This window comes from Elgaria multicarinata, chromosome 11 (assembly GCF_023053635.1).
Source record: "Elgaria multicarinata webbii isolate HBS135686 ecotype San Diego chromosome 11, rElgMul1.1.pri, whole genome shotgun sequence".
In the NCBI taxonomy this organism is placed as follows: domain Eukaryota; kingdom Metazoa; phylum Chordata; class Lepidosauria; order Squamata; family Anguidae; genus Elgaria; species Elgaria multicarinata.
This window is the reverse complement of record NC_086181.1, coordinates 13,611,106-13,755,284: the sequence shown is the minus strand read 5'-3', so window position 1 is coordinate 13,755,284 and position 144,179 is coordinate 13,611,106. Positions and strand designations below refer to the sequence as shown.

Sequence of the window (144,179 nt, the reverse complement as noted above, 5' to 3'; positions counted from 1 at the left end):
CTTTGTTAAAACGACAATAGGGATCTGGAAGTAGCATTAAAGGAGAGGAGAGAGAAAAGCAGGACATTGTCCAGATGTGGAAGCCGTTCTCTGCACCGTCTTCCTTTCCACCACATGGCTCAGGCAGGCTTCCCTCCCTCAGAAGCTACGTCTTTTCCACCTGGGGACCACAGGCCATGGCGGATCTCCCTGTAAAAGAAGAGTGTTAATAGGAGTTGGAAGGTCATGCAGAATTGCCACACAGGAGACGGCAGAAGTGGATCCACCATGAGAGGCAAGCTGTGGCAACCACGTCAGGGACAGAATGGGCAGCAGATAGGGGGCAGCACCCCAGAGGAGGAAATGCATCACTCAAAAGGAGGGCAAAAGAGGACACACTTGCATGAAATTTGCATATACTAATGCATATGTAGTGATGCAAATTTAGAAATAATTACTGTTCTTGGACTGCACAGCCCTTCCAACAGTGTATGCTTTCAAATAGAGGACTGTCCTCTGTAACGTAGGGCACATGGCCACCCTAGCAAGATAGAGCTGAGCCATGGGCACCATGTACTGGGAGGTTTCTCCTGGCCTTTGTTGAAACAGCCATGAGCTGCACAGGACACAGCTTGAAGATTTCTATCTCCAGGCTTTCTGAAATAAGTAAGGGTACTGGCAGGCAAGCCTGTCTGCATTCTGTGTTCATTCGCCTTCCCTCTTTATTGTTTACTACAACTTATTAGATTGTAAGCCTATGCGGCAGGGTCTTGCTATTTACTGTGTTATCTGTACAGCACCATGTACATTGATGGTGCTATATAAATAAATAATAATAATAATAATAATAATAATACATTGCTAAGCGCCACAGTTCCAGGAGAAGGTCTGCAGATGGGCTGGAAAAGATTTGAGAGGAAAGATACACATGGAATAAGGAAGACGCATATAGCTTAGATCAGCCATGCTGGCTGGGAACGATGGGATTCGCAGTCCAACGTATCTGGAGGGCACCATGTTGGGGTAGGCTGGCTTAAGAGTCCCAATTCAGGAAACATCTATCTATACTACAAATCTGAACTGTTTAGTGGTTTCCCTTTCCCGGATGAACCCGGAGAAGGAGGAGAAGTTTTTTTTCTTTTCTTACCCACCTCTCCACTTGGATGGAGGCAGGGAGAACTGGAGAGAGAGAGAGAGAGAGAGAGAGAGAGAGAGAGAGAGAGATTCTACATACTGTCACCAAACTACAATTCCTAGGATTCTTTGGGGGAAGCCATGAGAATTAGCAGCATGAAAATGATATATGTTTGTAGCTGGCATCTGCACTGAAGCTAGGTTTTAAAAGTGTGGATGCATGCCACCACCCTCCTGCCCAAGGTATTGAAAGAAAGCCCGAAAGAGTCGCCAGTCACGTGGGGCTATTCCCATCCCTCCGTCGGCATGCCCAGTGGCCACGGATGGTCCCTACTAATGACATGAACAGCTGCCACGCTCCTGTGCCCTCCGTGTGTTCAGAGTGTATCTGAAGATGATGGACACATGTACCAACGTGTGCACGTATAGCTAGCCTATGCAACGGGGAGACCACAAGTGGCCCAACGTCCCTCTTAAGCAGAAGTTCTATGTGCGCACATTGGTAGCGTGTAGAGACCTTTCTAGTTCATTCCAAACAAGCAGAGGGTGGGTTGGGGTGAGAACCGGGTGCATTATTTCTTTCAAGCCGCTGAGGTAGTTCAGGGCTGGCGTTAAGGGTAGGCAGGCATGATCATGCACCCTCTGCAAACCCGAGTAAGGCCCCATTGGCGACACCCCCCTGGAGTTGCTCCTCCTTTTCACCATGGCAACCTGCTTGTTCACCTGCCTCTCACTCTGGCCCAGACCACAGTGGTAGTGAGAAGGAGGAGCAGCAAATGCCCCTGCCTCCTTGCTCACTAGTTCTCTGCTTGTCAAGCAAGCAAGCGGTAGCAGTGATGAAAATGACAATGAGGAGCAATAGCAGCTGGCAATAGTGGTGATGAGAAAGTAGACTCTCTAAGGGAGGGGGCCCATTGAGGGTGTCTTACCCAAGGGTCCTTAAAACCTAAAGCCACCAGTGTGATCATGTGCTCATCAGTACACACAACTCTGTCCATTCATTCAATGCATGTGCAGCTTGTCCATATGATCTGTACCATGGATTAAGTAGGTCTCTCTAGTACCTAGATTGAATCCAGATTTATGCAGGATCAACTGCACTGGTTCAAGGGAAGGCCATCCCTTGTTAAGGCTTGTTTCCTATTGTCTGATGCTGAGAAGTATGTATCCTTCAGAATTTCCAAATTCCTTGTCAATGCTCTACAAATACGTGCCACGTTGTCTAAAAACTGTATGGAAAACTATTCAACTCTTAATGGTTTGTTGGTGGAGTTTAAAATTGTATATGTAAAGGAAGTCAGGGTCCACCTAACAACCCTGCAAGGTAGGCTCCTGGACCAAACGTCCTAAACTCTCAAGTAACCCTCCCTGCCTGGTCCACAACCAGGATGAGCCAGATGTTCAAGGGAATGAAACACAGACACACATTTAGGGACCAAAGCAACTTTATTGCAATCACTAAAACTACCACGCAAGGCCTTGGTCGTAAAACAACCCCTTTTGAAATGGGAAAGGGGAGAATAAAGGGAGAGGGGAAGGGGAATATGGAAAAGGGGGGGTGAGGAAAGAAGGTGAGGGAAAGCTCTAATACTTAGCCATTACCCCAAGAAGCATTCATACGACCCCACGCCCAGCCGAAGTCTGGCTGGCCTTCTCCAGAATACCCACACACGTTAAAACATAAAAAACCTTTCTAACTCCGGGCAACCTCCACGGTCGCCACGGACCTGACCTTCCCACTTGGCATACGCGCACACCTCCCAGGAAGATGGAGGATCTTCTTCATAGAGCTTTTAATCTCTTTTTGGGACCCTCTGTCCCATGACTTAGGTAGACCAACCATTGCCCTTCCCGGGCTATAGCCCACCCCCCTCCCATAGGGGCCAGGCCACCTCTTTTCCTCACAGCTGAATCCCATTAGTTTGTCCACCGCCCTGATAACCTCCAGATGTCGGCGGGAGCTGGACTGGCTCGAGGCTGGGATCACCTTGGCTGGCAGCCACCAAGCCTGGCACAACCAGTTTGAACAATAGACCTAAGGGCAGATCTTACAACCCTAGAGTGACCATTTGAAAAGGAGGACAGGGCTCCTGTATCTTTAACAGTTGTATTGAAACGGGAATTTCAGCAGGTGTAATTTGTATATATGGGGAATCTGCTGAAATTTCCCCTTCATCACAACAGTTAAAGCTGCAGGAGCTGTACTGCAACTATACTGTGACCAGATTTAAAAGAGGGCAGGGCTCCTGCACCTTTAACTGTTGTGATGAAGAGGGGATTTCACCAGGTTCGCCATATAAACAAATGACACCTGCTGAAATTCCCCTTTCAATACAACTGTTAAAGATACAGGAGCTCTGTCCTCCTTTTCATATGGTCACCCTATACAACCCTATAGCAACAGCAAAGTTAAAGGTACAAGTTTGCACCCCTGTCCTTCACAGTATAGTATTTTATTCTGTGTTTGTGTATAATGGCAATTTGCTAAGACACAATAAAGAACTGTGTGGCATTGATGGAAGTGGACTTCCCCGCCTACTCTTTTCCACAGCAGTCCCTCCAGGTCGACTTGATGAAAAGGAGAGCTTGAAACCCCTGATTTTTTCAGCATTCTCAATTGTGCGGAGAGCCCTCACGGATACAGGAGGTTCTCCTGTTCAGAAACTTGCCCGTGACAAGTAGTAGGCAACTGAAACATTTGAGGAGCGGGATGGGGCTTGTATGCGCCCTCGCCTCACATATTTAAAAGTCCATGGTGAGTGTTTCCAGGATCTGGTCCTTCGTCTATATTTTAGTGACTGGAATCCTTCATTCCAAACAACTGTTTCCTTCCATTAATATTTATCCCTTCCTTGATTGCTGAATGAAAATACAGCTGAGCAAACCGTGAAAGTTTTAATGGAAGGCCCTTGCTGCCAAAAAGCAATTGCTCTTGTATGCTAGGGTTATGGAGATTCAAAATTTAAGGAGTCCTTTTTTAAAGGCCACTCAACGGGGCTCACTATCGATTACCGATCAATGGACAATATATGACTGGGAATTGGCAAGATGCATCTCCTAGTTATTGTACTATAATATTGCTATGCGTCATGCCAAGGGAACAGCTGAAGCAAAAACAACAGTGAACGGGTAAATTTTGAGGTACAGAAACTCTTAATGACAACCCCATTGTCCATAGCCACACCGCCAAAGAGAATTCATAGTCACGACCTGGGAAAATACATTTTTATATATGTGTGTGCTTCGCTTTTATTTATACTCAAAAGGAGCTAACACACTGGTTAAAAACTCCACAATAAAAATAAAAAACACATTCAAAACCAACAAGAAAACCAACACTGATGGCCTTTGGATAAGGCCATCAAAGAAGGGGCTAGGCTGGTCTCCTTTGGAAAGCACTATAGAGTCTGAGAGCAGCCACTGAGAAGGCCTTTTCCTGAGTTCCCACCAAACATGCTTCAGAAGTAGATGGGACAGAAAGAAGGGCCTCTCCCAAAGGTCTTAAAACTCGGTCAAGCTTCATAATGCTTAGTCTTTCATGTAAACCGGTCACAACTTGCCCATGGCCTTGTAGGTTATAACCACCAGTGCTTTGAATTGTGCCCAGAAGGTGGGCCAACAGTTGCACCCACGAGACAATAGGGAACCACAACACATGTGGAACATGCTTGTGGCATCCAATCCCCACCAGGAGGCTGGCCACCAATTCTGCTCTGGATGTTTCTGCATCGTCTTCAAAGGAGGCAGCCCCATAGAAAACTAATTTTGGCATTCCTCGGATTACATATTGTGTGTAGGAAAACACATGGTCTCGAATCTCACGTATATCTTGTATCATAAAGTGGGGGTTGGAGAGGCATTTTCAGGAGAGAATGGATCCCCCACTCCCAGCCATCTTAACTTATTTCTCCCTAGCCAGGCACCTAGACTAGAAGTAAACCCTTAGGAGATAGTTAGAAGGCAGGGCCTGTCCAAGACTTTTTTTCTGAGGTGGTTAAGAGAGCGCCCCCTCTGTTCCATCTGCAAAAGCTCACTGGATTGGTAGTTGAACCTTTCTTGAACGCTGGTGATGGGGCAGTGTACTCCACCAAGTAGGCTGCCTTGGGAGGTGCAAGGCAGACCCGTAGCCAGCCAAAAAGTTTGGGGGTGCCAAAAGAAGTAGGGGCAGTTCATCTGGCTTGCAGGCCTTTTAAAGACAAAATTGTAAACTGTTTTTTTAATTATTTGTATGTAAAAAAAAAAAAAAAGTGGGGCAGAGTAAATTTAGGAGGGTCCAGGCCCCTGTAGCCCACTCATGGCTACAGGCCTGGTATAGGGCAGGCTGCCAAGAATACACAGCTCTGCCCTCCAACTGAGAGGACTGACCTGCACTGCAAGTGCTCCCCAATCTTCACCACCTGCTGCTTGAGGCAACTGCCTCACTTAGGGCTTGTCTATATGGCTTGTTTAGCCTGACGTAGCTGCGCATATTCACAATTTAGGACACACGAGTCAGCCGTCAGTTCGCAGTAACATCGCGTTTTAAACGCGAAAATGCGCATATTCGCATCGGCGATTTACCACGACTTTTTGATCATGTCCGAGTTCGCTCCGCGTTGTGGTTGTGTGTCGTTGGGGGAGTTAACCTGCATTTTGACAGGTGGGAGGAGCTTTGAGGATAGGAGAACGTGATTGGCCGATTTCCTGTGTTGCCACCTATCAATTGGCTTGTTTTCATGCCATTTTTACGTTGAACTATCTGATCCTATGGAGCTACGCATAAACAAACAGGCAGAAACACACTGCCATCCTCTGCTGCAGCCTTGTTTCTTTCCCCCTGCTCCGGATTAGCTGTTATATCAATCTGCGGAGCTCCGCATAAAAACTAAATCACTTCACTTGCCTCTGTAGGATCGTATATCCCATAATGCGACAATGCGCACGTGTGCATTTATAACTGCACTACAAAAAAAAATACAGGAGATAAATCGCTGTTGCTGCTGCAGTGTGACACTCTTTACCTACATTCAAATCAACGAAAAATCAGGTTTATATTTAATGTGGAGCGATCCCGCTGTCGTATAGACGAGGGCTTAGTCTAACGTTTGGGGAGAATCCAGGAGAATGCGAAGGGATATATACCCTCCTGTCCCCTTATTGTCTCTTAAAAATGCCCTCACTGTTTCAAAGTTGGTAGATTTAGGGTGACTATATGAAAAGGAGGACAGGGCTCCTGTATCTTTAACAATTGCATAGAAAAGGGAATTTCAGCAGGTGTCATTTGTATATATGGAGAACCTGGTGAAACTCCCTCTTCATCACAACAGTTAAAGCTGCAGGAGCTATACTAGAGTGACCAGATTTAAAAGAGGGCAGGGCACCTCCAGCTTTAACTGGTGTGATGAAGAGGGAATTTCACCAGGTTCTCCATATATACAAATGACACCTGCTGAAATTCCCTTTTCATAGAATGACCATTTGAAAAGGAGGACAGGGCTCCTGTATCTTTAACAGTTGCATAGACAAGGGAATTTCAGCAGGTGTCATTTGTATATATGGAGAACCTGGTGAAACTCCCTCTTCATCACAACTAGGGGTGTGATCCGCTCCGATTAGGAGCGTAGAAGCAGTAGCGGATTGGCCTGCTCCGCCTTACCCAGAGGCGGAGTAGGAGCGGACCGCGGACCCCTAGAAGCAAGGCGAAGAGAAGCGACCATTTTTCGGAGCTCCTAGTTCAGGCGGAGCGCTCCGGTCGCCATCTTGAAAACATTTCGCCATAGGATTGCATTGCGGCAAATAGTCACGCATAACTAGGTTGTTTTTGAAGCTATCGTTCTGGAAATTCTTGTGCTCAGAGAGTCGTGGATGGGGGTCATTTTGAGACCACTCTCACCTCTCTGCGTCGTGTGGGTCGCGTGCTATATTTTTTGAAAATCGGGTCAACCGCGCGGCTCAAACGGCGTTTTCGGCTTTTCGCCCATAGGATTGCATTGAGGGAAAGAATCGGGGATAACTGGGGGGGTTTAAGCTATCGTTCTGAAAATTCTTGTGCACAGAGAGTCGTGGATGGGGGTCATTTTGAGACTACTCTCAACTTTCTGCGTCGTACGGGTCGCGCGCTAGAAGTTTTTTAAAAATCGGCGGGAAAAATACCTTTTTCAAAGGGCTGAGGGGCAGAGTCAGCTCCCGGTCATGATGATCCCAAAGTTAGAGGAGGGCATAGGCAAAACAGGTAACTTGGGATTCTGGGAAACTTCTCTTTCTTCATCTGAACGGGCTTTTCCCAGTGTTTTTTAACACAGTAGCCCCACCAAATGCACAAACACAACCTGAAATCATATACTAAGCCAAGAATAAGAGATAGAAACACAGCACTGCTCCCCACCCTAACTTTGGGGAACAACTGAAAAGATGTGGTGCAAGGGGATGAGCTCCCCTAGGGCATCTCATTGTGGACGTGCCCCCACTCTCTCCTGCACTGGAAGGCCATTAGAGCCTTCCAAAGAGAGTAAAACGGTGGAGCAATGCCTATCATGAGTTGAAGTGAATGTTCACTTTTTAGTGGTGGAGCGATGCCTGTTATGAGTTGAAGTGAGCGTTTACTTCTTAATCTCAGAGCTGTTGGTGGCTGTCTTGAGTTGAACTGGCAGCTGCTTCCCCCTCCCCCGGGCACGTCCCCCTATTGCTGGTAAAAGACAGATATAGCCTTTTTTTAAAAAATCTTCTTGCTGTTTATTGAGCAACACTGCTGCTTTTAATTCCACCCCTCCTTTGTTTATTTATTGATTTATTCTATTTTATATGCATTACTGGCTTATCCTTGGCTCACTTCCTTATGCCCCCAGAAATGCCAGCTGCATGCCTGCCTGCCTTCCCTCCCTCCTCCCCTGCCCACCTCGTAGGGATGTTGTGTGTGTGTGGCTTTGACTCAGGGGAGAAGTCCTTCCTGCGCTCACTTGGAGTTTTGGAAGTTCCAAATTTTGCAGGTTTAAGCCCCGCCAAAAAACAGGGGATGATGGGACTGCCTTGAGTCTCGGTGTGCGGCGTATGTATCCCTGGATAAGCTGTCATGGTGGTGAGTTTGAGGGGGTTTTTTAACGTGCAAAATTGACGGAGCTATGGAAAGGGGTGTTGGATTTTCATAAATTCCCCAAAAATCAGGGGATGATGGGACTGCCTTGAGTCTCGGCATGCGTATGTATCCCTGGATAAGCTTTCATGGTGGCGAGTTTGAGGTTTCTAAAGTGCAAATTGACGGAGCTATGGAAAGGGGTGTGAATGGGGTGCCCGATTTTCAAAAATTCCCCAAAAATCAGGGGATGATGGGATTGCTTTGAAACTTGGCGTGCGTGTCTATACCCCCATGAGGTGTCATGGTGCCAAACGTGAGGTTTCTAACTTGAACAGAAAAAAAGTTGTATAATTTTTTAGCTTTCAATGCAAGCCTATGGGGGGGGAAACGGAGCTCCGGATCCAGATCCGGATCTCCGAGCGGAGCGGAGCGGAAGTGGGCGGAGCGGGGGCGGGGCGGAGCGGCCCGATCCGGAAAATGGCGGATCTGCAAGTGAAGCGGAGCGGGGGGTCCGTGCACACCCCTAATCACAACAGTTAAAGCTGCAGGAGCTATACTAGAGTGACCAGATTTAAAAGAGGGCAGGGCACCTGCAGCTTTAAATGTTGTAATGAAGAGGAAATTTCACCAGGTTCTCCATATATACAAATGACACCTGCTGAAATTTCCTTTTCAATACAACTGTTAAAGATACAGGAGCCCTGTCCTCCTTTTCATATGGTCACCCTAGTGGATTACATCCCACCAAACTAAACAGACCCTGTTTTATAAACAAACCTCCAAACTTGATTTTAAACAAAGGCCCTTCTACAGAGCTCTCTCAGGCTATGGCCTTTCTCTCCTCAGGCCAGAAGCAGTGGAGGATGCCCTCAATTACAGGCCAAATTCAGCAGTTCTTTTTTGTATGATTACACCCACCTCATGCACTTTTCTACAGCAGCAGAAAGTTTCTAAGCCTCATGATAGTGCTAGGGCAAAGAGGGAGAGAGATGTATATCTCAAGCACCAGAAGCCAGGAGGTGTAATAAAAATCTTCCTTTAGAAGTAGCCATTTCAATGTGCTTTCAGTTGCAATCCTAGCCGTGTTTACTCAGAAGTAAACTGTTTACTGTGATCCATGAGACTTACACTTACTCTTTATAACAAGCGTGTTTTAGGCTTGCCTTAAAAGTATTTCTGCACAGCATCAGCGATGGCCACTATCAATTTTCTAAAGCACACCGTATATTATCGCAGTTGTAAACTGGGGCTTTTTCCATGTCTGCGGAGTCTGGAAATTAGTCATTACTGCAGTTAACAACCAGTGGGCTTCGCTCATTAATTGCTCTGCCCCAACTGTTAAATAGCAAAATGGTTGTTAACTCCAGAACCACCAAAAAAAAACCCACCCAAAACCAGAACGCAAGTCAATCAGGATTGGGGGTGGGGTGTCCTGATAGGGATTGCTGACTATAAACTTCTTGCTGATTAAGTGCTAAAGGTCCCATCCAGTGATGTGAGGCAGGAGATTAGTCACGAGTGCAGGAGGACAGGGCTTCACAAGTAGGGCCAGATTGTTGCGCTTGATAAAACCGGGGCTGGGCAAGGCCGGGCCGTGAGGCAGAGAGAGGTGACTGCTGTTTGCTGACAGATGCCATGGCATGTGGGGGGCTGCGGCAGCAGACCCCCTGGCCATTCCTCCTGAGCTAGGGTGACCATATGAAAAGGAGGACAGGGCTCCTGTATCTTTAACAGTAATGTAGAAAAGGGAATTTCAGCAGGTGTCAGTTGAAGAGGGCGAAATTCCCTCTTCATCACAACAATTAAAGCTACACTAGCTATAGTAGAGTGGCCAGATACAAAAGAGGGCAGGGCTTCTGCAGCTTTAACTGTTGTGATGAAGAGGGAATTTCACCCTCTCCAATTGACACCTGCTGAAATTCCCTTTTCTACATTACTGTTAAAGATACAGGAGCCCTGTCCTCCTTTTCATATGGTCACCCTATCCTGAGCCATCTCAAGAGGGCAGAGCTGTGTGTGCCATGTGGCTACTGCTGCACCCCCTAAGCTAGTCAGTTGCCCTCAGGTGAAGGACACTGTCCCATCGCAAGTGTTAAAGTAACATTCAACTGCCCGTCCAGTCGGCTTTTGTATATGGAGATTGGAGGATGGGCGCCATCTTGCCTGTCACCTTGGGGCACAAAATATGTTGGATCAATGCTGTCTTCAGTTAGGCTTAAGGATAGGGTGGCCGCACGTGAATTGTCCCAAAAGAGAACATGCATCACTGAAAAAAGCCAGTGTGGTGTAGTGGCTAAGGTGTTGGACTGGGAGTCGGGAGATCCAGGTTCTAGTCCCCACTCAGCCATGGAAACCCACTGGGTGACTCTGGGCCAGTCACAGACTCTCAGCCCAACCTACCTCACAGGGTTGTTGTTGTGAGGATAACATGGAGAGGAGGAGGATTATGTACGCCACCTTGAATTCCTTGGAGGAAAAAAGGCGGGATATAAATGTAATAAATAAATAAATAAAAATTAATTAAAAACTCCATATTCTGATGTATATGTATAGATACACATTTAGAAATAATTACTGTAATTTTCATAGAAATATAGTACATCTCACCATAGTGTGGAAGACTGTGTCCAGGTGACCTGTGTGCCTTGCTCAGTTTTCTCTCCAGGTGCTTACTATGGATGGGCAACTTTCAGGCCTGGCTCTTCCTTCTGCTCGTTCTTTATCTTTATACCGCACCTGGACTGGACAGCCCTTCAAACAGAGAAAGCCTTCAAAATAGAGGACAGTTCTCTGTAAAAGAAGTCCCATGGCCCCCTACTGAAGAAGTGGCATATCAGGAGACGACAGGGTGGCCTTGTGCCCTCTTTTACAGTCCTCTAATTGTGAGGCTGCCAGAGCACTGTCCTCTATTTTGAAAGCATCCTGTCCATGGCCAGATCTACACCAAGCAGAATATAACAGTTTGAAAGCAGTTTGGAAACTGTATATGAATGTGTCGTGGGTCTATTATTATTATTATTATTATTATTATTATTATTATTATTATTATTATTATTATCATTTATATACCGCCCCATAGCTCAAGCTCTCTGGGAGGTTTACAAAAGTTAAAAACAGTGAACATTAAAAGAGTTGTCAATACCGTTATAAAGCAGTTGTGTCTCAGATGCTCACAGGGCCTGAGAGCCAATGTGGTGTAGTGGTTAGTATGTCAGACTAGAATCAGGAAGCCCTGGATTCAAATCCTAATTCAGCTGCAAAGTTCACTGGGTGCCTTTGGGGAACTCTTCCCATCACTCAGCATAACATACATCACAGGGCTGCCATAAGGATGGCTGGCTGGAGATGGAGACTGTACATTCCTCTGAGTTAATATAATAAACAAATTTGTGACCCACCAAGCCAATGGCAGACTATTCACCAGGAGCCTGATGAACCTGCCTAATATTTCACAAAAAATAGCCAAAGGCAAGGGTGGAACCAAGTAATCTTCAAACATAAATATTAGCAAAAGTTTTATTAAAGTGCCGAGGTGCCTACGCGTTTCGAACGCAGTTGCGTTCTTCCTCAGGGCTTTATCTAAAAAACAAAGAAGTCCTTTGTATCATAATATTTACAATTAGACGCATTTTACAAGTATCTGTACCTTAAAAAATTATAATATCTAATTAGAAAAACTTTAAAACCATATGTATAACCAGACATACAAATTGCATTCAAAAAGGTGTAATACATCATCATTCAGCTAATTAGAGTACATATGCAAAATATACCAACCAGGAATAAAACATCTACGTTACAATAACAAACAACAGTATTTACTTACAGCATTCATGAAGTTGTCTACAGAAAGCTGCTAGACTAGCATGATACAGGAAGAAGTGAGATATATAGAGTATATCTATACTCTACATGGCTTGGGACCACAATACCTGATGGAACGCCTCTCCCGACATGAACCTACCCGTACACTGCGCTCAACATCTAAGGTCCTCCTCCGAGTGCCTACTCCAAGGGAAGCTCGGAGGATGGCAACAAGGGAGAGGGCCTTTTCAGTGGTGGCCCCCCCGACTGTGGAATGATCTCCCCGATGAGGCTCGCCTGGCGCCAACATTGTTATCTTTTCGGCGCCAGGTCAAGACTTTTCTCTTCTCCCAGGCATTTTTAACAGCTTTTTAACAGCTTTTTAACAGCTTTTTAACAGCATTTAACAACGTTAAGTTTGTTTTTAATGGACCCCACAATTGTTGTTTTTAAATGGATACTGTTGTTTTTATACTGTTTTTATGTGTGTGTGTGTGTGTGTGTGTGTTTTTTTAAATTGTATACTTTTAATGTTTACTATTTTAAAATGTTGTAAACCGCCCAGAGAGCTTCGGCTGTGGGGCGGTATATAAATGTAATTAAATAAATAAATAAAATAAATATCATGCTAGTCTAGCAGCTTTCTGTAGACAACTTCACGAATGCTGTAAGTAAATACTGTTGTTTGTTATTGTAACAAAGATGTTTTATTCCTGGTTGGTATATTTTGCATATGTACTCTAATTAGCTGAATGATGATGTATTACACCTTTTTGAATGCAATTTGTATGTCTGGTTATACATATGGTTTTAAAGTTTTTCTAATTAGATATTATAATTTTTTAAGGTACGGATACTTGTAAAATGCCTCGAATTGTAAATATTATGATACAAAGGACTTCTTTGTTTTTTAGATAAAGCCCTGAGGAAGAACGCAACTGCGTTCGAAACGCGTAGGCACCTCGGCACTTTAATAAAACTTTTGCTAATATTTATGTTTGAAGATTACTTGGTCCCGCCCTTGCCTTTGGCTATTTTTTACTCCCCCACGGGGTTTTCCTTGCTTTTGCACTAATATTTCACAAAACCAGAACAACTATATATCGTTTGGCAGTCCTCGGCGTGTAGCTGGTGAGCTGCATTTAGCTTGGTAGGTCACCAGTTGTGCCGGATGCCTCCTTCTGGATTTTTATCCCTTGCTATGTCACCCCCAGGCCCTGATGGCTCAGGATGGGTCCCAACCCACATTTTACAAAATTAAATCAAGCATCGATACAGATGTCGGCTGTTGGGCCTCTCTCGCTCACTACAATTACTATCAACTTCTCAGCCGCAACTGTGCTCTCCCCATCCATTCTTAAATTAACAGCTTCATGTAATTGCATGGCAAGTGACAACTTGAATCACAACAGGCCTCGTGAATAGGAATGATTCAAGCCCCACACATCACCACCAGCGCTGCCAGGAAGCTATTTTTAAATGGCGCTGAACAAAAGATGCTGCCAAAGTCCTTCTGGGGTGCGGGGCGGGGGGGGGGGGAAGCGGAGGGCAGGCTGGGTCTGAATGCCGTCTCTGTTTGCTCTTGGGGAGGCGTTGGCTCTTAAGGTCTTCAACGCCTCACTAGCGTTGTCTTCCTCTTAGGAACGTAAGGAGGACAGCCACGCTGGCTCAGAGAAACAGGTCACCATGCTCCGCATTGTCTACCATGCAGAGGTTGGCCCAGCTGTGAGGCGAGGTGAAGCGGCCATCTCAGGCGGAGCACTTGGCTTGCCATTAAAGGTAGTAGAGCAGGAGATGGAGAGATTCTACCATTAAGTAAGCCCTTCTGCCCACTTCTGTTGCCCCATTCAGAGGCATGCTTGGATTGTGTTTCTGCATACACACACCCTTAAGTCTTAGTTCTCACAAATAACCAATAAGGATTCTGGATGGTGCCACTTCAAATTGTAAGGGTTCACATGAATGAATTCTCCTGCTCCATATTAAACAATTCTCTGCACATAAAAAGTAGCTTGCCAAGGAGAAGCGTTCTAGCCCAGCCTTCTCACTGACTGCTAACCTTCTAGGTGCAGGGATTATTGTTGTTGTTATTATTCATATACCACCTTTCCATAAGGCTACCAGGACTTCCACCTTCTCTTAACATTATCCAGCCATTGTATCTGCACATATGAGAGGGTGAGCACTTCAAAGCCAGTCACCAAGGGATAAGATCAGAAGACACAAGTGTCCCTTGAGAAGTCCCCAAAAGGCACTACTGACCTTGACTGTGCCCGAATTCCAGAGAATGATGGAGATAATGTTACTCCAGAAAATCATGTGTACATGCTTTCAGGGCTTCCCCCCGTGTTAGTCTGAGCCTCAGGAGACTGATGCTGTGGGGTCTTCGTGGGTGAGTGGTGGTGAGGTGTTGGCGGACAGAGCTACAGTTGCTGCGCAGCCGGCCCTGTGCCCCTAAGCTAGCCTGCTGCCCTCAGCTAGAGTGGAGGATGCTGTCCTGTCACCCAGGTCAAAATCAGCTTCAACTGCCAGTCTGGTTAGCTCATTCTGTCTGCAGAACGAGCTATGGCCATGTGCCAACTGGTCCTTCACCTTAGCCAGCAAAACATCTTGGGCCAGTCCAGCATGTGAGCCAAACCACGCCTAGAATCATAGAATAGTAGAGTTGGAAGGGGCCTATAAGACCCACAAGACCAAACCCCTGCTCAATGCAGGAATCCACCTTTATTTATTTATTTATTTATTATTGCATTTATATCCCGCTTTTTTTCCTCCAATGAACCCAAGGTGGCATACATCATCCTCCTCCTCCTCCTCCTCCTCTCCATTTTATCCTCACAACAACAACCCTGTGAGGTAGGTTGGGCTGAGAGTCTGTGACTGGCCCAGAGTCACCAAGTGGGTTTCCATGGCCGAGGGGGGACTAGAACCCGGATCTCCCGACTCCCAGTCCAACACCTGAGCCACTACACCACACTGGCTCTCACCTTAAAGCATACCTGACAAATGACTGCCCAGCTGCCTCTTGAATGCCTCTAGGGTGGGAGAGTCCACCACCTCCCTGGGTCTCATTTGTGTGCTTGTCAAGAAATGTCCCTTCCTTCTATTGAGAGGCTCACTTTTGCTTGCTTTTCTTCATGAGGATATTCAAGAGATGTACTGCCAACATTTGGCATTAGTAAGCCAAGCACCTCTCCAACTGAATGTTCAGTAGAGCGGGGCGGGGGCAAATGTCCCCTTTCACAGAGGACAGGCCTCTATTTCAAGGACTTTCAGAAGACAGTTCTCTATTTTGGAGATGTCCAATCATAATTTCTAAATGTGCATCTATGCATATAAATTAGCGTATGCAACTCTTATGCAAATGAGTGCCCTCTTTTTGGTGCTATGTTTCTTCTTCTTTTGGCAATTCATAGGTGGCCACCCTAAAGGAGACATACCTCGTCATCAGCTGCATGAACTGGAGTCTCAATCATCTCACAGGTGAGTGCTTCTTGAATATCTCCTCCCCCATGTACTCTTCCCTCTTGCCCTCTCACCATCTTCCTGGCCTCCTCCCCTGACTCCTGTTGATCTCCCATCCCCAAAGGGGTGGGGCAAAGACCTGAGATTGTCCTCAATGCTGAACATTTTCCAAATGTTCAGCCATTTTGAGACATCTTGGTCACCAGCCATCACCCCCATCCTGTCCAGCCAAAGCTAAACACGGTGCTTACTGTGACTGCAAGGATTCCCTGGGCAAGATGGGAAGAGATCAATGGCCGTCTTTATAGCTAACAAGATCTCCGGGGTCACTCAGTGACAAGCACTTCAAATTCTCCAGAGTTTGCAAATTTCATGCCATAAATTTTCCCTGGAGTGGACTTTAGATGCCATTGTCTTGGGGTGATGGATTGGGGAGGGCCGAGGAAGAAGGGTCTCTCTTGTTCATCTTGGCCTGCTTGCTCCACTCAGAGCTAGGAGTCTGGGCTGCCCTACACTCCCAGCAGAGAAATACAATGGGGCGCTTCTTGGCTCAGAGGCCGTGGCTTTGCCCAGTTGAGTCTCTGCCCCCCCTCGTGGAATGGATCTTCTAAAATATACCAGATTCCCACACAGAGCCCCGATTCAGACTTTTATCTTTGTTTCTGCAATTCGTCATCTATTGGAAATCCCATTGTTAGCAGTCAGGGTCGGGTGAAAAGATGTATCCTCTGGGATTCCTGAAAAGCCTTGCTGGAAGTTTAAGAAGGGGGCAGAAGGAATGCGGCACCAGCACATCACAAGCAATGGCACCATTGCTGGCAAAATATGGGTGCTGCATAGACACAGTGACCTAGTTCACACATAATGTTAACCCATGGTTTATTTAACTCATAGGTTGTTGAATTCTTGGTTGTGATGTACAAACCCAGCCACGCTAACAAACCATGGTTTGTTAACCCAGAAAGAGAACCCATGGTTTGTTGTTGGGTTGTAAAATCAGGGTTGTTTGTGTGGGCAGCACTTAATTTGGTCCGGTTGGCGAAAGGAAGAGAACAAATTAGACCCAGGCACAGCTGGGAGAATAAATTGGCCACAACTTTATTGACTCACTTAGATAGGATTGGTATCATTGATAGCATGTCATTGGCCCGCCTGCCTGCTGACTGATTCCCCTTCCTGACCTGCATGCCAGGAGCACTGGTGGTGGTTGGAAGGGCCGGGGTCACTCCACGGCACAGACTGCTAATGTGAGACCCTTTCCACCAATCCAGATGTGGCCAGCTCGTAGCCCCCCTTGTGGTCTGGTCTTGGCCCATCCCCATGATCCCTTATGGGAATCCTCACCATGGGGGAGCAGAGAGCCCAATCCCACTCCGCCTCACCAATGGATACAGCCCAATGCCTATCCTGCCTATATAATTTGCGACAAATGTTATAAAATGAAACCCATAAAGAATTTACTGATAGTCCAGATCAACTTATGTGCAATGGAATTAATCTTGCAACGGAGAAGGCAAAAACTCTGCATAGTCTTTGCCAACTGGTATGCAAGTAAAATTCCTTCCCAGACCCATTAACTGGCAACTACTGCAAGACATCTTACTATCCAGAGTAGGTAGGCAGGGAAACCAGGCACTGCAAACCTGCAGCCACATGGGAGGTCTACCTTTAGGAGTCTCAGGTTGAACTGGAGTGAGAACAAAGGAGAGATCTCATTCTGTTGGTTCTGCCTCTTTGGCCCCACCTCATCAATGCACTGATTGGTTCAGCAGTCCCTTCCTGGGAAGATGCTGCTGCTAAGGTTGTGCAACCACTCTTTACCAGCCTTTCTCCTTTCGCTGACTCCACAAATCATGGCTCCCTGTTAAGAGGATAGGGTGACCATATGAAAAGGAGGACAGGGCTCCTGTATCTTTAACAGTTGCATGGAAAAGGGAATTTCAGCAGGTGTCATTTGTATATATGGGGAACCTGGCGAAATTCCCTCTTCATCACAACATTTAAAGCTGCAGGAGCTATACTACAGTGACCAGATTTAAAAGAGGGCAGGGCACCTGTAGCTTTAACTGTTGTGATGAAGAGGAGATTTCACCAGGTTCCCCATATATACAATTGACACCTGCTGAAATTCCCTTTTCAATACAACTGTTAAAGATACAGGAGCCCTGTCCTCCTTTTCATATGGTCACCCTATAAGAGGGGAACACGGCTTGTTGTTACATGTGAACCCAGAACCATGAGTTGTTCATGGGTTGTTTCTCCAGGCTACAGATGTGGCGAGCATCAGTGGTAAAAAGAACCCAACCACTCTATATGCCAGTACTACAGCATTTGGGATACAGGGAGGGAGCAGGCAAAGAAGGAGGGAAACAAATACCCCAGGGATTGAGAAAACAATCTGCAGTTTGTCAATTGTCTGGCAGATAAACTTTGGATAGGGCAACAAACCATGGGTTAACCATGGGCTAAATAGATTGGTGTTATGTGCAAACTACGTCACTGTCTGCCATCAATAATGAGAAGATGACACTGCTGTCTGCAAGAGTGCACATTTTCTTGTTTCTTTTTATTTCGACCTCTTGCTGCTCCTTCCTTTTCGACTTAGCTAAGATCTTATCTTTGCTCTTTCGTCTCTTTGTCTACAGAATGCTCTTCATCTAAAAGTAACACCTAACATTAGGATGAATGGGGTAATAGCTTTATTAGGGCTAATAAGGAAATAGCTGTATTAGGACCAACTAAAATGTCACATGGTGATGCGGAAGCTTGCTTGCTACTTTATGACATTTTAGCTGGGCCTAATAAAGACATTCTCCTACCATTACTTTTGGAGTTTTTCCCTAATGGACCAGCACAGCTACCTGCAATTTTTGTAATCTTCTTGTCTAGGGCCTTTAATCTTCCCTGTCCTAGCTTTTTCTTGCACAGTATCTCTTCTGTTTAATTAATTTAGAATACCTCTGTTTTTGGTTCTGTCTCTGGTTCTCCTCTGTTGCTTCTTCTTACACTCCCTCCTGCTGCTTATTATAAGGGCAGAACTGCATGTCAAACCAAGGCCCAAAAACAGATGTCTCATGCATCCAGCTCTATGCAGCCCTCAAAAGTAGGGTGACCATATGGAAAGGAGGACAGGGCTCCTGTATCTTTAACAGTTGTCTAGAAAAGAGAATTTCAGCAGGTGCCATTTGTATGCATGCAGCACCTGGTGAAATTCCCTCTTCATCACAACAGTTAAAGCTGCAGGAACCCTGCCTAGCATGACCAGATACAAAGGAGGACAGGGCTCCTGCAGCTTTAATTGTTGTGATGCTGCATGTGTACAAATGACACCAGCTGAAATCTCTTTTGCTATACAACTGTTAAAGATATAAGAGCCCTGTCCTCCTTTCCATATAGTCACCCTACTCAAAAGGTACCTGTATTTTTCCAAACACTAATGAAAGAGCAACTAGATTTCGACCAGGGGGAGGGGGAATGTCAGCAGGGAGGAGATTAAGCAATTTCTTCTTCCATCTCCAGTTGCAACCTTCCATGGCTGCTTTTGGTGTGGGGCATGGGTCAGTTCATATGTGCTTATGTTCTCCTGCATGAAAGACCTTGTTTGGGCCTAAAACCACTTTAACTATAATTTTCCCTTGTTGGGAATTGTAGTTTTATAAGGGCGCAAGCTTCCTAGAAAGACATCTTGCTCGACACCACTACTGGCCACCCAGTGAGGCCCAATAGGCCATTACTCCAGCCTTGAGTAGGGGGTTGTGCTAGACCAGTCTTCCCCAATATGGTGCCCTCCAGCTGTTTTGAACTTCATCTCCAGGAATGGCCAGGAATGCTGGGAGTTGTCATCCAAAACATCTGGAAGCCCCTCGGGTTGGGGAAGGCTGTAGGGGCAGATCTGCACCAAGCAGGATATGACCCTTTGAAAACGGTTTCAAAACTGTATATGTAACGTACTGTGTGCCCCAACAGTTGTCACTACTGTTATAAACTGTTTTAAAGCAGCAGTGTAGATCCTGCCAAGAGTTACTTCCAACCCCAAACATCTATGCTTCCATGTGTATAAATCCTAAGCATGTGCTTCAGATTCTTCTGCAAGGTGCAGGAGTGTCAACGGAAGACCAGTCAATGTAGAAAGTGTTGCCTCTGGATAGAAAGTACACTAGCTTAGGGTGACCATATGAAAAGGAGGACTGGGCTCCTGTTGTACAGAAAAGAGAATTTCAGCAGGTGTCATTTATATGCATGCAGCACCTGGTGAAATCCCTCTTCATCGCAATAGCTAAGGCTTCAGGTGCCCTCCTCTCTTTTGTATCTGGTCAAGAGGGCAGGACTCCTGCAGCTTTAACTTTTATAATGAAGACAAAATTTCACCAGGTGCTACATACATTGAAATGTCACTTGCTGAAATTCCCTTTTCTATACAACTTTAAAGATACAGGAGCCCTGTCCTCCTTTTCATATGGTCACCCTACACTGGCTGCTGGTGCAGGTGACCAAAGCTATTAATGGCTACTAGTAGAGCTGTGCATGGACCCCCCGATCTGCTCTGGATCCCTATCTGCAACTTCCGGATCAGGTCCACTCCTCCCCACATTGATCTGCCTATGCTCTAGTCAGATCCACTGCGGGTATCCGGATCTGGATCAGAGCTCCATATTCCCCTCTCCATAGACTTGCATTGAAAATCAAATGCCTATAACTTTTTTATTTTTAACGTTAGAAACCTCAAAATCGGCACCATGAGAGCTTATATATGTATCCACATTCATGCCCGGTTTGAAGTAAATCCAACCATCCGGAGCCAAGTAAGGTCCCCTTCCCCCACACCACTTACCTGCCTCCGTCGTGGTCCGGCGGTGGCTTCAACTGAGGCCTGGGCCTCAGTTGAAGCCGCCGCCAGTTCGCAATGGAGGCAGGTAAGCCTCCCTCCCCCCTGCCCCCTTACCTGGCTCTGCCGCCATCGCCACACAGACTGTGGCAGTGGTGCCAGGTAAAGCCCCCTTCACCACTTACCTGCCTCTATCGCGGTCCAGTAGCGGCTTCAACTGAGGCCCAGGCCTCAGTTGAAGCTGCCACTGGACCATGATGGAGGCAGGTAAGCCGCCCTCCCCTCCTGCCCCCTTACCTGGCTCTGCCGCCATCGCCACACAGACTGTGGCAGTGGTGCCAGGTAAAGCCCCCTTCCCGCCACACTTACCTTTTTTTTTTTTTTTTTGGAGCTCCGGATTGAGGCAAAAGATCCGCTTGGTCTTGATCCACATGGTCTCGATCCGCAGCTCCCCTGACCTGATCCGTCTCCGCCTTTGTCAGAGGCGAATCAGGCCACTCCGTTATCGGTTCTAAGAACCGAAGCGAAGCGGAGCACAGCCCTAACTACTAGTCCTGATGGCCCTATGCTATTTCCAGTATCAGAGGCAGAATGCCTATGTACACCAGTTGTGGGGAACATGGGTGGGAGGGTGTTGCTGCGCTCATGTCCTGCTTGTGGATTTCCTGCAGGCAGCTGGTTGGCCCCTGTGTGAACAGAATCCTGGGCTAGATGGACCCTTGGTCTGATCCAGCAGGGCTCTTCTTCTGTTCTTATATAAGTTTTCTTTTTAAGCTCTACAGTTTTGTGCCATGTGTTCACATACTCATCCATCCTGTCTTCTTAATGTACTCCCTCAAGTAACAGCGTTCGTGTTCTGCTAGATATAGCCATTTTAGGGAAGAGGATACAAGTGGGAGCTGATTACCTCCACAAGGCCATTTAAAAAAAAGGGAGGGGGGGAGAATTGAAGAAAAATGTTGTCTAGTTGACAGCTCATTGCAAAAATGATTTTTTAAAAAAACTTCTTTTTCTTTAGTAGCCAACTTTGCTGAACAAGCAAATGTCTCAGCGGCTTGAGTTGAAAATGAAATCCAACTGATGTGATCCTTTGAGAGCCCTTTGTAAGCAGTCCTTCGGCCTCATTAAACAGAATCAAAACTCCCCGTGACAGTCCGCGTGGAGGAGGAAGCAGCCAATTCAGCCTCGGAGGACGCGTGTGTCCGTGGAAACGGATCGCGAGTTCTCTCTCTGGGTCGGCAACGCTGCTGTTCTGAAGTCCTGATGCAGCACCGGATCTGGCGCTTTGTCTCCTCGGCGGCTGCTACCATCTATAGAACTACTCGGTGTAAGACGCAATATTTCTGGAAGGGGTTTTGAACTCAGGCCTAAGTTCAAATTTGGGTCAGCCACAGCCTTACTGTGCAGCCTTTTGGCTTCAACTCCTTCACTCAGTGTAAAACTGGAATCCTAATAGTTTTGTCTTAAGGGCAAAAACGTCAAGGGCTATAAAGCGTTTTGAACAGCACAACAGCAATGGAACTGACAAGCAAGTGAAATCTGGGGGTGTGAACACAAGCTCACTACTAAGGCAGACTAACAAAATACTCACCATAGGGTAGAGATGCATGGATTTCGTAAAGTCTGTTCCCTCGGTATTTCATGGATTGTCAAATGCCTTTCATTTCATCACCTGCTCATTGACGGAATCGGATTTTTTCCAGTTTCCCAAATTTGCAAAAATTCACATGTGCAAAAACGTGCAACCTACCCCCCGTGGTTTTTTTTTAAATTTTACATATTTTCCTATACCTAAGTTTGCATAAAATGATGAAAGTAACAAGAAAAAGAGGTCAAGTAAGTGGAATCCATGCAATTTTAGAAAATCCGGATCTGTTGTGTAGTCATAGAATTCCAAACTCCTTTGATTCCATTGTGATTTCTCCGACAGGAGTTGTGCTCATTGTCCTCTGAGTGTCCACCTTCATACTTGAACCTTTGCTTACTCAACTGTTAAGCATGGCAGCCGTTCCCACCCACCCCTTTCCTTAGGTTGAAGTGTGTTGGCTGCTAGTCATGCAAATAGGTCTAAGATGAGAGTGGAGATAAACATGCCAGTTGCTCATTTTAGCTACCTGGGGATAACATGGATAATTCGAGGCTTTCAACAATAAATGTATATTTCGAAACCGTGAACCTGTTTGCTATTATAGTATTTCAATTATGTGTAGGGCACATTTGGGACCTAATATACTTAATAGCTTTTATAACTTTGAAAATTAGTTATAAAAGCTATTAAGTATATTATCCAGCCAAAGACAGGGGAAAGAAATGGTGGCTCAACTACTCAGTGAAGATGGCAAAATGATAACAGATGACAAAGAAAAGGCAGAAGTGCTCAATTCCCACTTTGGCTCTGTAGTCTTCCAAAAGATGGTCTATTGGGCTGCATTAATAGAAGTATAGCTTCCAAATCACTGGTTAGGCCTCGTCTTGAGTGCTACGTCCAGTTCTGGGCACCACACTTCAAGAAGGATGCAGATAAGCTGGAGCGTGTTCAGAGGAGGACCCCTTTGTTTCAGCGGTCTGGAAACAAAGCTCCATGAGAAGAGACTGAAAAAACTGTGCATGTTTAGCCTTGTGAAGACGGAGGGGAGTCATGATAGCATTCTTCAATACTGGAAAGGTTATCACACAGAGGAGGGCCAGGGTCTCTTCTCGATCATCCCAGTGTGCAGGACACAGAATAATGGGCTAAGCCAAATTCTTGCTGGACATCAGGAAAAACTTCCCGACTGTTAGAGCAGTACGACAATGGAACCAATTACCCAGGGAAGTGGTAGGTTCTCCCACACTAGAGGCCTTCAAGAGGCAGCTGGACAACCATCTGTCAGGGATGCTTTAAGGTAGGTTTCTATAATGAGCAGGGGGTTGGACTCAATGGTCTTATAGGCCCCTTCCAACTCTACTGTTCTATGTATCTATGTACAACACAGTGATGGCTCCCTCCCTGGAATGTACCAAGATCCTCAAACCAGGGATTCTGATAGCAGGGCTATTACTTCCTGTTCTACTGTGGCAGCTTGCAAATGGGAACTGCCTGCCTGGTTTCAATGGTACAGTTACTGCAAATGTATACTTGAAACCCAGCAGAGTAGAGAAGCAGTGGGTAAGAGCGACCCGGGTCGGAGATCTCGGCTTCCGCCTCCGCCGAGCTCTCCGACCCGGGTCGCTCTTACCCCGGCAGCAGGAGGCCGGTGGGGAGGCGGCGGCAGCAAGGACGCGCCCGGATTCCCCAGCCGCCGCCGCCTCTGTCTCTTCTGGCTGTAGTGCACACTATCGTTTTGGGGTCGTACTTGGGGCGCATGCATGCGCCTTCAGTACGGCATGTGGAAGGGCCCCAAGTCCCAAAGCCCCTACAGCCGCTCCACCCTGGATCCCTTATGGCAGACTGCTAAGTCTGGGAAGCCCACATTGTACATTTTTCATAGTGCCCCAGTGCAACTTGACATCAGGTGCGCTAGGCCATTCTGGGAAATTTAAGTTAGTGGTTGGTTACCAGCAATTAGCTGCTGCTGCCAGGTACATCCACTGTCCTTCCTATGTCGGTGGCCCATCAGACAGCATGCAAGAGCATAGGAAGCTGCCTTCTACTGAGTCAGACCCTTGGTCCATCTAGCCCAGTTTTGTCAGCACTGACTGGCAGCAATGGCTCTCCCGGGTTTTAGGAAAGAGATTTTTCCAACCCCTCCTGGGGATCCGGCGATTGAACCTGGGACCTTCTACACGCAAAGCAGGTGCTCTACCACTGAGCCATGGCCCCTCAACCCTGAAGCTAGCCCTGGTTGCAACAATGAAACACATGGCATATTGCGTATGGGTGACAAGGCAATTCCAACACATGTTAATCAGGCGATGGTTTTTACTTTGGTTTAATTGACTCAATAACAAACATGGAATTTGGTTTGGTTGAGACAGTGCAGTCTCGTGGATCTGGAAAAAGAGTTGCCTCATGGGATAAAGGATGAACTCCACACAGGGCTGGCCCAAGACATCTTGTTGCCTCAGGCAAAGGACGAGATGGCCATCCCACTTGACTGGCAGCTGAATTTTACCTCAACGCTGGCAATGGGACGATGGCCTTCATCACTTCTGCAGGCTAGTTTAAGGGATGCAGGAAGGTAGTTAAAGAGGTGTGGGGCAGGCCATTTGGTGCACACAGCTCTGTCCTACAGCTGAGGGGAATGGCTGGGAGGGGGGCGATTAGAAAGAATAGCTATGGGGCTGTCTCTGCTGCCCTCTCCCCATCATCTGCTGCCTAAAGCAATGGTAGGCCCGACCCCGACTCCACAATATGAATGTATCAATGTGTGCACATGAACAGTTGCTGCAGCTTCTACTTGAGCAAAGTCCACACAGACAATGGTTCCTTCATTAAGGCAGCCTTCCCCAACCTCCAAAAATGCTTTAGACTTCAACTCCCATCAGCCCTATCCGACAAAGCCAATGGCCAGGAAGGCTGGGAGTTGTATGCTAGGACTTCAGTCTGGCTAGACAATCTCCCTTTGACTCCGCACCCCCTGTCCCTTAGTCTAAGCTGGCCAGAACAGTCTGTGACGACTCAACAGCAGAGCCCTCTGCATATTCTCAGAAGAAGCACTCTTTTCTTTTCAACTCCACCAGGGCAGGCATAGAAAATAGATCCCAGCACCAAGCTGTGTTGTGCTTATGGTAAAGTCTAGAAGGGAATCGTCCTAACATTCCCCTACGTTGGTGTTTTTCCTGGTTTGGGGCTAAAACCCCACAAAAGTGGAAGGGGGGAATCCTATGCAGGTGGATTATCCTTTGATGCATCAGCCCCCACAATTCTGCCCTTGGGCCCTGGCAACTTGACTCCTTTTTCTTCAAAGAAGGTGGGGGAAATGGAAATCTGCAAGCACAGCAAGCAGCGATGCTCACCCCGTGGCATGGCACACTTGCCGGCTCCTTGCAGAAAGCCTTGCAATAAACCTCCAGATTTCGCCCCGAGACCTGTGGCAATTAGCAACTCATCAATTGTTGAAGAGCAGCTAATTAGCAACTTCCAAGGGGGAAATCTGCTCTCGGTAACATCAAGCTGCTCAGGCAGCCCAGATCTGAGTGCACCGGGGGTGCCGCTGTCTGTAATTGAGACTCTCGGCCCTGATCCAAGCGGCCTGCCCTGTCCCCTGGAGGAACGCAAAGCGGGCTGGGAAGTGCCATAATGTGCAGTTGTCGTCAGCACTGCTTCTTGTGTAGCCCGCAACAGATCAGGAAAAGAAAAGTAAACCCTCCTCCTTGCACCCAAAGAGTCCCAACACTCAACAATGTGTTGCCTTTAAAAAGTGGCTTTTATAAAAGCACTAGTGGACAGATCCAGCTTCTCACCAGTTGGAATAGCCCTTAGTTCGGTGCAGCGAAACAGCCAAGCAAAGTTGCACAGCTGTCAGAATTGGACACATTGTGCCCGCCCTGTCTGAGCGAAGCCATGCGCACTGGTTCCCCTAGGCAGGACTCCTGCCATGGTGCACCCCTATAGGCACTTGAGGAAGGGGTCTGTCCACTCCATTATCCACATGAGGATTAGGGCAGGCGTGAAACTCTATCCCTCAGCCTGCTATTGGCTTCATAGTACTGTATGGACTGCAAAGCTATGTGCTGGTTAGGGAAGTCTCCCCCTTGTGCCTGAAGATGTTACTGCAAGTTTGAACCACATGGATGCATAAAATAAAATAAATGCATTTAAGAAACAAACCCCCAAGGTGCACCCACCTAGGCTTCCCTTAGCATGCATGCCTAGTGTCAGATGTCTAGGTTTCATGGTCTTACTGCTATGATGCTGAAGGATGGAGGGATAGATATCCTCTTTTATTATTAGTCTGTGTGCTTTATAGTCAGCCCCAGAAGTGCCCTGGATCTTTATTATTATTATTATTTATTTATTTATTTATATAGCACCATCAATGTACATGGTGCTGTACAGAGTAAAACAGTAAATAGCAAGACTCTGCCGCATAGGCTTACATTCTAATAAAATCATAATGAAACAATAAGGAGGGGAAGAGAATGCAAACAGGCACAGGGTAGGGTAAGCAGGCACAGGGTAGGGTAAAACTAACAGTATAAAGTCTGCACAACATCAAGTTTTGACTTGGTTGTTCTTAATCACAGCCTGCATGGATATTGAGTCCTCAGACAGCAGAACGTTTTAGATAGATGTCACAGGCCATACATGCTAAGTCCATACACAGCCCAAAATCTGTTTGTTTAGCAGGTTTTCCTGTAACCAAACCAGAACTGCATCACTCTGCCTAGTGCTAGGGCCAGCTAGGGCTACTATATACAGCAGACCTGGTGTAGACTTAAGTCTTTGTGAGATCTACATTGTTCTTTCCTAGAACCCTGAGGTCTACCAACTGGAGCTGGGTGCAAAATTGTGTTTCAGGAGAGTGGTTGTAGACTGAGAGTTGTCCTTACCAATGTCATCCTGACAGTGGAACAAGTCTTTGCTGTCCTCTCTGCATCCCCTCCAAATCTGCTCTGGAGGGTCTCTCAACTCCCTGGAACAGATTTGGAGTTTAGGTAGGGAGAGGAATCATAGAATAGTAGAGTTGGAAGGGGCCTATAAGGCCATTGAGTCCAACCCCCTGCTCAATGCAGGAATCCACCCTAAAGCATACCTGACAGATGGTTGTCCTGCTGCCTCTTGAATGTCTCTAGTGTGGGAGGGCCCATAACCTCCCTAGGTAACTGGTTCCATTGTCGTACTGCTCTAACAGTCAGGACATTTTTCCTGATGGCTTCCTGTAACTTGAGCCCGTTATTCCATGTCCTGCACTCTGGGAGGATCGAGAAGAGATCCTGGCCCTCCTCTGTGTGACAAGTGCTATCATGTCTCCCCTCAATCTTCTCTTCTCCAGGCAAAACATGCCCAGTTCTTTCAGTCTCTCTTCATAGGGCTTTGTTTCCAGACCCCTGATCATCCTGGTTGCCCTCCTCTGAACAGCTTGTCTGCATCCTTCTTGAATTGTGGAGCCCAGAACTGGACCCAATACTCTAGATGAGGCCTAATCAGGGCCAAATAGAGAGGAACCAGTACCTCACGCAATTTGGAAGCTATACTTCTATTAATGGAGCCCAAAATAGCATTTGCCTTTTTTGCAGCCATGTCACACTGTTGGCTCATATTCAGCTTGTGATCTACAACAACTCCAAGATCCTTCTCTCTTGTAGTATTGCTGAGCCAAGTATCCCCCATCTTGTAACTGTGCATTTGGTTTCTATTTCCTAGGTGTAGAACTTGGCATTTATCCCTATTAAATTTCATTCTGTTGTTTTTAGCCCAGCACTCCAGCCTATCAAGATCACTTTGAAGTTTGTTTCTATCTTCCTTCAAAGTGATCTTGATCACTTTGGAAAATCCCTTGCTGCCAGGGGGATCCATTCCACTGTTGGAATTATGAGATTGATTCCAACTCGTAGAATTAAGGGACAGCGCATATTCAGCCCAGGAATTGATTTTCAGTTGCAGAACTGAGCTCACTGTCCTTTCCTTCCAAAATCCATTCCTTGTTTTCCTCCTAAGCGTCATTTCAGCAACAGTTATCAGGAACACATTTTCCCCAACAGTTTTTGATGCGGGCTGAGGCGGTGTCTTTGTGTATCACTGCTCTAGTCTTCATCCTTGGAGAAAGATAAGGAGAAACGTTTCTACTTTATCTATTTTAGCACAGTTATAGACAATGATTTAAGAAGTTATATTTCAACTAGTGGAAATGGTTGGATTGGGGGCAATATGTCTCCAATGAACAGGATTAAAATCAAGTTTAAAATGTTTCGTTTTTATCACATTTCACAATTTTATCTACCTTAAAGCTGTGCCCCAAACATTATTGTGCAGCTCCCATTTATTTCAATAGGGCTTGTGCAAGAGACCTTCCCGGTGTGTCGTATTCCATACTATTGGAGTGTGAAGGAGGGCACTGTTTTCTACCCCCGGTCCACCAGAGGTCTCGAACTGTGGGCTCAGGACACTGGTACTCAGAAAAGCAAAGGAAATGCTGCTGACACAGAATTCAGCCAAAGCATTCTGCCTTCAACAGTGCCCCCGATGCTACCTAATTTGTAGAAATGTGTGTTGTCTCTTGGGGGAGATATGCAAGGTCTCCAGGCTAGCACACAAACACAGTGTCCAGACCTCACAATCGTGAAGAAGAAGAACAAGAAAATGTGCCAGTCAGGCGTCAGTCTTGGCTGAACTCACCCTTGAGATATTTCTCAGACAATGGGGCCATTTTTTGGTTCCCCAGGCCCCCTTCCCCAGCCAGTACAGAAATCAGAACCGTCTCACCCTCTCGAACGTGTCACCAGCTGGTGACCGGGTGGTGACTGGGAGAGCGCATGGTAATCCCCACAGTGGTCAATGCAGCCATGTGCAGCAGGAAGTTTCAGCTGAGCAATCAGACTGAAGATGTCAACAGCTTGGTGGACTCTTAATAAGCTGGCTTTGAAGCAACGCGTCTTTGGGCCTCATCCATGAATTTTTCAAAAGAGCAATTTCCTTTTCCTCAGTCGGCAAAGTACCCTGTCTCCTGCTCTGTCCAGGCTAGCGGATGGGTGCTAATTGCATCTATCGTGTTTATTTTGACATCAACCATACCAAATAGTAATAGTGTGTGCTGCAGGGGAAATTCACGAACAAGCAGGGCTGGCGCCAGGAGGTCGGCATGGTTGGACACTTGCCAAGGCCCACAGTCTGGCGGGAGGGGCCCCACTGCCAAGTACCCAGGGCCCTGCTGCTCTTCCTCCTCACTGCTGCTCCCAGTTTGCCCACCCAGTCTATGGCCCAGAGGGGGTAAGCAGGAAAGAGATGGCACCAGCTTACTCACAGACTCTCTCCCTGGCCAGCAAAACAGCCCATGGCAATGGTACTGAGGAGGCGAAGGGCGCACTGCAGAAGGTGGGGCCCACATTGTGGGTGTCCTAACCAAGGCTCCAATAATGTGGAAACTGCACTGGGAGCAAGTCTGCATTTATTTATTTTTGTACTGTTCACACACAGGTCCGGAAGGAATCAAAAGCATCCAGTTCAGCTCTAGCCCTGGAGTCCCAATTTACAGAAAAGGAACAAATATAAATTTCTTAACAAGTGCCTAAACACCCTGTTCACATAAACTTAAAAATACCATCCAACCTGGGTTTTAAGAGAGAAGGGCCTTGGCTGAGGCTCTTCTCTTGGTCCTGCCGGCTTCAGTGGCACAAGACAGGGCCTTCTTGGTGGCCGCTCCCAGGCTCTGGCTCCCCCTGCTGAAGGAGGTTTGCTCCCTGTTTGTTGTCCTTCTGCCAACAGGCAAAGACTTTTTTATTATTATTATTCCAGCATGCCTTTGGCATATAAACTGATCTATTGCTGAAGGGTTTTTTAATTCGCCGGTTGCAGATAATTTCTTTTATCCTTGTGTTTTTAATTGTGTTTATAAATTATTTGGTGTTATGTTTGTATTAATTAAGATTTTGCTTTTAATCTGTATTGTGTTGTTAGCCGCCTTGAGTGCCATTTTTTTTTTCCTGGCAGGACAGCAGAATATAATTAAAATTAAAAGGAAAATGGTCTGTCTGTGGCAGTAACTCACAGCAGTGAAGCATCAGAAAATCCACCATAGCATGCTTGCCACCATGTCATGCTCTCCCAGCAAAGTACTTCTCTGTTGCTCCTGGTGGCCTTGGGCTCAGTTGTTTGGTCATGCGCTCAGGTCTCTTGGGATGTTCTAAGTTTCTAACCAACATCCGTCCTATTTCCGCTCCTCGGGCTTATCTTCGGTCCCCCATGTGTCGTTTATTCGGATGAGCTCAATTCCACCAAGGCTTTGGCAGCCAATATCTCATCCCTGGGGGGGAAGGGGTGCGGCTGGCCCACTGCAATCTTCAAGCACCACCGGCACAATTCAATCAAGAGCCCCCTGTGAATCACAGTTTCTCTTTTTATGTGAACAAGCTCTGTCATCCCCAGCTTTCTCTCCCTTTCTTCCACCCTGGGTCGGTCCCCTCAAGGATTCTCCATCCCCTCAACCGCTTCCCCCTTCTTCCGGTAAACGGATTATTAGAAACTTTTGCAGAACCTCCATTCATGACGTCAAGGCCGCCTTCCCTTCCTCTGCCCCAGGAGACGAGACACTAGAACAAACCCACACACCTGTAAACACCTTCCCCCTCTCTTCCTTTCCCCTCTTAAGTTTCTGCTTCCCAGAGCTGTCAAGACATAAAAGATCTTTTGTGAATGCAGGAAAAGGATTTGCCAGAAACACAAACTCCCATTTCCAACCACGCTACCACACATCTGTTTCATGCAGCTGGTCCCCAGTGCATAGACTTGGGTGTATATGCATTTAAAACACACACACACATACATACAGGAACAGGTTTGTAGCCAGAAGTAAGATCAGCCGTGAACTTGTCCTCAGTGCTCAGGGAGTTTCATACAGAGTGGAACAAGGAGTCCATTTCTTGGATGTGCGATGGGGAAATACCCCCAGCGGTTCGGGATCCTCTGCATCTGGGTAAGCTCTCTCTGGATATGGTGCGCATGTTCATTCCAGCTGCTTTTCTGGCCACCCACTGCCTCTTTGGCTGTTTGTAAATAACTGCAGCTGTTTGTTTCTCCCCATCAAACCCTTCCCTAGGGAGGAAAAGCAGGTCATATGTCTCAAGGGATTCTTACGGGATCTGCAAGTTGGGGCCCAGCTTATCAGAACCAGACTCAAGTTGGCAGAGAATCTTGGGCCGGTGATAACTCTAGGATTTTGGCCTGTGCCACGCCCTGACCTCTGTCTGTAGTACAGAGATGCGCACCTTTGCTTGATCTCTTTGTACTTCTCCTTTCGCCCTACCGGGCTCCGCAGTAGCCAACGTCATTCAAAGGGCACTGGGGGGTGTCTATGCACCCTATTCATTATGGCTGCGCAGTGGCACTGCGTTGTTTATATGACGCAGCTGCCAACTTGCAGCCGCCACGGGCTTTTCCCTGGAACTGCGCTTTTAAAAAAATCGCTGACTCACCACGACTTTTTCCTTTACTCCAAGGTCACCACCTTCTTTGCTCTGTCTGTGGGCGGTGACCTGGCTTTGCACTGAGGCTGGGGGCATTCCAGGAGCGGATCAAGGCCCAGGGTAGGTCGGGGGACATGCGAGAAGGCCAGGCAGAGGGCAGGAGATGGGCTTGATGAAGTGAATGGGCGCTGGTGCTGCCCGGAAAGCCCGCGTGCCCTCCTTCTGTGGAGATTTGCCACTTCCACCCAAAGCTGCGTTGCTGCAGGGTTTTGAGGGAATGACATCGTGACATCGTCAAGACATACACACACAGGCAAAAAAGAGAGTAAAAATTGCAGGCAAACTTGCAGGATCGTATCCTCGTCGCCAAATCGTTTTGCATTTTCTTCTCAGTAAGGAGGACCCAGAAATAAGGTTTGGATGTAAACAGAACTTCACATTATTTCTAAACCCTCATTTTCGATCTCTTCCTTTTTCCTCACTTCCTCCTTTCTCCCTTCCCTTCCCTTTTCCCTTCCACTTCCTGGGGCCCTCTACGGACAAACCTCTTCACAACTCAAAACAAGGAAGTGCATACAGCTATATTAGAATACAACAGTAGAGTCACAGGAAGGGAGCGTGGCCATCTGGGGAACCAAGATTGGGTCCCTTGGGGTCCCTTGGATTGGGACCTCAGATAGGCTAGATTTGCCCTGTGGGCTGACTTTCAGCGCACCGGTCATAAGACCTAGCATGGATGAAATTCGAACTTCATGCCCAATTTGGTGGCAAAACTGTCATGCTGAGGTGCTTAGCAGCTACTGGTTCCCCTTTAAGATTCTGAAGATAGTGAATAGTTAAATTATGGAACTCACTACCACAAGATGTAGTGATGGCCACCAATTTGGATGGCTTTAAAGGAGGGTTGATAAATTCCTAAAGGCTATCAATGGCTACTAGCCCTGATGACTATCTGCTATCTCCAGTATCTGAGGCAGTAAGCCTATATGCACCAGTTGCTGGGGAACATGGGTGGGAGGATGCTGTTGCACCGTGTCCTGCTTGGTGGGGCCTGGTCGACAGCTGGTTGGCCACTGTGTGAACAGAGTGCTGGACTAGATGAATCCTCGGTCTGATCCAGCATGGCATTTCTTATGTTCTTAAGATGACCAGGAATGGCATTCCTCAGTAAGAGGTTCTTGGAAATGTGAAATGATACATTAGTGACATGCAGAACTGTTGTTTGATTTCAAAATAATTTTTGGATAACTGTTTGAGATTGAACTTGACCGGCACAATCATGTGAAATGATGACTCAGCCTGCTTGACACATCCTCGCCTTCAGATTCTCTTCCATGCACACACATGGCCCATTCATCCCAGCTTCTTGGTTTTCAAAGTGTGCGTCATGTAAGGAAAACAAAAGTAAATTGGGCAACCTTCCCCCCCCCGACACGCACACACACACACATGTATGCTCACAATCTTGTGAGTGGCAACGAAAACTACTCACAAGGAGCATCGTACCCTGGAGGCAGGGTGCTTTCTTTCAGCTCCCAATGGAGATTCGCATTTGCCTTTTCCCATTAATTGCCATTCAGTTACTCATTACAGCTTTGCATTCCCTTCCCTTCACCCCAACGCTCCAGTCACATTTGTCCTTCCAAACCCTCAACTCCTGCCCTCTACTACTCAGCACCAACTAAGGAACTTTTGTTATGCTTCTCAAGGCAAGAAAATGCCTCTCTGACTAATGGCCTCCAAGGGCGGCTTTCAGTTGGGCATCCTTCGCCCTCCTCAACCTTCATAATGTGAAGAAACCAGAGGATAGAAAAAGAACACCATACTTTGCTCCCCACCAAAAAAGGGAACAGACAAGTCAATGTCTGCTAAGGTCAGCTCTAATGCACCATTGTTGCACAGATATTTTCTATTGTTGTAATAAATGATGATGATGATGATGTAGTACTATACACATAGCACAGTAATAAAGAAGGGCAGGATGTTGAGTTGGATCCAGACTCAGCCATACTTAGAATGCACCCATTGAAATCAACAAGAATAAAGTTAGACATAACTAACTTGTCAAATTGATTTCAATAGGTCTACTCTTAGCATGACTAAGTTTGGATCCAACCCCCTTTTGCAGACTTATGGTCTACATATACCACCAGCAGTTAGCATTATTAATATACAGTGATGGTCCCATCTGGCTTATATGGCTTTTCTGCACAAGGCACTTGTCATTTCCTACTTCTTTAGACAACGTCTAAAGAGCACTTTTGGCAAGTTATTTGGCAAGTTAAAGCGAAAGAAACCACTTTTTCCACTTGTGCATTTGCCACTGAGAGGTTATGTAGCAGGAAAGGAAAAGCTCTTCACGTAGGTGCTTGGATCTCAATTCCATGATGAAACCAAAAGTAGATACAGCAAATTAACAGCCTCATGTAGAAAAGTTCATATTTGCGCCCTGCTCCTCAAGATTTGTTTTCATCTCAAAAATGTGTTTCCTCAGAAGGCAAATGTCAACAGGACCGCTACACCCCCAGGACCAAACTATATAGGTGACACTCTAATAATCTGTGATATTAGCTGGACAACTGCTTCTCCGCTCCAGGAGGGAGTGATTGACACTGAAGAAGCAGGGCAAGAAGGAGCGTGTGTCATTTTCTCCACAAATCCACCCTCCCCTGGTCACAACCACTTTTCTCCCCATTGGATTCCATACCTATGATTAAGTTATGTTTTATGAGGTTAAGAGGAATCTGGAGACCTGTCAGGGTTCAAAATAGCTGGTGCACAAGAATTTCAGGGGCAAAACAACTGGAGGTACAGGGTTAAGCACACAGTTCTTACTGTATATTGTCCCCTACCAATGATAATTTTGGAAATAGAAGCATCCATCTGCCTTTATTACATGCAAAGCCACACTGAAATAAGCCCAGTACTGCTCTTGCACAGCTCCCATTCATATCGATGGGGCTTGTGCAAGGGGATATCACACTGGATTGTGCCATATGTATTATGCACCTGTCCTACCGTTAGGCAAAGTGAGGTGGGTGCCTCCAGTAACTGATCTGAAGATGCCATGAAACAGTAGCAAATAATTTGCTCTTCAATTTATTGTTGTTGTATTTTTGCTGGAGAGATGCTTGTGGCTTTCCCCTCCACCCCAGGCACCAAAATAGCACAGCCATCCTTGGTTTCATTGTATGTATGTATGTAGGGAAGTATGGATTTTGTAAAAAAATTACTTGCACAAATTCACACTTGCAGAAATGCACAAATCTCATCCGCCCAAATGCACAAATCCCACCCCCATGCACATTTTCATGCTTTAGCCTATGGGAGAAATGCCCATTTTTGGCAGTGTATTTTATTTTAATTTTATGTATTTTTCTATTACTAAATTTGTGTAAAATTCCAGAAAGTTTTTGAAAAACAACAACAGTCTGCAAGTCCACGAAATCCGTGCTGCTTGGGGAAAGTCTGTATGCTGTAAGATCCACAGGTCAGATTCATAGAAATGTGATTCCCTTGTGGATTTCTCCGACACCCCTATGTATATATAGGTGTTTTATTTACAATATGGAATATAGCAATAAGGATGACACCTGTTTTCTGAGGTACCATTTTCCAAATGCAAAAAAATAAAACAAACAAGGCTTCTGGAAGTAGATTGCAAATGTCAACAAGATATAGGAATGCGAGTGGTACTGTATATAAGCGAGGGGGAAGGGTGTTCAAATTAAATTTAGCGGCTGCCGGCATAACTTCAGCCCTCTGAGTCTATGCCTGTGAAGGCCAGGAAAGGGCATATGGAGGGTGAGGATTCATTACAAGAATAGCTTGCGCTGGAGGGATGCAACCTTGGGTGCTTGATGCAAGCAGAGACCCTCCGCAGTTGCTGACTGATGTTTTGGGTTAAACGTAAGACAGCAAGACAAAGAGACGGCAATAAAAATGATTTATTTAGTTGCTCGTAAATCAGCCCTGCGCCATTGAGCGAGGAGAGCCCTCCATTAGCGGCCGATTCTCCCGGTCAGCACCCCACCTCCCTTGCCTCTCGTCCCTCTTATGTTTATCTGATATGTGATGGATGTCAGGATCCAAACGGCTTTCTCACAAATCACCAGCACCGTGTCTTAATGAAGACCCTATGCTTTGGGGTAATGCTGAAGGCACGACCAGGGGTGGTGGGGAAACCTGGAGGCACCTAAGACAAGCTTGCTACGGTGAAGGGATCAAGGAAGGGGCTTGGCCAAGCTTTAGCTGATACATATTGAGCTGGATGGATGTGCAAGCTGTCTTTTCATCCTTCCTGGACACAATCAAAGGGGCCAGAAGGTTTGCCTCAGATCTTCTTCAGCAAAGTTGATGTTTTTTTCCTCCACACCAAAGTCTGAGGAGAAAGAAGAGGGCAAGAGCGCCACCTACCGGCCGCTCAAGAGCAGCGCTAGCAAGAAAATGGAGCCAAGATGGGAAGGAAAGCCTCCCCTTCCCTGCGTCTCTTGGGTGGGCAACTTGTTCATCACTGAGGGCCCCCGCTGGAAAACATTTGACAAACAGAAGGGCTGCGACTAATCTGCATATTTCGCACATGTAGTTATGAACATCCTTTCCCACAAACACGGTGCTTGCCAAACCCACCAGGGATGGCAAGCACATGGCTGCTCTAAGTTCAGCTCCTTGGATTAACCCCCAATACGAAGAGCTACGAGTCGGCTCCATAAGACATTTAGAAGGGCTTAGAAAAGCAAGGCATTTGGGAAGGCGGCACATAATTGCCCCAATCCAAGGAACTGCGGGAGCAGCAGAAGACTTTGGTGACTTGACGTGATGTGGAAGTTCTTTGCCTGGATCTCCTGACGCCAACTTTTTTCTGCTTACCGTATTTCTTCGATTCTAAGACACTCTTTTCCCCCCATAAAACAGGGTGCATCTTAGAATCGCGGGTGCGATTGTTATTCTTAGAATCAAAGCTTTTTTTCTGTTGGTGGTACTGAAATTAGTGTGCGTCTTACAATTGATGGCGTCTTACAATCAAAGAAATACAGTATTATTCTTTAACTAGCGTATGGACTTGGTTTTGCATAGGTTAGAATAGCCCTTAGTTTGATATAGCGAAGCCTTCAAGTAAAGTTGGCATCAGATTTGCACACATTGTGCCTGTCCCACCTGAGTGAAGCCATGCCTGCTGGCACCCCTAGGCAGGATCCCTGCCACGGTGCACCCCTATACCTACCTGAGGGAGGGGTCTGTCCACTCCATTTCCCTGAAGGGGGGCTGCCCCACAGCAGGGAGCAAAGAGCAGGTGTATAGGGTGACCATAAAAAAGGAGGACAGAGTTCTTGTATCTTTAACAGTTGTATTGAAAAGGGAATTTCAGCAGGTGTCATTTGTATATATGGGGAACCTGGTGAAATTTCCTCGTCATCACAGCAGTTAAAGCTGCAGGTGCCCTGCCCTCTTTTAAATCTGGTCACTCTAGTATAGCTCCTGCAGCTTTAACTGCTGTGATGAAGAGGAAATTTCACCAGGTGCTGCATGCAATACAAATGATACCTGCTGAAATTCCCTTTTCTATGCAACTGTTAAAGATACAGGAGCCCTGTCCTCCTTGTCATATAGTCACCCAACTCTGCCCCTCGGCCTATAATCTCCCCTGACTTCAAACTGTAGTGTGGGCTGCAAAGGTATAGGGTGAATAGGGAAGTTTGCTCCTAGTGGCTAAAAATGTTATTGCAGGTTTCAATCACATTGAATTTAAATTAAATTAATGCATTTCAAAAGCAAAATAATCCCGAGGTGTTTACCCCTAAGATCCCTTTATTAAACATGTTAAGAGGGGTCACTTCAAACTTTCCCTGGGCTGTACTGTTTCCCCATCAAAATCCTATCCTCCCCCAGCTTAACTACTATTAGCCCGGGGCCCCATGGTGGAAAAAATATAGGCATGATTCACAGGCTGATAACAGCTCTCTGTTTGTGCAGAGTTGTCATAGAATCATAGAATAGCAGAGTTGGAAGGGGCCTACAAGGCCATCGAGTCCAACCCCCTAAATGCAGGAATCCACCCTAAAGCATCCCTGACAGATGGTTGTCCAGCTGCCTCTTGAAGGCCTCTAGTGTGGGAGAGCCCACAAGCTCCCTAGGTAACTGAATGCAATCATAGGCATGTTTACTCAAGAGTATTTTGTTCAATGGGGCTTGCTCCCAAGTGAGTGTGTATAGTAAGAGTGGGCAACTTGTGGCCCTCAAAGTGTTTTGGCCTACAACTCCCATAATCCCTCATCCTTAGCTATGTTGGCTAGGGCTGATGGGAGTTGTTAGCCAAAACAGCTGGAGGACCACAAGTTGCCAAACTCTAGTGTATAAGATTGCAGCATTAGATTAAAAAAAAGCATGGAGTAAGAGGGTTAAGAAGCACCACTGCTCAAAAATGGCACCCTGCAGCAGCTTCAAATTCTTTCTATCTATCTATCTATCTATCTATCTATCTATCTATCTAAAGTGCCAGGAGATTTGATAGCAAATTTCCCATGTCGCACGTGGTTTGGCCCTGTAGATGGGGCTAAACAACCCAGCAGTTAACCCTAAAACAAACCATGGGTTAACCACTGGGTTGTTTAACCCCTATACAACCCAGGGCTCTGGGTTCACACGTCGCACTCGCAACCTTCAAACGAGGCGATCGTAGGTTGTTTACAGAAAGCAGACATGAGGAACAAAATAGAGCGAGCACACTCACTCACTTCCGCTCATGCCTGGCAAATCGTGGTTTAATTAGCCATTGCGTGTGAACCAGGTCAGCATCAATAATCAGAGCAAAAGCCTGAACAGGAAGTGGGTAAGAGTCAAGCCTGTTCACTTATTATTATTATTATTATTATTATTATTATTATTATTATTATTATCGTCATGCCTGCAAGTCTTAATTGATTTATTTGACAAGATGTATCAACTAAAGGTTTAGCTGATTTCTTGAATAAGGGAAATTTTGTTTGATGAGGCAACACACTTGTTTATACATAGGTGACATTTTTGCTTTAATGTGTTACTGTAATAGTGAATGAAGAAGTGGATGGATGATAAATGATAGATTTGCCCTCTAACAGCATGTAATAGCTTTTGTTTATTAAACTTTAAACATGGGTGGAAGATAAGATTATAAATGGCTACTAGCCACAATGGCTATTATTACTTCTAGTATCAGAGGCACTATTTAACACGAGGGTGCTAAATTGCACTCATGTCCTACTTGTGGGCTTCCCAGAGGGCGTCTGGTTGGCCACTGTGGGAACAGAATACTGGACTTGGTGGGCCTTGGGTCTGATCCAGTAGGTCTCCTCTTATGTTCATTACTTAAAGGCAAAATGAAGCCAAGGCACCTGTCCTTTTAGAAATCAAACACTGCAGTGAACAGAAAACCTATCACTATAGATATTGCCCCTGAACCAATCAATCTTATTCAATGGCTAGACAGGTGAGTGTATTATGCCCTCGGAAGGTGCATCATCAGCAGATTCCTTGGTCTATCTGTCTCTGCTCGATATACTTCTATTCCTAGAAATGTTGCTTGCTCAGCACCGTATTGGATGAAAGAAAGGCAATTTTGTGCCGCTTCCTCACATGCTTAATGGAAACTATTAAAAAAAAGTAATGACCGATTGCTCTGATTCTGCTTAGTTAGTGCTTAATGGGGTTTGATGCTATAGACGGCTGGGAAAAGAGCCAAAAAGGGTGAACAAAAGGGGGAGAGAAATGTGGTCTGAGGCTCAGGGGCTTGTTTTGTGGGGTGCTTTCACAGGCAAACAGAGAGTAGTCCCGTAACATTCTGCCCATGCTCAGGGGCACCCTTCATTACCCAGTGCTGTTGAGTCCTCGCATTGAAAACGTGAACAGGTTCCGGGATTCGGACCCATCCGGACCTCTGACTTCCTGGACCTTAAAAGTTGCCTTTAAGGACCTATTCTAGTGCACAGTTTTAAACTAAAGTTCATAACCTGCTGAGCACAAAAGACAATCAACTCAATAAATTCTTGGGTCTGAAGAATAAATGGTAACTTGGGGGTTGGGTAGTGAATACCTCCTGCGAGGGCCACACCAGACACATGCGTATTTGCCAAGCATGCACTTGCCTGTTTGGCTATAAAGCAGGGTGGGTGTGTGTGCAGGGGGTGTCTATTTATCACTAAATGGAGCATGGGGGAGATGGGAGCAGAGCCTACCTACCAACCATACTCCTCCATGTTCTATTGCTTGCAAACATTCAACCCCCTGTCCCTCAGCCAGCCACCTCATTCCCAGTTATGGTGGGGAGCGAAGTATTAAAGCAGCAGAGCACATACTAAGATTTTCCTACCCCTATATAGCAATTAGGCTTTTTAAAAGCCTCCCATTGAAGCTAACAGGGTGTTGTTTTTCCCCAAGCCTAATTGCAGCATAGAGGGAGCAATTTGGTGGAAGTCACAGCTGGGAAGAAGAGGGTTAATTTACCACCACCCCATCATGACAGCAATTAGGCTTTTTAAAAAGTCTCCTTTTAGGGCCAATGGGAGATTTCCCCCCAGTCTAATTGCAGTAGATGGGCAGGTGTGTGTGTGTGCATGAGAGAGAGAATGTGTGTGAATGGAGTCACCCATGGAAATTTATTAAACCCAGAGATCCACCAACTGGAGCCTGGTGTGCAAAGTTAAAGAACTACAATTAATGAATTCTGAGCCCAAGAATTTGTCTTGAGTACCAGAAATGAATACAACTCCTGGTCCTGCCACACATAACCCCACTCTTGGTTACCCCAAGCTTACACCATTTCAGGAGTATTGTTAAATAATTGGAAATCAGAACTCACTGATTTACTGCAGATCACCCAGAAATGTACCAGAAATCCAAGTCTACCTTCTGCTGACCCCTGCCTTACATGGCTTTAAAACAAATTTGTTGAAGGTAGGTGTATCATTGGGTATTGCTCATAGCAGTTAAATTGAGCATCCAGGTTTAGAAGCAGAATAACTGTGAATACCAGTTGCTGGAGATCAGGGCAAGAAAAAACACCAGAGAGGATATTGCTTTCATTCCCTGCTTATGTGGGCTTCTCAGACACAATACGGTGGGAAATAGGCTACTGAACTAGATGGACATTGGATCTATTTGGCTAGCAATTTTCCATAAATAAGAACACAAGAAGAGCCCTGCTGGATCAGACCGAGGGTCCATCTAATTCAGCACTCTGTTCACACAATGACCAAACAGCTGTCAGCCAGGAACCAATAAAGCAGGACATGGTGCAACAGCACCCTCCCACCCATGTTCCGCAGCAACTAGTGCCTATAGGCTTACGGCCTCTCATACTGGAGGTAGCACATAGCCATCAGGACTAGTAGCCATTGATAGCCTCCTTCTCCAGGAATTTATCCAACCCTTTAAAGCTATCCAAATTGGTGGCCATCACTACATCTTGTGCTAGTGAGTTCCATAGTTTAACTCTGCGCTGCGTGAGGAAGTACTTCCTTTCATTTGTCCTGGATCTCCCACAAATCAACTTCATGAGCTGACACCGGATTCTAGTATTAAGGGAGGAGAAAAACTGTCTCCCTCGCTAATGTCCAAAGCCTCCCGTCATTCCTGCAACAACCCTGCAACTCAAGTCAAAGTATTGTTGTGCAGACTTCTACTGTTACTTTCTACTGTTAGTTTTTCCCTACCCTGTGCCTGCTTACCCTACCCTGTACCTGTTTGCATTCTCTTCCCCTCCTTATTGTTTTACTATGATTTTATTAGATTGTAAGCCTATGCGGCAGGGTCTTGCTATTTACTGTCTTACTCTGTACAGCACCATGTACATTGATGGTGCTATATAAATAAATAAATAATAATAATAATAATATTACTGTCCCACCAAGGGGCAGGTGACTCTGAAAGGAAGGGCTTTCTTAATGGAGGCTACTAATTACGAAGGACGTCGGAGGGCTCAATGGTTATTCTTGAAGCCCTGCCCCTTAATTCCAGATGAGCACGGTGCTCCCAACAGTGGGGTGGAAAACACTCTGCATACACGCAGAGATTCTCTCATTTCTTATATTGCTTTACATACTCCAAGACTGGCCTATGGCGATTAAATGCGACTCCCAGGCCAAACCCTTTTTCTTTTGTCTCTTAACACACCAAATGCCCTTTATCAACCCCCTGACTTCTCGCGCGGATTCTTATAGGGCGAACAACAATTCCCAAAAAGCCCTGCGGCGACGAGCCAATAGGCAAAACGGGGGAGCCCCAGCGTCGTGGTGCTCTTCGGGATTGGTAGTTCTAGCTATCTCCGTCTACGGCGCGAGGCCTGTGTTGCCGTTCGCCGTCTTTTTCCCGCTGCGATCGCAAGAACTACGAATCCCGTCAGGCGTTGCGGCACGTAAGGCGCGCGCGCGCGAGAGAGAGAGAGAGCGAGCCCATGCCTGGGTGGTTCGGGCGCACAGGTTGTGCGTAAGCGCAGAGGGACCAGGTGGCTTGGCTGGGTATTCATGTGGAGGTCAGCGCTGCACTGCGAGGTGAGTTAAGCAAGGAGTCAGGCGGCCCTTGGGCGCAGCCCTTCCATTTCTTTTCTCCCTTCCTTAAAGCTGCAGAGAAATAGAAAAGGTGGAGAAAATAGAGGAAGGGTCGAGGGAGACGGGGAAATATAGTGGCTGGAAGGAGGTCTTGGTTGCCTCCACCCAATTCGGGCAAGAGGAAAGGTTACAAGCTTGTGCAGCACCTAGCACGGTGCTGGCCCTCAATAAATGTTACATAGCAATAGGGAAATGGCACGGGGGTGGAATTAGAGAAGGGTCCTGGGCGATGGGCCAGTTATGGAAGCAAAGGGGCGGGGAGGGGGGAAAGGTGGTGGTAATTGTCATGTACTCTTCCAGGTTTTGAGTGGAGAGAAGAGAAGTATTGTGCATTCTGTTTCAGGATTGGTATAGCTAGGCACTCATCACCAGTAGTAGCTAGTGATAGTAAGAAGTAGAGAAAGGCTTTGCAGGGGTAGAGGAATGGACAGGGGAAAGGGAGCAGTCCCTGAGAAGGAAACTAGGTGGAGGCAGGGGAAGAGATAGAATGAGGCGGGGAGGGGAGAGAGAGAGAGAGCATAGAAAAGTTCTGCCAAAGCTCTGTTCCAGGAGCCGTGTATCTCCACATATTCCAGCAGGCAAGCTTACATGATGGACAAGCTTCTGTGAAATACAGCTTGCTCAGTACTACTGGGGAGTGTTGGGTGTATATGATATCCAGTAAATAGAAAGTGAAGTGTCCTAAAACAGGGGTCCGTAACCCCCAGGCCACAGACTGCCATCTCTCCTGCCCAGTCGAAGCGAAGCCAGGATGCTGGGGTGGGGTGGGGTAGGGCGGCTTCGGAACGGTGCGCCCGGCCGGAAGCCGCTCTGGGAGAGCAACTTCCGGGTGTGCCATTCCAAAGCCGCCCGCCCCAGTGTCCTGGCTTCGGTTCGGCTGGGCGCCCACCCAGCCGAAGCGAAGCCAGGATGCTGGCGTGGGGGGGGGGCTTTCCAAAACCATCCCCTCAACCCCCCTCCAGTCCATGGAAAAATTGTCTTCCACGAAACCGGTCCCTGGTGCCAAAAGGCTTGGGGACTGCTGCCCTAAAATATAGAGCCCTCTGCAGCATGCAGGGCATCCACTGTGGGGAGATAATATAGGGGTGGGGTGTCCCTGAAGGCAAAGGGGTTGAAAACCGCTATCTTATATGAAGAAAAGCATTGAGGTTAATGCTGTTGTGACTGCCAGGAGTCGCCCAGGCGGGTGAGTGTGCTTGGTCATTTGCCACTTGACTCCTCACCTTAGTACTGTTGCTTCTTATTGCTAGCCAGGAAAAAGAGGGAAAGTGAGAGAGAACCTGAGTGCACGAGCAACTGCTGTACTGCTGTTGTGTTTTCTCACTTCTACAGGCACAAACACAGTTCTCTAGTGGCTATTAAGCCTAGCTCTTCCTCCCTCCCTGTCCTTTGGCCAGGTGCCAGAAGCCCAATGCAACACAGTGGGTAGGAATACTGGATTTAGGTAGGAATTTGTATTTCAGTGCTGCTGCATGAAAATCTCCATGTACATAGAACGGGTGGACAACTTGTGGCCTTCCAGATGTTATGGCCTACAACTCCCATCAGCACAACCAATGGTGAGAGATGGTGGGAGTTGTAGACCAAAACATCTGGAGGGCCACAAGTTGCCCATGTTTAACATAGAAAAATAGCATGCCCAGGAGAAGATGAACCTTTCTTCTTGACATGCAAGTGTTATCCGTGTAATGAGCTATTTTTGCAGGAGAGCATTTAAACATCTCCCCACCCCGGTGATCTGAAATAGTACAACCCAGGTTTGTGGGTCTGTGACCGTATAATAAATGATGATGATGTTCAGCCCAGGAAAAGTTCTATCACTTCTGGATGTATCAGCTGGGCCACAGACATCTGTGAGGATGATTTGGGTAGCTTGCCTTAAAGCAGGTTGTTTTGTCTATTTTTAGTCTTGGACTTAGGAAATTATGAGCATACTGAGCAAAATGTTACCTGACAGAGTCCAGCAACCAAACCAGAGTCTTTGCATTTTCAGCATTTTTTTAAAAAATTAAACTTTAAAACGTTGCATTTCTATCCCACACGACTGTAGAAAGCTTACTGTATCCATATAGTTTTAGATGTAAGAAATAGTATGAGTGATGGTTGCAGTAGCTTCTATATGTAGCATTAAGTATCAGCCTGCATCTCACATCTTGCCCAAATGGACCAATAACTTTTTCCTCCCACTCCAGTTGTGGTTGACATTTCTGTATATTAATTTTTCATTCTTCCTTGTAAAAACCAAAAAGAAAAATGTAATGCCAAATTCTGCAAAACGGAAATCTTCCTTCAAGTGAAGGATGCATTTGTGACAACTAGTATAGTTTATTTATAAAAACTTGATCACATTTCTGCAGAAAAGAAGCAGATTTAAAAACGCACCTGTTAAGCACACATTAAAATGACAAGATGAATAATAGTCTCTGCTGGAGCAGTCTTCCTTCACCTTGTGCCCTACAGATGTGGTGGACTGCAGCTCCCATGAACCCTGGCCAGTTATTTCACTATTTCCAGTGTCTTATGCTGCCGTACTTTTCCTGGCTTTTTGTGCAGGTGTGATTTTCTTGGAAACGCAGGAGCAGGATTTCAGCAGACCCTGATGGCAACCAAGATCTTTGAGACCATTGGCAAACTTGGCCTGGGGCTGGCAGTTGCTGGTGGAGTTGTCAACTCGGCTCTTTATAATGGTGAGTCCTTTTCTTCCCTAGCATTGATTGGCTGAATCAAACAGTATGACAGTTTGACCCTGTTCAGACAACACACTAAGCCAAAGTGGTTAAGCATTTTGACCTAACCCTCATGGCTTAGACTGTCGTGTGAACCATTCTTAACCATAGTGGCTACATAACCATGGTTTAAACATGCTGACTAACTGTTTGCTGCAAAAGGGTTAGTGGCCTAACCATGGCTTAGCGTGTCATCTGAACAGGCCCACTGTAACTGATTTAGTGCTTCCTGGGATTTTTTAAAAAGAGGACGAAGGATTACATAGCAGGAACAAACAACCCGTATATTCTCTTGGACAGATGTGAATACACTGGTTCCATTTCTCATGGAATAATTGAAATAGCTATTAAGAAAGGAACCAAAAGAATCCCTCATGTTCAGGTTGTGTAGTAAAGATTATATATAAAATAGATGGGTCCTTGTTCTTAACAGGACCTACAGTCAGAGATTAAAAGCAAAACACCAGTGAGAAGTTCTGAATATGAATTACTGCAGGGGTCCAAAACCCTAAAACCATCCCAGGTACAGGTAGAACAAAACTTAAAAGTTTCATAACAATCAATCAAATGGCACAGAGGTGGTGAATGTCCGAACATTTCAATTGGCTGCCATTTTGTTTCAAGATGGTAGTTCACTGTGCTCTGAAGCATCCCAGATAGAGGTACCACAACTCCTGAAAGTTTCATAATAATCAGACATACGGTTTTCAAGTCCATTGAGAACAGACAAACAAACACTTCCTTTTATATATCATAGAATCGCAGAGTTGGAAGGGGCCTACAAGGCCATCAAGTCCAACCCCCCTGCTCAATGCAGGAAGAAGAAGGTGTATGTGTCTCACTGTGTATATGAATCGGAGTTGACGTAGCTTCTGGGAGTAATGATGGTGGCATAACAGTTCAATGTTTCTTGCTTTCCTTGTGTTCTGAGTGTGATGCTACTAATGGTATATGTATCTGATTGTTTTCCCCCCACTCCAGTGGACGCAGGCCATAGGGCTGTAATCTTTGACCGATTCCGAGGCGTCCAGGACATTGTAGTGGGAGAAGGGACCCATTTTCTCATCCCTTGGGTGCAGAAGCCAATCATCTTTGACTGCCGCTCTCGCCCGCGCAACGTTCCTGTGATTACTGGGAGCAAAGGTGAGCGAGGGGGAGGGGTCCAGGTGTTTGTTTGTTGGTTTTATCCTTCATACTTAGAAGAGTCAAAAGTCAAAGCTGGGTAATGAGAAACTGCAACCCAAAGGCAAGCCATCCCCTTGCAGTTCTGTTATGGGAATAACAGTTAAAAATGTAACAGCATTCTAGCTCTCTTCTACACGCACGCTAGTTTTTTGCAGTGGCTCTCGGAGGTGCTCTGGTCTTTACAATATGATACTTTGCAAGGCGACAGAAAACCCAAGTGTCAAACAAGGCCTTTTCTTCTGCTTTCATTTATGCAAGGTCTCTTCCGTCAGTTGATGCTCCCCACCTTCCCCCCCCCACACACACACAACAGTCTTTTTGTTGTTGTTAAAATGTATTCATGGCTCTTTGGGGTGCTAAAAGGTTCTCTGCTGCTTTGTCACCTCCCCCTTTGAGGAGATGTTGCCGCTGCTGCGCCCACCCATCATCACCTCCTTCTCCTGAGCAGAACAGCAACTGGAACTGTGGCAAGATACTGGAGGGGACATGGCTTGGGGAGAGTCCCGTGGGCTCAAAGCCCTTGTGGCGAAGGTGTCCTCAAAGTGTGAGGCAGGCAGGCAGGCAGCCCTGCAGAGGTGCGAGCGAATGGCAAGGGAGAAGAACAGCTTCCTGGCCCAGAGTGGGAATCAAAGACCACGGTACAATCCTGTCCACGTTTAGACAGAAAAAGACCTGGCTGGGGCATGTTGGGAGTTGTAGGCCTTTTTTCTGTCTAAACATACATGGGATTGCACCTTTAGGGAATAGAGAGTAGGCGGCCTCCTGTGTGGTAGAGCTCCCAAGAAGGGAAAGTGGTATAGTCAAAGGCGGCGGGTGGCGGCGGGTTGTTTGCTTTTAAGGACGAGATGTTTTTTCCTTTATTGCATGAGGCTGGGGTTTTCAAAGTGTCCCAGGGAACATTGAGGGTCCTCCGGAAATTAGCAAGGGTTCTTTGACAAGAAGGTCAGTAATGGCAGACAAGATTATTGACACACCATGACAATAATGCCGCAGGGAAAATGGTGGTTGCACTTGTACAGGCGTGAGGCCTAACAGGCCTGGCAATTGCCCCTTAGAATGTCCCAGAATTCTCTGCAATGCACTGGTGTTCCATTTTTCACTGGGCAACACTTCTGTCAAGGCAAAATAAGAGAAGCCCACTGGCATATGGGATTATTACCCAAGTTTAGCTTGGTTTTTTCCCCTCCTGGCTCTCTGGGGCAATGGAACAAAACCCAAACTTCACCAGATAGAGTTGCCTCCTGAGGAAACAGTGTACAGCCTGTGTTCCCTTTCTCCAGCCTCAGTGAGGATAGGAAGGATAGTCCTGGGCACTGCTCATTCATAGACCACACCCTCCCACCCCACACAGATGGATATGATAGCAAAATCACCCTCTGTTTTGGTTTGGTGGCACTTAGGTAGACTCAGAAGAGTTTACTGTTTATTTATTTAAATTAGTTATATCCTGCTCCTCCATCAAAAAGGTTCTGAGGCAGTTTACATATAATCAGTAGAACAAGACACTCCCTCACTGTAGGATTACGGTCTAAAAAGACACCACAAACAAGGAAGAGGTGATGGGGAGGGAAGAAGAGAAAAATAGTCTTCCAGCAGGGCTGACGGAATGGCCCTGCTCTCTCTCTGTTACAGCCTGCTGGAGTGGCTGCTGGTGGCGACAGTTGAGGGAGGAGGACGTTCTGACTTGCTTAGCTGTGTACCTGCTCTAACCCTCTTCCTCTCTGCCTGTTAGATCTACAGAATGTGAACATCACTCTGCGAATCTTGTTCAGGCCGGTGACTTTACAGCTTCCCCGGATTTTCACCACTATCGGCGAGGACTATGACGAGCGAGTGTTGCCTTCCATCACTACTGAGATTCTCAAATCTGTGGTGGTAAGGGCTAGTGGTTTGGTGCCCTGAGGGGTGGGTGGGCAAATAGATAAGCCAGCCATCTTGTGAGCCTTGGGTGCTTCTAACCTTTCTGCAGGCATCTCTCTTGGCCTGGGTACTTAATTTAGGGGGCCACTGGAAAGGGAGAAAGCTATTTGTCCTTGTCCGTTCTGTATCCTTTGTACCTGTCATGCCCTGTGTCTTATCAGAAGCCCTTCTGTCTCCCTCCTTTTATTCTGGAGCTTCTGCAATGACGACGGGGAACATCCAAACTGCCAGATGTTGTTGGACTGCACCTCCCATCATCCCTCATTATTGGATATGCTGGCTAGGGCTGATGGGACTTGCGGTCTAACAATGTTTGGAGGGCCGCAGTTCCCCACCCCATCCTATGACGTGGCGTCATGGCGTTTGTGGCCTTTTCTTGCTCTGTTGATAGGAGTAACCAATGAACCTGTTTTTTTGAGATGCTGACCTAAGAGTCATTGAACAAAACTTAAGTGAGCTCTTCCCTGACTATCTTCCCCTCGGTTCCCTTTGGATCTTAACATTTCTCTTGGAGGAAGGGAAAGCAGCAGCAGTCCATGACAAAAGGAGATCTTGGACAGGACATGAAGACTTAACTTATCCGTCCAGTGGATTTCAAGTAATGCAGCTCTTCGTCAGGGGGAACTGATTTGGTTCCTTCAAAGGAGGGGTGGAATACTTCAGGCCCAAGGGCCAAATCCAGCCCTCTTTGTGTCCCCAGTGAGCCCTGCCCATTCCCCTAGCTCCACCCCCTTTTGTGTAACCAGCTTTTGTGCAGTTTTTCCCCGCATTCTAAAAGGTTGAGATGCCTTTGCAAAGCCTTACTTACTGACAGCAAGCTGAAATTTGCTGGTATTTTTTTTTAAAAAAAAATTGAGCCCTCCCCTTTTGCCTTCAGCCCCGCCCACCACTGGAATGTAGCCCCAAAGTGCTTCTCTGAAATGAAATGTAGAGGTTCTACAGCCCTGTTTCAAATGACCAAATTAGATGCAGCACCTTTCTAAATGTGGATGGGTTGTTTTTAAAGTAACTAGCAGTTGTGGGAGGGCCTGATTCAAACCTGGCGGCAGGGAAGGCTTTCCGGTCTTCAGGACTGTGTACACACCCCAATGAGCAACCTTAATTCTGCTCCTAGAAGTGGGACTACAAATATAAAGGACCCCAAATGGGTAAAGAAGGGTGTTACAACCCCCAACATTTATTAGAAAATTAAAATAATCTGAGTTGTTTTATAGCTGTGCATTAGTGAATTCTGGAATGTATCCTGTCATTCTCTTCCATCTGTTTCTGTTCCTTTGAGGCATTCTTGACATTTTAAAATCCAGAACTCACTGGATTGCAATCCATTTTGAGCCTTTGCCCCTGTAGCAGTCTGGCCCTGGATCGCCCCCTCTCCCCATTAGGGAGGGGAAAAAACCATCCCTGCAGTTGCTAATGGCATGAACAATGTCTAGTGGGGCCATAAATTAAGGTGGCCTTTAATGGTGCCTCGGAGTAATGAGGGCCCCGTTCAGACAACATGCTAAACCATGCTGCTTAACCACAAAATGCTTAATGGAATGCATGCATTCCGTTATTTATTTATTTATTTATTTAGAATATTTATATACTGCTCCCCATTGAAAAATTTCAGAGCGGTGTACAAGGTAAAATTAAAATAAAATCAGAATAAAACAGTTAAAACAAAATTTAAAAAGAAGCAAAAACAGAAATCCAAGGCTGCATGTTAAAGAACGGCTTCTTGGAATAAAGATGTTTTCAGGAGGTGCCGAAAGGAGTACAAGGTTGGCGCCTGTCTGACCTCCAGAGGCAGGGAATTCCACAGGAGGGGCACCGCCACGCTGAAGGCTCTTCCCCTGGTGGATTCCAATCGGAGGATGGATCTAGGTGGAACCACCAGGAGCAGGCCCTCAGATGACCTCAGTGACCGGGCAGGTTGGTAAGGGAGAAGGCGCTCTCTCAGGTAACCATTAACCATTTTGTGGTTAAGCAGCATGGTTTAGCATGTTGTCCGAATGGGGCCTCTATTTGCTTAGTGTTTGAATGGACCAGAGCTGTTGCCCTGAAAAAGAGCTGCCTGACTTGAGCCAATGAGTGAACACTTCATGCACCCACTTGAGATCTCTTCTCTTTGTCCCCAACCCGTTCTTTGCCTGCCCTGCTGCTCTCAGGGTACGGTGCCCACTTCTGGTTCTTCCTCCCATCCCCTGCTCGGCTCTCGTTGTGGCCCTCGGCCATGATCCAGCAGTTTAAGTTTAATTCACTTTGGGCTGAATCCAGGGTTAGTCCTACCTAGAATAGACCTAGTGATATGAATGGGCTGTAAGTTAGCTATGACTAACTAGTCCCATTCATTTCAATGGGTCTACTCTAAGTCGACTAATATTGGATTCATCCCTTTCTATGCTGTTTTTCCACCACAAAATGTGGCCAAAGCGATTCGCGATAAATACTAATTTGTTGAAATACAACATTGGTGTAGACTTCAGTTCGTTGCAGAACATCAGTGAATTCAACTAAGTGAATTCCACATGCACAATTCAAGAAACGCAGAACAAATCCAGCATTACAATGAAATAACAAAGACAAAGCAAAAGCAAAATGAACGGACCAAAAAAAAATAACTGCAGTGAAGATAATCCGTACTCCTGATGCTGGTCTTGCTGTACTCCAGGAGGCCACAGCAGCCTGGCTTGAATGCAGTTCAGACATCTCACCAGGCTAGATGTTTTACAGCTGGCTCCCTGATCTCTCCTCCAGAGGAGGCTGGCGGCAGTAAAAGGGCAGAGCAAGGAAGGCAAGCCCTCTTCCCCAGCCTTGTAAGTGTCCCAGCAGTTAGTATTGCTGATCAGCTGTGTTCTTGACCCACTGGGGTGAGACAGGACCAAGGGCCACTTGGGCCAAGAAGCAATAGCAAGGACAAGCACATCTGCTTTTCCCCCTCCTGTACAGCCAGGATCCTGTGCCCTAGATCAGTCTTCCCCGACCTGATGCTGTGTTGGGTTTTAGCCCAACACATCTGGAGGACATTAGGTTGGGAAAGGCTGCGTTTGACTGTACCATACAAAAGCTACCCATGTGCACACGACTGTGGGCATTGTGCAAACTGGGGGAGCATTTCTCATTGCTGTCAGCTCTGATTTGACGAAACATCTACCCTTCTGCTTCAGGCCCCAGAAGCAGTGGGGTGCCTTCCATCCCGTTCTTCTCACTGGTACATGAGGGACCACTTCCTCATCTGTCAACTTTTCAATCCTTGTTCAATGAGAATTCCACTGGGAAAGAACAAGGCAACTTCAGGTTTCAGCTTACCTCTGTGGTCATTTTCCTCTTTGTCTCAGTAGCTTCCTTCCCCTCCCCTCCGTGCCCTCGCCGTTCCAACGTTTGGCTGAAGTGCTACGAAACATTAATTTCCACCATGGGAAAAATACAAACATTTTGATTTGTTAAAAATACGTTTTTTATTTTGGTGGGGGGATGAGGAAATAGGCAAAGAAGTTCTGAAAGCTGAATAGCACTGGCTTCTCGTCCATATACTCTTTTACATGGAAACTAATGTTGTATTTTAATGGGAAATTGTAGGTGTTTTCAAGTTTGCATGTTTTAGTTCGATTGTAAGTCACTTTGAGATGGGTTTTGTTTGTTTTTTCAAAAAGGTGTCTAAGAAATTTAGGTAATAATAAAGATAAAATTAATCAGTCCTGGGGGTTTTCTGCAAGAGTGCAAGTAAAAAAAATAACAATGCAGGTTCAGACGCAAAGCCCTGTAGAACACTGAAAGGCACAGTGTTGCCTTGGTCCAAGAAAACAGGCTGTTTGGCACAGCACTTCCTTTTTTTTTTTATAATAATTTTTATTCATTTTCAACACTATATAAACATAGATAAACATTTCCAAAATATAACTGAAACAAACACAATAAGAAAAAAAATACATCAAATATCTGCTGCATACATATTGAATAATTGTTGAGTACAAATATCAAAAACTATTACATATGCCTTATCACACTACAACATCTTCATTCTTAACATAAAAGTGCACCCCCCACCTCGGGATCATTCTTGAGTCCAAAATCTAATCATTTCTTCTGCTGGTGGTTTCCCACTTCCCTTAGTAAACACAAACACTAGGAACTGTTTCCAGATTCCTTCGAACTCATTTATTTTAGTTACGCCTTTTCTCCACTTAATATTGCATGTCAGTTTATCATTAATGGCTATGTCCCATACTACTTTATACCATTCCTCAATAGAATATTCCCCTTGGATCTTCCAGTTCCTAGCTATCATCAATCGTGCTGCAACCAACAAACTCGATATCAGCTCTATAGTTTCTTTTCCACATTTTATATCTTCAAATAGTGACAGCAATGCTATTTTTGGTGTTTGTTCTATTTTCATTCCCACTATTTCTTCAATTTCTAAAAACACCATCTTCCATAATCTTTGTACATATTTGCATTGCCACCACATATGTAAATACGTTCCTTTTTCCCCACATCCTCTCCAACAATTTGCTGAATGTTGATCACTTATCTTATTCAATCTAACCGGGTTAGGTACCACCTCCATAAAATTTTAAAATAATTCTCCTTTATTCTTACTGATAAACTTCTCAACACTCTTTGTTTCCATAGTCCCTCCCAGCTCTGTCGCCCTATTTGTATCTTCAAATCTGATTCCCAAATCATTTTCTCTGTATTCTCTCTAAACTCCTTCTCTAACAATATTTTATATATTTCACTCATTAATCCTTTTGAAACTATACTACCTCCTTTTCCTTTCTCCTCACTTACTACTAATTCTTCAAACCTCGTCATCTTTCTGCACATTCTATTATCTTTAATCCACTTTTTATTCCATTGTTCTAATTGACCATATTCTAGCCAAGATAGCTTCTTCTCCTTTAACAAATTTTCCATATCTTCTCTTGTTTTAATATCTCTTACCCAATCCTTTAATTTTATTTTATTTTTCTCTTTTAATATTTTACATAATCTGCCCTTTAGATCCTGTGGGAAATTCTTTAACATTATTATCGGTGCTAAGGGAGAGTTGCTCGGAAGCAGCTTCCCTTTAAATTTACTCCAAATTTCCCATTGAGTCCTCAGGAGTGGATTATCTATACTTCCAACCCACTTTCTTCCTCCATCTTTAAAAAAAAACATTCTCCAGATTCATCTCTACCTTACTTATGATTTTTTCTTCCATCCAATATAAATCTCCTACTCCCATAATTGCTTCTACAACATGTCTTAATCTATTTGCTACGTAGTATAATTTTATGTTTGGGAGACCCATTCCCCCCTTTTTTTGGCTTAGGTACCAATTATTTTTATTCACTCTTGCTCTCTTTTCTCCATTACAATATTTATTAATAATATTTTGCCAACTTTTTATCTCGGTTTCTGATATTTTTATAGGTAGCATCCTAAATACAAAATTAATTTTAGCTAATATCTTCATTTTTATCAAAGCTATTCTCCCAAACCAAGATAAATTTAATCTTTTATATTTTTCCAATTTCTCTAGTACCTCCTTCTTTAACCTCGTTAAATTTTCCCTTTCTAAATTCTCTAGATTTTTTGTAATTTTAATTCCCAAATATTTAATCTCGTTCTTAACTTTCAATTCCATTCCCTTAAATTCCCAATCCTTTTCTTCCTTCTTAGTATAGTTAAACAACATCATCTCTGATTTAGACCAATTTATTTTTAACCCTGTAATTTCCTCAAATTCCCTCAACTGATATTTAATTCTTTCTAATTTTCTTAATGGATTCTTAATGGTCAATAAAGTATCATCCGCAAACATGTTTAGCTTTATTTCCCTTACCTCTCCAATTCCTTCTAATTCTTTATCCTCCCTTAGTGCCTTCGCCAAAACTTCCATAACCATTACAAAAAGGACCGGCGAGAGCGGACATCCTTGTCTTGTTCCTCTGGCTAGTCGTATCTTTTCAGTAAGTCCGTCATTTACCACCACTACCGCCGTATTTTGGGAATATAGCTGTTCTATTACATTTTTAAATTTATTTCCAAATCCCAATTTATCTATAATACTCTTTAGTGCCTGCCAGCTCACACAATCAAAAGCTTTAAAAATATCTAATGCCATAATTCCTGCCTTAATATTTGCTTTTTTTATTACATTTATTACATTTAAAACTCTACCCACTAAATTATGCATATGTCTTCCTACCACAAACCCACATTGATCTGCTCCTATATATTCTGCCAAAAATTTATTTAGTCGTTTGGCCATAATAGATGTAAAAATTTTAGCATCCTGATTTATTAAAGAAATAGGTCTATAAGAATCGGGATTAGTCAAATCTTTATCTGGTTTTGGGATCAGAATTATCACTGAATGTTCCCATGATTCAGGTATCTTCTCTCCTGATAATATCCTATTATAAAGTTCCATTAATTTTGGAACTAAACAATCTTTGAAGACCTTATAATATTCTGGCACAGCACTTCCAACGAACTTAAGAATAGCCCTGAAGATCAGACTGTAGATCCATGTAGTCTAGTGACTAGATCAGGGGTGCAGAACACATTATCAGTGGGGGGGGGTCTGGATTGCCCCAGCCCCCAACAGGCCACCCGCAGGCCAGATGATGTCCAATTGGGAGGGGGAGTGGCATAGAGGGGAATGTCCTCTAAGATTGGAGATCACAGCAGGGATTCATCTGAGGGGTGGCTGGAGGAACCCAAGGAGGTTCTGTAGGCTGGGTTGGGAAGCCCAGCAGGGCAGATTAGGCTTGCGGGCTGGGTTCTGCACCCCTGGACTAGTTGGGCCTTCAGTCTAATCTCCCCACCCCACCCCACCGCCCTTCGCGGTTCTTCATATGTTCTAGCCCAAGGATCCCATCCCTTGCAACAGCCTGTCAGGTGGCTCCGGGAACTCCCTAATTGGGGCATGAAAGTGATAGCCCTCCCCCACTGTTTACTCTCCAGCAAGAGCCGTAATAGTGCCTTTGAACCTGCCCGTTCCATCTAGCTATTGTGGCTAAGAACTATTGATAGACCTCCACTCCATAAATCACATCTTCCTAGTTAACAACTTCTGTGAAGCGCATCTCTTCCATCCAAAGGATCTGGTATTGGATCAGGTGTGGGACAGGGAGGTGATCTGGCAGAGCTCAACGTTATCTGTGCAGATGGGGCTGAACTCTTCTTCCACACTCCCTTCCTGAAGCGGGGAGGGGAGAACGCTTCTGTGAAAAAGTGGGTTTCATGGCCAAGATCAGAGGTTGCTGACTGGGTGACCCTTTGTCCTGCTTTGACAGCAGCTCTTGTAGGACATGTTGTAGGAGCACTTGAGCTTGCAGCTCTCCTTCAAGCCTTTTGCACACCTTGTTGTTTCAGGCTCGTTTTGATGCTGGCGAGTTGATCACGCAGAGAGAGCTGGTTTCCAGGCAAGTGAGCGAAGACCTCACAGAAAGAGCAGCAACATTCGGACTCATCCTAGATGATGTTTCCTTGGTGAGAGACCTTCTATGTCCAGAAGCTTTGCTGATAGAAAAAGGGATCGGGTCTAAACCAGGGGAGGAGGAAACCTGTGCCGCCCCCCCCCCCCCAGATGATGTTGGACTGCAACTCCCACCATCCCCAGGGGAGGAGGAAACCTGTGCCCCCCCCAATGATGTTGGACTGCAACTCCCACCATCCGCAGGGGAGAAGGAAACCTGTGCCGCCCCCCCCCGATGATGTTGGACTGCAACTCCCACCATCCCCAGGGGAGGAGGAAACCTGTGCCCCCCCCAATGATGTTGGACTGCAACTCCCACCATCCCCAGGGGAGGAGGAAACCTGTGCCCCCCAATGATGTTGGGTTGCAACTCCCACCATCCCCAGGGGAGGTGGAAACCTGTACCCCCCCAATGATGTTGGACTGCAACTCCCACCATCCCCAGGGGAGGAGGAAACCTGTGCCCCCCCCCAATGATGTTGGACTGCAACTCCCACCATCCGCAGGGGAGGAGGAAACCTGTGCCGCCCCCCCCCCCCGATGATGTTGGACTGCAACTCCCACCATCCCCAGGGGAGGAGGAAACCTGTGCCCCCCCAATGATGTTGGACTGCAACTCCCACCATCCCCAGGGGAGGAGGAAACCTGTGCCCCCCAATGATGTTGGGTTGCAACTCCCACCATCCCCAGGGGAGGTGGAAACCTGTACCCCCCCAATGATGTTGGACTGCAACTCCCACCATCCCCAGGGGAGGAGGAAACCTGTGCCCCCCCAATGATGTTGGACTGCAACTCCCACCATCCCCAGGGGAGGAGGAAACCTGTGCCCCCCCAATGATGTTGGACTGCAACTCCCACCATCCCCAGGGGAGGAGGAAACCTGTGCCCCCCCCCCCCCCGATGATGTTGGACTGCAACTCCCACCATCCCACACCATTACCCATGCTGGCTGGGGCCCAGTGAGAGTTGGAGTCCCACAACTTCTTAAATTCCACATCCAACACCCCAAGATCTGCAGCAAGAGAATGCAGATGTAGCAAGAAGGTCTATATCAGGGGTACTTCATTGCTTCTGGAACGGATCCATGTCTCAGTTCTTAAGCTGATAAGGCCGTGGGGAGTTTTCAAAGAGCTGATCGCACTGCAAAACTAACACTAGGATTTTAATTGTGAATGCAGTTGGGCATGGCGGTCAGCCTGCATCCTCTACACTAGCCTTCCCCATCCTTGCACCCTCTAGATGTGTTGGACTGCAATTCCCATGGGAATTCCAGTCCAGCACATCTAGCAGGCACCAGTTTGGAGAAGGCTGATCTATACTGAGATTGTGATTATTTGTGTTTTTTTAAAGAGATGCTTCAACTACTATTGGCAGGGCTGAGCAGGTCCAGGGGCTCCCCCTGCTGGTTATAGTGAAATGCTTGGGTGGACATTAAGGTTCCATCGAAGGCTGCACACACTTCTCAAATTCAGAAGTGATAAACCTCTACAGTCATCAGCATCAAATGGTTTTAGGAAGCTGGACAATTGATTGCTGGGATATATATATTTTCCTTTCTGCTTCCATCATGGAGAGGAAGTGCAACATTTCACTGGTTGTTCTTAAGTCCAGAGTGTGACATTAAGGGTACGATCTTATGCACTGATTTCTGTCCATGCATAGGATTGTTCCCTTAGTCGCTAACTTGTCCCATTGATTTCAACTAACTTGGTCTAAACCCAATAGAAGTATAAAGTTCTTACCTTTTTTACTGGATGGATGATATCTTTCTGAAAATATCCAGCAAAGTTTTGGGTGATGCATGGTGGTACTAGATAGTGTAATAAAATAGGTTATTTTATTGTTATTATTTGTATGTTTTTCAAGACTTTGGTGGTGTGTTTCCTGGTTGTGCTGAAAATAGAATGGGTTTGCTGGATGGATACCAGTCTTTATTACAGATAAACCAGTTTAACTGTCTTGACTTTCTCCCTGCAGGGAACCATGCAAAGCTAGGAATCTCAAATAATGTTTGGCATACTCGTAAAACTACAGCTCTCTGTGTTTCTTGGCTACACCCAATTAAAATAGAGTCTCAGTAGGCAGTAATGAGAACCAGATTAAAGGGTGGAAAGATGTGGGGCAATTATTTTATACTATGACTTCAAAAATGATAAAGTTAAATAAAGCCAAGCCCATCAAATATCAAAATCACTTCCGATGCCATAATTATTTCTAATTCTGAATAGCCTTTAGTCCTGGACAGATCTGAGGAAGATAGACAATGGAATTTGGGTTTTGATGTGTCCATTGTGCATCTTGTCCCTCATAAGACTTACAGCAGCGTTCAGATGATTGTACCTTAGCTTAGTCGAGCAAGGCATGAATGAGTGCTCTGGCTGGGTGTGCAACCACTTTTTTTTACTCCCTTTGCACAACCGAGTAACAGACAGGATGTCTTCAGTTAGCTATAGGTTTCTGTTACAGCCAAACCAGGAAACTATGATGAATGGCTTCTGAAGAGCCAGGATGTGAAACCACGGTTTGAAGTTAGCATATTATCCTAGCTTGTTACTTTCTCATTTCAGATGTAACAGGGAACTATAACTAACTGAAGACTTCCTGGTTTATTTGCTGGCTCAGGCAAACAGGAGCTAAGGAGCATGCAAGGGCACAGGGCTAATTCATACCTCTATTAAGCCAGGATATGGTCATCTGGACATGGCTGCCTTCTGTCATTAAAAATTTCCAAATCCTCTTCTTGGTAGATGGCACTAACTAAATTTAAAAAAAGCCAAAACTCCAGCAGCTACAGCCAAGCATGTTTTCATGTCATTGATGCTTAAATGAAACCTGCACATAAGGTGGGGCCACCACTGCCTTTGGAATGGATTGTGTTTCTCCAGCTTTATTGACAGCGTGTTGTCATAGTTCATAGGGGTTGTTTTTTTCCTTTCCCTCTTAGACACATTTGACATTTGGGAAAGAGTTCACAGAAGCTGTAGAAATGAAGCAGGTAGCCCAGCAAGAAGCAGAGAGAGCCAGATTCATCGTGGAAAAGGTGAGCATGCTGAGCTTGCTAGATGGCCGTGGCATCACCTCGTCTCTTGCCGCAGTAACCGTGGAGAGTTTTTCACCTTCTGATAATGGAGTTGGAGAGAGTCTCATAGGAGAGGAGGTGCAAATAAGGAGAGGTTTGGGTCGTTGAGGAATGGCTTTGGTAAGGCTGTGGGGCTTGTGGGGGGGAATTGAATGGGGAAAAAGGAGGTGCTTGAGTCATAGGTGTGGGAACCACATGGCTGCGACTTGTGATTGTTCAAACTGTTTGCCGCACGAAGCAGCAACCACACCACTGTCCCACAGGCCAAACTCTGCTGCCTTCCCATTATTTGACTGCCAAGTTTTTACCAAGAACCCAGAGCCTGATACCAACTATCCGTTGCACTTTTCCACACTGGATTCATTCAACATGCTAACTCACCCAATGTGGGTTGTTGTTGAACCACGGGTTATCGTCTGAATGCAGCGCATTTTCCGCAGGGTTGTTCGTTAACCGTGCAGTGCGGCTTGTTAACCACCCTGAGCAACCCACCAACAAGCCATGGGTTCTCAAGTCGGCTTGTTTGAGAAAAATAATCCACCTTACACAGTTAACAAGCCACCCAGTGGAAACTACACTGTGTTCAAACAACATGATAAACCACGCTGTGGAAAACGTTCTGCATTCAGACAACACAGTAACCCATCGTGGATTACCGTGTTGTGTGAACCTAGCCATTGTGTGTGTTTTTCTACTTCCAGATGTTGGAACAGCAGCACCCCTTCCCTCCTCTATGACCCTCCTCAGAAGCTGCCTTTTTATTAAAGCCCCTCTTGACCTGACCTAGCCTCACTTTATCTGCATTTCCCTACCCATTTGTCAGTCCACATTCCCTACCCACATCACACTCACTCAGAATGACTGTAATCCCCCTGGGCAGGGGTGGCGTCGCTTGCATGCTCTGCTTGGCACAGGCCGTGCAACCGGTGCGACAAATATTTTTGTTTCCAAAAACTGCCCTCCAATTTGAAAGCTTTCCCATGAGGACTTGAAAGCGGCTCTTTCGCAGGTAAAGCTGCAAGATTCTGAAAGATGTGCTGTTCCCTGCAATTCGCAATGTGTCCACAGCCACACTCTCTGTATGCTTGGTTGTAGAAACTCCTCGGCTGTTGATAGGGATAAGTGGAACCTGCAACAAAATGTTGCAACATATTCTTTCCTCCTGTTGGGTATTCCCCTGTTCAGGGTTCCTGCCAGCTACGCCTCCTCCATTCCATCCTCCTCCTCCACTTCCTATAAGTATTACTTCTGTAAGGCTTAGTGTACCCTATGCATGCAAATGCCCCCCTCCCAACTTCTCATTTGCCCCATTTTGGCTACATTCCTCTTGGCACTCCCCACCAGAGTTCATTGTTAGAAGGGGTAGACGATCCTACCCTTCTTTCCTAAGTTCATTGTCTGTTCCCTCCTGTATTTCCATAGGCAGAGCAGCAGAAGAAAGCAGCTATCATTTCAGCTGAGGGCGACTCAAAAGCAGCTGAGCTGATCGCTGTTTCGTTGTCTTCCGTGGGCGACGGCCTGATCGAATTGCGCAAACTCGAGGCAGCCGAAGACATCGCTTACCAGCTCTCGCGGTCCCGCAACATCACCTACCTGCCATCGGGACAGTCGGTGTTGCTCCAGCTACCCCAATGAGTGTCCCGGCTGCCCACGTCCCAGCCCCCTTTTCTACTTTAAAATAACCAATTAGCCAAAAGTAATCACTGAGTTTTCCCAGTTTTGGGGTTGAAAATACAGGAAATGAAAATTTAAAATGGATTGAAAATCCCTTAATCTAATAAAGGCAATCAATCTTCCACTCACCCTCTAGAATATTCCTTTTTAGCAGATCAGTACTTGGAACAAGAGTTGTGAAGGAATTGGAAGCTAAGTGGCATGTGGGAAGGTTGTCCTTACTAATTTAACGTAGCACATCGTCTGGACAAAACATCTATTTTGAGCAAGACTTTGCCCTAAGAGTTCATTTTAGGAAAACTCTGGTCCATAACATAAGCGCTAAGATGTCTTTGGTGCGCTGCTGTTTATGGCAAAGAAGAGGGCAGTTTTTTCTCAGCCCCTTCTTTCCTACCAAATTCAACATCGCACAGGGGCGTATCAGCGTAAGAAGCTGTCTCTACCAGCCTCCGCCTAATGCCCACGTTGAACTGCCACAGGGCCAGATTATAACGGCCAAAATAGTTTCAGCACTCTGAGAGTAGAATGTTCTCGCATGGAAATACAACTCTTCTGCCCGTCACATAAATCTCCTTTCTTGGGATCAGCTACCCATCTCCTCCTCAATGGCTTGTCCATGCTGATGTTACCTGTCCTTGCACAGGAAAGGACTGGTCTTGCAAACAGCAGGCTTCTGTTTCACATTCTCGTCCCAGCTTTAAAAGGGATACGGCAGGTTTGTTGCACTGATCGCCTGATGCCGGCAGCATTCGCTAGTGTGTTATCAAGGGTCTTTTAATTACTTTAAAAGATGTTCACTTAGCAATGAGGCTGCGAAAGATTAATATGTATTAACCAATAAATGAACGAATAAAATGTCCCTTCTTAACTGTGTGGTTTTGTATTTACTATAGTAAGGTAGCTTCAGCTAACATCAAGGCCCTGTTTGTGTTTTTGCCAGGTTGGGGAAGACTGCCCTAGCTTTCTTTCATTCTTTAGCGTACATTAAGGAAGCTACCACGGCTTTAAAACACACACACGTCTTCTACACAACATGTTAAATACCAGGCAGAAAAGGAAAAATCCTTCCCAGACATTTTATTTATTTATTTGTAAGCCACTGCTGTAGTCACATGCAATGTTTCCTGTTTGTTTTGTGGAGGGGCTGTGGCTCAGTGGGACAGGACATGCTTTGCATCACCAGGTAAGGCAGGGGAAAAAACCTGCCTGAAATCTTGGAGAGCCACTGCCAGTCAGTGTCAGCAATACTGGGATAGATGGACCAACATTCTGAACTTCCTGTGTTCTTATGCTATTTGAGTCTCCATTCCCGCGAAGACTGAGTGGACAACCGTTGGGCTTTGGTAGCATTTCCCCTTTTTTGGTAGTCACTATTCTCTCAAAAGCTCCTTTCCTGTTAATCTTGCTGGCTGCCTTCCATCTCACCCTTGCCTGTTCTAAGAGGCAACTGATTTTTCCCCCAATGGCTATTTCAATGCTACTAAAATACGTAGGCAAGCGGTTGGGTTGTCTTGACCCAGGTGTGTTGTGGCTGGGAAGCCTTTCCCTTTTGTTAACACTTTAAGAGCTACAGATGTTTGGGAGGACTGCCTGGTAGTTGGTATCTAAGTCAGGTAGCTGAGGCTAGCTATAAAGCCACCTAATCAAACAGCTGGTGGGGTGAGGGTAGGGTCATCCTGCACAGATACATTTGTGTTTCCCGCTTACCTAGGCCCACTCATTGCTACCGCCGCCTTACCTGGTTTAAGCTTTTTCACAAGTACACGTGGATGATTTTTTTAAAATTAAAAATGATTTTTAATAGGTCCCGAAATATACATTGCTTCTCATTCAGAGAGCACCACCCATAATTCAGTGATGGAGTGCACGTTTTGTGTGCATAGCGTCACATGCAGGGATTTTTGAGGAAATTGTTTTGGTTGGTTTTTGATCTAAGATTTGCCCAGTTCAAACTTTTTGGATCAAACATGGACTTGGATGTAATCTGGGTCAAAGTCCATACGTGTTTGAGGTTGCAACATGATTCGTGGACACCCCCCACCCACCCCAAAATTGTGTTCGACAGCAGGCACACATTTTTTTAAAAAAGTGCATCAAACTACTTTGGGGAAATGTGCACATATATGTGTTAATCAATGGGAGAAGGATGCGTGGATTTTAATGCACACAAGTGAAGTACGCCTTTGGAAAAATGTACACAAAAATACACCTGGATTTTCAGGCGAAAAGAAAAAATTAAGATCGCAATCCGATACGAACTCAAGTCAGAACGAGCTCGAGATGGAATTCAAGATGTGGTGGCCACCGGTTTGGATGGCTTTAAAATGGACTTAAACAAATTCCTAGAAGAGAAGGCGATCAGTGGCTACTAGTCCTGATGGCTCTGTGCTACCTCCAGTATCCAAGGCAATATGCCTGTGACACCAATCGCTGAGGAGCATGGGCAGGAGGGTGCTGTTACACTCGTATCCTGCTTATGGGTTTTCTGTGGGCAGTCAGTTGGCTACTGTGTGAACAGAATGCTGGACCGGATGGACCTTTGGTCTGATCCAGCATGGCTCTTCTGATGTTCTCAGAGAACTTCCAGCAGCTCGAGTTTTGCTGATTGGCACATTTCTCATCACAGGTTCAATCTCCAGCATCTCCAATTAAAAGGAATATGTGTCTGCTGAAGGGAAACACCCTGCAGATCCACGGCCCGTCAGATTAGACAATACTGGGTCAGATGGATACATAGTGTGACCTGTTTTAAGGCAGCTCCTATGTTCCCTAGAGGAAGGGAGAACAGATCATGGTCTGGTTGGAGGAAGGCAGACATCCTCCCTGTGCAGCCAAAACACAGACCAAATTGCACTTACAGACGCATTAGAGCAGGGATGGCTGTCGCTTGGCAAACAAGCACATGCAGCAGTTTAGGATGAGACCTGTGGCTTGGCGCTGCTGCCAAGTGAAACCGCAAGGAGTATATGGAAAGTAGAATATTTGTTGGGATCATGGCCAGGAGGCCTGGGGAGAAAAATGCCATGAGAAATACTCAAGGGCCAGGGAGCAGCTCTGTGGAAGGCGGATGAGGTTCCTGCAACCTCCAAGGGCCAAGGAGACAACCGGGAAATTACGAGCTGATAAAGATCTCCAGCTGAAAAGCAGGCGTGTCGCTTTGCGTGTTGGCAAACGGCTGGAGCACAAGGACAGGTGTGGGTTTGTTATGCCTTTTCCTTTTCTCTCTCTGCCCAGTCAACATGCCCTTTCATGTCAAAGCTGAGATCAAAGCGCTCACAGTGTGTGTGGCGGGGGCAGCAAGCAACTGAAACAGCCTTGAGAGAAAAGGAACGACATTATTGCCTATAGGACATTTTGAACATAGGTTGACGTTTTGGCTTATAGGGCCAGCTCTGGGATGGAGAGGGCCCTGGGCAACATGATTTCTGGTGGGGCTTCTCTTCTGCAGGTGGGTCCTGACACTCTTCCTTGGCAGAGGTGGCGTTGCTCCAAGCAGCACTGGCAGCTGGCTCCAGCCACTCTTTGAATTTCCCATAATGCCCCAGTGCACTGTCCAGGCTGTTGAAGGAAATTTCTGGCCGATAAACCCTGCTTGGAGTGCAGGGCATCCGCGGTGGGCTGTGCCAGGTTGCTGGGACAGGTGCCCAAAGACGCCAGGAGCCAATGCCAGCCCCACTGGCAGGGAAGTACCTAAGGAAGTTAGGAAGCACTCTACACACTTCTCAATGTATTGCAGTTAGTGGCATCTAACACACACACACACACACACACTGAGGCCAGGACTGCAGTTCCTGGCAGTAGTCCTACATAAGAAAATTGGAGAAGAGCTGGTTCTATGCCTCCAGATTGGCATGGAGCATCTCAAGATATCGTATTTTAAAAGTATGTGGAGGGCTATCAGGAGGGAAAAGCAATATTTTTTTTTGCACAATCTATTCATGGTTTGTTTATTTATTTATTTATTTATTTATTACATTTCTATACCGCCCAATAGCCGGAGCTCTCTGGGCGGTTCACAAAAATTAAAACCATTCAAAGTATAAAACAACAGTATAAAACCATAATATAAAATACAATATAAAAACTCAACCAGATAAAAACAGCAGCAATGCAAAATGCAAAATGGTTGGATAGGCAGCCCTAATAAACTACTACTAGGGATTTGGATATTGTTTTGAAAGAGACAGTGGTTGAAACATAGCCCCAGGTCACACATAACAGCTACCCAGAGTTTAAATAAACCCTTGGTAGTTGTGAAAGAGTGGGAACAAGAGAGTGTGTTGGTTTCTGGCCACCTGCTCCTGCTGATTTGATGTATATCTTTTCCTGATGTGATCAGAAGTGTTCCAGGCACACACCAGGCACACTATTCAACAGCCTGCTCTACTGAGCCATGTGTTTTCTGTAAGGTCAAGCTGGTAGTGCCTCCACTATTTAATGTCTGTAAAAATCAAGATTTACGCCCAAAGAACACAGAGAGAGCTCAGGGGTCCCATTGAAGACAACAATTGGTATCTCCTAACCTTCCACATCAATGTTTGTTTGTTTGTTTGTTTTAAAGTAAAGGACACAAGCTTACTTGGAACATATACCCTTAAATCTGAAGGCATTACTTCCTATACAATATGCTATATTACATTAGAGTTAAAATGTAAATATAAATTGCTTTTCTACATCATTGTACTCAAAGCATTGTGCAACTATCAATAGCACAAAACAAAACAATAATAAAGTATGGGTAAAAACACTGAATATGCCTTATACTGTGTCAGATCCTTGTTCCATCTAGTTCCATGTAGTTCACATTGACTAAGGGGCTGTCTAAACGTCGTCTTTGCCACACGGTAGCTGCGAATCTGCACTGTGTCGCAGGGCAAACAGACGAAGAGGCACAACAGAAAAGTCAGGGACTTACACTGACTTTTTTCACCAGAGTGAAGTCGCTACGGCTCTTCCACAGTCTGAGTCCGCTCTGGTGTCATTCCTAGGCAGAAGGCGACCTCTCATTGGTCGCCAGAAGCCAGGCGAGGGGCAGAGGGTGGGCTGGGCAAGTCAAGTGGCTGCTAGAAAGCCTATGCTACCTCCTGCCTTTGTCAAGATTACTCGCCGCTACCCCGCAGCAACGATACTGCATGGTTTGACAGCAGAGCAGTGCCAATGCAGTGCTGTGAAGGCAGGCTCTGGGGGAGACTCTTCAGGGTTTCAAGTAGGGATCTTTCCAAGCCCAACCTGGAGATGTGAAGGACTGAACCTTGAACTTTCTGCATGCAAAGCATGAGATGAAATAATATGAAGGATTCATAAAGCACCTCCGTTATGAGGGTGGTGCTCTGGTGATCATTCATGCTAGCATGTGTTGATGAGTTGCTAGAGGAAAATTTTGCACCACCAAGTGGGCTTCTCAGAACCACGGCCTGAATCAAGAACATGTTTCACCTCACCACAGAAATCTTAAGTGGATTGATCTGGGAAATGAGTCCAAATCCTGACACAGGTCAGGCCATTCAGAAGATGGCTTCACTATGCCAAATTGCATAGGTGGAGGGAATCAAACGCATAGTAGGTTCAGTCTGAGTGTGTGCATGTGTTAAATTTGTATGAATTAGTCTGTTGGAGATGTACGGTAAATAGGGTGTACTCACTGGGTAGAGGAAGATACACTCCACACCTAGAGATCATTAAACTGAGCTATTTCAAGATAGCTTAGAGGATGTCTTGGTTTTGTTTGGTTGTGTCTGAAGCACACATAGCCATTTTGTTTTATTTTATTACATATTTATACTGCCCAACAGCCAAGGCTCTCTGGGCAGTTTACAATTAAAACTCTCTCCGTGGTGACCAGAGAACCCCTGGGAAATGGACCTGCAGGTCCTATTGTACTCTCATAATATTCATATGAGCAAATAGCCCAGGAACAGAGGTGTAGTAATACTCACGCACACACCGAGGGTTGAGGGTTGAAGTGACCAAAGTGAAGTTTATTGAGCATACACAAAGTTTAAGTAGCCAAATCCTTGCTCCTTTCCCCCCCTCCCTCCTGGGTGAGTCAACGTCCAGGAGGGAGATTAACTTTTCTCATTACCGGAGTCAGCTAGCTAGTTCTCTTACCCTGTTTGTCCCCTGGATTAAGCTGGAAGTCAAAGCATGACTCATTGTTCCCAAACAAACCAACAAAGGGAAGATAAGGAGTCTGTCGCCTCTGCCTTCCACCTCCCGACAGTGTGCTGTCCGCAAATGCTTCAGGTATCCGCGACACAGGGGCACTTAATCTTGCTCTTTGCTCCCCTTAAACTCCCTCAGGGCCAATTCTGAGATGGGGTTTATGGAGATTGCTCATATATTGTTGCTCCATCAGTTTACTGTCCTTTACATCTGGTTTTCAGTCACCTGCAGGATCAGGATTTTTAGCCACATTGTTGTAGGCTTGTTTCGAGGCGGTATCCTGGAAATACTAATTTGATTAGGACATCTCTTTTACATAGGGGGTCTTGTTATTCTGACAAAACATACCCTCTTCCAGGTCTCAGGAGATTTATTTCTGCTGCCACAAGCTCCTTTTGTAATACACTCCCAGGTAAGAAGGATATCTCCATGGACAAGTTAGTTCACCCCCACCCCAAAAGTGCAAGAGCCTTTTCCATATAGCTGCTTTCTCCAATCAATAACATTACCTTATAGGTCCCTTATCTAAAATATTAATTAATACCTCCAATCATTATGGTTTTATATAATAGATATGTAAATGATGTCATTAGGGCACAATCTTATGCATATTTAGACAGGAAAAAAGTCCTACAATTCCCAGCATCCCCCAGTTGTAGGACCTTTTTCTGTCTAAACATGTATAGGATTGAAGGATTGCACCCCTAATGCACCAATTTATCCAGAGTTAAGTCATACTTAGCCTAATCTCATTGAAATCACTGGGACTTTAGTCAGTCATGATTTAAGTCCCACTGATTTCAATGATCTACTCTAAGAATGACTAAATCTGGATTCAATCTGTAGCATCTATGTATTGATATAGTAATCTGATTATATATGCTTTGGATTTCTCTAATAAAAATAATCGTAGAAAGGAAAAAAGTGACATGCAGACAAAAATAAATCCTACAACTCCCAGCATGCCCCAGTCAGCTTTGCAGGCTGGTGGATGCTGGGAGTTGTAGGACATTTTTCCCGTCTAAACAAGGATTGTGCCCTAATGACATCATTTAGATATTTATTATACAAAACAATAATGATGATTGGAGATATTGATACACTTAATAAGTAAATAAAATGTTGGCTGAGGCACTCAGAATTGTAGGACTTTTCTCTGCCTAAACATGCATAGTACTGCATCCTTATTCTATGAAGAACTGGAATCAGTCTTTAAAAAGGGGGAACTCAGTGAACGTAAGTAAACATAAATAAATACCGAATATTATGTTTGTCATTTGCATAGATTTCAATGAAGCCAGTGTAGGCTGGTGGCTCTGATTTCGGTGGAGCTCTAAATCCATTCTGGGTTTCAGTCAGAACCAACCAGAACTCTAAAGGGGCTAAGCAAGGGGCTGAACCCTATCTCCAAATGGGTTCAGCACGTGGGATAGCTCCTTTACGGTTCTGGCGGGTTCTTACTGAAACCCAGAAGGGATTCACAACCCCACCAGAAGCGGAGCTACCAGCCTCGACTGAATGAAGCTGTGCCGAAATTAATACGGTTCTGCTGGAATGTAGCTGCTCTTCGCTACGCATGCGCAAATACTGCCTCCGCATTTTTTTATTTTTTTGTTTGTTTTCTTCCCCCGCCCCCCTTCCCCTCTCACCTGAGGCGAAAGGAGCTGCGCGCGAGCGTGGAGACGTTAATTTCTACCACGCACGCGCTAGATTGCCAGCCAACCACCCTGTTTTTTCCCCCTTCTCACGCGAGCGCGTTCATTTGCCTGGGGGTGGGGGAGGGCACAGAGAAGACGGTTGGCTGCGCTTTTTAACTGGCGCTCACGTCGGGTCTCGCGCCTATGCGCGCGCAGGGAGGAGGCGGCGGAGGAGGGAAGAGAGAAAGAGAGTTCCCTGGAAAAGGAAGCCAGGGAAAGCCGCGCGCTCTCGCGGTAGGACCGCTACGCAGGCGCAATCGGTGTCTTCCTTACGACGAGCCAGCGAGCGACGCTTAAGGAAAAGCGAAGGGGGGGGGAGGGGGTGTAATCGCGAGGTTGACTGTCTGACTGACTTGGTTGGCTGCGGTGACGGCCACGTAGCGCTGCGGCGGCGGCGGCGGCGACGCGGCCGGGAGGAGGGCAGGAGATAGGGCGAACCGCGGTGGCGGCAGCTGCTGAGGGGCTAAGGCCTGGTGCCGAAGATCAGGCGGCGGGGAAGGGGGCTCAAGCGAGGGGAGGGTAGGAAGGAAGGAGGGCCCAGGTCGCCCTCCACCTTCCCCCCTCCCCTGCCCCGCCTAGGCATGGACCGCGGCGGCGGCAGAGCAACGGCGGCGCCGGGGATGGAGCAGCAGCAGCGGTGGCAGCAGCTCAGGAGTCTCCCGGCCTGGGTGAGTCCATGCAAAGACAGAGGCCCAGCTGGCAAAGGGCAGGCAGAACTCCTTTGGTTATTTATTTATTTAAGCGCATCTCCCACTTTGCCATAAAGTACCATGGCACAACCCTGGTGCATAAGGAAGGCTAGACAAGCGCGCTTCTGAGCGTGTGCAGAGTGCCCTTTCTTCCTTCCAGGCTGGGTGATTGGTACGGTTCTCTGTATGCTTGGGATAAAGTTAGCATGTTTTTTAGGTGGGAAGGCATAGCTTTTAGGCAGGCGTGATGATGCTGGTCATGAAATTATTGTTGGGGCTGGGGTGGAGGGGTGGGGAGAGACAACATCTCTTACCACCGCGGTAGGCCGGATGGAGGGAAGAAAGGGAACTCGTAGTCCCAGAAAAGGCGGTTGGGAGTGTTTATGAGAGTTGAGATACAAAACGTTTAGAGAGAGAAGCGGGATGTAGAAAGACACACTTGGATTGGCACCCGCTTGATGTGTTTTTTTTTAAAGCGTTGGAGTGGATGGAGGAAAAATTACACCATTTAAGGTATCTTTGATGATGGAATATTGTAGGAATTGGGGGTGGGAGCAGCATTATATACTCATTGCACCCTTATGTTAACACTTCTTTCTTGCTTTCAAATCCCATCAGGTAGAATAGGTGTTCAGGATGTTGATACCTGAGAAATGCTACAAAAACTAGAAGTATTGCCTTTCTCCATGTAGGATAGAAATAACATTTCCAACACACACAGTACCCCTTTCATTTCCAGGCCAGGCCACAGATTGTGTATACATATCAACTGCCCAGTAAGTGTGTATAGGATTGCAGCCCAAGCCATTGCTATGGTTAAAATAGGGCTGTAAAAAAGAATCCCAGACCTCTGTGATCATCACCCAGCCCCAGTTCTTGTAATATGGTACAGATGCCTGAAAATGGTAAAAATACTTATTTTCAACCTGTGTATGGTTGGAAGCTAGGAAATTATATTTGACACCAGGTGGTCTTCATAAAAAATGAACTTGTTGTTTTGGATGGTATATCTACGTGCAATTTGAGTTGAATTCCTAGAAAGTTAAAATGATTGTCCTGTTTTTTTCCCCAATGGCACAATTTCATCGGAAAATGTTTTTATTTCAAACACTGTTAGTTTGAAAATATTTATTCTTAAAATGCTGCTGTGGTTACGATAAGTTGGAAAATTGTTAGGATGCAACACAGAATTGTCCTGGAGATCAATATGGTTGCTTTGTCTGACTCATGCCATAAGGGGACAAATGAGTGAACTTTATCTTGGAGATTTGTGATGGAGAGTAAGGTGTTGGTTCCTGAACTAGGACAGAAAAGAGAACTGGGATGACTTCATCAAGGTAAAAAAAGATGCATAGGAGTGACTGGCTGCATATGATAATAATCAGTACTGTGTTTAAGGTGAGCAACCATTCTTCTTGACATTGTGCCTAATATGAAAAATGACAAGTATAGCTATATTCAAGTGAGTTGATCACTGGGGTGTCCATAATTACTGAACAGAGAGGGTGAGGTGGAGTCATTCTCTGATCCCCCAAAAGCTTGTGCAATTAGGAAAATAATCCTTGATATTTACACAATGGATGGAGTTTGCAATAGTTACAATACCTTCAGAATGAGAATGGAGAAGGGATTGCTCAAAGCGTTACCTGCAGGGAGAATTGCATTAATTGAAATCTGGCAGTGGAGCAGAGAAGAGATGTATGTAGACAAGCTGTGGGGTGTATGCATTGGGGTCTGTAGCATCAGGTTAGTTGTGGTGGCTGGTAAGATGTAAACAGGATGATAATTGGTGTAGGGGGGGTACAGGGATGTAGGCATGCATGCATGCATACAGGGGTGCATGACATACCAGAGATCAGCTCACTGGATTTAGCCACACACCTTTTTCCACACACACTTTTCTCTCATTCTCCTTGATGTTTATGCCTGGTGCATAAGTATCACCTGGGAGACAGAACTGCTAGCCCCGTTCAAACTGTTCATCTATACTTCTAGGAAGGGTTCACAACACTTGCACTATACAACAACTATATGGAACAAAACAGTACAAGTTACAAAACATTGTGGAGAGAAGTACTGTGTGCAGTAATAGTCAAAATACACCATTTACCTCACTAGGAAATGAGATCATTGCCTCACTGTCTCTAGATTTAGTAATATGTGGGTGAAAGAAGAATGTATTTGGGTCAGTGGGTTTGTGGGTAGTACTACTCTTGCCAAGGGAAACTGCTGTTCTGTGGAAGACTGACAGTAGATGTACGGATGATGGTACCATACTGGTGGTACATATGCTGAGCTCAGCAGAAATGGAAGAAAAATGAAAGACTTCAAGCAGGTGAGAGTTTGGGATAGTGTTTGGCTTGTGTCATGGGTTTACATCAAACAAGGACAGGCTTTTATACCTCCTAGTTTAACTGAAAAGAATGCCAGCATCTGGATGTTGGCTAAGAGCATTGGATCTTTCAGCCGCTACGTTTGGTGGTAAGTGCTTATTTCTTGAGATGCTGTGCTGGGGAAGAGTTTAGGATGGGCAATGGGTTGCGTTGAATACTTCACTTGACAGAAGTGGGGTGGGAGAAAGGGTATACTTGCTATAATACTTGTGATAGCAAAGTATCAGCCTACAAAGGCTTGGGGATCAATCTGTATTGGCTGGAATGCCTTTTACAGTGGAGGCGTACTGGGCAAGGTTGGGGTGAAATGGGATTGCATTTGGGAGAAGCATTTACTCTGCAACCTGGGAAATGTAGTTAGGAGTGAGATGAAATGCAGGTTTCTGCTGTGTTTCTTCATGATGCTGATATTTCTTGTTTTTGGCTAGGGATAGGACAAATACTGGGAAGTTGTATGCCTTCCTGTATTATTAGGTATATTGATAACACTGATAGACACTCCTAGAGTAACAAATAGCACATTGTGCATGCCTGGGGTTGTTTGGGACAGGACTGTGTGCAGCTTTCAGTCCTGGGAATGTTTTGGCAATGCCTACATTGAGACTGTAGTGATTATGCCTTGAGATAACGTTTTCCTTTAATCTATTGCAGCATTGTTTTTGCACTTCATTTGAGTTTCTGTTGAGGTTAATGGATTGCATAAAACACCAGTAGCTGAAAAGGGGTTGCAGAGGGTACAAGCTTGTGTACATGGAATGCCCATAATGTGTTGTGTGTCAGTCCTCTTTATTCATTGCCTACCCCAAAACATGTCATTAATTATTTCAGGACTGTCAGTGGTATTATTTGATGATTGAAAGAATTGAATAATGTCATGGATTGATTTGTGACCAGCTTGTCATTTGATTTATCCTCTGCATTCACTCTGTCTTGACTATCTGCACTCAACATGATGCCAATGTTTGTAGACTCCATATGAAATTCATATGTGCCGCATCATTATGAACTCATGCTGTATGGAGTGCAGGCAGGTTTGTCAAAGTTAAAATACCTCATAAAAGCAGTGGGTGCAATCCAGCATACGTGCATGGCTTTTTTTTAATTGCAATTCTCCATTGTATTACATCTGATGGCCCTAATGTAGAGAACTGTAGGAGCAGCAAAAAACAATACTTACAATATTTAGAGTGGATACATTGAAATTACCTTGACTAAAGTCCCATTGATTTCAATGGGTCTAGTCTTAAGTATGACTAAAACTGGATCTAACTTGCTGTATAGGTATTAGCAGCTTATTTGAGGGATCCCTTTGATACTCCACAGTTTCCATTTGATGCACTCCTTTTTAGCACACACAAAACAGCAAAGTAGATAGGATTATACTTCCTAAACCTTTGTATGGAATTTCAAATTCCATTGCAGAACACACTTAATCTGCATGGTTTAAATACAGCTGACATAAATACTGTGACCTTTTTCACCAGTAAAGGCAACCCATCGCTTAAACAAATGATGGGTTGTCGTGCACAACCAGGAGAGAGTAAGCGCCTTGTCTCCTTCACACCCGCCACTTCAGCCTTTACTTCACAACCCGTGATTGCCTCATTCATAAGTTGTTCAGCATGACATCCAAACCTGGACCGATGGGTTGTTTAGGGGCTGAACAATCCAGTGGGTAGCCCATAGTTGTTTGTTGGATTAACCACTGGGTTGTTTAGACCCTAAACAACCCATCAGTCTTAAAACTGATTGGTGACCATCTGTTGAACAGATTGAATGAGAGACCGCTTTTCTGTGTGAGAAAAGAACTCTAGGAAAAGATACCTGATTTTGTATAAATGGCACAATAATACCATCCATCATCTATTGTTGGCTTCCTGCTGGTTTCTAATCATAGCAGATGCTATGATCCAAGAGATGCCATCCTGTACATCACCAAGTTAATCCACAATGGTGATCTAGACTAGAACTAGTATTCTATTCCTTGCAATCACCAGAGCTTTGTCATGTTCAGTTGTCTGATTATGCAGTTTGTTTCTATTAATGGAGCAGCATGGGGACTTAATTTCAATAATAATGATAATAATAAATTTATTTCTTACCCACCTCTCCATTTGGATCAAGGCGGGGAACAATAATAAGTATAAAATACATAAAACTGAATTTAAAACATAGTATACATTATTAAAACATCCTAAAAAATCCTAAAATTCCACTGGATAGGACTGCCAAAATAGATCAGTCTTTATAGCTTTCTTAAATGCTAAAAGACTGTTAAGTTGACGAGTCTCCTCCGGCAGGCCATTCCACAGTCTGGGAGCAGCAGAAGAGAAGGTCGTCTGGGTAATACTTGTCAGCCCAATTTTGGCAGACTGAAGTAGATTCTTCCCAGAGGACCTGAGTGTGCGGGGCGGATTGTATGGGAGAAGGCGATCCCGCAGGTAGCCTGGACCCAAACCATGTAAAGCTTTAAAGGTAATAACCAACACTTTATACTTTGCCCGGAAACTAATTGGCAGCCAGTGAAGAGATTTTAAAACTGGCGTAATGTGATCCCCCCCTAGGTGTACTGGTGACTAACCTGGCTGCCATGTTTGAACTAATTGAAGTTTCTGGACTAGGCACAAAGGTAGCCCTATGTAGAGTGCATTGCAGAAGTCGAGCCATGAAGTTACCAGCGCGTGGACTACCATCTTTAGGTCTTCCAACTCTAGGAAGGCGCGCAGCTGGCGTATCAGCTGAAGCTGATAGTAGGCACTCCTTGCTATCGCATCTATCTGAGCTATCATTTTGATCGACGGATCCAGAAGCACCCCCAAGCTGCAAACACAGTCTTTCAGAGGGAGTGTAACCCCATCCAGAACTGGTTGACACACCTCCAAACCCAGGTTGTGGCCTTTTCTATGTCATTTAAAAACACTGCTTTGACTAGTAACATTGGAAGTTCTGGATATTGCATGTTTACTTGAATATCTATGCATGTTTACTTGGAGGCAAGTCTCACTCTGTTCAGTAGGATTTCTGAATAAATAAGCATAGGAATGCAGCATCAGCCTTCAAATAAATGATTTTGCTTAGCATCCTAGCATCTCCATATATATAGAGAGAGCCAAGCAGAAATCTTTTGCCCCTAAGTAGATACAATTCTGTAGTGTGTTTGAATTGGTGCTGACAAAGCAACCAATCTTAGAGTCAAGTTGATGTCTCAGTGAAAACAATGCAATATTCAGCCACTGGAGAATTCTATGCTACAGATGATTAGGAAAGGGATAAAAAAACTGTCAGGATCATAACACCTTTATACAAATCTGTGGTACAGCCACACCTGGAATACTGTATACAGTTTTGATTGCTGCAAAAAGGATATTGTAGACTTGGAAAAGGAGCAGAAGAAGGCAACCTAAGTTATGAAATATGTTTGAAATAACGTATTCTCCCTTATGAGCCTGCCCGTGCTTTAAGATCTTCTGGAGAAGCCCTTCTTTCAGTCCCACCATCTTCACAGGCGCGATTGGTGGGAGCATGGGAGAGGGCCTTCTCGGTGGCTGCTCCAGTGCTCTGGAACTCTCTTCTCAGGGAAGCCAGGGTGGCTCCCTCCTTGATGGGCTTCCAGAAGCAGGTTAAAACTTTTTTGTTCCAGCAGGCCTTTGGAGAATAATCTGGCCCTCCATCTATGTTAATGTCTTAGAATTTTGTTGTGCATTTTAAACATTTGTGTGTGTGTGTGTGTGTGTGTGTGTGTGTGTGTGTGTGTGTGTCCCCGTCCCCGTCCCCGTCCCCCTATGTATGTTTTAAACTTTGTAAGGCCGCCTTGAGGCCCAGCATTGGGCAAAAGGCAGGATACAAATAAATATAATAATAATAATGAAGGGGGTGGAGCATCTGTGGGAGGGAGAACTACAACTTTGAGGGTCTTCTAGTTTAGAAAAAGAAGAGTGATTGTGATTTCATTTTTTTTTTAATTTTTTTATTAGTTTTCCACATTAATTAGACATACAACATTACAATAAAGAAAACATCAAACAACTACTACATACATGTTGAATAAATGTTGAGTACATATGTATTGAGTAAATATTAACTATAAAATATCATACCATAACATAATCATTCTTAACATAAAAGTGCACCCTCCACCTCGGGATCTATTCCTGATTCCAAAATCTTATCGTTTCTTCTGCTGGCGGTTTCCCACTTCCCTTAGTAAACACAAATATTAGGAACTGTTTCCAGATTCCTTCAGACTCATTTATTTTAGTTATACCTTTTCTCCACTTAATATTACAAGTCAGTTTATCATTAATAGCTATATCCCACACTTCTTTATACCATTCTTCAATAAGGTATTCCCCTTGAATCTTCCAGTTCCTAGCTACCATCAATCGTGCTGCAGTCAGCAAACTCGATATCAACTCTTTAGTTTCTTTTCCACATTTTATATCTTCAAATAGTGACAGTAATGCAATCTTTGGTGTTTGTTCTATTTTCATTCCCACTATTTCTTCAGTTTCAAAAAACACCATCTTCCATAATCTTTGTACATATTTGCATTCCCACCACATATGTAAATACGTTCCTTTTTCCCCACAACCTCTCCAACAATTTGCTGAATGCTGATCATTTATCTTATTCAATCTAATCAGGGTTAGGTACCACCTCCACAAAATTTTAAAATAATTCTCTTTTATTCTCACTGACATACTTCTCAACACTCTTTGTTTCCACAGTCCCTCCCAGCTCTGTCGCCCTATTTGTACCTTCAAATCTGTCTCCCATACCATTTTCCCTGAACTATCCCCTAACTCCTTTTCTAACAATATTTTATATATTTCGCTCATTATCCTTTTTAAAACTATACTTCCTCCTTTACCTTTTTCCTTATTTACTATTAACTCTTCAAACTTCGTCATTTCTCTACACTCTCTATTATCTTTAATCCACTTTTTATTCCATTGTTCTAATTGCCCATACTCTAACCAAGATAATTTTTTCTCCTTTAACAAATCTTCCATATCTTCTCTTGTATTTATATCTCTTAACCAATCCTTTAATTTCAATTTGTTTTTCTCTTTTAATATTTTACTTAATCTACCTTTCAGTTCCTCTGGGAAATTCTTTAACATTATTACCGGTGATAAGGGAGAGTTGCTCGGAAGCAGCTTCCCTTTAAATTTACTCCAAATTTCCCATTGAGACCTCAGGAGTGGATTATCTATACTTTCAACCCATTTTCTCCCTCCTTCCTTGAAAAAGACATTTTCCAAGCTCATCTCCACATTACTTGTGGTTTTATCCTCCATCAGTGATTGTGATTTCAGAGGAATGTTGAACTGGAAAAAAAATCTTATGTAAATTAGGGCTATTTGCATAGGAATTCTTTTATTTGCATAGGAAAACTTTTGAATGCTCTAGAGCATTGATGGGCAACTTGTGGACTTCCAGATGTTTTGGGCTACAAATCCCATCATCCCTCACCATTGCCTACATTGGCTAGAGCTGTTGGAAGTTGCAGGCCCAAATATCTGGTGGGGCACAAGTTGTTCACCCTGCCCTAGAGAGATCCAGTTTAGCGTATTAACTAATGTTGTTCCCCACCTTGATCCAAAGGGAGAGGTGGGCGGGCAAGAAATAAATAAATATATTATTATTAATAATAATAATAATAATAATAATACATATATTTAGTAAGCAACAAAGCTAAAACCACAACCTTACCCCATGTTAATTTTTGTCCCAAAATACCACAAGTATTTGACCTGAAATATTTGAGTGGAAAAATTAAGGCACACTTAATATGAATTCAATGTTATGCTATGTAGACATTTTATTGGAGAATTTATAAACATTTAAAGACAATAGCATGTACTTCCCTTACATTGTTTAAATGTAGGGGGGAAATGGTACTAAAAACTCTTGACAGGCTAATTCAGCCTTCGGCAACTTGGTACTCTCCGGAAGTGTTGGACTAAAACTTGCAGTATGTGCCAATCAGCATGGCTGGCTGGGGATGTTAGGAGTTGTAGTCAACACATTTGGAGGGCACCAAGTAGGAGAAGGTTGCGCTAATTAATTTTAGCAACCCGAAGAACTGTGCATTATAGAGTTCAACTCTTTTTCACTTAGATTGTTGGGGCAGCTTCAGTTTTGTTGTCGTTTTTTATTAGTTCCGTTTCACTCTGAGACATATATGTATTTCAATGACATATATGCATTCTCACGCATACTTGCTAAGGCTAATCACCTGAAAAATATTAATTACAACTTTGAAACTGCCAAGCTTGTCTGTATTTGCAAATTGGCATACGCTCATTTTTACTAATGAACTTATGAAATGGAAAATTTTCTGTGGAAAAATAAAGCACTGGAAAAAAAATCCGCCTCACATCACTTCTTGGTAAATGAGGACATGATAAGAGGTTTATAAAATTATGCATGGCATGGAGAAAATGGATAGATTTTTTTTCTCAGTTTCATATTTTCTCCCTTAGATTGGCAGGATATTCAAGGCAGACGCAACATAGTGGCTGTTGAAATGTTTGGACAGGAAACCCCTTTCTTTAAATACATACATACATATGTTTGGGAGACTTGACCAAGCACCATTGTCAGGTGGGCATTTAATGATTATTTTTGACATGCATCTTCACATATTAAACTGGTCACCACAGACACATGCAATGGAGATGTAGAACTTGCCTCTCCAGTGATGTGTGAAGTGATTGTGACTTGCATATTAAGCAATTATGTGCTAAAGGTGTATGCTAGAAAGTAGAGTGGTTAAATGGGTTGAATGTTGGATTTGGACTGGGAAGATATGAGTTTAATTCCTTGCTCAGCTCTGAAGTTGACGTGGTGGTTGACCCAGTCCTCAGTTAATTAATCCAAAAATGGTTGTTTGTCTTGGATATATTCCCTGGCCATTTTGAATATTTGGTCCTTGATCGGTGGTTGCTACATGATGTCCCCAACTATAGATTAATTGTGGGTTAAAGAATCCACAGTTAATCTGCAGTTAGTTCCATTCCCATTGTTTTTGCTTTTGCATTTCTGGGGGTTTTATGTGCTTTATAGTACGTATGACCAGCATTTTATAGGGTGTATTATATATTCTAGCATTGCTTTTATTTGTAAGCCACATTGAGGGGCCTCCAAGACAGAAAGGACAGGATTTAATTAAGACATAAAATAGTAGCATTCCTTTTTAATTTATAAACTTATAGATGGGTTTTCTATAGAATAAACCCATAACCCATCTGTTTTGCATTCTGAGATCACCTAATTTTGCTGTGTATTGGGAGGAGTAGCATTGAGATTATGAGATAAAGTTGCACAGCTTTGCACGGACTTGTGCAGCCATTCACTTTCTTGGTTGGATTCCTGAATTGTTTGGCATATGCTATTGTAGGTGTGCAGAACACATGGCCTGTGGGTGGATTGTTGCCTCTTGCCTCAATGGAGTGTAGCTCTCCATGGAAAGTCCCCTTTGCATTGTTTGTTGGCCGCCTGTGCCTCTTTGGTTTGCTGTACTTTTAACACTGGAAGCAGCTTAACGGGTGTGCACAAAATGCAGCTCTATCTTGCCCAGTATTTCACAGGTGAGTGTTGAATAGATGGAGACAGAAGCAGAGGGTAAGCAATAGGCATGATCCCATTCTTTGCAAAGTAAAGCAAACACTGCTTGGCAGGGAAGGGAAAATTGGCTCACACCCTCCTACCTGAACTTCTCGTTTCTGAAGGAGAATTCCAGCTGCTGCATGGCAGTCTTGGTGAGGAATGTAACAAGGCTTTGGTATGAATCACTGGGTGGTTTTTTTGCGGGGGGCGGGTTAAATGGAAGACAAGCCACTCTTTTAATATTGCATACTGATGTGGGTTTTCTGGAAAATTTTGAACTGGAAAACTTTCTGAAAAATTCAGGTAACTTGCATAGGAAAAAAAAATCGCTTTGAATTGTCAAACATTTCTGATGCCCTAGAGCAGCCTTCCTCAACCTGGGGCGCTCCAGGTGTGTTGGACTACAACTCCCAGAATGCCCCAGCCAGCTGCTGGGGCATTCTGGGAGATGCAGTCCAACACATCTGGAGCGCCCCAGGTTGAGAAAGGCTGCCCTAGAGAATAATCGTAACTTAGCATGTTTATTTTGCTTGTAAACAACAAAGCTAAAAGAATTATCCCTTGTTAATTTTGGTCCCAGTACACCACAAGTATTTTACCTGAAATACCCGAGGGGGCAAATTAAATATTAATGTGATTAAAATGTTTATATATGTAAATATTTTATTGGAATACTTTAAAAAATCAATAGCATGTACTTTCATTGTGTAAAATTAAGAAAAAGTCAAGGGTACTGAAAGCAATTGATACATTAAAAAAAATAGCAACCCAGTGAACTGTGCATGGTATGCTGATAACCGCTCATCTATTTCAAGAATTCAACTCTTTGACTGAGCTTATTGGGGAACCTTCAGTTTCATTGTCACTACTTATTAGTTTCCTTTCACCCTAACCCGGTTTGGGCAATCAAACAACCATAGTTAAGAGTCAACTGTTGTTTATGAATAATTGTGACTGAAAGTGGTGACTCCCACTTGCGTGCTTCTGTTTTGCTAAACCCAAGAAAACCCCAATTCCTGTGTTGTTCACTTTGATGTCCAAATCTGAAATGTTGAGAGAAACAACCCAGAGTTTTAACCCAACAACAAACCATGGATTACAACGCGAGGTTGTTCCTCCCTCAACAACCCAGAGTTCTGGATTTAGGCATCAGTGAACAATCAAGGAATGGGGGTGTTCCTGGGTTGTTTAGCGAAGTGGACGTGGTTGGGAACCCACACACTTAATCACCCCCACACCTGCACAAACAACCCATAATTTGTTAACCATGGGTTGTTGGATTTTCTGAACCAAGACACTGAACATAAGTGTATTTCAGTGACATATAAGCTTTCTCCCACATACTTGCCAAGGATAATCACTTGAAAATCATTAATTATAACTTTGAAATTTCCAAGCTTGCCTAATATTATATTTGAAATTGGCATCTATTTATTGTTACTAAAAACTTAAACAGATTTTTTTCCATGGAAAAATAAAGCCCCACATTAATGGAAATAAGACAGTCCTGTGGGCTGACCATCTAAAACACATGACACAAAAAGAAAAGGGATTGGGAGGGAAGAAGAAAGGAAAAAAGTGAGCTCAAACACTCAATTCTGATTAAAGCTTTCAACAGGTCATGGAACTGGCTCGATCAGCAGTTGAATATTCAAAAAACTATGGTATGTAAACTATGGGTTAATTATCCCACAATGTGCTGCTGTTACGTGCAAACAGCCGCAGCAGGTCTCCCACTATGAGAGTATGGAGAAGTCTGCCCTCATAGAAGGAGATCTGACTTCACATCCCTGCTGCCAGTACCTGTAGAAACATCAATGCCCCTTCCCTCTCCGATGTTGGAACTCTGATGTCAGAGGGAATATACTGGGTGTATGTCATGGGGAGGTATGGGGAAACTGGATCCTGGCCCTCGGACATGCCCCCAAACTAGTTCGTACTCTATACTACCCTTGGAGTTGGAGCAGATTCATTTTCTTCCATTGGTTTCAGTGGGAGGGAATCCATTAAAATGCAGTCAGATTCTGACAAGAGTGGTGGAAGGATTAAAAAGGCACCTCCTCCTTCACTTCCACCCTGCTGACATGAGCAGGGCACTGAGTATCTCAAAGGTTCTGATGTCAGAGCTCTCCAAGATAAGGGTTAGGATTGGCCTTCCAAGCAATAAATGATTGACTGAAGAATTATAGCATTTCTCATTAGCATAGCTTCTTATAAGCTGATTTACTTCATCTATATAATAGATGTTTCTTAAGATTGAGGATATTGATACAACTTCCTTCTCTACCTCAGTTTGATATATATATTTTTACCAAATACAACCAAATAAAATTGTTGTCCATAACTATTTGGATTAAAATATGACATGATTTCTGTGGTAAACATAGCAACGTGGCACTCTTGAATTAATAAAATTGGCCCTCAGTTATTTAAATTTAAAAAACAACAACCCAGCAGTTCATATTCATTGGAACAAAAAGCTTGCATTACCTGGTCAATCAGTAATTCCTAAACTCTGTGCTGAGGCACAGTATGCCATGAGATAACTGTTTCTGTGCTGTAAAACGCTATCCATCAAGATGGCTGCCTGCTTATCTCTGCATGAGTCACTGTGGCATTACCTCCCATTCAGGAGGCAGACTCAGAACGTGGTTCAATGAATCACCAGGAGTAGGCTCTTCCAAGGGTCATTAACTTACTTTTACACTTGAAAAAATAATGTACTTTTACTCTTGAAACATGTTACTAGTAGTGTAAAAGATATTTTCAGAAACACTTTGATAAGAACTTGGGGACATTTGATCTCTGCAAGAGTGGGATATTCATTTAGATGATCCATCCTTCAGGACATACAGATCCCCTTAGTTTCTAGAACTCTGAGGTATGTTTCTACATTGCTACCTGACGTACTGACTCTTGGTTGTGAAGTTAGACAGATCCTTACCTTACAGGTGGTCTGTAAATAATGAAGCAACAGGAGTGATGACTAGAATACAAGTGGTAGAAAACCAGGTTTTATTCAACTATAGCACAAAACCTGCAGTATGTCAGGGGGTACTAAAGTATTCTGTGCTGTGGCTGAAGGAGAGACTGTTTAATTCTCCTGTAGGCCAGTACAGGCAGAAGGGTGCTTGATTACATACCTTGGCCCTATTTGGGTGTTATTTTCCATGCAATTTTAATGGGTGGGAAGTAAATGGATGGGAATTTTGTATGAATGCAATGGCTGGGAAGTAAATGAAGCGGAAAAGGGGGAGCCAATATCTTACCTTCCTGGAGTATCTGGAGACTCAGGGAAGTGTTGAAAAGGTGGAGAGCACTGAGAAGCGTCAGTTCAGTACTTAAAAGTGGCAAGATCACAATTGCACTGAATGCAAATTTATTATGGGCAAATTTGGTGCACCTACTTTTGCGCCCCCCCCCCCCCAATTGGTGCTTTTCTATTGACAATTTGGCAATTGCTTCCTGGCAACTGTGCAAATTATCCTATATACAGTCTCACCTTATCAATTTCCTTGTATATTGCCTACACCTTGATGCTCCCTTTGACAGCTGAAACATACAAGGAAATTGACTAGGTGTGACTTACAGATATCATACAGCTGTAACAGAGCATTTGTGCAATATAGACAAAATAATAATTTAAAATGTATTTTTGCAATTTTCTGGGACTGAGAAAAAGGGTGGTGAACCAGTGATGGTCACTCCAAAGTGCTGCTTGGGCATTGGTGGAGGGGCTGTCAATGGCGGCGGCAAGGGCAAGATTGCGAAGAGTGGCAGAGGTTTTTGCTGCTCTTGCAAGTGGCTCTGTAGCCAATCACTGCAACCCATAATGAAATTGCTGTCCCAGGTTTGGACAACACGCCAACCCATCATGGGTCAAACAACCCATTGATTGTCAGGGTAATGTGTTGCTGAAAAATAAGCCACCCTGCAGGAAGTGGACATAGTTGCCCATGATGGGTTGCGGTGTCATGCAAATCCAGTCATTATGTACAATTTTTTAATCATATTTGTAAAAATGTAAAAAAATGAAATGTAAAGGTCAAAAAACAAAGATATTGACACTCTACTAAGTTTTAGCAATCCAGAAAATTGCATGATATGCTGACCGCCATACATCTGTTTCAACAAACTTCAACTCTCTTGCACTGAGGCTGTTGGAGCACCTTTGGGTTCACTGTCGCTATTTATTAGTTCCATTTCATACTGAGACATATATGTGTTTCAGTGGGTCTGTTCAGACAACACATTAAGCCATGGTTAGGCCGCTAACCTTTTTGAAGCAAATGGTTAGTGAGCAGGTTTGAACCATGGTTATGTAGTCACCATGGTTAGGAATGGTGATAAGCCATAATATTTAGCTCAAACTGCTTAACCACTGTGGCTTAGCGTATCGTCTGAACAGAGTTACTGGCATATATGTATTTGCTCACATAGTTGCTAAGGATAATCACCTGAAAAATATTGATTATAACTTTGAAACTGTCAAGATTGCCTAATAATGTATTTTAAATTGGCATCCATTCATTGTTACTAATGAAATGGAAAATTCATTACAGGCCCCACATCAGTGGAAAAAGTCCCTTCCCACAGGCTGACTATCTAAAAGTGATGACGCAGAAAGAAAAGGGTTCGAGAAAGAGGAAGAAAGGAAAAACAAAGCTCAAACACTAAATTCTTGCTTTCAAAGTCCAGCACGTCATGGAGCTAGATTTAAACACAGTGGAAGGGCTGCTGCTTTCTTTCCCTTTGGTGGCCTCAGCAATGACCATTGCTAACTGGAAAGAGGAGGGCTCTCACCTGAGACTGTATCCAGGCATGATGGCTGTTGCTTTCCCTCTTTGATTGCATCTTAATACCCAGGCTTCTGTGTAAGTCAGCTTGGTGCATTATTTGTCACTGTAGATTTCAAATCTCTTAAATTCTAGTACAAAACTAACATATTCTTTAAGTAACTCCGTTCACACATCACAACAACCCGGGTTTTTTTATACCCTGCATTGTTGTGCACAAGGTGGCTAGACAGCCCAGGGATGCTTCGTGCCTAGGTTGTTTAGTGTTATGTCCAAACCTAGACCTCTGGCTTGGCGAGGGAGAGACAAGCCAGAGGTCTTTATTCAGATGGAATGCTAAACAAGTCAGGGACATAGCACACTGCCTCATTTAGAACAACTCACATTTTTTTAAAAAAAATAGGGTCTGTCATGTTGTGCGAACCAGGTATCTTCTCTACATTCAGATTTTTCATGCCACGTTTTCATCAGTTATTCTAATGACATTTCACGTTTATAGATGTGGTTTCAGATGTAATGTGTGCTCCAACCTTTCCTCTTCTCTAAGTGCAGGAGGAAGAGATTGAAAGCTTCCATTCCCAAATTTAAATAAATCAGTTTCCCCTTCCTTCTGAGATTGGGTAATTGAAAATAGAAGCATTCATCTCCTTCCTTCGCACGTGGAAGAGAGGGGAGTGGAAGCATGTGAGCCACAGGTCATTCTCATCATGCTAAACTATGTATTGGTGGACAAAGAACTTTGAAATCTTTATTTTAATTATATTGTTACCCAAGGGTGAGAGATAGACTATTATACTGGGTTTGGCCTGTTTATTTACTAGGTCAAGAATGGAAGTGTTTGATTTCCTTTTAAAGTAGGTCAGAAAGTTTTCTTTAAAAAACACATCATGAGTTTCTCTATCATAAAAAGCATAGAAGGGGTCAGCATGAATAGTTTCCTCATAAACTGTTACTTTTATTCCAGTCTTCTGATAAGCATAATTTCCCCTGAGGTCTAATTTAAATGTTTAACAGCTTTGTGTCATACTTAAGCCTTACTAGGATACTGTGGCTCCTACAAAGAGATGTGAAAGCCCAAAAATATTCAGAAAAAAACCATGTCGTTTTTCCAAGGTCCATTTCGGGTTTTTTCTAAAAAATTGAACATTTTTGGATTATGAAGCATTTTCTTTTAGAATATAAGGCAAAGTTTTTATCTATTGTTACCCAGCTTTTACTCCCTGCAAAATGATTTCTAAAAACTATGTAATAAGAACACTTTTATAGAAAGTTTAGAGATGTAAAATATCTGGAAATAATGAAGCCTTTGGGGAAAATGTTTTTCTTAATCCTCTCTGTAAGATTTCCAGCATAGTTTATTCCTTTCATTCCTTATGAAAATTATTGATCTAAAATATATTTTACTGATAGACATTTATGCTCAGTTTCCCAAGATGTGAGTAGAGTCACAGTTGTGCATTCCTGAATTAAATGTGCATTCTTGACAATTGGGGTTTTGTTCTTGACAATATTGTGTTTCTGATGCTGTAGCAATCATTTAATGTAATTCTAAACTATTCAGACAATAATTGCAAATTTACTGAGTTTACCTTTAAAATGTTTTAAAACATAATGATAATTTAATCAGAAAACTAAGTTATACATAAATGGCTTCAGGAACAGAAAGAATGTTTCTGCTGCCTGCCCCAATCTGTTGCCCTCTGGATGTTTTAGACCAAAGTGCCCAGCGTTCCTGACCATTGGCTGTACTGCCTCTGGCTGATAGAGGAGTGGAAATCCAAAATATCTTGGAGGGCCCCAGGTTGGAGAAGGCTGTCATAAAAGCAACAAAATGACTTTAGATCTTTAAAGCATGCTGAAAAAGTAAATAATGCTTATTTTTCCATTTTCCCAAAATTGAGATTTTTTCCCATGGCCTCTAGTCTTTCATGAAATATAAATATAACAAAACTAGTGAATAGATCCAGCTTTGCATGGGTTGGGACTACACTTAGTTTGATACAGTAAAGCCTTCAAGCACAGTTATGTAGCTGTCTGAGTGAAGCCATGCCTGCTGGCAACCCTAGTCACTTTCCCTGCCGTGGTGTACCCTGTAGCCTCTGAGGGAGAGTTCTGTCCACTCCATTTCCCTAACTGGGACAACTGCCCCATAGCAGGGAGGAGGAGACAGAACTGCCCCTTGACCTACTCACCTCATAGCTTCAAACTATGGACTGCAAAGATATGTGCTAGTTCGGGAAATCTGCACCTAGTGGCTGAAGATGTTATTGCATCAACCGCAAAGATACACTTAAATTAAAATTAATTAATGTGTTCTAAAAACAAAATTACTGTGAGGTGTACACAACTTGGGTCCTGTATGCAGGCCATGTTTCAAGTGCCCAGTTTTCATGCTCTTGCTGCTGAGGTGCTGATGGGCAAACACACACACATCCTCTTTTATTATTATAGATTGTTTTAACTTACTTTAGTGCAAAGTTGCTTAATACTGGAGAGTATTTAATATCACTGTATACACACATATTTTTTAGTGTTATTATAATATTTGTGGAACTTTCAAATGCATTCACTGGGGAAAACTGTTTCATAAATTAAAAGCAGGCTTTTAATTATTGTAGTCCATTAAACTGTTTCTGCTGTAACATCTGTAATTAGTTCTTTGAAAAGATTTGTGATGCATGACTCAAAATGAATTTGTAGAATGCAGCAGTGTAAAATGCAGCAGCTAGACTGCTCACTGGAACATCCTATAAAGACCATTTAACACCTGTCTTAAAAGATTTGCATTGGCTGCCTATATGCTTCTGGTTGGAATTCAAGGTGTTGACAATGACGTCCCTAAATGGCTAGGGACGTCAGTACTTGGGGGAGCACTTCTCCCTTATATATGCCTGTCTGAGATTTGAGATCTGTGGGAGGAGCCCTCTGTGTCCAACGCGAGATATTCATTATGATGGGACATGGGAGAGGGCTTTCTCTGTGGTGGCATCCTGGTTGTGGAGTACTATCCCCTTGGAGGCCCAACTGGTGCCGACACTGGCCTCATTTTGGTGCCAAGTTAAAACATGGCTTTTTATTAAACCTTTGAAGGCTAAAATTCTCCAAGGTTGCACATGATTTAAATTGTTATAATTGTTTTTATTGCTTTTAAACTTTCCTACTGGTTTTAGTTTGTTAATGATTTAATACATTTTTAGCTGTGAATATTTATTGTTTTGCATTGTTCTGAATTTATCTGTATGCCGCCCTGAGTTCCTAGTGATATAGGGTGGGATACAAATGTTCTAATTAAATAAATAAATAAAATGGTACAACTGCATACAGTTTGATTTGATATGGACTTAGTATGTGTAGGTCCTTTGGCTTATTTTCTCTCCAAAAGTTATACTAAATGAAAACTTGGGAGTATCCTAGTCTTGCATTGCAATCCTAAGCCTACTTACTCTGAAGTAATTCCCACCATATTTAGTGGAGCTTACTACTTAGTGTGTTTCGGACCGCAGCCTTTATTATGCAGTCCATTTCATAGGAACTTCTACGTAGTTAAAATAGCTTTTCAAAGGTAGCTGATCTGCCAGACAGGAAACCTATTGCATAAAGATAAATAATTGTCCTCAAAAAGTGTCCATTTCTAAATTTGCAGAGCCCAGATATGCTTACCTTCTGTTTACCTTCTGATACTAGCAGCATGATATCCACTAAATACTCTTTCAGTTGTACAGCATTTTACTGGAAAAGTAGGTTTAGTCTGTCCATAACTTAACAGGTGCAGAACAGAAGCACCCATAAAGCCCAAAGTTGGAATGAGAGTGAAGACCTCAAAGCCTCCACAATTGTATGGATTTTCAGTTGCAGACTTTAGGTTTGTGAGGTTCATTTACTAGTGAGATCCACACCAGCTAATAGCTTCATTACACATTTCCTTCCTTCCTTCCTTCCGTTCTTGCTTCCTCTCTCCATCTCTTTGTACTCACACATTCGCCCACCCTCTCATTTGCATGCTTCCTTCTTTTGTCCTATTCAGGAATATAGCTGGCTTTTATAGCCAGATTAGGAATATATCTACCAAGAACATTGAAAGGTAGCTAATACAAAGAGAGACCAGTTTTGTATGCATGTAACGAGAACCATCATGAGTGAATTTCACTGTGGGACTTCTTGTTGCACTGGCAGCCACCATTTTGAATATTCAGGGTGCAGCGGGTTGAGTGTGTGTGTATGTTGTAACTCCTTGTTACGTGCAAACCCAGTGAGGGTGGGTGGTTGACAAGCCACCTGTAATCCTAAAACAGTCCATGCTTTCTGGGTGCCTTGTCAACCATTCCAACAACCCACCCTTATTGGGTTTGCACGTAATGAGAAGCCGCTGCAGCTGAGGCTTGGATTGTCAACCTGATACCCACAGCACCGCAATCCACCATGGCTGATAAACCACAGTGGGCTCCAGTGGTCGTGCAAACCAGATCACTGTATCTGAGTAAGTGAATGGATGTCAATTGGTTTTGCCCCACCTTTCTTTCTATTAGGTTTTGCTTCCTCCAGGTTTATCACCTTTTTCCAGCAGGTGTCTCTTGAGGCCTTTTAAAGCTACCTGACAGGCCTAAATGTAACTCTCAGCTGTCAGAACTCTTAGCTGCCAGATTTTTGCATGTGCTGTCAGAGCATAGGTAGAAGACTTGCCAAGTGGAGTCACAGTTGCACTTCACTCTGCCTTGAAGGATTGTTTCTTTACTGGTATTCCATGGGGAATATGGTATTCAGGGGGACCTTCTTGTAGGCAAAAGCTTACAGATTCTCCAAACACAGTTGCACAGACATCTAAGACGTTATCATAGAAGATACTGCACTATTAATGTGCCAGCTGCTTTATGCTTATCTTTACAACAGCCCTGTGAAATAAATAATTGTTCTGGTTTTTTTCATAAAGGAGACTGGACAATAAGTTATTATTATTATAATTAACTTATTAACTGCACAATAAGTTAAATGTATGGAATACGTCTAAGCTAGGTTTTTTGTTAAATAGTAGCTGGAGAGGGCATTCAAGGTCAGGACTGTGCAGAGGGTTTTTAACTCTCCCTGCCAGTGCTGTAGTAATGATAACAAATATCCATCTTCCCTGAAGTTGCTATAGTATAGCTTTGGGGTGGGATAATAGTTTGGCTGAGTGACTTTTAGGTTGCCTTTGGATTAAAATTGCTCATTTTCAAGTCTTAGAATCCTGTGCACTGGAACACAGCTCATTTTGGAATTTTTGATTGGACAAAACGAGTTTCCCCCATGTCTACAGAGTTGCCAGGCAAGAGCAGCAGAAACCCCTGCTACTGTTCCCTAGCAGGATAAGCATGGGAAAGAATTCCGTGCTGGAATGCACCTGGGGAGCCCTGATCGTGCCATCCCTGGGTGGGGCGCTGCATTCGCGATGCCCCACGTGTTCCCAGGAATGTGCACATCCCTTCGCCCACCCCTGACCAGCAATCCATGCAGATATTGGCTTGAGGGGATGGAAAGATCTTACCTGATGCTCTCATGAGAGCCTGAGCTTGTTCCATCCCCTCGCGTTGATCTCCAAATGCTTCGCAGGGGTGTGTATGCGTAAAGAATGTGTATCGTTAACCTGCGAGAGATACCCTTCCTCCTTTCAGCGCAGCTACAGCAACCTACAGTAGGGCATCCTTACTGAGTCCATCCCATTGAAGATTGCTGTACCCTAGCAACAAGTGGTGGCACCTCACAGCAAAATGGATCCATCCTCTAAGGCCATCGCCTTCTTCCTTCAGCACATGGATCCATTTTCCAGGGAGTTGTGCTGTAGCTGCTTGTCGCTAGGGCGACAGGCGCGTCACGTCTTTCTGCTCTCTCCCCCGCTCCACCCCTTCCCATGGAATGGCATCATCCTGATATAGTAAGTGGGAACTAGTGCCACCATTCAGTGGGAAGGGCAGAGGGGGTGGGGAGAAAAGACTACCCCACATAGCGGGTGAATTCCACCCCATGGACAACTTTTACCGTGATGCTTTAAAACGGCATGCTAGAAATCTGTTGGGTGGAGTTCACACCAAAGTGTTGTCCGAACACAGCCAGTTTGGATGATCAAAACAAGCCACTGTGACTTATTGTGAGCCATGGTGTATGCCAGGCACAATTTGCATGATCACCACCCAGTCGCAGATTATTGGATTGTCTCAGTCTGGGCAGCATGGCTTTTTGGAGGGTTAAATAACCTATGGGCTATTGTAGGCTCACAACAAGCCACCATGGCTTGCTTTGATCATGCATATCAGCCCAATGGGAAAGTTGTGCAAGTGACTTCAAATGTAAGGATTTTGGATCGGATTAGAGATCCGTCTAGCATTCCCCCAGTCCCCCAGTCTAGTGCATATGTTTAGCGGTAATTCACTGGGTCATCTTGGTGGACTAGAGACTACGGCACAAATAGAACTATACTGCTACATCATAGCTTCTTGGGTACTCTGTTGAATACTGAAAGAAGAAATGTGTTAAAGAAGAAGATTATATACTTTAGGGTGCAATCCTATGTATGTTTAGACTGAAAAAAAGGTTTCCGTTCCCAGCATTTACCAGTCAGCCATGCCAGCTGAAGAATACTGAGAATTGTATGAGTTACTTTTCCTATGGAAGTATATCTATTGTGCAGTTAGATGATTTGGCCTGGATCACTTTGTTTCGCTCCCTGTCTTTCTCCCAATGCTATGAGTAGCTTATTCTCAGCTTTGAATACCAACTGTACCCAACCTCCATGCTCTTTCAGGTGTTTGTTTGTTTGTTTTTAGTCATTCACTGTTTACTGCTAGTGAAGCGCATGCACGTGTACTATTTCTTCTGCCCTCAATAATGAAATCTATTTGCATAATTCATCAATGCATTTTTTGGCACACATACGCTCTAAGACATAAAAGCTATATGGTAACTGATCTGGAAATGAGCAATTGAGTATAGCATTACGTAGCATGATTTATTTTCAAGGTAAAAATCTAAGCTGTTTTGTCCATTTGTGTACTTCAAGAAAGTTATTTGGCATGTAAGCATCTCTTTAATGCTGCAGTTATTGAAGTGAAGAGATGGTAGTAACAATCTGAAGTTGTTTTTTGGTACATGCCGGACCCTAAATTTATGTGGCTTACCCATTACGCATTATATCCTGGCCGGAGGTTCCCTGTCTGGTACATGGCCAAACATTTCCATTTGCTCCTCTATTTGAGTTGTTGCTCTGCTGTGCTTCTCTGTAGCATTAACAAAGAGTGGCTTTGCCTGGATGGTGTTGTAGCAGGCATGCCTTTATCCTGTTGAGTGTAGGGACTGACTTTCATGTTATTTTCCCTACATATATTCTTACAGCCTATATAGAAAATTGCTGAATGGTCTTGTAGCTTGGAATGTTCACATAAGTTGATGAAAGCAGGTTAGCCCAATGTGTCTGTGATGTATGCCTTATTAAACCACTTAGACATCTCATTACACTGATGTCACCTGGTTCTTTTTCATCTTTTTACAAAACACAAAAACTGTGGTTTTTGAATGCATGTCTTCGATTACTGGTGGACTGGATGAGGGTGAATAAACTTAAACTCAGTCCAGATAATACAATTGATGATAGCAGGGAACTTAGTAGATCAGTTGACTGAAAATGTGCTTATTCTGGACAGGGTCACACTCCACTGTAAACACAGGGTTTGTAGCATAGGGGTGTTGTTGGATCCAGACTTGTTTCTGGATTAAAGCTGTGCCCTGGAGTGCCTTTGGCTGATAAGCTGACTAAATTTGCTGCTGGATCTGACCACTGTCATTCATGCTTTGGTTACCTCTAGGTTAGACTATTGCCAGGCGCTTATGCGTGGTGCTGGTTTTGAAAATAGTTTGGAAACATTGGCTGTTGCAGAACGAGGCAGCCTAAACTGATACGGAATTTAAAAAAAGTGGCTAAATCTTAAAGGGCTACTGATATTGACCTGTGTTGAAGCATCTTTATTGGTTGCCAGTTGATTTCCAGGCCCAACTCAAAAGTGCTGGTTCTTTTCTTTGAAAACCCGAAACAATTTGGGTCCTAACATTCTCGCAGAATATCTCACCAGGTTCCCCTCAACACTTTTGATGAGGCTCTGCTCTGAATTCCATCTTATGAGGAGGATAGATCAGCCTCTACCAGGAACAGGGCCTTTTCCATAGCAGTCTTGATGCTGTGAAGCTCTCTTCTGAGAGACATTTACACAGCCTTCTCCTTGCTGGCTTTTAGAAGGCTGGTATAAATGTTTGTTTCAGTTGGTTTTTGAAAATTGCCTCTGAGCTTTGCTCAGTCTTATATATTTTGCTATACTGTTTATTGTATAATTTTAGTGGTGGTGTGTGTGTGTGTGTGTTTGTACTTAGCTGCATAAACTGCTGTGATAATTTCTATGAATAGAAGTCTGGCTTTTTCTTTGAGCTGTAGAAATGTAGCATAACACATTTTAAATGACACAGTCCAAATTCTACAAGACAAATAGACTAGGTTCATTAAGAAAATATGTGTGAATTTGTTCAACTATGAAGGGCATTGAAAGCCTGTCCCATACCGTACCTCTGGAATTTCCACCCACTTCCACTCTCCCTTCATAGCTCAGCAGTAGAGTACATGCTTTGCATGCAGAAAGTCCCAAGTTCAAACCTGGCATTTCCAGTAAAAATGACTAGGTAACAGGTATGGAAAAGAGCCATGCCCAAGAACCTGGTCAGCTGATGCCGATTGAATTAGATAGTACTGGGCTAGATGGACTAATAGCCTGATCTGATAAACGATAGCTTTCTGTGTTCCTAATTCACTAGGATGGGCAGGGAACCTGGTGCCCTCCCCCTGATGTTCTGGACTGCAAGTCACACCGCTCCAGGCAGCATGACTAGTGGTTGAGGATTATGGAGGGTTGTAGTCCAAAATATCTGGAGGGCACCATTGGGCTAGGCACCATCCAGCAGTTTTTAAGATGATCTTTGCAACTATAGAGGTAGCATCATCTTAAAAATGAAAACCAAGATTCTCAGGATATGCAGAGTTCTGCACTATATATTAAATTCTGTGTTTTGATTGTGTAGTTGCAGACTCAAAGAATGCATACAGTCTTTTTGGTTAATACTTGTTTTGCTAGCCAAATTCCTTTGGAGGGTAAACTAGCATTTGCAAGAGCTTTTAATAAATATAAAATTAATCTGAGTGATTAAACATTTAAATTGAGAAACACGTCAACCTCGTAATTAATCAAGTTTAATTGTGTAGCATCTGTTGTAACTCTGTTGTCTTTAATGTTAGAATAGGCAAGCATGTTAATAGTGATATTAGAAACATTGGATTTGGAGAATGCAATGTTGATTTCTGTGAACATTGTACCATTGAACATGGTGACTAAGATAGAAGAAACTATTTCTTACGTGCCATTTTTAAATCAATTGCTATGTGCTATCTTTAAATTAAATGAAACCATTTCTCTGGAACTCTTATTTCAGGGCCTTCCATTGCTCTGAGAATCAGATGAAAGGTGTGTTCTTGCCAAAAGAATTAAACCTTTTTTTTGCTCTCCCAGCAATAAGATGAATAGGCCAATATTAATGAAAATGGTGAACTACTTGCGCAGCAAATCCTGTATTCTGCTTAGGTTAGGCAATAAATGATTTCAAGGATAAGTTCCTCCAATTATGCTTAAGCCACTGACTTAATTTTCTCCTTCTTTTCTAGACAAAATGTTCAGCTGTTGATTGGCAGCTTTCTTCCTGTGAACTGCTGCTGATGTCCTCGTGCTGTAAAACCAGAGTTCCATGACCTACACGTGCTTTGGTACTCTGCTTCCCAAAGGCAGTCATGTGTTAGTTATTTCCAACGATTCATCTTGTTCCAGAGGAGTTACTTCATTGGTATTCGGGAATACAAGGTGCTCAATGAATCGGGAGCCCCCATGAATGAAACAGCCAGCTCTTGCCAGCAGATGGCTAAAAACTGCACCACACATGTAGCAGGGATGGCACAAGAGGACAGGGGTCAAGTGCCACCCACTTTCTATCACGGTGCCAGCCAGGAACTTGATTTGTCCACCAAAGTGTACAAAAGGGAGTCTGGGAGTCCTTACTCTGTACTGGTGGACCCAAAAGCAAGTAAACCACATCTCCATGAAAGAGAGGAGCAGCCATATTTCAGGGAGGACAGAACAGTAGGAGAGGTCCGAGCCGTGAAAGAAGACAGAGAGAACTCTGACGACTTGCAGGAGGAAGACGAGGAGGAAGATGAAGTGACTTACAAAAGGGAGCAGATAATAGTAGAGGTAAACCTTAACAACCAAACATTAAATGTATCAAAAGGGGAGAAGGGGGTCCCCTCCCAATCCAAAGAAACTGCTGTTCTTAAGACCAGCAGTGAGGAAGAGGAGGGTGACAGTGGGGAGGAAGAGGCCACTGAAGACAGTAATGATGATGAGGAAAATGAGAGGCAGAAGAAAAAAGAGCAAAGAGAGGAGAAAGATAGTGTTGCACAAAGGAGGACCAGGAGAGCTGCATCTGCTGCAGCCGCCACAACTTCCCCTACTTCCAGAACTACAAGGGGCCGTAGAAAGAGCATTGAGCCCCCCAAGCGTAAGAAGAAAGCTGCAAAGGAGCCCAAGGCACCTGTGCAGAAATCAAAGTGTGAAGAAAAGGAGACTTTGACCTGTGAGAAGTGCCCCAGGGTGTTTAACACACGCTGGTATCTGGAGAAGCACATGAACGTCACTCACAGGCGCATGCAGATCTGCGACAAGTGTGGGAAGAAATTTGTTCTAGAAAGTGAGCTCTCCCTTCACCAGCAAACAGACTGTGAAAAAAACATTCAGGTAGGTTCTCTTGCCTGCTTGCCAGATTTCCCTACCTTCTGCTGTCCCCTGGACACTTTGAAAGGGGGGAAATCCTTTGAGAAGAACAAGGTCCCAAGCCTTTTTACTTCTATCAACATTTCCTTTTGCACACTCAAGTAAATTACTCTGTATGAATGTGGGGAGGGGAGGGCATAATGGCTGGCTGTTAGGATTTCTCTACACAACACTGCAGGGGAATTTGAAGATCAGTAGCCAAATGTGCACTGGTTAGCAGAAGCTGATTTCCAGATGAGTTTGCTCTGCTCCGAGGCAGTTCAGATTCTAAGAGTAGGCTAAAGTATTTGGGTAGTGCTTGCAAAATGTGGATTGTCACAAAGTATATTTTGATAAGGAAGGGGGAAAGCTTTGAGTTGGTGAGCACTTAGGGTGAGGGTTGAGACTAGGCTTTACTTCACTCGACTATTTTTCTACTTGGATATCACTTCCATGTAGGAAGGCAGGAGATAACATCATAATCTATAACAGTGGAAGGGTATCTGAACCACACATATACTGGCTGGCTTCTTGCTTTTATCCACATGCTGTGAAAGCTACATGTGTGTACACATTATAGCAGTGGTGAAAGCTACATTTGTGTACACATTGCAGTGGTGGGCAGACTTCAGGTTTGCGGGATCTATTCTGTTTTTACTAGAACTTTGAGATCCACCAATTGGAGCCTTGTGCAAAAGATGTACACTTAGAATTGAACGATTCTGAGCCCAAGAATTTGTTTTGAGTATCAGAACTGAATGCAGCTCAAAGTGCTTACACACACACTCCTGGTTACCCCAAGCTCTATCCATTTCAGCAGTATTATTTAGGGGGGGGTGTCATTTTGTCATTGCTATTGTTAATTAATTGTGAGTCAGAAATAACTGTCTACCTACTGGAAATCATCCAGACATCTACCAGTAGATCTAGCTCTACCTACTAGTCATTACAGAACCGTGTAGGAATTCATCTAGGGTGAAACTCCTCTGGGTGCCACAGGGAAGGAACAAATTGCTGTGCAGGTTAGACCTTCAGCTCTTATCACAATGGGATGAGGCAGGGATTTTAAAGCCTGCTCAGGGTTTATTCTTACTCCTCCCCCCTGCTCATCTCAAGTGTACTTACTCAGAATCAGAAGAAGCAAAATCTGCATTTCTGCCATCCAGCACGTATGATTTTTTTTCCAAAGCACTCAAACCTTGTGTGCCACTGACACAGTCAGTCTTGAATTCTCTGCACTTCCAAAAATAAGGCCTGTCAAATCTGTATGGTGAAATTTAGATAAATGGATTCCTTCTCTGCTATGAAAGCAAACTGGGGACAAATATATAAAAGTGGGAATGTGCTAGTGAGTCAATTTGGTGCCATTAGTAATCAGCATATTAAAAGTGGTCTTAAGAGCATAAGAGCCTTGCTGGATCAGACCAAGAACCTATTTAGTCCAATATTCTGTTCCAACAGTAGCAAGCAAGATGTTTTTGAGAACCCACAAGCAGGACATGAGTGCAACAGCCCAACTGCTGATGTTCAGCGGCATGCTGCCATGGAAGTTGGAGATTGTGTATAGCTGTCACAAGTAGTAACCTTTGACCTGGTTCACATGTCACCATGGTTAACAAGCTATGGATTGTTGAAAATGCAGTGGGAGAGAGCGTGTGTGCTTGTTCCCATCTGCACACGCCAATGTCCATTGCGATAAACAACCCAGGGATGCCCCATCTCTGGATTGTCATGTGACTTTGAAACCTGGAACCCTGGGTTGTTGGGGGATGAACAACACAGAGTTTGAACCCATGTATATTTGTTCCTTGCTGCATTTTCAGCAACCTGTGGTTTGTTAACTGAGTTATTGGTGATTTGTGAACTGGGTCAATGATTTCTCCTCCATGAATTTGTTGACCTGTTATCTTTCTAAACAACAACAACAACAACAATAATAATAATAATAATAATAATAATAATAATAATAATAATAATAATTTCTTACCTGCCTCTCCATTCTGATTGAGGCGGGGAACAACAGTAATTATAAAATACATAAAACTGAATTAAAACATAATATACATTGTTAAAACATCCTAAAATCATTTTAAAAACATCATAAAGTACACTGGATAGGCCTGCCGGAAGAGATCACTCTTAATAGCTTTTTAAAATGCTGATAGACTGTTAAGTTGACGAGTCTCCTCCGTCCAGCAGGCCATTCTGACAGTGCCCCACACGTTGTAGCCTTTCCTCATAGTTCTTATTTCCTGGGTTTCACTAAAATGAGATATATCAAAAGAAAATACTTTCACATTCTTTGGTGTCTTCCCACACACGTTAATGTGGAAAACGGTCTTAAAATAATAGTTAATCCTTTTATCTGAAATGTTTTAATTGAATACAACTTTAATTTTTTTTCCATAAATGAACCCCTTATGTAGCGCTCTACCTGGAGATTTGCAACTTCTACTTTATACGTAAACCATGGATTCCTGGACAAAGCTGTTCTGTATCTATTTCTAGAGGGGCAATTGTTTTGGTCTGTTTCAGCAAAACCAATTGTCTTGTAGCATCTTAAAGATGGAAAAATTATTATGGCATAAAGCTTTGTGAGCTAGTATCAATAGTATCAGATGTATGAAGAGTTATCCTAAGTTGCACATCTTTGAGGGGATAGGGGGTGCAATTGTGAACACAGAGTTAAGATGGGAATGAAATGGAGAAAGTACAGATAGTGAGTACAGTAACAGTGACTGTTTCAAAAGCAGTGTTGGTGATAAAACAAACATCTTGACATTGGTAAGCTGATAAATACATGTAGTGTGATAAAAAGAAATTAATCTTGATTCAAGCCACAGGAAATAAAATTGAACCTCTTGATAAATTATAATTCAGCAGTTTAATGTTGCAGCCTCCCTGTAATAAATAGTTTTCACTGAAAAACACCTTAATTGTGTAAAAAAAAATTAAAAATGAAAATACATAATTCTTTGATACTTTTTGCAACGGGCTCAGAAAATCCATAATGTACTGAAATGATTTTTGGGAGCATTGCTGAAAAGATGCAGAACATACAGTGCAAAATCTTTAAGTCAGGCTTGGACAAAATCTTCACTTATGGATAACATTGTTCTTAGAGATCAGGGTATGGTCTGTCTTTGGCATATTATACACCATAATTTTCTGCATTTGTTCATTTCTTAAGTATGAATATTTACAGTCTACCTACCCAACATTTTATTTTTACCTTATGAAAGTATCTGCTTTAAGTCTGCTCAGCAACTGGCAGACCTTTGCTTCTATTTATCATTCATGTACATTTGCCTTTTGTCTGCTTTTGTGAGGATGGAGCTGGGCCCAGAGTGAAGCACAAAGGAACAGCACTAGAAATAAGACCAAATTCTACAGTGTGTGCAGGTTCCTGTGTTCCCATACTTCACAAATTGCCATGAGTGCTGGTCATAAGAAAAACCCTGTATGGAAATATTTAAAGGCATTCAGTCTATAAATAAAAAAAGAAATTATGCAAACTATATACAGTACAACCAAGAGATGCAGGGCCTGTTTGTAAAAATGAAACAGTGAAAATAATTATTTAGCTGTAAATTTACATGATATAGTGGTCATTTTTGAACCATTGTTTAGCAAATACATGAAAAGTTATATAATGATTTAAATCAGAAAACCCTGCTTGGTTGCATTGAATTTGGACTTCTGAGTAAACATGAATCGGGTTTACCTGTAACTGGCAAGCAACTACTTGAAGTTCATCCTGAGCTACTTGGCACATTGTGGGTCAAACTATTACTAGATGCTGACATTATTGCTTAAAGCAATTGGAATGTTCTGGATAAAACTGCTCAGTATATTTTTATATGCATTTTGAATTTGCTTATAATATAATGGACAATGAATTACAATAAACCACTATGATTAGTTTCTTCTGTGGTTATGGGATCTTGAGGTGGCAGACTTTTGGTCAAAACTACTGTTACAAGGAGCCCAGGCAGAGATCTATAGATGAACGTGGAAATAGGGAGTCTTGTGGGATTAATTGTTCAACAGGTTGATCAACATCAGCAAGATTGTGCAGTAGCGACTCCCTGCTGTGGACCTGAGGATTCCAGTACTCTAGAGCCAACTATCTTGATTATGTTAATATTTACAATCTGTGACAAAGGATGACAGAACTGCAGGGAAACCTTCAGATGCTCTGTCTGTGGGTCTACTCTTCAGCTTTTGTCTAGTGGCTAAGAGGATGTACAGGGCTTGTAGTCCTTAGACTCCCTGGGGATAGAATCCATGGTCAAAGAATCAGATCTTGCTTTGAATCAGGGATACATCAAATATTATGGTGGGTTTGTAGTTGCTGCATTCCATGTGCTCCTTATCACTGTTGGGATCTGGTGGTGGGGTGTTTGCTTAGTGTCCTCCAAGGAGACCTCTGCCACGTTCTGATTTTGCACCTATCCAAACTATGAACTGCATGTGACATTTTTGACATGTGTGAGCCCAATGGCTTGAGGCACAGATGTTCCTGCTGTTTCACTTCATGAGCTCCAAATCCTTGTTGTTATACCCTTTCTTAGCTTGGACAATCCTCTGGCCCCAAAAACTTATGCCCTCTTCAATTGGAATTGAACTCCTGTAGCTTCTGTCTACATATGTAGTTCCCAGTCTGGATGGGAAAGAGCAAGCAAGTAAATTAGATGAGAGTCACAAGTTGGATTGCACTAATCTGGATTATGTAGTATGCTAATCCGTTTGAAGAATCCAGCCACAGTGCCAGGAGTTGAATTAGAAACTTTCAGGGCTCATTTCATACTTTTTCCTAGTAATTGCCTTCCTTTTTAAAATAGTATTTCTTCAGCTTGTACAAACTATAATTGATTACAAATGGCAAAATTCAATTTTTCTTGATACAGAATTTTAATTCTTTGAGTACAGAGTGTCCATTAGCCATGTGCATAACTGAGCCAGTAGAGGTTGCGCTAAGATTTATTAGTGGCTATGCACATTCCCAATTCATATAATGTCTGATAGTTGATGAAAATTGCATCTTGTATTTTATTTGCATGACAAGTGCATCAGTTGTTACCTAATTTTATCTTTACATGCCAGCTTGGGTCCATTTTTAATGGAGGAAAGCAGGATATAAATTATTAAATCAGTAATAATTATTTGACCACTAATTAATGAAAAAAGGATTCTTTAGAATTTGGTCCCCTTTGCAACCAGGGATCAGTCTCATTACTGTGAACTCAAGTTATTGTCATGTTTCCAAACCCTCCTGCCGAAGTGTAAGGCAATAAAGTGGACTGTCAAGTAATCCACAAAGCTTTATTCTGCAAATAAACATCTCTTTGCACCTCAAGAGAGTTTAAACCCTAGGAACTTTCCTCTAGGCTAACAGTTGTCTAAACTAAGTGAGACAATTGTCCTTTCTACAAGAGGGAAAGCCTTTTCCCTAAGCCCCATTTAACTTCAAGGAGGATTCCTCTGAAGAAGCCTTTGGCGAGAAGCGAGTTGAGCCGATCACCTTTTAGCTCCGCCCATTTGAGTCTGCAGCGGTCTCTAGGATCAGCCCACTCTGAAGTTCCTTCCCCCTCCAAAGATTGCTGATTTCCCACAGATTGTGAGTTAACGTTTTCACTGATAAGATCTGGCGAAGGTTCATCCCCAGCTGGTGAAGAGCCTGGGAGAATCACCTCCCCCACTTCCCGTGTAGGCTGGAACGTTTCTGCCCCTGTCTCTTCTGCTTCATTCCGATTGATAGCCTGAAACTCCTTCCCCCACCCTAATGGGAACAGGCCTAGTCACGACAGTTATCCTGTTTAAGTGTCGCCTGCTATAAATCCTTGATAGAAGGGAAAATGTTTGAATGTCTTGGTTCCTCTATCCCACCCTTCATCTCAGTTCCAAATCAGGCTCTCAGTTTATAACCTAAGAAATGCAAATATCTGTCACTCTGAATAATCCATTCTGGTCACATTATATTTCTAGACTTCTGTCAGAATATCATTGTTCCTAAATGTGCCGGGTGCAAGGTTATTTAGTCACCGAATAGGAGTCAGGTTATCATAGATCAATCTAAATCCTATTCTAGCACCAATGCTAGAAGATATTTTCCTCCACCAGAACCAGATGAATTGAACCACTGCATACCCACTAGGTTTTTGAAATATGGATGTAGCTGCTGTTCTGCTTTCAAGGGACCAATAGGTGGCGTTGTAAGTTCATTCTTTGAACTTGAATCTTGAGTTCTAAGAAATCCAGAAAACTACAGTCTGTGATAGCTGCCACATAATAATGTACCTATGATTGTGGTCTCCTTCTTTGTATGTTTGCTTCATTTGGGTTATAGCTGCCTTGTACCATCTGAAATAAGCCATTTGAATTATGCTTCTTTGTCCCGTCCATCCATTCAGTGCGTTTCCTGTAATAAATCATTCAAGAAGCTATGGTCCCTCCATGAGCATATCAAGATTGTCCATGGATATGCAGAGAAAAAATTCTCCTGTGAGATATGCGAAAAGAAATTCTACACCATGGCTCACGTGCGAAAGCACATGGTTGGTGAGTTTTTGTTGCCCATATGTCCACAATATTGGGCTTCCTTATGTCTCTGCTGCTTGATTCTGGGGCTGTTCAATGTACTTCCCCATAGCATTGCAAGTACCTCCTGTGTTCATAAATAGACAAATGTTATTTATAAGCCTCCTCTCCAATACTATGCCTTTAGCCATTCCCACAAGGCATTGCAATCCCTGTTTACACCAATGTACAGATACAACAGATCAGTCCATGGCATCTCAATTTTACATTTTTAAAACCAGACTGTCCTTTTTCAGTTGCCTTATAAAATCCACCCAGTGCAAGAACTGTGTTGCGTGAATGCTGTAACTGCAGCTGAGAGAAAGCAGGTGGTACTCCGGCCTGTGTGCAGCCAAAGGATACTCTATCTTGATTCAGCTGCATATGCTGAAGAAGAATATGCTGTTCTTTCCTAGTCCTATAATGAAGTCAGTCACAAGGATGTGTATCTCATTGCAGATTAGTCTAAGGGTAGGCAGCTTGTTTGGGCTAACAATTCTTCTGTTGCCTCTGGACCAAGTATCCATGTCCAGAGACTATTTAACAAGAATTACACCACAAATGTTTGGCAGAATGTGGTCAGTATAATTGGGGATGGGGGGTGTCATCATATGTTGCCTGTATTTGCTCTAAGTAAGTGAATCGAAAGGACAGGGATGATTTCACAACTTAGTTGGACCTCTTTTCTGTAAAATCTGGCCCTTGTTTAAGATGTAGTTCTGATGGATTGATTTGACCTAGTAAGATGGCAAGAAAGTTTTGAGCTTAGGGGGTTAGGCAGAGTCAGTTTGATGGTAAAAAGCTACTTTCCTCTGATGGTAAAAAGTCTAGGAAGATAGTTCATTTATGTTCAGGGTCTCACCATAATTTGGCAGAAAGAAGCCTTCATCATAGTCAGATTTATGGGCTGTTTGTCTTTTCTATAACCAGTGTTCTCTGGGTGGATTACAAACAGTTAAAAACTAAAATGACATCAAATCATTTAAAAATACAAAATACACTATAAATGCAATACATTATTTTAAAACAAAATGCAATACAATGCAATGCAAAACAACAAACAGCACAGGAATTGATAAAACAGTCATAAAAATTTGAACCAGGGATTCTAGATGCCTGGGAGAAAAGAAAGGCCTTTGTCTGGTGCCAGAAAGATAACAATGTAGGCACCAGGCACACCTGTTTGAGGAGTTAATTCTGTAAGTGGGGTGCCACAACTGGGAAGGCACCGTCCCTTGCAGTCACCCGCCTCGCTGCCTTCAGCAGGGACACCCTCAAGAGGGCCTCCGAAAATGACTTAAGAGTCCAAACAGGTACATGTGGAAGGAAACATTTCTTTAGATAGTCTGGTCCCGAGCCATTTAGGGCTTTAAAGGAAAACACCAACATTTTCAATTTGGCTCAAAAACAGACTGGAAGCTATGGCTGATGAAGCACTGGCATTAGATGATCATATTGGCCAGTCCCAGTTAGTAACCTAGTAGCTGTGTTTTGAATTAAATGAAGTTTCTGAACCATCTTTCAAAGGTAGCCCCATCTACAACACATTGCAGTAATTTATTTATTTATTTATTTATTTAAAACATTTATATCCCGCCCTATTTCAATAAGATCTCAGGGCGGCGTACAGTTAAAAGCATACAGTATAAAACAGTAAATATACACAGCTAAAAACAAATTAAACCATAAACCAAGTTAAAACAATATATAATTTAAAAACAGTAAAACTATTAAAACAGTTAAAACAATGTGCCAACTTGGTGAATTCAACCATTAAAAGCTTTGTTAAAAAGCCCTGTTTTCACTTGGCGCCTGGAGTAATCTCCAACCTGGAGATTACTAGAGCATGGATAACTGTTGGCAGGCTATCTCTGTCCAGATAAGGTTTCAGTTGGCTTGTCAACCTAAGCTGGTAAAAGTGCTCATGGCCACCAAGGCCATCTGGGTCTCTAGTGACAATGATGGGTCCAGGAGTACTTCCAAGCTGTGTGCCTGATCTTTCAAGGGAAGTGCAAGCCCTCCAGGACATGCTGAATATTACTCAACTTGGCAGATGAACTACCTGCTAAAAATACCTCTGCCTTGTCCAGATTGAGCTTCAGTTTGCTGGCCTTCATCCAATCTATTACCCTGTTCAGGCACCAGTTCAGGACATCCACTGCCTCACCCAGGTTTGCTGAAAAGTAGAGGTAGATCTGGGTGTCATCAGTATATTGATGGCACCTAAGTCCACATCCCTGGATAACCTCTCCAGAGGTTTCATGTAGATGTCAAATAGTGTGTGTGTGTGTGTGTGTGTGTGTGTGTGTGTGTGTGTGTGTGTGAAATGGAGCCCTGTGGAACCCTGTAACCTAATTGCCATTAAACAGAGCAACATGCCCCCAGCACCACCTTCTGAAAGGAGATATTTTGGTGTGGAGGTTCCTGCCTGATTCTATGAGATTGGACTGTGTGGGTTTTGGGTTCTTTCCTACCTCTTTCTTTACACCAGAGTGGTAAAAATTAGTATCCCCATCCTTGTGGAATATAAGGTAAAACATAGAATACAGTATTCTGTAAGTGATTATGTAAACTAATCTATCTGCTCAGATTAGCATATAAACTCTTGTTCCCTAATTTGACATTTCAGCACATACTAAGGACATGCCATTTACATGTGAAACCTGTGGAAAATCCTTCAAACGAAGTATGTCACTGAAGGTTCATTCCCTGCAGCATTCTGGAGAGAAGCCTTTCCGATGTGAGGTATGAACTCTATCAGTTCAGTGTGGAATTGGGAATGGCTTGGAATTTGGAAAGCATGCACATGGCAGTGAACAGATATTGAGGTCAGATACATAAGAACATAAGGAAAGCCCTGGCAGATCAGACCAAAGGCCTGCCTTAAGTCCAGCATTGTTGCCATAGTGGTCAACCTATGGCAACAATGGCTATGAGAAGCCCGCAAGCAAGACATGAGTGCAATAGTACTCCTCCCTCGCTTCAGGTGACTGGCCTCATGCTGATTGCTTGAGGAGATGAATTGTATCCCATCGCCACAGCTGATCAAAAGTAGGAAGTAGCATAAGCTTGGTCAAATGTACCTTGATGTAAATAGCGTTACAGCTGACTCATTGCAGTTGTGCCATACACATAAATAGCCGTCATGCAGCAAATTTTGACTGTATCCTCTTCTAGTGTAGGCAGCAATAGAACAGACCGGATTGTGAGTGTGCATTTAGAGGTGCAGCTGGGCAGAATAGAGTAGTCAAAGGAGAGAGACGGAGAGAAACTCTCTTACAGAAATGTGAAGTTTTTGCCTCCTTCCTCCACCCCTTTTTGTTACTTGCCCAAATGAATGAGGAGCCATGCAAAGTATGAGCAAGGTTTTTTTTTAATAATACATCCTCTCCCTCATACCTACATTTGGTTGTTATTCTGTATATAAGTATATCTGTATGCAGTACAGTATATCACTCCAATTACAAATTATTTTTGACTCTTAAATTTTTCTAAGACATAGATCTTGGTGACTGGGCTTTGGAATGAAATAAAATTAAATGGTTCCTCATTTCCTGCATTTTTATCCAAGGCCAGATCCACACCAAGCAGGATATAACACTTTAAAAACGGTGTGAAAAGCATTTATGTAATGTGTCCTGGGCCTGAACAGTTGTCATAACCATTATAAGCCATTATAAGCAGTAGCGTAGATCCTGCCCAAGCCACTTTTTTCCCATCTTGCTTTGAGGAATAGTTAATCAGATTTATTTATTTCATTTGTTAACACAAATATCCAGGAAGATCTTTACCTACAATAAAGATACCTCACAGTACAGTACCTCACTTTGAGACTTATGTAGCAACTGCCTCCAGAACTGATTTGCACATTGAGCAGGATTTCATTTCAATTTCCTGGTTAATTGTGTTAATTGTTTTATGATATATTGTTAGCAACTTTGAAACTTTGGGTGGTGGAGTGAGGTATAAATATATATTTAAATAAAATAATCATTTGAACTTCTGTACTACAGGATATGCTGCCGCTTTATAACTTCCTTGCCTGTGAGTCCTACAAATGAAAGATCTGTTTCTTATTTTCCATTGTAGAACTGTGATGAAAGGTTTCAGTACAAATACCAGCTCCGTTCCCACATGAGCATCCACATTGGACACAAACAGTTTATGTGCCAGTGGTGTGGTAAAGACTTCAACATGAAACAGTACTTCGATGAGCACATGAAAACCCACACTGGTAAGGATGTAATTTTTTTGTTTTCAGTACAGTTCTGCGACATGAAATAGGTCAAATGTAAGCCATGGTAGTAGTGAGATCAGATTTAATTTGTCAACCAATAATCCTTTCTTTCCGATGATGATGTGGTGTTAATACACAATAGCGAAAGAAAAAGATACGTCCCTGCCCCAGTCAAAATTTTGGCGGATGGGGAAGGAAAAGTATGGTTAAACAAGAGTAGAATTGAAGAAATGGAATTATATGTGATTAGACTTCATTTCATTTGAGAATTAAGTTTAAAAAGACACCAGTTTCACAGAAAAGGTGGATTTTAAGGAGAGAGATGTTTGTGTAATACATATGTTCTGAGAGGGATTCCAGCCATAAGGGGCTGCGTCAGTTGTATATCGGCATGTAAGAGCAAAAACATAATGGGGAGGAGGCAAGGCTGTGGGTAATTTAATGTATAAGGAACAGATCGTGTGGTTAGTTTCAGTTTTATATTCAGAGGCAGGGAGGTGGGAGGAGGCGCAGTAGTAAAGAAGCATCAAAGATACTTGAAGTATAAACCGAAGTAGTGTGATCTCATTGCTTAGGTGAGAAGATGCAGGCTAATATGTTATCTTTTGTGATAGTAAATCTTGATTCATCTATCTAAATTAGTTAGTACATTCCTCAGTCTTTGAAAACTTCTTAATTGAAGATCTGTTCTGAGCTTTTTTCATTTCAATTATGTTGTTGTTGTTATTATTATTATTATTAAATTTATTTCTTACCTACCTATCCATTTTGATTGAGGCGAGGAACAACAGTAAGTATAAAATACATAAAATAAGTGTAGAATACATAAAATATGTAAATGAAAATTTTGAATCTAATTAAGGTGATCATAACACATTGAAGAATGAAATCAAATACCTGAGGTTCCATCTCTAATTTTTAACAGGAGAGAAGCCTTTTATCTGTGAAATCTGTGGCAAAAGCTTCACCAGTCGTCCCAACATGAAGAGACACCGCAGAACTCACACAGGGGAGAAGCCATATCCATGCGACGTGTGTGGTCAGCGATTCCGCTTTTCCAACATGCTTAAGGCACACAAGGAGAAGTGCTTCCGTGTTACCAGTCCTGTTAATGTGCCACCTGCTGCCCAGATCCCACTTGCCACAGCCTCTCCTGCCACCACTGTACCTTCTGTTGGGAACACGCCGAATGCTCCCGCCCCTACTCCGCCGATCAATATGAACCCAGTGAGCACGCTTCCTCCCCGTCCCATTGGCCATCCATATTCTCACCTGCACCTCCACCCACACCATCCACATCACCTCCCTGTTCCTGTCCCCCCTGTTCCCCATTTACCTCCACCTCCTGCTCTGTTTAAGAGTGAGCCTTTAAATCATAGGGGCCAAGGTGAGGACAGTTTTCTGCGACACCTAGCAGAGAAAAACAGTTCAGTACAGCACCACTAACTGCTTTGTCTTCTGCCTGCCATTCTCTTGGTCTTGTGAACCTGGAACTGTGCTCCCCACGAAGAAATCTTGTGGTGTCTTTTGCAGCCCCAAGTGAAAGAACGTTGCATTCATCTTGGTTGTACAGCAAAGTGGTCATCAAACCCAGGGGAACCGATAGGACAGAAGCCCAACTTGGCTTGCACGTTTTAATGTTGACTTTTATAGATTTCAAAACGACTAAGACTTGTGGAATTTTTTATAATTTCATATCAGCTGATGAGGTATGCTTGCTTTTATATCCTGGACTTTCTCCTCAAAGAGGAGATGGGCCTGGTTTCCTTTGTACTAATCAGAAAGACTGTGAGACTAAATCCCGGAGCATTAATTATCACTGTGTATCGTTAATTTCTTTTCAGCTTTTGTGTGTGTGTGCGTGTGTGTGTGCGTGCGTGTGCGTGTGGTTGTGTGGATGGGTGTGTGTGGATGGGTGGGTGCTGGTTATGGAATGAGCCAGCCACATGATTGCAGAATATCAAGCATTATAGCAAAAAGACAGTAAGCGAAACTTAATCTCGTTTGAGTAGTTCTCCTAACACACTCTTTATTTTAATACAGAAAAATTATTTTAGAGTTTTTGTATAGACCTATTTAGTAGCCTGTTTCTAAAATGAAATGTATTTCGAATAAGCGGTGTAATTTTTTTCAGTGTAGCTGGACCTATGTTGTTACAATAGATAATTTTTTATAATCATTCAAATGTGATTCTTTAAGAAAAAAAAGATGCAAATAGCTTCTATAGTAAAAATTATTCTTACATCTGTACTACTCTAAAAAGGTGCTTTGAAGGGGAGAGAAAGGAACCCAAGAAGTCTCTGGTAAGGCTGCCTCAAAAGTGTGGATGATTTCAGGACTTTATATAACTTATTCATAGGGGGTGGGGTGTTATTAACATGACCATGACGGTTATCTTCTTTCAACGTTGCTTGGGCTTTATTACACAAGAACATTAAACTACTGTATTCCCACAAACGTTTTTCACTCAGTTCTGCTGGACTGAAGTGTGAAACGTTTTGAAAGGACATACTCTTAATTTGGGAGTAGGGGTTGGGATTTGGGTATGAAGCTGCAGGGGGAAGAGATTCATCCAGAAGTGGTGTTTTCAAATTAGTATGCTCTCATTTCTTGGGCATACGTTAGAACCTAGTTCATTATATAGAAGTGTGTATAAGGTATGACTTGATTTGGGAATCATATTTGATGCTGCTTGTTTTTTTCTTGAGTTCATTAGGCGATAAGTGGGAAACCACAAATAAGGTGGTGTTTGGCTGGACTTGTGAAAAAATTAAACCTGATCGGGTGAGAAAGCAGTTGCCACGTTGGCTGAAAAATGTTTACCGCAGACTATGTGCACACATTGATGCTGTCTCCTGTATTGATGCATATTATATAGAATAACTGCTTTTCTGGTTTTACTTCAGGTTTTAGAGGAAATGGGAAAGATATGTTTGAATGTTAAGCAAGTTGCTAGTTGTGTTTTTTCAATCTCCAGTGGCGCTAAATTGTGGCGAACTAGTTTGAATGCAGAGAGTCATGGTTCTTATTCAAATGTAGTTAAAGGAAGTTGAAATACAGTACCATTTAAGCAGCTGAAATAGCTATTGGCACCTTGAGGAGAAGGTACAGAGATAACCTCATGATGAAAGAGTTTAAATTTCCCTAAACTTAATTCAACCACCCAAAGACCAGCATGCTGATCCCAGCATGTCATTCTCTTTTTTTAAATTAGGTTTTATGTCTAATGGAGAGATAATATCAGAAGAAATGGAAAACCCTTGTCATTGCACCCCTGAGGTTGCTGATTATATTTCTGCCATCTATTAATTTTGGTTTTGCATTAAAAATAGTATTAGGTCTTTTTCATACCTATTCATATTTGAATGAAAACCTCTTAACCCCCCTCCTTTTTCTGAAAAATAAGTATTTTAAAGATGTTGTGATAACATTTATCTGTTCCTTCTCTTTTGTAGGTAGTAAAGCTAACTATAAAAGTGAATCATTAATACTTAACAGTTCGCCATCTTCTACTACCCTGGATGGTTTTATACATTCCATATCATGTTTGCAAACCCACAGTTCTGTGTAGATATGCTACAGGTGAACAACCTGCCCAGTTAAATCTACTTTTATAAATTTAAAGGGAAAAAACCCACCTTGGTAAATCAGTTGTAATCCAATTTTGCAAAAAATGGTTTTCTCAATAAATTACAGTATTTGGCTGCTATTTATGAATTCTACTATGTGAGATGGGTGTATTTTTCCTCTCCCAAAAGTGTGCTGCGTCTAAATGTTGGGTATAATTTTATACATTTCAGAGTTGTATTCCTAGTATAAAAATGGATAATGTTGGTCTACCAAAAAGTAGCTAGTTACTTCATATTTACATGGATAGATCTGCATCCACCATTTTGCAATAGCTAAGCCTTTTGTATGGAGGTCATCCCTCAGCAAATGTCCTATTACAGTGGTTCCATAACACACACAGAAATCCAAAATGAATTTGGCTCATTCTCAGCATTGTGAACCGCCCAGAGAGCTTCGGCTATTGGGCGGTATAAAAATGTAATAAATAAATAAATAAGCTTTGGGGTGCTTGGATTGGAGATATTCATGCCAAGCAGTTCGCAACATTGGAAAGAGCGGGACAGCCACTGATGGCATACTGCTTTGTGTGTGTACATCAGAGCACCACAAAATGTTTGGCGTGTAGCTCAGAGCCCATAAAACTTTGCATATTATAGCTGTGGTTTTCTAATAGTTGCATCCATATTTAGATTTCAGTAATTGCACACAAAAAACATCCTGAGAGTCATCATTCTTCAAAGTTCTCCAAGATGTTTCTGAACCTATGAGTGTCCTGTCCCAGCAAAATGACACCTGCATAGACCAGATCCACGAAGGCGTTCTGGCTGACAATTGAACCAATATTTTCAAATGGCAGTGAAAGAGACTTTCTCAAATAGGACGTCTGATTTCTCTTCATGATGTAACCTAGAGTAATCCTGGATCTGATAGCAATGACAGCCAATCCATTTGCATTATAAATTGGTTATAACTTTAAATAACAAAGGGCACGAATAATTTGCCATTGCTATATTGCCGTATGACTAGGGATGGCCGTTGCCAGGAAATCTGGCCATTTTTTGCGCCCAACGGATTTCCACAGTGCCTCCAACTCAGCTTGCATTTGTGAGCCAAGCCTGGGGTTTGTTCCCAAGATATGGGAACTATTTTGTTTTTATGTAAAAGAATTTGCGCAAATTACAACTGTGGTTTGCCTAATTTGTGTAAATTACAGCTGAAACTTGTGTAATTTGTGCAAATTGCTTTATGCAATTTGTGCAAATTGCTTTATGCACCCACTCAAAATCCATGAGCTGGCCTGGTTTACCCCTCAGATGGATTCCTCTGATATACCTATGTATGACTGATCCCAGGATCAACACTTTCCTAGATATATTTTTTTCTAGCGGACTGGTGATTTGGACAACATAATTTCTTTCTGAAGGTTGCAGATCTACTTCAAATGCAATACTTAAAAAAAAATTCTTGCTGGCTACATGTATCTTTTTTCTAAAATGCACATTTCCTCAGATTGCAAACACAAGTATTACCTCGCTTTATAGTATCTGTGTGTCACAGAGTGGCTTCAGTGGTGGGTCTGGTGTAGTGTTTGTTTGCTTGCCATGATTGAATGGCGAACTGTAAGATGCATTTCCTTGCTGAAAATCTATCCTGTGTAGACTAGAAATTAAATCATCTTGATTTGCCTGAATGGAATATTCTGTTCCTTTTCCCATGTTAAAAAACATTGTGGACTCAAGTTTTCGGGAGAGCTAGAGCAGAGCAAACATGAAAAAGAATTTCATCTAAGTAGACAATGGTGCTTACAATGCTAGTGGGATTTCCTGCAGCCATGCTCTCTCCTCTTCCCTCCCCACAACAAGCAGTCTGTAATATTGATTTGAAATCTATAATTTATTTCAATTATGAATCATAGGCCTTTGAATGAGATCTTCTGAACATAGGTAGCTCTTAACCATTTGGCTTTCAGTATGGCAGCAGGTAGCACCTAAGTAAGCCTGAAGAACAGATTGAAGAGGTAAGTTGTCAGTGGCATGTTATAATTTTGTCAATCTGTTGCAGCAAAAATAGGCTATATGGTTATTTAAAAGCAGAAATATGCCATGCTCAGTTTCGTTTTTCATATGTGATGATGTGTATTCAGTTTGGCACAAATGCTGGAACTATCACATGTTGGCTGGCACTCCAAGCAAACTTGCAAATTTAGAAACTTGTGAGGTTGCTGCTTATAGAACAGATTCCGCTGTGCATTTTCTAACAAGAAACCTATTTGCTTTGGCAGGTCCACTCTGGACTGTTGAATAAAAACACTGTTCTTCTTTTCCTGTCGTTCATTTTTACATGCTTCTGTATTTTAAAAAGTGAGACCATAATCTCAGACACTTTGAGAATAAAAAACCTACCTTATGCTATTCCAACAAATATTAGATTTCTCCCTGCTGTGCTCTGCTGCATCTCTTATTAACAAGCCTTTATCCCATCAGTGTCTGTACTTTTCAGCATGGAAAGACGTTGTATATACAGAAACTAAATTCAAGGAAATGTGATTGGCTGTTTGTGGTTAGGGAACATCTCCCTAAAATCCCCCTGCATTAAAATTGTCTATTTCTATTTTAAAAAAACCCCTCAGACTTCATTTTTAAGTATAATTTAATGTTGTTGATAGCGTGCACGTTAAACTATCAGAGCAATAGACTGTAGGGCACGTTAGCGTTTCTTTTTGCTTAATTTGATTGTTTTCTGCTAATAGGGGCACTTTGCCATTCCAGTGCTTTGCATTGCTAGATGCTAGTCTACCAAGTCTGACCAACAAATTGTGTCAAGAAAATAAGTGCTCTGAGAGAACGGATAGCATGGAATGACCTTTCTTGTGTGCTGGGCAGCTTGAATATTATTGATCCATTTTTCCTTGTGCCTGAGTTAACTCTACATGATCAACCATAGGTTTTTTTGTTTTTGTTTTTCTGAGGTTTTGCGGTCTTCCTTTTAACTTGACTTTGGTTGTATTGAAATGAAGTTGTATGGGATATATTTGTAAATGTGTTTGATGCCCATCAATTCGTGAACCCTATGTGCGCTTGGAATTATAACTCATATTGGTCCCCTTTCTATTTTCACTGTTGAGACGCTTGTGATGTCAGTATATACCCTTCAAACAACCTGATGTATTGTGTCCATGTGGAGTTGTCCTGTGCCACATCACATCTACTCTTCTAGGTACTGTTAAAAAACCAGGAGCAGAGAGACCATGGTATACCCTCTGGGGTCAGACTGTGTCACTTCTACACAGCACCCATTTCTAATAGCTTGTAGGCAAATTCAATTGCTAAATTGCATGATTCTTGCACTGAGCGGGGTTGGACTCGATGGCCTGATAGGCCCCTTCCAACTCTACTATTCTATGATTCTATGATTTATCAATAATTGGGATTGTATAATTATGGAGCAATAGTAGAAGGAATGACAGGAAACCCTTGGGAATCCCATACAAGTATGTGAATTTGAAGGCTTGAATCCAAAATGGAACTGCGGCTACTACTTTCTGGAGCCAAAGACATGTGGACTTCTCTGTTGGATCATTCCTTCTTTATCCACCCACTTACTCCAAGGCTCCCATTCCATTTTCTCTGGTCTCTCTCCTTTCTTGACCTTTTACCACCAAGTGTTCTTAGCAAAATATTACAAAGGCTATGAAAGGCCAAGTGTTGAAATGGAAATATTCCTTCTTGTTAAATTACATGAATCATGTTCATTTGTATAACACACAAGACTTTTAGTACAATTCAGAATTGGGATGCGGGTGTTCTTGGAGCACAATTAGGACACTTTTCTTACAGAGCCTGTCCAGCCCTCCAGATAATTGCATACTGGGAATGACTTTGCATAAAGAGGCTGCAGATATGTGTCATTCTTTCACATAACATACTGTCTCAAATTGCAACCATTTCCTTAAGGCTCTTTTTCTCTTTTGTTTTCTTGTAAAACATTAATGTCAAACTACTTGGGAAACAAGCTAATCTGCCATTAGAATATTATACCGCAAGGAAATGCAAGGCAGGTGCTTAGCAAACTCTTGAGGAGAAAAATTGTACATTTTAGCCACCAAAGATGCTAAATTGTGTTACATTATATCAGGGGTAGGCAACCTGTTTTGCACTACATCTCCAATAATCACTGAATATTGGCCATGTTAGCTGGGTCTTTTGGGGTTGTAGTCCAAAACATCTGGAGGGCACCAGGCTGTCTAGCCTTGCAATTTGTATCTTTTCCTCTTATCCAAAGGACAGACAATTTTGATAAAATATACAGCTGGAGCTCTTCAGAAAAACAAATTCCTTTATGAATTTCCCTCCCTGAAAAAAATGTTATTGACATCCCATTGAACATCTTGGTGTGGTTCCTTGAACCCTAAATGTTTATCAGGGAGAAGGGTATCTGTAAGTGTGAATTTATAAAATAATTTCTCACTTGCAGAAACTCTCCTCCCTGATAAACAGGGACTTTGTTTGTGTAATCATGGACACAAATAACCTTGTTAATTTATCTCTGTGTGGAATGAAATACGATAATCACCTGAGGCACGGGCACTGTGCCTCTTGCCTTTGCTTTGGTTGTGGCTTGGGGTTGTTGTTGTTTTTTTCAAATAGACCAGAAGCCCACAACTGGACGCCCCTGGCATTTAAGCTGCATTTTGCTTTGTCCTAAGCAGTTCCACACAGGCAACTTGAAAGAATGAATAGGAAAGGGGGGAAAGTGATCAGTAGAGCAATACTGGTCAGCCTTTTCGGAACGTGGACCCACCTTTAAATAAAGTCTGCAACAAGGGGCTTAATTCTGTAACCATATATGACCCCCTCTTCCTACTTTTTTTCTCATTAGAATGGCCTGTTAGAAAGTGAGGTCAGGTTTTGGAGAAGAGAGAATAGGAAATAGAAGAGGGATAAGAGAGGTCAGGTTTTGCAGAAGAGGGAATTTTAGCAGGTATACCTTTTCATGCATACATGGGTAAAGCAGTAGCCATTAAAATTCTCTTGCTTACATAACTATTCCAGGTAAAGGATAGTGATGATGTCACTGCTGTGACCCATGTTAGGCTGGAGTGTGACTCCTTTGTGGACTCTAAACCCACCAAAGTTGATGCCTACTGTAAATATCCTCTAGTTGGTGTGGTCAGAGGCCGTCAGTGTTACATACAAACCTGGACTATTGGGTTGTTTAGTAGCTAAATTACCCAGCAGTTAACCCAGTAACAAACCATGGGTTAACCACACCTGGGTTTGCACATCACAGTGTTCTGTGTTCATTCAAATTAGAGGTTGTTTACAGTAAGTGGTTCATGCACAGCGTGCATCTCCACAAATCATGAGTTAAATAAACCACAATTTGCTTCTGTGATATGTGAACTGGGTCAATGTGTGCCAGCCCCCAAGGTAAACGGTTCCTAAGCAATTCAAGGGCTGGGCCTTTTCAAATGGCAGGAAAAAGTGAAACCAGTTAAAGGTGAAACTGGAAAGAAATCCAGCAGTGGAGACTATAGTATAGATAGAATGGTTCTGTATTTTGCACCAAAAGAAGTTGAAATCTATCTGACCTCCAAACAATGCTGTTTTAGAAAATTGCATTTGATATAAAGCAGCAGCAGTCTTTTCCAACTATGTACCCTCCAGATATGTTGGTCTAAAACTCCCAACATTCCCTAGCCAGCATGAGATGCTGGGAATTGTAGTCCAGCACATCTGCAGGGTACAAGGTTGGAAAAGGTGGACATACATCACCTTAAGAGCAAGAAACATCGTTTTAAAAACTAAACAAAGAAGTCAAAAGCTTTGCTTTTTGCACCCGATACCAAACTCGATTCATGTGCATTGTAGTTATATATCTTGTGGCATTCAGCTATAATGATTATACGAAATAAGACCTCTCTCATTCTTTATGAAGTACTTTGCAGATTTATTCTCTCAAAAAGGCTGAAGTGCTGCTGCTTCTTACGGTTTTTTTCCTACACAGATAATCTTCAGGGCCATAGATGTATATGATGATCTTGTGGTAATCTTGTTATCTCTGTTGCTATGAGAACATGTGTTCTGGAATGTACCGCATTTATCCAACCCTAAAAAATGAAATCTATTAAATAGATTTGGTAGCACCAATTCAAAACTGTTATTTTGAGATTTAATTGAGAATATTTAGTTGGCCTTTTTTGAGACAGATATCCAAATGCAAACTTTTAAATTGAAAAAGTTGTGTGAGAAAATCTCACCTCAGCCCATCCACCACTCCATCCTCCATATTAATGGCCAGTTGGGTATTGGGTCCTAGTGACAAGTTAAAGAAGCAAAAAGATGAGATATTGATCACTTCATTAAAGATTTAATTTTTGCATTTGAGTTTGTTAAAATCACTAATTGGGTTGCAAATGATTGCCCATGATTCAGTCTAGAGATGATGTAATCCATGTGCAGAAACTGGTTTTGCTTGCAGAACTGCTATACAGTGTGCATAAAAGCCTGCTGCTTTCAAGGAAGGATTCACCAATGATTCAACGTATGGTACCTTGTGCCTTTATCCTGTATGGTACCCCTTACAGTGGTGAAAAGATGCAAACTTTCCCATCCAGAGATCCAATTGACACCTTTATACACGTTTGTTTGCTTGACCCTGGTCACTGAACCTTGAGTTCCTTTGGTGGCTCTCTGGATCAGGGCAGTTGTTTTGAAAAGTTTGTAAACATGACCCAAAGATCCGTTTCCATTTCCAAAGAATCTTCCTAAGAACTACAGTGAAAAAGAAAAATCTTGGGCACAGAAGAACTTGTGAAAATACAGAACACACATTTCTTAGATTGGATTTGTGAAGTTGTAGGATGAGTTTGTCACAGGAATGCATGAACAGGCAGTTTAATCATGAACAGAATTTCTGATAGGCCTTGCCTAGTTTGGGCAGGACATGTGACATTGTACCCCTTTGGAAGTCTTCTTAAATTTAGGATAGATCACAGGCATTCTTTGATAGTTAATGTAAAACCCAAAAAAGTACATCATTTTCTAGAAGACTAAAATAGTTTTTGCAAAGACCACACCCTGGGCTTTAATGACCTGTTTCCCTTATCTTTCTGAAGCATGTGGCATTGAATTAGAAGGCTCTGCAAAACCAGAGATACTTAAGGTGTTGCCTCAGTAAGCTGTCCTCTGTATTTTAGGGTGGAGGAAGGCTTGTTTAACATGCCACCCTTTGCTTAGAACCCTGTAATCTAATGTTCTGTGTGGCAGAGTCTGAAATCTATAGTTAGCCATTAACAGTGTGATGTTTTCCAGCTGTGACAACCCTCTCTCTCTTAAATGAGTCTATTTATGTTTCTTTGGTTTCCCAGTCTTTCATAGAGAATGGTGAACTAGAAGCTGGCTATATGGCATAGATGCGTAATTTGAAAAGTTTGAAGTTTTAAAAAGAAATGGTGGAACGAAGGATCAGATGCCAGGAAGCATACATTGATGTCTACTTTGAGCGAGGGGATGGGGGGAATTGAACACTGAAGCTGCTCTTGCATACTGGGTACAGCTCCAGTTATCTTAAGACTGTTTGTCATACCAGTACAGATACATGTGCTTTTGAGTGGTTGCTTAAGGATGAATAAGAGTGGAGATAACTTGCTTCTCACCATATGGGTGTGTGTGTGTGTGCTCCCACCTAGAACACTAAAAATGGTCACCATTGTGCTTAAAAAGTTGGGAGAACTTGCTCTTGAAATAGGGGGTGGGCTTTTGTTCAACTGTGTGTTGCATCTGAGGTCTTGCGTCTTCCCAGATATGCACCTTATTAAACCTTGTACATTTGGCAGGAATTTGATGACATCCTGCTAAGCGGCATATTTCATTTGCTTGAGTCAGTTACCCTGGATTTGGCAAACTGAATTCTGTAGACTGGTCTGTCTTTTGCCAAACTGCATCTGTGGCAATGTGTACCTCCTTCATTTTTGCAGCCTGTTTCTGGGATTTTTGGAGTAGGACAGTGCTGGAGATATTAAGCACCGAGACTGGAAGTAGGAAGTGGCTGGGGGAGTAGGGTCAAATCAAAATGATTCTTAATGTGCGAACATAGCCTCAGAATTACAGTTCCCATGTTTCTCTGGGTAGACAGAGTGCCACTTAAAGCAATGTCACTCCATAGTGTAGATATACGCTCTGATCGTGAGCTCCACAAAGTGTGTCTAGATGGTATTTAGGTTCCTGAGGAAAACAAAGTTTTTATTGTGTGTGGTCTGAATTGCAGGAGTTGGTCTGGGGTGGGATCAGCTTGGATGTTTTGGTTTGCTTGCTTGCTTCTTTGCCTTTCCAGCATGGTCTAGTTATGCAGTTACATAATTCTACTGTGTGCACCCGGGGGGGTGGGGGGGCTCTGGTGTTCTGTATGCATAGACATCCTATTGTGGGGAAAGCGCTGTTTGCTTTGCCTTGTTCCTGCTAGACATGTCTTTCTTTATATCAGATATATGAAGCAGATATGCTGAGTGAGACCACTGGTCCATACTGTCTGTCTGGCAGCTGCTCTCGGGCTGGGGCAGGTCTTTCCCAGGCTTACTAGCCTGGATCCTTTAACTAGAAGTGCTGGAGGATTGAACCTAGGCCCTTCTGCATGTAAAGTCTAAGCTCTAACACTGAGCTATGGCTCTCTCATTATTATTATTATTATTATTATTATTATTATTATTGATTGATTTATATAGCACCATCAATGTACATGGTGCTGTACATTGTACATGGTGTTGTACATGGTGTTGTACATTGTACATGGTGCTGTACAATGTACATGGTGCTCTCCCATCTCTTGTTCATGTGTGATGCCCCTGATAGCAACTGGGAATGAGCAGTGCTAGAATTTGGGCACTCCAGCACTTCAAATGGCATGCCTGTTCTATCCAAATGGTGTTCCATTTGGATAGAATACACTGCCGATGTACAATGATAAAAACTGGGCAAATGTACATAATTTCTCATTTCAATTTTGATAGTGATGGGGAGGGGGGTACGGAGGAGACTGAACCCCCTTGAGCCATCAGCCTTGGCAACGGAGTTTTCAGCAGGCATCACTCAATTCTCGCACACTTTCAAGTATATCATCCTAGTCATAAGGCCCAAAACTTGTCCCATTGAACCCATCCTGCATCCATTCTGCTCTGCCAATTTGGACGGGTCGTTTTCGCATTTCTAGTAATGGAAGATCTTCATAAAAGTGAAAGGCTTGGGGTGTTGTTGTTGCTGTTGCTGTGACCTACTAAGGAAGGCGTCGTAATCAGGACTGGTAAGGCTTATCGCAAGAATCACCCTTGGCGTACTCTGTGTTGTTGTGATCGGAAGCTGCACGGATGGCGCAAGAAGTTCTCGCTTGTCCAGGTGATTGCACGAGAATGGGCCTTGCGACCCAATTAGAGCTCATTTGGGCCCTGGCGTTTCCCGTTGCGCGGCTCTTCTCTTCGGGATGGCACAGGCACAGGTTGGTTTCTACTTCTCTCCCCCTTCTCTCTCTCTCTCAAATGTCCCCCCACCCCACCCCGATCCGCGACCGTTTGCAGGCATAGGCGACGCCGGGCCAGGCATTGCAAGCGGCTCTAACTGAAAAGTGCAGAGAAAAGCCGGATCACCCCGGGGCAAACTTCCAGGGGGCGCTTCTCTTTTCTCGGAGTGTCCCTAGAGGGGGGTGGGGAGAGCCGGTGGCGTGCTAATGGATGCTCTTTCTGTGTTGCGGTCTCTCCCCTTTTGATCTGTGAACAGGAGCCGTTCCTATTGGCTGGCTCCCTTGTGACGTGGGGGGACTGCAGTTGTCCTTATGTATCAAGCGCCGGGCTTAGTTTCCGTCTCTTTCGAGAGACCGGGGATCGCGGGGCTTTTCTGCTGCGGGGCTGGGGGGAGAAGCAAGAGAAGACCCCGGCCTGTTTTCAGCGCGCGCCCCCTCCCCACCCTCCTTTAGGGGAAAGAGAGAGCTCCGCGCTCGGAGTCGCTGTCAAAGGAGCCGGACGGGGAGGGGAAAGCTCCCCCCCCCCTTTGACCAAAGTCAAAGAGCGATGCAGTGAGCAAAAGTTGAAGTCTGAACCGAAGCTAGATCCCCTCCCTCTCCCTTCCAAGCCAAGATCGCACGTGAGTCTACCGCACTTGGGGGGCGGGGGGGCGGGAGAAGTGTTCAGAACTGGCCAAGGGCAAAGGGGACACGGGAGGAGGTAGATGGGGCTGGGACCTCCGGGGGGTGGGGGCGCGGGGGCGCGAATAAAAAATCCACGTGCTGTCGAGGGTCAATGGGTTAGGGGAGAGCATTTCCTGGTGTAGAAGTTGCGGGAGGGGGAGAGGTTTGGATGATAACTTAGTGAAGGATGGGGATGGAGAGCGTGCATTAGAAAGGGGGAGGTGGGTGTGCTGGTTAGTAAGTCAAGAATTAGTACGGGAGGACGCGGTTGGGAACAAGAGTTGCAGATTTTCATCTTGGCTCTTCGCTTGCTTGCGTGAGTTGAGTGCGTTTATAATCTAATCTACCATCTATGGTACAAATGTGTGTTTCAACTTTGTCCTTATACTGGGGAGGAATTTCCCCTCCAGAGAGGGATAGAGCCATATGGAGGAGGTGGCTGAATCAGAGGTGGCAACGATCCAAGGGCTGTCACGGTCATTTGAGGATGGACCTGTGTACATTGTGTCCAAGGCGTGTAGCTTCTGCCTGCAATAGAGCAGAGCGGAGGTATGCACAAAACAGTCGCCCTTAGGGTCCTTCCCTTCCTGACCCCATTCCAAAAGCCGTCTAGTCGGCTTGGAATCCTAGCGGCAGGGGAGGCTGGTGGCACCGATGTCACTGGAGTGGGAATCCACTCCCGAGTTTCAGCCAGAACCGGTCAAAACTCTAAAGGAGCTGTCCAAGCTGCAAAGCACCTTGGATAGCTCCTTTAGAGTTCCGACTGAAACCCGGAGCGGATTTACTGCCCCACTGCCATCAGAGTCACCAGCCTCCACTGCCCAGTAGCCGCCTTGTCTTTTGTTTTGATGGAGAGGAAGGGAGTTGTTCTCACAACCACCACTACTGTGGGTTTTTTGAACGGCGTTTTGTCTTGTCTGTCCCTTTAAACAGAGGAGGAGTTCATGAAATCCCTATTTTTCTTTCAACTTCATTGGACTTTTGAGTGGGGGTTTGTGTGGGGGAAAGAATGTATTTTGCAGGCTGCTCCTGGGGTGGGGAGGCTCACTGTTTAAGAGATTCTAAAATTAGAATGGGAGGCAGAGAGGTTGCCAGTTGTCCTGGGACATGCTCTGCAGCCTCCTCCAAGATGCTTTTGACTACAGCTCCCATCAGCCCCAGCCAGCATGTCCAGCAGTCAGCTGAAGTCCAAAACATCTAGAGAACACCAGTTTGGGGAAGTCTGGAAGACAAATGTCCCAGCAACCAGATCTCGGTCCTGTCAGTACCTTGGTGAAGTCTGCCTGGGTACCCTGTCTATGCTGGAAGAAAGACCAGAACAAAATAAACACATAAATAAATACATATTGAATAAATATGTAAACATAAAATAGCTGCCATTTTATGGGAAAGGGACATGCCAGCTTCTGATCCTAAGTCCAGAAGGAGGCCTAAAGTTCTCTGAGGGCTCTAGAGCTATCGATCTAGGATTTGGGAACTTTAGTACAAGAGAGCAAGGACAGTGATGTATTTAGTGAGCGGAGGAGACGTCCCTGATAGTGGGGGCATTTTGGAGTCTTATGAGGAGAGTCTGAAAAAACAGTTTAGCTGGTTGGGCCATCGGTTCCAGGCCTGCTAGCTTGGAAAGTTTTCATAGTGAACCACGCAGGTTGGAAGAACCTGGGAGGTGGTGGGATTTGGAGGAGGCTATGAAACGTGGGACTGGAGGTCTGGCTCCAAAGGTTCAGGAGGGCTTTAGGACTATTCCTGCTATGGGAGGGGACAGTCAGCCAAGAGTAGTAAGTGTGCATGAGTTGCCATGATTAATTCCACCCCCCCGCCCCACCCCCCGCAGCTTGCAATATGTTTGGGAGATCTTTGCCTTGCCCGTTTCTAATCTGCTGTACATCACAGTTAGTCCCATTTTATAGATGGGGAACTGAGGCAAGGAGCAGCTCATTCAAAGCCACCAGTTGAGTGAACCTTTGAACCCAGCACCTGCTGCTTCGTTTTGCCACCACTACCGTCAAAATGAAGGGCAGCAGCATTGAGGGGTCTTTGAGGCACCCCGCAGTTGATAGATGCAGGGCCTAAGATCAGTAGAATAGGAATCCTAGAGGGAGGGGGAAGTTATCAAGGTTTTGTTTGTATCATAGTAGCTGTGAGTAACATTAGATTTTCCTTTTTGGTCCTTGTGCCTTAAGCGGGATTGTGTGCGCTCTGTGGAATTCTGTACCCTCCAAATGCAGAATTCTGTATTGTGATTACACCATACAAATGAAGCCAATTTGCACAGTAAACTATTTTGCATGGTGTTGTTTTCCTTGGGGCAGGGCATAGAGGATTACAAGATACTTGAAACCCGAACTTTTAGGAATACTGCTCAACCCCACCCCTTAAAAGCATTTCATCAGTCATTACCTCTGTGTTTCAAATCTTGTCATCCTTAAGTGCTAGAAACTTGTTTCTTTTTAATATTGAAAGCTAGACTAAAAGGCGCACAACAACGGCCAATGTTTTGGACTAAAGCTCCCATAATCCCTCAGCATTGGCCATGTTGTCTGGGGCTGATAGGAATTGTAGTCCAAAACATCAGGAGGGCACCGGGCTGCCTACCATTGCCCGAGAGTTGGATCTGATGCCAGTATGTGGTAAAATTGTTTGTTTAATCAACTCATATGCAGCTTGCCATACCAAAACAAAATCTCAACATGTTCTACAGGATAAAAAAATTAAAATACATCATAATCAGTACAAAAGTCTCATTAGTTTAAATGTTTGACATATTTAAAACCAAATACTTAAACCCAATATTTAAATTATATTTTAAAAAAACATGACAAGTACTAAACAGTACTTATCACTAACCAATAAATGGTAGGCTGCAATCCTATACACACTTTCTTAGAAGTAAGTCTCCCTACAGTCCCATGGGGCTTGCTTCTGAGGGGGCTTGTTTAGAATTGCACTGTTAGAATTGCATCTTGCCCTTAGCAAAAGAACCCCGTGTCTTTACCAGGGGCTTCTACAAAACTTTAGCGCTCTTACACAGTTTGAAATGTGCATGAGCCGGACTACTTTGCTTGCGTTCCTGCCAAACACTCGCCCACATGTACACATCCACTCCACCAAATACTTGCTTCTTTCCTCTTACCTCTTAAATACCTCGAGGATGAGGATGAGGATGATTACTACAATTATTTCTATCAGGATGCAGATCCTACAAGTAGCATTAACTAATCATTCATAGAATCGCAATCCTCAATATTTTTTAAAAGAACAAGTGATGGGACCCTTCCCACAGGTCAGATTCAGCCTTCCTCAACCTGGGGCGCTCCAGATGTGTTGGACTGCACCTCCCAGAATGCCCCAGCCAGCCGCTGGCTGGGGCATTCTGGGAGTTGTAGTCCAACACATCTGGAGCGCCCCAGGTTGAGGAAGGCTGTGATAGATGGTCCTTCAGGGGTAGTGGGACACTCTGGCTGGAGCAGGCTCTGAGGTGGCATTTGCCTGCCTGCCTCTTCTGAGACCCTTTCCATTGGCAGCCAATGGCGTAAAACTCACCTTTAACCCAGCTCAACTTCCTCATTCATCAATAGGCTCTAGTTTCTCACCGGATTGTCCTTGGCACACATCCTTTCCGCATGCTTCCCTTCTCTCTACCCCACACCCCTCTAGGTAGCAAACTGCCACGCCAAATTATTACACCCACGTCCTCATTGCCTGGTATTTGGCAGAAGTGAGCAACAACGAATTTAGGGCATGTTGTGAAATAGTGGTTTAGACACCTTCAAATATAGCATCATGGAGATCCTCCCTAAACAACCCCTCTATTTTTCTGGATGAAGGGCCTGCCAATATAAATACAGGCTTCTCCATACAAAGTTTTTTCTTTTCATTCCCGTTAAATTTCCCCTCTTGTTTGTTTGTTCTTCTTTCTTGGACTTCTCTCTCCCCCCCCTTTTTTTTTTCTGGGTCAGGTGTTTTTCCCTGGGGGGGTGGGGAGACTCCCACAGACCAGCTGCCATCAGGCAAGCACTGTGTTGATCCATCAGTGGAAGAAGGGATTTACCAGCTCTTTCAAAAAGAAAAAAATCAACAGTGGCAAGCTAAATTTAGAAGCTACCTAAATACCTTTTTAAATCCCCTCCTAAATTAAAGCCTTTCCGTGAAAATCAAGCAAACCTCCTTCTCAAAGCTCAGTGCTGTTCCTCTTAGCATGAAGAGGCTGACTGTCATGATGAGAAGTAACAGTGGCCACGGAACTCCCGTTGCAACCCTGGCTCCAGATGGCCGCATGGAAGTGACCCTCGCAACAGGGAGGAGTTCAGGAGGACCGACTCTTGTCCTACCTCACAGGGTGGTTAGAAGGATAAATGGAATGACCTGCACTCAGGACCGGTGCCAGACTATTTTGTGCCCTAGGCAAGGCAAACTAATTACACACACACCCGAATTTTTTTTTTGCCAACTTCGATTTTAAAGAACATGTTTTGTAGAAAAAATAAAAAGCACAAAACTTGAACTTATCATGTTTTTTCTTAAAACAGCTCATTTGTATAAAACTGTGATCCTTAAAGGTCAGTTCTGCACCCCTCTGAGGTCTGTGCCCTAGGCGGCTGCCTAGTTGGCCTAATGGTAGCGCTGGCCCTACCTGCACTGTCCTACCCAGCAGGGTTGTTAGAAAGATAAATAAGATGAGAAAATGTAAATTGCTCCTGGTGGCAAATCCTATGCTGGCTGGAGAATGCTGGGAGTTGTAGGATCCCCCTCCCTCTAATCATTCATAGGATTGCGCCCTTATATGCTGAAAAGTGCTGTGCTAGAAGAAACTATCTTCAGATAGCTGACCATTTTGAAACCTTTCACCAATTCTACTGCAGGGGAGAAGAACCTAATTCAGCCCAAGGGTCAAATTCTATTTTAGAGAAGTTCTCAAGATCACATTCCAGTGATAGTTGGGACCAGTAATACCAAAATACCAGCATATTTTAGCCGAAAGCTCTCACTGCCAGCAGCTAAGCCTCAGGAGAGACAGTTCAGCCTTTTTGAATGGGAAAGAACTTGCACAAAAGCCTGGCACCCGCCAAATGATTTGTGGCTCAGGGAAAGCTGGTGGGGTCATCTGGGGAACCTCAGAGGGCTGGATTTGGCCCCCCGGGGCCTGAGGTTTCTGCTGTGATGAAGAGAGGAGGTAGCAAAAACAGGTCCATCTTCAGATATGCCTGCTGCGGAAAGCGTGGCGGTGGCCTCTGGAGAGTGTGATGAATGGCCTCATCGGCTTCCCATTCTTTGAAGTTACAGGGATGGGTGGGATCATCCAATCAGTTTTATGGGCATCCAGAGTTGGGAGGAGTCATGGGGTTGTCTGGCAACTGTGTGGCGAAAAGCAAATCTGCCCCTCCCCCCAAAAAGCCCAGCCCGCTGGGGGGTGGGAAAGGAAGACTGGGGGGTGGGGAATGTTGGCCACAGCTGCCTGTGGGTGCTCAATAGCATGCATTTATTATTATTATTATTTTATATTATATCCCGCCTTTTTTCCTCCAAGTAACCCAAGGCAGCTTACATAATCCTCCTCCTCTCCATTTTATCCTCACAACAACCCTGTGAGGTAGGTTGGGCTGAGAGTCTGTGACTGACCCAAAGTCACCCAGTAGAATTCCATGGCTGAGTGGGGCCTAGAACCCGGATCTCCCGACTCCCAGTCCAACACCTTAGCCACTACACCACTCTGACCTACCCCTGCCTTGGGGGCTTCTTTCCCCACCCATACTTTCCCTTGGGAGATGCTGGTGGGGGGTGGGGGTGTCGACAGATAGGGGGCTGCCTATGGGGAAACCCACAAGCAGGACATGAAGGCAGTGTTTTATTTTATAATTTTAGCTTGCTTTTCAGACCCGTATCGCTCACATCAATCCAGGAATAAAAATGAGAGGTTGGGAAGGGGAGGAAGGGGGGGGGGAGAGGCAGGCCCCTCCGCCCATGAAAACCTCAAGCTTACAAATGAAAAAGGCAAGAAGGGCAAAGGGGGAAATCAGAGGAGGGAGACCATCATTTTGTTCTGTTCTGGCGTTGCCAAAGTGAAGTGTCAGCAGGCTTTGGGTCCAGTGGGATCTTTCCCAACTGCTGGTCTTGCTTGGATAAGGAACCCGCCGCCCTGGTTCCTCGGGTTGGGGTCAGAGGCCGGGATGCGCGCTCCGCCCTGCAGCCCCAGGGCAACTGACCCTTGGAGCCGAGGGCTTTCCTGGCGAGGCGCTGGAGAGCATGCGCCGCCAGCAAGGGCGCCGTCCCTTCGCCTTACTGCCTCCCCTCGTCTTGACCCGCCCTTCGGAAGGGTTGTGATCTCCTGCTCTCCCTCCCTCCCTCCGTCCCCGGCTGCCCGTTTTGGAGTCGCCCAGCAGCGGCATGACTCAGCTGAGCCCGAGAGAGCCATTTCCTGCGCTCTGGTGCGTCCCGGGGCTGCTAGCGGAGACGTTGCGCATCGCAGGTTAAGCGGGGACGCTCGAAAGCCGGCGGGCGCGCCGCCTCCCAAGATGCCTCCGTTTGTGCCCCTTCGCCGCCGAGGCAGACGTCTCGCTTGGCGGGGAGGCGTTTGGGAATCCGCTCATCGTGAGGGGGGGGGGGGGGCGGCCTTTCCTTCCTTCCTCAAATCGGAGAGAGCTCGACGCAGAGGCACCGGGAGGAATTCCCAGGGAGAAGCTGCTTGGGGAGAGGCGCATTCGGTGTCGTTTCAGAGCGGCCTTTCCCCGGTCTGTCACGTAGCTAAGTTTCCAGCTGGAGAACAAGAGGGAGCGGATGGACACAGCTTTGGGTCAGCCTGTTTTCAAGCGCCCCTCTCAGCCGTCGGCTTTGATCAGTGACCCTAAGTATGTCGCACGCACGCACGCACGCACACCCCGCCTTAACTCCTGCCTCTGTGAAAGTGGGCATGTGATTTACTTGTGATTTTAATTTTTGTGAACCGCCCAGAGAGCTTCGGCTATTGGGCGGTATAAAAATGTAATAAATAAATAAATAAATAAATTGTGTTCTTGGCAAAGGGCATGGACCTGACATACGTGTCATGGATTTGACACATTTACAGCACCACCCATTGCGATTTATTTATTTATTGCATTTATATCCCATCTTTTCCCCCTCTAAGGAACTCAAGGCGGCATACATAATCCCTCCCCCTCTCTATTTTAACCTCACAACAACAACCCTGTGTAGTAGGTTGGACTGAGAGTTTGTGACTGGCCCAAAGTCACCCAGTGAGCTTCCATGGCTGAGTGGGGACTAGAACCCGGATCTCCCAGCTCCCCGCCCAACACTCTAACCACTACACTACAGTGTACAAAATGTGAATGCTAGTCTTCACATAATATATGCAAACATTTTCTGAGATCCCAGGAAATTTCTGGCTCCCCTCCTTTGGGGCTGCCTTTTTGACCCCGGGCTCAGGTACGATATACCCCCTGCACACACACCCTCTCATAGGCCCTGCACTACACTGGCTTAAGAGTTCAATGCGAATTTCTCCTAGGTAAGTGTGTATCTAGGACTGCAGCCTTAAAGTGCTATAAATGGGACAGAGAGCATGCTTTCGATGAACAGCAGGTGTGGGGATTGGCTGGCCTTCTAAATGTTTTGCACTTCAACTCCCAGCATCCCTGGCCATGCTGCAGGGGCTTCTGGGAGTTGAAGTCAAATATGTCTGGAGATCTGCTGTCTGCCCAACCCGTCTCTAGATGATGTTAGAGTCCAACTTCTATCAGTCCCAGACTGCATGGCCAATGGTCAGGGATTATGGGACGTAGTCCAACAACATCTGGGAGGCTGCAGGTTCCCCACCTCTGATATAGGTTACCCTCTATTAGAACCGGTGTAGGAGTTCACTAATGCCCAATCCTTTCCACCTCTCAGCTGGCACAGAAGTTCCCCCTCTGTTTTATCACAGCTGTTTCCATGGATGCCTCTAAACACTTGTGTGTGTGTTTATCACTACTCAAATGTTTTTAAAGCTAACAAGGAAGTCCTGTTCTATTTCTATTCTTTCAGTCATCTCGGCTTCAAATAATGTTAGTGACCTTGCTTTTAATTTTTTGAGAGTTTCCTTTTTAATTGCTGTTTGCTGAAGGTGGGAAGAGGGCCTGTAAGAGTAGCAGCGGCTTTAATGGCTGCCAATGTTCATGAATCCTTTTGTGAGAGCATCTGCACCCTAAGGCAAGGAGTGAGCTGTGCTGAGCATTGGCATCAGCTCTTCTAAGATTTCAAAACCTTCGGAGTTGTGCAATGCTTTACAGAAAAGAAGGGGAAGCAACAGGGCTGCTTCTCCGGAAAGCAAGCAGCAAATATGCTCTGGCAATTACTATGCGGAACTATTAAGTAACACCTGGAGTGCCCTGTGCTTGAAAAACCTAAATTCTCACCCTAACCGTATTCTCTCTCCAATGAATTTATTAAAATTTAATTTGTATCCCATCTTCCCTTTGCAAAAATAGGGAAAAAATCCATGGTGTGGCTAATGGTAAGTAATCACATTGGGCCTGTTCAGGCAACACACTAAGCCATGGTTAGGCTGCTAACCCTTTTGCAGCAAATAGTGAGCATGTTTATACCATGGTTAAGTAGCCACCATGGTTAGGAATGGTTCACATGACATGCTAAGCCATAATGTTTAGCTCCGAATCCTTAACTGCCTTGGCTTAGCATGTTGTCTGAACAGGGTCATTAAAAATATAAAACTACAGCAAAGCCGATCGCAGTTCATCAAAGCAGCAATAGCAATTAATATGAATTTATCTCAGTTACTATTAATATGTCCAGAAGCATACCAGCATATCACAGCCTTGGCTGGCCCGCAAAATACAACAGCCAAGTGCATTTCCCTAGGCAGGGAATTCAACAATGTTGGAGCCCTCACTGAAAAGGCCCTACTCTGTGGCTGGCCTTTGTATTCCAGATGGAATGGGCATGCAAAACAGGACCTCTTGAGTCCATGAAATTTGATGACTTTAAATGGAGATTAGACCACTTCATGAAGAATAAGACTATCAGTGGCATCTAGCCACAGTGGCTATATATTATCTCCTGTATTGGAGACAGTATGCCTCTCGTTGCTTGTTGCAGGGGGACAGGATTGAGAGGATGCTATTGGTTTCCTGTCCTGTCCTGAGTTTCCTTTAAGCATCTGTTTGGTCACTGGAAACACAATGCTAGACTAGATAGGTCATTGGTCTGATCCAGTACAGCTCTACTTATATTCGTATGAAGATCTTATTCTGTCGATGCTCCTGTGGGAGAAAGTGTTCCTACAGTATGCATCTACTTGTTTATTCAGCTTTATCTAGTAATCTTTCTTGGAGGTTAACATAAATGTTGGGTACCACAGATGCCTTCAGACCACAGGGAGTCATGCTGAGCTTTCCCCTGCTACTGTCTGAAAAGTACACTACACCTTGCCCTTCTGTTTTCAAGTCAGACTGTGCAGCCATGAGGGCTAGAAACTTTTTTTCTTTTAAACAAAAGCCAAGGATCTCAGGGAGAAGAGTTCTGCATGGCAGCTACCATATTACTTGTTTGCGCTGCGCGATTAGAGGATACAGAACAGTGGTGGGGTTTTGTTCCTAGCATGCATTCCCAGCATGCATCTCTGACGTCAACTTGGTTTTGATGAAATTAGGGCTTACACAAATGCATTCCAATATTTATATCAAAGGGCATGGGCTAGATCAGTAGTTAGAATAAATGTGCGCAGTTCAGAGAAAATCCTGGGAAGGTGTGAAATTTGAAGTAAGCAGGAGTGAAAAATAAACATCTCTATTACATTTAAACCAAACTGGGAGCTCTGGAACAGGCCAGCTATCTAATCTTTTAAAGGGAATGGATCTGTGTAGGGGCCAGGGGCCATCTCCCTACCTTGGCTAACCAGGCTCAAGCCAGCCAGTGGGGAGGCATAAGGAGGAAGCCCCCCTGTCTTAACAATTTAACTGATCTACCCTGGCAGGATTGGGTTTTGTTCTGTTTGTTTTGTTTTACTCTGGCCGTCTGCTGCTCCAAGAACGTAGGTATCTGCTGCCCTTTCATAACATCTAAAATCTGCCCGAGACAGATGCATCACTCTACCTAATGGTAGGGCCGGTCCTGCTTGTGATTTTTTGGGATTCCTCCCATCCAAGCCAGCTAGCTCTCTATGGCCACCATTTGGGGACATTTCTGTTTCCATACAGGTTGATCCCTCCTCCCACAGTTTTTATTTGGTACATCTGAAAATCTTGAGGTTCCCTTTAGCCTGTTGATGCCTCTCTCTAATGTGTGGATGTGCTGCTTTGGCTACGTCAATATACACCCCCAGAGAATGAGCAACTTTGCTATAAGTATATAGGATTGAAGGCTTCCTTCCTGGTCTGAGCAAGACATGTGGTTAACAATGCCTGCTGTAATGGGGCAAGCACTTGTTTTGTCTTCGTAATTGCTAGCAGAGCAGCATTTATGTACTCAAAAGCCAGTGACGTGGCATTCCATCCCACTCTCTCTCAATATTCCATCACGCTCTGCCGTGACCAAGGTACAGAACCCAGGATGGGTCTATGCATATGAAGAAGTGTAGTTGGGAACAGGCGTGGTTTTTAACTGGTGAGGTGGGCTGGGGAAGGAAGCTGATTTGGCCCACATTGCAGCCTTTCCCCCATCTGCTCCCCTTTTTAATTTGTCCCACATAAGTGAATGGCTGCTATCCAGGGTCAAACCACGTGTTACATTAATTACGTAGCATGTGGCTGACCCCACTCTCTGTTTTTACTCTAGTGTAAGCACATGCAGCCCCAATTTGGATTGGGCCCACAGCACCAGGAATGAGGAATTAAACCTTCCCCATCGCTACTGTTTGCTTCCTGAAATCACCCCTCTCCTAGGGGTGATGGTGAAAAAGAAAAAGAAAAACTCTCCATTTTTTCCTTTCTTTAACCCCCATCTGTGTTGCTGAGGGTGGGATTTGGGAAGCCAATAGTGTGTGTGCGGGGGGGGAGTTTAATCCCCTCTTCCTGATGCAATGTTGTACCAATACAAATTGGGAGCATACATGCTTACACTAGAGTATAAAAAAGCATGCTCTATAATTTAAGATAACATGCAGTTGGACCCCCAGAGGCATGCTGTTGTGGTGAGAGCACTAATTCCAGGTAGCACAGGATTTTGCAGAGCTGTAGAGTATATGGCTATGACCCAAATAGGTCCTCTGTTGCCCAAGAGTGGCTTCCCTCTGCACCCCACCCATCATAATATTAAACATCTTGCTTGTCTCTGATTGTTACTGCAGGACTTTTTTCCAAGCAGCCAAAATGAACCAGCAGCATCATTTTTGCACTTAGTGTAGCCTTTCCTCACCCTGGTGCCTTCCAAATGTTTTAGACTCTTTTTAAAGGCTGAGAACATGGCCAAGGTTATACAATGAGCCTGTGGCAGAGGTGATTGGAACAGGAATGCATTTAGGCCCGGGCTCAGCTCGCTGCACCATGGTGATCTCTGAAAGGGTCACCCCAGATGCCACCTGGTGCCATTCTGTGTGACAGTGTCTTTCTTTCCCTCCTTGCCAGCGTGGACGGGGAGTGGAACTAACTGACCTGCCCTCTGAGTTCCTCCTTCTCTTTTCAGGAAGGTCATAGATGGATGCAGGCGGCTGCCTGTGGCAAAGCCAATCCCGAAAATCTGACCAGCTCAGGTTGTCTCCAAAAGTAAAAATAAAACCCGTTGCTTGTGGTGCCACGTATCGCTGCGCTTAATTGGTAGCATGTGGCATTGCTGACTCTGCACATCCCACATGCTCCGTACTGTGCTTGCCAAGCCGGGGGCAGCCTAGGACAGAGAACATCCTGTGAAACCAGGGAGGAGAAGAAGAAAAAACTCCCTCCGGCCCTCCTGGTGTTAGAACTTTGCCATCTGCTGGAGCGGGGATCCCGTGAATGCATCCCAGCAGTTGCATTTTAAGCCAGCAGTCTCCAGGTTTCCTTTCCCTCTCTGAGCTTTGGAGTGGGGACAAATAGATCCCAGATATTTGTTGAGATCAGTCCCCTCACTACACACAGTTTTGCTATTCCCACCCTGAAACCTACAGCCTTTCCCTTTCCGATTTGAAACTAGTCAATTTCATGCCCCTTTCAGTAATTCTAGCCTTCTATGGAGCTGGACAGGCCATCTCTTAAAGTGCTTGGGCTTGTTTGATATCAGTGTGTCCAACACGTTAAGAGGTTTGGTGCATGTGTTTTCAATCCACTTTAGTTTTTCTCATACAAAGCTGGTACTCCAGGCCATTAGGGCTGTTTTCTTTTTCTAACTCAGCTTTAGGGGTGATATCAAATTAACATGGATGGGGGATAAGGCATGCAGTGGCTACTAGTCCTGATGACTCTATGCTACCTCCAGCGTTGGAGGCAGTATGCCTAGGTACACCAGTTGCTGGGGAACACGAGCGGGAGGGTGCTGTTGCATTCATGTCCTTTCCATGGACAGCTGGTTGGCCACTGTGTAGCTAGCCTTGGCCGGCTCCAGCAGGGCTGCTCTTGTGGTTTTAACGTGTGTTTTACAGGATAGGAACATTGGAAGATGCCTTATGAATGTTAGTTTCACACAGCATGCTCACCTACCATGGATTACTGTGTCGTCTGAATACAGTGCATTTTCCGCAGGGTGGCTTGTTCACCATGCAATAGGGTTTATTTTTCTCTAGAACCCATGGCTTGTTATTGGGTTGCTCGGAGTAGTTAAGCCACACTGCATGGTTAAAAAGCAATCCCATGGAAAACACGCTGCATTCAGACAATGCATTAACCCACACTGGAGGGGTTAGAGCAGTGGTTCTCAACCTTCCTAATGCCGCGACCCTTTAATACAGTTCCTCATGTTGTGGTGACCCCCAACCATAAAATTATTTTCGTTCTTCTCTACACGATCCATTGTCATGGGATGGTTTGCTAATGAAAATAATACATAACAATAGCTTTAATAATACAAAAGATGATACATGACATAGTTCAGTCAATACAGTTTCCTAAACCATCGGAAATATGTGTTTTCCGATGGTCTTAGGCGACCCCTGTGAAAGGGTCATTTGACCCCCAAAGGGGTCCTGACCCACAGGTTGAGAACCGCTGGGTTAGAGTGTTATGTGAACCCAGAGTCAGACCCTTGGTCCTTCAAGCCCAGTATTGTCAATACTGAATGGCAGCAGTGGCTCTCCAGGGTTTCAGGCAGGAATGTTTCCTAGCCCTACCTGGAGATGCCAGGAATCGAACCTGAGACCTTCTGCATGCAAAGCAGGGGATCTGTCACTGAGCTATGCCCTCTGTTCGGAAGCTCTGGCATTGGGAAATGCTTGCTTCTTTATGAACCCCACTATTCCAAGTCATCCATTAGGATCTATAAGTGAGGAGAACTTGATGGTGGTCTATATGATGCTAGGTGATGTCCAACTTCTTGATATCCCACTCGTTTGAACAGGTAGTCCCACATATGGTGGTGCTGGGATTGTTATGCCAATATTGCTTTGGTGTGTGTGTTTGCTAGAGTACTTGTATACAGTCTAGACTTTCTCAAGTCTGTCATGTACAAGTACAAGTCCAAATGAGAAGTTTGGATGTATACAACCATGCATTATTTGAGTGACCAAGCTGCTGTGGAAGCATTCTCACCATATTGTCCAAAGCTACCTGTTCCTTTCCTGAACCTGAGGTGGCACAAACCAACCTTACCCATTAGCAGCAGAAGTTGGGTGTGCACAGCACTGATTGGCTAGCCTCTGTGACATCACACATCCCCAGAAAGGTTTTGCAATGCTTAAAATTAATTTTCCTTGTTCGTTTGTTTTTTTAAATAAGGCAAGTAAATTAATGTTTAAATGAACAAATGTTCTTTTGTTACTTTTTAAAAAGTAAAGATGATAAAAAGTCAGGCAGCCCACACAAAGCATGGGAGAGGGGGCAGATTTACAACAATAAGCTTTAGGATTGCTGGTGTTTAGAGATGCCTTTGTCTGCAAAGCTTCACTTTTAATGCACTTTGAAGGGGTCAAATTACAGGTTACATTGGAATCTCGTGATTTTGTGTCATCCCCTTTCATTAGAAAATGTTGCTCTTTTATCTTTTCTGACCAGAAGATGGCAGTAGAATGTAGGAAGAAGACAAATTTTCTTTCCAGAAATCGTGCAAATCTCAAAGGGCTTCTGCCTGGAATGAATGGACAGTGAATGCTGATTTATATAATCCCAGCTGTCAAATTTGCTGTGAGGTTATGGAATTTGCAGTTCTGCTGAATTCCAGACCCTCTTGAATAAAGTTCTTCAGGGTTTCTAGATCTGCTCCTATCCTTGACAATTTGATTAGGTAACAATGGTTGTACCATTATTATTGATAAGGTTGGATGATTTGAGCTCAGGTCTTCTCGGTTATAGACTTCAGTATCTGGTCTTGTGCAATTCCAAAGGGAAAATGTAAGCAAGTTCTACTATGGGTTTCACATCTGAAGTTTTCTGGCTGTCTTGTGTGTGTGTGTGTGTACTGACTTCTGTGTCAGTACACAGAACACAGTCAAGAGGTACTGACTTCCATTTGTGGGGGTCTTGAGGTGGGGAAAGGGGGATGAAAAGTGTTGGAAACCCTGCTGGAAGAGAGGGAGGCCGAGTTCAGCCCAGGAGCAAGAGGGACTAAGAGAAGCCCTTGAAGGAAGGTCTTTCAAGAAGGTTTGGCAACCAGCTAGCATCTGATGGCTACCCATCAAAAGCTGTCAAACTGAGCTTGATTGAGCTTAGACATTGGAGGAATCAAGATGAGAATGGACCATTCTCTTCTTGCTTGAAAGCAATCCCTTCCCGTTTTCCCAAATAGGGTTTTCCGTGCCAAGACCCAAAGAGTACTCCTCTTTTGGAGTGGTCCAAGTATGTAAGATTTCACTAGTATTTTACAATGACGAAGGAGCCTTCTCTGCCAGAACCTGAACTACTATCTGCTCCCCTGTGTGCCTATTTATTTCTGGACTGATTTATTTCAGGTGTTTTTACTCTGCCCTTCAGCCGAAAAAGGCCTCCGGAGTGGCTTACAATGTTAAATATTTTGGCAGTCCTGCCCTCAGACCTATCAACTGAAATAGCATCCCCCAACTTGGTGCCTTCCAGATGTGTTGGACTACAAATCCCAACATCTACAACTGGCTGGGGATGCTGGGAGTTGTAGTCCAACACATCTAGATGACACCAGATTTGAGAAGTCTGATCTAAAAGACAAAAGGCACCGGGAGGGAAGAGGAGAAACAAGCAAATCCCAGCACTGGTTCTTCTTGTTCGTCTTGTAGTTCTTTCTGGCTGGGAGGGACAGAACAAGCTCCCTGCAGCTGCTCCTTTTCTGGCCAGCGTAGGGGACCAGGTTGGACTCTCCCTTGCTCTGATGTTTTTCCTGGGAGGCAAGGAAACCGCTTCAAGGAAGCCCCCAGTCGCCTGGCCGGTGGAGAGCGCAGGATACGCTGCCCTTCAGTTCTGCAGTCTCAAGGCGACGTCGCAACGGCGCGCTAAAGAAACGTAGAGAGCCTTATATTTTGCGTGAAAGTTCCATCTGGAAGCGATGACAACACAGTGGTGATTATCCGAGTTTTTGTGGAGAAAAATAGACTAGGTGTTGTTGTTGTTTTTCAGCACAGGGAAGGATTTGAAGTGGGCAGGGCAGGCTCAGCGGAGGGTTGCTCACGGGGAAAAAAATGGTGATTTCTGGTTCCTTTGGCAGCAAAGAGGCCTTATGCAGAGGGCGTTTTGACACAGGGATGCAACACATTGGCGACTAAAGTACCGAAGATGAAAAGGTGCTTTCAAGGCGTTGGGCTGCGATGCTTTCTAAAGGTGAGCGCAACTCTCGGAAAACAGGGTTGTTGCGAGGAGGAGGAATCGTGGCACGTAGCCACACTCCAGGATCCAACCGGACCCCAAATCGTGCTCTGAAGGCTCAAGGCAGGGGGCAAGCTCTGCCGTGCAGCAGGGTGATGTGGTTTGCTTCAGGTGGCACCAGGAGTTGGGGTGCCCTGCCCTGAAGGCTGGCATTGGGCCTGGCGCAGGGATGCTTTTTTATAGCATTGGTCTGGGTGGGGTGCGGGTGGGATTTGGAGTCTGCTTTGGGCAGCCAAATGCCTCGGCCCAGTCCGGCTAAAGGCCTGACGCCTCAGCAGCTGTCTGTTAGCTTAACTACTTTGCTTCTACCACCCGCAACCTCTAGGCCACACCTCTCTTTCTTCATTGGTTGGCATTCCTCATTTCTGATTGGTGGGCTGAATCTATATAAGGTAGTGTGATGGCAGAACAAGAAGTTCAGGTATGTACATAAACGGGGAAGGAGGAGCATAACTGGAGATGGTGTGGGAGGGTCAGTCAGCCAGGTGGGGCTCAGAAACTCCACCCCGTTCCACTGCTAGTACCTCTACAACTAGGAGAGCTAAAAAAAAAATTTTTTTTAAATTGAACTGAATGCTAAAAAATCTCAGAAGAGCCAAATTCTGTAGCTTAACTGCCTGTGTGTATTTGCTGTGTGTATTATATCCCCTTCCACTCCACCCACAAATCCTTCGTGCATTCTGAGATCCTCTGGTGTCGTGTCTCTGTCCTTTGGGGACAGCATGAGAGTTTCAAGGACAGTAAGTCGTCTTGCTTCCTCCAGGATTAAGAGCTACGCAAGCCCTGATCCCCTTTGCAGATGGGCTAAGCCTCTTACGGTCAGAGTTGAAGATATATGAGGAAAAAGATTATGGCCCCAGTAAGGCTTGAGGGATGCACAAAGCGGTAATAGGGCAGTGGAGATTTATCTAAGAAGCTCACAAGATTGCTGAAGCTCCAGCTCTTCTGCCCTCTCAGATTTTTTTCCAGCATTTATCATAGGAAAATGAATGGCAAGTCACTGATATTCAGAGGCACTGATAATATAAGGCAGGGGGTTTAAAAATATTGCATGGTCCCAGATGGTCTGTGAAGTTCATATTCTGCTGCACCTCTCCAAGGATTTTTAAGGAACAAAGCTGCTAGTCCATTTGGAATCAAGATCTCCTCTGCCTCACCGATCACAGTGATCCGAATGGATCTCATGAGGACTAGGGAGTAGCAGTCCCCACATGTTGCCAGTGTTCCTTCTTCCCTTCCCCATGGATTATACTCTGTTCCTAATAAGGCAAATTTAAAACAAAACGAAGGACAGTTCGAGGAGTTTCCTTAAATGATTTCCAGTCATGGGTCTTTTCCTTTGGCTAGGGCAAAATAGAAGGCACAGGTCACACAAGGATCCCCATTTCTTTGCGAGAGAAAAGGAGTTCCTGCGATGGATGTGCCTCATATGTCTTCACCAACTTTACCTGCCCTTTCTGACACCCCAATAAAGCTTCTGCATTTAGCTCCCCACAGCTCAGGTAGGAAGCAGGCGGAGGCATCCAAGTTGGAACTAAAGAGATGGAGCAAACTCACTGAGCTGTTAAATAGATGTACTTGAGTATCACTGTAGAAATAACCCAGAGATATCTGCCATGCCGCCCATCTCTTCCCCCACCCCACCACTGGAGGGAAGGCTCTCTGTCATCACTAGAGGAGGCATTGTAAGTGGCTGTTGCCAAGGATGGGCAACTTAGGGCCCTCCAGATGTTTTGGCCTCCCAGATGTTTTGGCCTACAATCCCCATTTTTGCTCACCGATAGCTACGCTAGCTGTGGCTGATAGGAGGGATAGGGCCCAACATCTGGAGGGCCAGACCTTGCCCACCTCTGCGGTAACGAAAGAAGAGCGCACACAAATAGGTTTCCATTAATGGGTCTTGGGCCGCTTGTTGTTGCAGGATGGGTCTATGGCTGCGCCGCAGGGCCAGAAATACCTCCTCATCTTTGACTTCGATGAGACCATCGTGAACGAGAACAGCGATGACTCCGTCGTCCAAGTCGCTCCGGGGAAACAGCTTCCGGAGTCGCTGCGCCAAACCTTCCGTGAAGGGTTCTACAATGAGTACATGCAGCAGGTGTTGAAGTACTTGGGAGACCAAGGGGCAAAGATGGCCGACTTCAAAGCCGTCTACGAGAAGATCCCCCTCTCTCCTGGCATGCGGGACCTTTTCCAGTTCCTCTCCAAACAGCAGGACCGCTTTGAAATCATCCTCATCTCGGACGCCAACATGTTCGGCATTGAATGTGCCTTGAAGGCCACTGGTGCCTACTCCCTCTTCCGTAAGATCTTCAGCAACCCTTCTAGCTTCGACAAGAGAGGCTTCTTCACCTTGGGCCCTTATCACTCGCACAGCTGCCCGCGGTGTCCGGCAAACATGTGCAAGCACAAGATCCTGACGGAATACCTGGCCGAGCGGGCCCAGGAGGGCGTCAGATTTGAGAGGGTCTTCTACGTCGGGGACGGAGCCAATGACTTCTGCCCTTCCACGGCCATGAAGTCCAGCGACGTTGCGTTCCCGAGGAAAGGTTACCCGATGCACAAGCTCATCCTGGAGATGGAGAAAAACCAACCCGGGACCTACCAGGCCACCGTAGTCCCTTGGGAATCGGCTGTCGAAGTGTGCTGCTACCTTCAAGATGTTCTCAAGCGGAAATGTTGAGGAAGGACAGGTGGTGGAAGAAGCTGCTCTTGATCCCATCCCTGCAAGCTGTTCAGAAAGATCTGAATGTCTAACATCACGCCTTTCTCATTCTTGGCTTGGACTCTGGGTTTTCTTCCTCTCATTGCTCAAAAACTGTCTCTGGATCTTCCCTTCCTTTGGTCTTGAGACAAAAGCTCTCTCTATGCAGTTAGGAAATCCACTCAAGGAAGGGTGGGTGGATGCTTGGCCATTTGCATATTATTATTTTTTGTTCACTTTCTTTGAAATTCTGCTTTTGTATTCCCTAAAGACACTCATGTATTTTCTCTCAAGCTAGTTCTCAGAAACACTTCAGATAGGAGAAAGGATTCTGTCTCCACCAAAGCATTTAACCTGTCACATGTCGCCCCGCTCCATCTTATACAAGGATGGGCAACTTGTGGCCCTCCAGATGTTGTGGCCCTCCAGATGTTGTAGCCTATACCTCCCAGCAGCTATAGCCAGTATAGTCAATGGTAAAGGATGATGGGAGTTGTAGGCCAAAACATCTGGAGGGCCACAAGTCGCCCACCCCTAATCTAATCAGATAAACTAAAGAATAGTTTATTAGGGGTGCTCTAATTCAGAAGGGAATTGAGTGTGTGTGTGTGTGTGAGACAGAGAGAGAGAGAGAGAGAGAGCGCAAATATTTCCAGACAGAAAAGGGGGAGCTAGAAAGCTTATTCCAGTCTAGTGCAATGGCTTTAATGAATGACCTAGACCAGGAATATTGTGATTCATCCTTCCGCAACCCCGGAGGTGGGGGGAGGCAGAGGTCGGAGGTGGAGACGTGAGCATGAAGTAGTTGAACTCGGGTCTCCATGCCGAGAGTGTCCCAAGCTGCAAATGCATCATTTTTAAGTATAAAGGGCTTGTTTTCATTACAGCCATATCCTGGTTTTATAACAGTGTGTCTGTTAATGGCTTCCTCCAAATAATCTTGGGGTTGTAGTTTGCATTTGCTGTTAAATATCCCTGGACCCCACAGAGAACTATAGTCATTAAATCAGTATAAGACATACCCAGAAGCTTTAACGACGGTGGGATGGGGTGGGGAGCAGTAATGAGACAGGCTGGGAAGTGGGAGAGTGCAAAACCTTTAATCTAGGCTGGTGAAGGGGAAGCTTGTCTCTTTAATGAAATACAAGCTTTCGCACAACTCCCAAGTAGTGTGCTGAGCTGCAACAATGGGTAACGGATCACATGATACGTGGACTGTGTCACCTCCTCGTGCCGTGATCAGTCGCAGGCTGCACCTGAAGGTGTTTTTGTGGTTGCACCCTAATTCCTGCCCGTCTTCTCTGTTCCATTTTACTGCCACATTTGATTCTTCTCTCCACGGCTGCTGTTTTAGAAACCACCACAATGCACTTCTCCATAGCTTGTGGTCTGCTTATCCATTCCAGGCCACCTGCCTGCCTCTCTTGCCTTCACCTGATCTGTGTTCTGTTTTCTCTGCAATTTCCATTTGTTGTTGTCATTGTCCAGAGCCAGCCCCAAACATTTGCTGCTGGGACGAAGGAGAAGATGGCGCCTTCCCCCACTCCCCATTCCATGTACAAATGGTGACCAGACTGGCAGTTCAACGGTGCTGACAGGGCAGCTTGGGGTGTGTGTGCAGAGCAGGGCCACATACAGCTCTATCCAGCCCGCCTCCCTCAGCATCTGCGGCCTGAGGTGGCTGCTTCACACTGCCTCATGGTAGAGCCGGCCCTGTCATTGTTTGCTGTCCTCCTCTTTGTCCATCTGTTCTTGTTGGAACTTAAAAGCCATGGCAACTTTTTTCTAAGCCCCCTCCGCAAGTATCTAGCAAATATTGAAGATGCCTTTCCTACACTACATTGGCATTATGTGATCTGCCTCTGTATTTTCAAATGTCTGTTTCCATGTAGCCAGCATGGCACCTAGTTTTGTCAACCTGAAATGTTGTATGTATGAACACTCTACTCTGACCAGATTGGGGTGGGGCTGCCTTTGTTTCTCCCACTCTTATCCTTGCCTAGCTGGGAGCGACCCTCTTTCTCCTAAACTAGCTGCCCTACCTCTCTCGGCCGGTGGTGCAAAGCAACCTGCTGTTAGCAATCTATCGTTTTATAAGCCATCCTTTCAACTGATTTTTCCTTAATATGCGTTGTCTCTTCTTTCTTCTTCAAGGAGAAAAAAGGAGGAGAAATTAAACGACAAAGGAAAAAAAAAAGAAAAGAAATATTGAGAGTACTGGATTCCATTATCACGGCAATGATGCTGAGCTGGGAGGCCATCAAAGCAGTGGGGGCTGGGGGGAACCTGTGCTCCAGGGACCCTGTCCTAAGCAGCACACACACCCTTCCAGGCTGGCTCTGACTGAGGGGTGGAGAGAGAAAGCGTGGGTCTGCCAATACACAAGTGCAGGCTCCAGTTGACTTTCCCAAAGGTCAGTGGCCCTTAATAAAACTTTTTTAAAAGTTCCCAACCCCCACAAAAAAGTTCCCAATTCAAGATTGGCCAACTGCGAAATAACTGTTTCCCACAGGCCACCATCTACTGGTAAATTTGTTTGCACAAGCTCCATGTGGCGTAACCAAAGAGGATCCTGTTCAGTTTTTCCACTTCTGGCATGTAGATGTGAAGCTTCCTTCTAGTGAGTCAAATCTTTGGTCTGCCTAGTCAAGTTCTATAACTCTTTACCCCCCTCTCACTTTGCCTGTACTCTGAGCCAAGCAACACAAGAGTACCACCTGCTGGTAGTTCAAGAAAACAACCACAGAGTGTCCTTCAATGCACTTCTGTGCTGTTTATTACAATAAACTGTTTATTACTGGCTGAAGATGGGTGGGTGGGATGCTGCTGCAGTAAGCAATAGTTGCTTTGGTAAGGGCAGAGTGGGTGCTTAAATAGGTAGCTACTGCACAGGCTTTGTTGAGGAGGAAAAGGAACCATAAATCATATGTCTCTCTAGGGCAGAATTGTTGCAGCTCTTCCAGCCCAATTTTGGAGAAGCTCTTGGGCGCTGCATTCCGCTAATGGGTGGGGCCAACATGAAATGCAAAAGGGGGGTGGCAAAACTACCAGCATATTTTAGCTTAAACAAGTAACTAACAAACATTCCAACCTTTAAGAATGGGAAACACACACACACACCAAAAAAGGTCAGGGAAAAAGGATGGGGCATGAGGAAGGAGGTGGGCCATCTGGGTAGCCCTGGTAGACTGGATTTAGCCCTCAGCCTGGCCAGAATTTGGCCCAGGGACCAGACCACTGCCATAGGACAATGAAAGGGAATGCTTCTGCCATCATCTTAAATGCACCCCCCCAACTAAGCTTTATTTCAACCTGATTAAGAAAGAGTTAAGGAAAGCACCATAGGGTGACCCTATGGAAAGGAGGACAGGGCTCTGTAATCTTTAACAGTTGTATAGAAAAGGGAATTTCAGCAGGTGTCACTTGTATGCATGCAGCACCTGGTGAAATTCCCTTTTCATCACAACAGTTAAAGCTGCAGGAGCCCTGCCCTCTAGACCAGATACAAAAGAGGGCAGGGCTCCTGCAGCTTTAACTGTTGTGTTGAAAAGGGAATTTCACCAGGTGCTGCATGCACACAAGTGACACCTGCTGAAATTCCCTTTCCTACACCACTGTTAAAGTTACAGGAGCCCTGTCCTCCTTTCCATACGGTCACCCTACCGTACACCAACACCCCCACAGGATTGCTTCTACATGCTTTCTTCAAAGCAGGGACGAGGTGGTCCCATTCCAGGCACAGTTCTTGGGAACTTAAATTTAACTGTTTTGATCTCTAGCTTCCATTCCGCCACCTTCAGTGCAAAGGCTCGACATAGTTTCCTGGGAACAACCCCGCTGCGTCGCGCATCACCCCTTCGCACCAGCCGTCTGAGTATTTCCGTGTCACATAAATGATGGCCCCCTCTGCAAAAGAGAGTTCGTTCTCCTTCTGCTGAGTGTAAGGGTACAAGGTCACTACTGCAGGCAAAGGGAAGAGAAAGAAGAAAGAAGGTCAGGTGATGGGAGGAGGCAATCATCATCATTATCATCATCATCATCATCATCATCATCATCATCATCATCATCATCATCATCTACTCAAGCTTCTAAGAGTAACTACTGGTCTATGGGCAGTCCTGACTATTTCCCAGTAAGAATACCTCTCTGAGGCCTTTCCCACAGCAGGCAAGACCTTCTACCACACACAGACTCAGTACTGCTGCCACCAGGGCCTCATCTACACCAAACAGGATGTTGCACTATGAAAGTGATATATAAAAGGCAGGAGCCACACCAAGCAGGATATAGCAGTATGAAAGTAGCATATAGTATGTGTCGATGGGCCCCAACAGTTGTCAGTGCACTTCAATACCACTATAAAGCAGTAGTGCGGCTCCTGCCTTTTAATACCGCTTTCATAGCGCAATATCCTGCTTGGTGTAGATGAGCCCCAGGACTTTTATCTCAGGCCCAACATGTTAATCCCAAACTGTGAGGACGCACCGGCCTTCTATTCTGGCCTTTGTAATTCTCCTTAGTACAGTTACCGCTGTGTAGCCAGGAGCCATAGGCATAGGATTTTATAACACAAAGAAGTATTTATTATCATTTTCAGACTTCCAATGTTGAACAGTAAATAACAGTTTTAATCTCATCCACACAGATCCTAATCACCCTCTATCTCGTCACCATCCATCGCTTCACAAATTCCCTATATCGTCACACTCTCCACAGACCCTATCTCTATCTCCCTATCTCATCATGAGCCCGATCTGTTCTAAACCTTGAAGAAACCTCCACTGAGATATATATCCTGTGGAACTCACTGTGTGACAGGGAGGTCCATGATAGGGAAAGGCGTAATGTATGGCATTCTGGATGTTGGACTACAATTCCCAACACCTCTAGTCAGCAGAGTCAATAGTGAGGGCTGATGTGAGTTGCAATCCAACAACATCCCCTGTCCCTGGCATACAGAGCAGGGGCTGGGTGCTTTTAAAACTGGCAGAGTGCAAGGAAGGTCGATTTAACCCACAGGGCCTAGTCCACTGGGAAGTTGTGCTTTGGAAGCGGAGCTGAAATTAACATGGGCTCTGCAAAGGCCCCGGTCTTGCTCTTGCGGAATGCCAGGTCATTTCTGATGGGGCCGGTGCAGAAAAGCTCCCGAATGGACTAAGCCTTGTGTTGATTAGGGTGTGCCACTTGGTTTTTTACGCCTCAGGGACACAAATCTCCCTGGCCTTGATAAAGGGGCATCCTAAAACATATAATAAACAGACACTTAAGGCACCCACCCACAGAGAAGGAATCTATCACTGCTGGTGGTAAGAGTAATGTCCAGAAGCTCAACACCTGTACCGAGAAAGTGGAGATCAATGGAAAAGTCTCTTTTGGCACGTGCAAAGGGCTGTGTCCTCAGCACTGCGTGTGTCGCTATGGCTAGGCCTCAGAATAGGGATGAGTGTGTGCCTTCTCTATGGCCGTTGCCAGGAGGCAGGAAAAATGCTGAGTCAAGACAACTTCAGCAGTTCACCTGTTTTTATTCAGGTACCTTTTTCTAGGTAGGTGTCGGGGGCCCATGGCAATTTCTCCGGGGGTGGTGGAGGGTGCAGGGGTGGAGGTCTCAGCTGCTCCGAATTAATAATGTCCAGAGGTGGTGGCAGTGGGGATGCTGGGAAATCAAGATCTGTAAAGAAACCAAACAGGTTAGCAGTTTCTCAAACAAGGAAGTGAAAGGTGCTTCATTGCATTTGGTTTTCTGTGCCTGGTAGCCCTCTGGAAAGAAGCACAGCAATGAAGCTGAGTCCCACCCCTTTTGCAACCATTGGACGCTCCTGCTCTGCTGTCCACCGGCTTCCGGGGTGAAACGCAGGGCTAGAAACTCGCTTTAAAGCAGCCTTCCTCAACCTGGGGCGCTCCAGATGTGTTGGACTACAACTCCCAGAATGCCCCAGCCATGGCTGGGGCATTCTGGGAGATGCAGTCCAACACATCTGGAGCGCCCCAGGTTGAGGAAGGCTGCTTTAAAACAAAACCAAACCAGACAATATTCTCAGGAATGTTGAACCATGAAGCCAATTCTACATCCTGCACTTCACTTATGGGGTGTGTAAACCTGGGCAGTTGCTCAAGTTGATTCCCCGCCCTTAATCTCTTTTAAGAAGTTCTTACCTGGCTCAGAGAGCTGCAGTGGAAGTATATCATCAATTGCAAAAGGTGGAGGTGGTAATATATCTGATGGAGGAGGAGGAGGAAGGATCTCTGCTTCTATTGACGGAGGGATCGGTGACAGCATAGAGGGGGGAAGGGGAGGTGGCTCAGGAGTTGGGTTCATACTCGTGCTGCCTGTCGCTCCTGTGAGGCTGCTGCAACGTTCAAACAAGGGAGAGTTTCAGGGTGCAGGTCAAGGGTCTCAGGCCTAGTCTACACATGAGGCAGAGAGAGGCGGTAGAAGTTTGAGCTGGTACAGGAGGGAAATGTCATTCTTGAATGCCCCCCTCTGTTCCTCTAGCAGCTACGGAACACAAAAAGAGTCAAATTTAGCTTGAGAACAAGCTAAATTTGACATCTTTATTGCTCCATAGTGCTAAAATCGCTGGTCTTTTACCTCTCTGCCAAGTTTGGTGACACAGGGGCCACATGGCGCTCACCCGTCTATTAAAGCAACACCAAACTCTCTGCGAGTAGAAAACCAGCCAGCAGGGAGCAGGTTGAGTAAGAATATTTCTCCCCGATGTATGTATTAGTTTGGTGGTGGTTTTCATTTCCATCCCAATTTGGACAATATAAGAATAGGACTAAAATGAAGGTGGTGGGGCAGAGAAGAATTCTCAAGTAACTTTTCCTGACTCAAATTTGTTTGTAAATAATTGGATGCAACTGGAATGTCACATATTTTCAATTATCCCTCAATTCT

At 44.4% G+C, this 144,179-nt stretch overlaps 4 protein-coding genes across 7 annotated transcripts in view; 3 read left to right on the top strand and 1 right to left on the bottom strand.

The window, feature by feature from the left end:
* Positions 1–41,724: 41,724 nt before the first annotated feature.
* On the top strand, positions 41,725–60,789 carry PHB1 (prohibitin 1). Its single transcript, XM_063137640.1, has 7 exons — positions 41,725–41,824; positions 44,435–44,568; positions 45,589–45,750; positions 47,525–47,667; positions 55,066–55,182; positions 58,113–58,208; positions 59,670–60,789. Exons 2-7 carry the CDS (start codon positions 44,481–44,483, stop codon positions 59,880–59,882), a joined length of 819 nt encoding a protein of 272 aa, XP_062993710.1. The 5' UTR covers positions 41,725–41,824; positions 44,435–44,480; the 3' UTR covers positions 59,883–60,789.
* A 7,342-nt stretch (positions 60,790–68,131) lies between these two features.
* On the top strand, positions 68,132–108,672 carry ZNF652 (zinc finger protein 652). The gene is made up of 6 exons (XM_063136455.1): positions 68,132–68,448; positions 92,997–94,119; positions 100,548–100,695; positions 103,343–103,458; positions 104,803–104,947; positions 105,876–108,672. The coding sequence occupies exons 2-6, from the start codon at positions 93,214–93,216 to the stop codon at positions 106,394–106,396; spliced, it is 1,836 nt and encodes a 611-aa protein (XP_062992525.1). The 5' UTR covers positions 68,132–68,448; positions 92,997–93,213; the 3' UTR covers positions 106,397–108,672.
* A 9,307-nt stretch (positions 108,673–117,979) lies between these two features.
* On the top strand, positions 117,980–139,490 carry PHOSPHO1 (phosphoethanolamine/phosphocholine phosphatase 1). Of its 4 annotated transcripts, XM_063138741.1 has the most exons (4): positions 118,391–118,650; positions 134,332–134,532; positions 134,903–134,998; positions 136,499–139,490. In XM_063138741.1, the coding sequence occupies exons 3-4, from the start codon at positions 134,978–134,980 to the stop codon at positions 137,258–137,260; spliced, it is 783 nt and encodes a 260-aa protein (XP_062994811.1). In that variant the 5' UTR covers positions 118,391–118,650; positions 134,332–134,532; positions 134,903–134,977; the 3' UTR covers positions 137,261–139,490. The 4 variants fall into 4 exon arrangements, with proteins under 4 accessions (XP_062994812.1, XP_062994811.1, XP_062994810.1 ...); XM_063138740.1 differs by lacking the exon at positions 134,903–134,998 and having other exon boundaries at positions 134,420–134,532; XM_063138739.1 differs by lacking the exon at positions 134,903–134,998.
* Positions 139,491–140,877: 1,387 nt separating this feature from the next.
* ABI3 (ABI family member 3) overlaps positions 140,878–144,179 on the bottom strand; it is a 24,346-nt gene continuing 21,044 nt past the window's right edge. Inside the window, exons 6-8 of the mRNA XM_063138737.1 lie at positions 143,435–143,628; positions 142,815–142,949; positions 140,878–141,241 (exon numbers count right to left, since the gene is read on the bottom strand). Coding sequence (XP_062994807.1) covers positions 141,078–141,241; positions 142,815–142,949; positions 143,435–143,628 — 493 coding nt within the window. The 3' untranslated portion in view covers positions 140,878–141,077. The remainder of the gene's footprint in view (positions 141,242–142,814; positions 142,950–143,434; positions 143,629–144,179) is intronic.

Excerpts from the sequence above, each read along its gene's own strand:
- PHB1 (XM_063137640.1), top strand. The coding sequence starts at position 44,481 with ATGGCAACCAAGATCTTTGAGACCATTGGCAAACTTGGCCTGGGGCTG. Across the intron at positions 45,751-47,524 it reads TGTGATTACTGGGAGCAAAG|ATCTACAGAATGTGAACATC; the intron begins GTGAGCGAGGGG and ends TCTGCCTGTTAG. Across the intron at positions 58,209-59,669 it reads CCAGATTCATCGTGGAAAAG|GCAGAGCAGCAGAAGAAAGC; the intron begins GTGAGCATGCTG and ends GTATTTCCATAG.
- ZNF652 (XM_063136455.1), top strand. The coding sequence starts at position 93,214 with ATGAATGAAACAGCCAGCTCTTGCCAGCAGATGGCTAAAAACTGCACC. Across the intron at positions 94,120-100,547 it reads ACTGTGAAAAAAACATTCAG|TGCGTTTCCTGTAATAAATC; the intron begins GTAGGTTCTCTT and ends CCATCCATTCAG. Across the intron at positions 104,948-105,875 it reads GCACATGAAAACCCACACTG|GAGAGAAGCCTTTTATCTGT; the intron begins GTAAGGATGTAA and ends AATTTTTAACAG.
- PHOSPHO1 (XM_063138740.1), top strand. The coding sequence starts at position 134,488 with ATGAAAAGGTGCTTTCAAGGCGTTGGGCTGCGATGCTTTCTAAAG. Across the intron at positions 134,533-136,498 it reads GGCTGCGATGCTTTCTAAAG|GATGGGTCTATGGCTGCGCC; the intron begins GTGAGCGCAACT and ends TTGTTGTTGCAG.